The sequence below is a fragment of the Bos javanicus genome, chromosome 9, assembly GCF_032452875.1.
Source record: "Bos javanicus breed banteng chromosome 9, ARS-OSU_banteng_1.0, whole genome shotgun sequence".
NCBI lineage: Eukaryota > Metazoa > Chordata > Mammalia > Artiodactyla > Bovidae > Bos > Bos javanicus.
Genome location: NC_083876.1, coordinates 6,762,456 through 6,906,634, shown reverse-complemented (window position 1 = coordinate 6,906,634; position 144,179 = coordinate 6,762,456).

Below are 144,179 nucleotides of genomic sequence, written 5' to 3'. Positions count from 1 at the left end.
TGTTTGCCTTAAGTATTGAGGTGCTCCTATGTTGGGCGCATAGACATTTACAATCGTTATGTCTTCTTCTTGGTTTGATCCCTTGATCATTATGTAGTGCCTTTCTTTGTCTCTTATGATAGTCTTTATTTTAAAGTCTATTTTGTCTGAAATAAGGATTGCCACTCCAGCTTTCTTTTGGTTTCCATTTGCATGGAGTATCTTTTCCCATCCTTTTACTTTCAGTCTGTATGTGTCTCGAGGTTTGAAGTGGGTCTCCTGTAGGCAGCATATGTATGGGTCTTGTTTTTGTATTCATTCAGTCAGTCTGTATTTTTTGGTTGGTGCATTTAATCCACTTACATTTAAGGTAATTATTGATACATATTAGCATTTCCTTGATTGTTTCAGGTTTGTTTTTATAGATCTTTCTTTTCTTGTAATATAGATCTTTCTTTTCTCTTGTAATTACTGGCTATGTAAGTCCCTTTAATATTTGTTTCAAGGCTGGTTTGGTGGTGCTGAATTCTCTTAACTTCTGCTTGTCCATAAAGCTTTTGATTTCTTTGTCAATTTTGAATGAGATCAGTTCAGTTCAGTTCAGTTGCTCAGTCATGTCCGACTCTTTGTGACCCCATGAATTTCAGCATACCAGGCCTCCCTGTCCATCACCATCCCCTGGAGTTCACTCAAACTCATGTCCATCAAGTCAGTATGCCATCAGCCATCTCATCCTCTGTTGTCCCCTTTTCCTCCTGCCCCAAATCTCTCCCAGCATCAGAGTCTTTGCCAATGAGTTGTCAGATATAGTGATAGTGGTTGTAGGTTTTTCTCTTTCAGTGCTTAAAATATATCCTGCCATCCCCTTCTGTCCTGTAGAGTTTCTGCTGAAAGATCTGCTGTTAATCATATGGGTTTTCCCCTGTATGTTACTTGTTGCTTTTCCCTTGCTTTTAATATTCCTTCTTTGTGTTTAATCTCTGTTGGCTTGATTAATATTTGTTTTATTGTATTTCTCCTTGGGTTTAACCTGTAGGGGATGCTTTGCACTTCTTGGATCTGATTGATTATATCCTTTCCTTATGTTGGGGAAGTTTTCAACTACAATTTCTTCAAAATTTTTCTCAGTGCTTTTCTTTTTTTTTCTTCATAATCTGGGACTGCTATAATTCAAATGTTGGTGAATTTAATATTGTCCCAAAGGTATCTGAGGCTTTCCTCAATTCTTCTCGTTCCTTTCCCTTTATTCTGCTCTTTAGCAGTCATTTCCACCATTCAGTCCTCCAGCTCACTTATCTGTTCCTCTGCCTCAATTATTCTGCTATTGGTTCTTTATAGAATATTTTTAATTTCTGTAATTGTGCTATTCATTTCTGTCTGCTTATTCTTTATTTCTTCTATGTCCTTGATGATTGTATTAACTGTGTTAAATGCTTCTTGCATTTTCTCCGTTCTATTTTCAAGTCTTCAGAGCATCTTTACTATCATTATTCTGAATTCTATTTCAGGGAGATTGCTTATTTCCTCTTTATTTAGTCTTATGAGTGTCTACCTTTCTCTTTCATTTATGATGTATTTGTCTGTCTTCATCTTTTTTTTTTTTTTCTAACTTGCTCTACTTGAGGTTTCTTTTCCCCAGGATTTAGGGTTGTATTACCTCTTCCTTTTGATTTTTTCCCTTGGAGGGAAGTGTTGGTTTGGTGGTATGTGTTGATTTCTTGTTCAGGGTGACTTGTGCCTGTGTTCAAGTGGGAGGAGACCAAGTAGGTGATTACAGAAATACTGGGAGATACACACACATCCTCACACATCCACACATACAGTTATAACCAAAGTGTTCTAAAGAAAAGAGGGAGATTGACTTGGTGAACAATCGAGGGAAACCAGAGGTGATATCAGTCAAGTGAAAGCAGAGTTAGCTAATGCTCAATCTGGAAGTCTGAGCATGAGCAAAGGGCTAACTGGAGAATATAGCATAGAGAGCTCAACAATTTACCTTACTTGGTGAAAGTAGAAAGAGTGAAGTAAAAAAGGGAGAACTAAAAAAAAGAGAGAGAAGAAAAAGAAACAGGAGGAGAGAGAGAACAGAAAAGGAAGAGGTGGAGAAGAGGATTAAAAAAATAGAAGGGAGAGAAAAGAAAAAAAAAAGAAAAGCAAAGATGAATAGATGCATATGAAAAAGATTTATATATATATATATATATATATATATATATATATATTCAGGAATAGCTACAACTGGTAAAGAACAGTAAGAAAAGCAGTTGGATATATCAAAAACAAAATCCAAAAAACTCATCATGAAAAAAGATATATGGCAAAACCAATACAATATTGTAAAGTTAAAAAATAAAATAAAATATATATATATATATAAAGGCAAGCAAGAATAAAGAAACTTAAAATGAATTTCTTTCTTTCTTTTTTTTTTTTTGACATGAAACACAAAAAGGAAAACTCCACAGCACCTCAAAAGGCTAATCTGGTGGTGGAAATGTGTTGGGGAATAAGCAGTATAATTTATAAGAAGAGAGAACCTTAAAATGAATTTAAAAAATATATAACAAGAAAAACAAAGGGGAAAACTCCACAGCACAGATAAAGGCTAGTGTGAAGGTAGAGATGCATTGGGAGAATAAACAGTGTGATTTATAAGAGAAAAAAAATAAAAAAGGAAAAATAATTTAAAAACAGTTCTCAAGGTTGTAGCTCTTGGTTGTGGAGCTCTCTTGCCCCTGTGGAAGGGGTTGGGTCTTGTGTTTTCCTGGTTGGCGGAGCCTGTGCCTGTGTTCTGGTTGATGGGGCTGTATCTTGTCTCTCTGAAGGGCAGCGCAGTGTCCAGTAGTAGATTTTGGAATGTCTATAGGTTCAGCGTGCCTTTGAACACTCGTTATAGCTTTCGTGGTGTTAGGCACGTCTATTTCCGCAGCTGCTTAAAAGTGGCCCTCTCAATATAACTGCAGTGCTGCCAGTCCCCTACTTGTCCCTGGAATCATTGCTGGTGCTTCTGTTCCTCTGTCCCGCCCTGTGCTGCTGGCCAAACTTGCTAGGTAGGTGCTTCTGTGTGTGCTTCTGTGTCTCTGCAACTTGTGTGGGCTTCCCTCAGCCCCCTAAGCTCACCCTCTATGTCACGGGCTTGTGTGCACGTGTCTTGGCTTCCTGGGCTGGCCTTGGCATCCCAGAGCCAGTGTGCACTTGTTTCACCTCACTGCCTGCACTCTTTGCCACGGGGGTTATTTGTTCTTTTTTTGGCTGTGTCAGGAGGGTTGTGTGTGCTGCCCAAGTTTGTCTGCCCCATCACACTTGGGTACCTGGGCCCGCCCTTGTGCTGCAAGGGTTGGGTGCACTGCCTGGGTTTGTCTGCCGCACCACTCTCGGTTCCCCGAGCCTGCTGTCTGTATGGGGCCACAGTCCATGAGCTGTTAACGGGCTGAGAAGTGCAGCTTTCTCTGTTTACTGCCCTCCAAGTCCCTACTTTGCCTGGTTTTCCGTCTGTAAGGGAGTTTCCCTGTAAACAGGAACTCCTGTTTCAGGGCTCCCTCACTTGGGGCACAAGCTCCTGCCCAGAAGTTCTTTTCACTTTTTATGTTTCCCTTTCTCTCCTACCTTATTTCAGGGAGCTTAACCTGTCCCTCTGGAGGCCTGGGGTCTTATGCTATCGCCTAGAGGTTGCTTTGTAAAAGCTGTTACTTTACATGTAATTAAGCTAAGCAGATCTCATGATCTCTTTTATCTTTCTTTCTATATTCTGTTTTAGTATTTTTTTCAGTCAGATTCAAGTACATCTTCTTGTTAATTTTATCTGAGGGAAATATGTTATTTTACCTCATTCCCAGGGTTTATTTTCTAAATTTTAAAATTATTTCATTTATTCTCATATTATATGTTGAAAATCCCAGTTGAAATTTTACTTACTAAAAGAAAAAAAATCAAATAAAAATACTTAACTGAGATGAGAATAAACTGCTTCAATGTAGGAAGAGGTGCTTTGTTTTTCTCCCCTAAATACATGAGTGTGGTTAATAAGACAGCAATGAAAGCCACATATTATCAAATATATAAAACTAAAAGAAAAAGCTGTTATAGTCACTATAGACATGATGATGGATTTTTGAACCTATTTACAAACTGGAACTCATGGTCCAAGGCTGTTTTAAGGTTTGTGAAATTGTTCACAAAAACTGTATTGAAACTACATAAAAATAAAACACAAAATATGAATTTAACAAGATATCTTAATTATAACAATATAAAGTAACATGTAACTAGAATTAGCACAGAAAGCCTAACATTTATTCTAACAATATATCAGGAATAAATCTAGCTTATAATATAATAATTATTAAATAGAAGTAAATTATATAATGATTCTTTATAATAATAAGTCAATATATGTGATAGTAGATAAATAATAAACAGTAGTTATCCTCTAATGGGATAATAGCAGTGAATGTGCCCTGGTAGTCAAATTAGTCTTCATTGCTGAAGTAATAGGTGGTCAGGACTGAATTTCTTAAACTATCCCAAAACAAATGAGTCTACTAAGCGTTAACATATGATTTTGGTAATGTTAGATTTGGCTTAAAATTTAAACATTACCTGAATCAAATTCAGCAGGCAAACAGGAGTTGATGCTCCAGCCTTCAAGCAGACTTTATCCTTCTCCAAGAAACCTCAGTTTTTGCTGTTAGGACTCTCAGGTGATTGGTTGAGGCCCACTCATGTTATGAGGGTCATGTTCTTTACTCAAAGTCACCTAACTTAGTTGGATCATAGAAAAACAAGGGAATTAAAAAAAAAAATCTACTTTTGCTTCATTGATTATATTAAAGCCTTTAGCTGCATAGATTACAACAAACCAGGAAATTCTTAAAGAGATGAGAATAGCAGACCACCTTACCTGTCTCCTGAGAAAACTGTATGCAGGACAAGAAGCAAGAGTTAAAACCAGACATGGAACAATGGACTGTTTCCAAACTGGGGAAAGAGTACATCAAAGCTAAATACTGTCATCCTGTTTATCTAATTTATATGCAGAGTACATCATGTGAAATGCCAGGCTGGATGACTCACAAGCTGGAATCAAGATTTCTGGGAGAAATATAAACAACCTCAGATATGCAGATGACACCATTTTAATGGCAGAAAGTGAAAAGGAACTAAGGAACCACATGATGAAGGTGAAAGAGGATAGTGAAAAAGCTGGCTTAAAATACAAGGTTTAAAAAACAAAGACCATGGCATCTGGTCCCATTACTTCATGGCAAATAGATGGGGAAAAATTGGAAACAGTGAAAAGTTTTATTTTGGGAGGTTCTAAAGTCATTGTGGACATGATTGCAGTCACAAACTTAAAAGATACAGCCTCCTTGGAAGAAAAGCTATGACAAATCTAGACAGCATATTAAAAATCAGACACATCATTTTGCAAACAAAAGTCCACATAGTCAAAAGTATGGTTTTTCCAGTAGTCATGTACAGATGTGACTGTTGGACCATAAAGAAGGCTGAGCACCAAAGAATTGATGCTTTTGAAATGTGGTTCTAGAGAAGACTCTTAAGAGTCCCTTGGACAGCAAGGAGATCAAATCAGAGAATCCTAAAGGAAATCAATCCTGAATATTCATTGGAAGGACTGATGCTAAAGCTGCAACTCCAATACTTTGGCTACTAGATGCAGAAAGCTGACTCATTGGAAAAGACACTGGTGCTGGGAAAGACTGAAGGCAGAAGGAGAAGGGGATGAAGAGGATGAGATGGTTGGATGGCTTCACTGACTCAATGGGCATGAGTTTGAGCAAACTCTGGGAGATAGTGAAGAATAGGGTGGCCTGGCATGCTGCAGTTCATCTGGTTACAAAGAGTTGGGCACAGCTTATTAGTTGAACAACCACCACCACAACACTTTAGCTTATATCCACATCTACAAAATACCTTCACAGAAAAATCTAGATTTGTGTTGGATTAAATAATCAGGTACCATAGCTCAGTCAAAGAAAGTGAAAAGTTAAATTGTTCTTCGCTCAGTCATGTCTGACTCTTTGTGACCCCATAGACTGTGGCCCACCAGGCTTCTCTGTCCATGGGATTCTCCAGGCAAGAATGTTGGAGTGGGTAGCTTTTCCCTTCTCCAGGCGATCTTCCTGACCCAGGTGTCCTGCATTACAGGAGGGTTCTTCATCATCTGATCCACCAGGGAAGCCTCAAACTGACACGTAAAACTAATCATCCTATCTCCCTCTCTCTAATGCAAAACCTGAATTTGGTAACTTATCACTGTTGGGTTAGAAACTTGGTGAAAGTGAAAGTGAAGTCATTCAGTCATGTCTGACTCTTTGCGACTCCATGGACTGTAGCCTATCAGGCTCCTCCGTCCATGGGATTTTCCAGGCAAGAGTGCTGGAGTGGATTGCCATTTCCTTCTCCAGGGGATCTTCCTGACCCAGGAATCGAATCTGGGTCTCCTGCATTACAGGCAGACGCTTTACCATCTGAGCCACCAGGGAAGCCCAGAAACTTGGTATAAGGAACTAAAGCATTTGTAAATTTAACTTAAGAGTCTTGACAAATAAGGGGTCAATATAATTAAACTGTTCCTGGGCTGGACCTAAAGCTAAAGGAGAATTTTACACACAACTGCAAATACAGACACAATTTACAAGTCTGGGTTCCTGTCTATTCAGAAAGGTTCAATTGACCAAGCAGATAGCAACCATCCTGCCTAGAGAGAAGACAGGAGGATGGAACTGGACAGAGTTGAACAGAGGTGAAATCTTTTATTTTTTCTCCACAGATTTTGAGTAAATCCATTAAAAAAAAAGGCAGCTCTAGCAGATGCTATGGGCACACTGTTCAAATTCCACCAACACTTGTCATTTCCTTGGGTGCCAGATTACTGCCCTCTATGGACAAGGCCTGTCTGGTGGAGCTGGCTGCATGTATCCACCTTGAGTCACTTCCTTGTGTAGCACATCCTGAGGCATTTCATACCCTAGGCTGACATGGCCACCAGCAGTGTCATCAATCATGCACTCAGCCATGTGGTGGGGGGTGCTGCACCAGGTCTGGCTGCAGACTGTCTTTGCCATCCTAGGTACCACCCCCGCCCCAGGATGATGAAGCTGGACATGTCCACACTTAAGGAGTTTGAGCAGCTGGTCCCCATGATGGACAGCACAGCAGCTTAGCGACAATGCACTGCTCTCCTGAGTGCCAGCTTGCCTCCAAGTCCTAGACCCCAAGTCCAAGTGGCAGAGCAATATCCTGCAGGAGCATAGCTTCTACAGCATGGATGATTCAGCCTCCAAGGATGCCTGCAAGCATATCACTAGGGCAAGTGGGACCAATCCACTGCAACCCTGGCCAGAGTGTGCTAACCCTCCCACCCCCTTGACCCTGCTTCCTGGCATTTCATTCTTGTCAGTTGCAGGTATGGCCCTCTGTAGATCATAGGTGGATGATACCCCATGTCCTGCTGCTCTTAGGTAGCCTTATTCATTCTGTGATGACAGAGGCACTGCCACCGTATTCTCAGCCATGCCTGTCCTCCCCCGATACATCCAGATTCCCAAGGAACATGGGCCCAAGATCATGTGGGACAGCCAGGTGGCAGAGCACTTCAAGAATGGCAGGAGACATGTTGTCCTCTACCCATCGCTGAAATCCTTGAAGGTGAGGCTAGAAGAGGTCAGGAAACTGAGCATCCATCTGGGAGCTGGGCCAGGGCTGGACCACTTCTACAGTGTGCTGTAGGCTAAGATGTGCTTTTCCAGAAGCTTCCTACTAAGGATGTACAAAGTCATTAAGATCACTGGAAACAGGTCTCAAGTGATGATGGCTAGAGGATGGAGGAGACATACCTCAGCTCTCCATCTCAGAGTGGGATGAGTTTCTCGTTTCCCCAGTGGAATTGAGTTCCAGATGCCCACAGTGAAAACCTGTTTATCATAAAATCTGCGATGGCCTCCTTTATGTTGTGTGCAACTGTCTCTCTCTCCTACTGATGTTTTCTGGGATTACCTCCCAAATAAACTACTTGCATCAGAATCCTTGACCCAGACTCTGCTTTAGGGAGAGGACATAGGGGATCTCCGCATCTACTTATTAAAACTGATAAATAGTACAATAAAAAACATGATTACCCCTGTATATTCAGCATCTTCTTGTTCAGACACTCAATAGCCTCCAACACTTTGTGACCCCGTGGACTGCAGCACACCAGGTTTCCCTGTCCTTCACCATCTCCCATAGCTTGTTGAAACTCATGTCCATTGAGTCGATGATGCCATCTATCTTGTCCACTGTCATCCCCTTATTCTCCTGGTTTCAATCTTTCCCAGGATCAAGGTCTTTTCCAGTGAGTCAGGTCTTCACATCAGGTAATCAGAGTATTGGACCTTCAGCTTCAGCATCAATCCATCCAGTGAAAATTCAGGACTGATTTTCCTTTAGGATTGACTGGTTTGATCTCCTTGCATTCCAAGGGAGTATCAAGAGTCTTCTTTAACATCACAATTCAAAAGCATCAATTCTTCATTGCTCAGCCTTTTTTATGGTCCAATTCTCACATGTATACATGACTACTGGGAAAACCATAGCTTTAATTATACAGACTTTTGCTTGCAAAGTAATGTCTACCTTTTTTTTTTTTTAAATATGCTGTCTAGGTTTGTCATAGCTTTTCTTCCAAGGAAGAAACATCCTTTAATTTAATGGCTGCATTCACCATCTGCAGTGATTTGGGAGCCCAAGAAAATAAATTATTTCACTGTTTCCATTGTTTCCCCATCTATTTGTGATGAAGTGATGGGACAGGATGCCATCTTTGTTTTTTGAATGTTTAGTTTTAAGCCAGCTTCTTCACTCTTCTCCTTCACCTTCATCAAAAATCTCTTTGGTTCTTCAATTTCTGCCATAAAGGTGGTGTCATCTGAGGTTATTGATATTTCTCCCAGCAATCTTGATTCCAGATTGAGTTTCATCCAACCTAGCATTCCATATCATGTACTCTGTATATAAGTTAAATAAGCAGAGTGACAATATACAGACTTGATGTACTCATTTCCCAACTTGGAACCAGTTTGTTATTTCATGTCTTTTTCTAAATGTTGCATCTTGACCTGCATACAGGTTTTTCAGGAGACTGATGAGATGGTCTAGTATTCCCATCTTTTTAAGAATTTCCTACAATTTGCTGTGACCCACACAGCCAGAAGCTTTTATCATAGTCAATGAAACAGAAATAACAGAAATAGATGTTTTTCTGTAATTTTGTATGATCCAACAAATGTTGGCAATTTGATCTCTGGTTCCTCTGCCTTTTCTAAGTCCAGCTTGAACATTTGAAAGTTCTTGGTTCAGGTGCTGTTGAATCCTAGCTTGGAGAATTTTGAAAATTACTTTGCTAGTGAGTGAGATAAGTGCAATTGTTCAGTAGTTTCAACATTATTTGGCACTGCCTTTCTTTGGGATTGGAACAAAAACAGACCTTTTCCAGTCCTTTGACCACTGCTATGTTTTCCAAATTTGCTAGCATATTGAGTGAAGCACTTTAACAGCATCATGTTTTAGGATTTGAAACAGCTCAACTGGAATTCCAACACCTTCACTAGCTTTGTTTGTAGTGATACTTCCTAGGACTGACTTCACTTTTCACTCCAGGATATCTGGCACTAAGGGAGTGATCACACCATCGTGGTTATGTAGGTCATTAAGATCTTTTTGTATAATTAAGTCTATTCTTGCCATCTCTTCTTAATATCTTCTGTTTCTGTTAGGTCCATACTATTTCTGTCCTTTGTTGTGCCCATCTTTGCATGAAATGGTCCCTTGGTACCTCTAATTTTCTTGAAGTGATCTCTAGTCTTTCCCATTCTATCATTTTCCTCTATTTCTTTGTATTGATCACTTAGGAAGGCTTTCATATCCCTCCTTGCTATTCTTTAGAACTGCATTCTGATGGGTAAATCTTTTATTTTCTCTTTTGCATTTCACTTCTCTTCTCAGCTATTTGTAAGACCTCCTTAGGCAATCATTTTGCCTTTTTTGCATTTCTTTTTCTTGTAGATTGTTTTGACCACCCCTTCCTGTAGAATGTTATGACCCTCTGTCCACAGTTCTTCAGGTACTATCTTTATCAGCTCTAATCCCTTGAATCTATTTATCAGTCCTGCTATTTAATCATAGGGATTTGATTTAGGCCATACCTGAATGGCCTAGTTGTTTTCTCTACTTTCTTCAATTTAAGTATAAAATTTTCTATAAGGAGTTCATGATCCAAGCCACAGTCAGCTCCCAGTCTTCTTTTTTTCTGACTGTATAGAGCTTCTTCATCTTTGGCTTCAAAGAACATAGTTAACGTGATTTTGGTACTGATGATGTCTATGTGTAGAGTCATCTCTTGTGTTTCTGGAATAGGATGTTTTCTATGACCAGTGCATTCTCTTGGAAAAACTCTGTTAGCCTTTTCCCTGCTTCATTTTGCACTCTAAGGCTAAACTTGCCTGTTACTGAAGGTATCTCTTGACTTTCTGCTTTTGCATTCCAGTCCCCTGTGCTGAAAAGGACATCTTTTTTTTTTTTTTTTTTTTTGAGTGTTAGTTCTAGAAGGTCTTGTAGGTCTTCACATAAACTTTTAACTTTATCTCCTGCAGCAGTAGTGGTTGGGGTTTAGACTTGTCTTACTGTGATGGTGAATGGTTTGCCTTGAAAACGAACAGATCACTCTGTCATTTTTGAGATTGCATCCAAGTACTCCATTTTGTACTTTTAGCTTATTATGAGGGCTACATCATTTCTTAAGGGATTCTTGCCTATATTAATATATATAATGGTCATCTGGGTTAAATTCACCCATTCTAGTTCATTTAGTTCAGTGAGTCCTAAAATGTCAATGTTCATTCTTGCCATCTCCTGTTTTACCACTTCCAATTTACCTGATTCATGGACCCAGCATTCCAGGTTCCTATGCAATTTTGCTTTTTACAGCATCAGAGTTTACTTTCATCACCAGAACCATCCACACCTGGTTTTTGTTTCCAGTTTATCTAAGCCTCTTCATTCTTTCTGGAGCTATATTTATGCTCTTCTCCAGTAACATATTAGGCACCTACTGACTTTGGATTTCATCTTTCAGTTTCATGTCTTTTGCCTTTTAACACTGTCCATTGGTTTCTCAAGGCAAGAATACTGAAGTGGCTTGCCATTCCCTTCTCCAGTGGGCCATGTTTTGTCAGGACTCTCCACCATGAACCGTCCATCTTGGGTGGTGCTACACGCCATGGTTCATTGTTATATTGAGTTTGACAAGGCTGTGATTCATGTGATTAGTTTGCTTTGTTTTCTGTGATTGTGGTTTTCATTCTGTCTGCCCTGTGATGGATGAGGAAGAGGCTTGTGGAAGCTTCCTGATGGGATGGACTGGCTTTGGGGGAAGCTGGCTCTTTCTCTGGTGGACAGGGCCATGGTCAGTAAATGTTTAATCTAATTTTCTGCTGATGGGTGAAGATGTATTCTCTGTAGTTTGGGCTGAGGCCAAACTATGGTAGGGCTAATGGCAGTAATGGTGACCTCCTTTAAAAGACTTATGCCGGCATCCCATTGCTCCCAAGTTTGTTGTAGTCACTGCCCCTCAACTCAAGGCAGGCCACTGTTGATCAACAGCTCTGCCAGAGACTCCTGGACACTTACAGGCAAGCATGGCTCAGTGTCTTGTGGGGTCATTTTCCTTTCTTCTGGGTCCTGGTGCACACAAGGTTTCGTTTGTGCCCTCCATGTGTCTCTTTCCCTAGTCTTGTGGGAGTTCTGTAATCAAATCCCATTGGCCTTCAAAGTTGAATTCCCTGTGATTCTCAGTCTTTTTTCCAGATCCCCAGGTTAGGAAATCTGTTATGGCCCTAGAATTTTTGCAGCAGTGTATGTACTTCTTTGGTATAATTGTTCCCCAGTTTGTGGGTTGTCTCCTTGGCAGCTATATAGTGGAGTTAATGGTGACCTCCTCCAAAAGTACCTATGCTACATGCTGTGCCTTTCAGATCTGCTACAGTCTTAGCCTCTGTGCTCATGGCAGTCCATTGCTGACCCATGCCTCTGCAAGAGGCACTCAAACACTCAAAGCCAGGTCTGACTTGGTCTCTTTTGGAGGTCACTGCTTCTTTCTCTGGGTCCTGTTGTGTACAAGGTTTTGTTTGCACCCTCTGAGTGTCTCTGGTGGGCCTGAGGTTTGATTTTGCCCCTCCTATAGTCTTGTTAAGGTTTCTCCTTTACCCTTGGGCATGGGGTATCTTTTTTTGGTGAGATCCAACATTCTCCTGTTGATTGTTGTTCAGAAGCTAGTTGAAATTTTTGGTGTTCTTGCTGTAGAATATGAGTGCACATCATTCTACCCTGCCATCTTGCAACCATCATACTGTAAATATTCAGCATACTTTAAATTTATTTAACCACATATTTCTTTCACATTACTACCCCTTACAAAATAGAATTCTATATATTTAACTTTGAGAAATATTAATAAAAACCTTGAGTACTTTTACTGATAATCCTTAACTGTCACGATCAATTTCTTTATTTTTAAAAAAATATGTTTGTATCACCCTTCTTTTTTAATCATTTAATTTTCAAAATTGCATAGACCTTCTGCATTTAAAACTTTGCTTATATTTAATATTTATGAAGTGAAAGTCTCTTTAGGGAAGACTCAAGAAGCAGAAACCTTAGAATATAATATACTTTAATACATAAACATGAAAAAATCCTGTGTGAAAAATTACTGTAGTATATCCAAAGACAAACTGAAAACAAATTATCACAAGTCATATCTCAAAGACATAATTTCCTCTCTATAAAAACTCCATTTTAAATCTGTGGAAATTAAATGTCAATAAAACAAAAAAGTGAGAGACAAAGTGTATGACAGACTATTAATAGGAAACAAATACTCTTAAAATATAAAAAGATGCTCAACTACAGCTTATGACAGCTTCATAACCAGAAACCATCATTGTATTTTCTCCTATGTGACATTTTCTCCTACATAAATGGTCAAAATTCAGTCACTTACTACATTATCATATAACTATATTCCTTGTGCTCTGTGCTTAGTCACTCAATCACGTCTGATTCTTTGAAACCCCACTTACTGTAACCCACTAGGTTTTTCTGTCCATGGACTATTTCAGGCAAGAATACTAGAGTGGGTTGCCATTTCCTACTCCAGGGGATCTTCCTGATCCAGGTATCAAACCTGGATCTCCTGCATTGGCAGGTGAATTTTTGCCAGTAAGCCACCTGGGAAGCCCAACCTATGGGAGTATACACTGAAACAATCCCCTTGGAGGATAATTCAGCAATCTCAGCAAAATTCAATTTCTAGGAATGAATTTACAAATAAACTAACTTTTTTAAAAATTAATTTTATTTTATTTTTAAACTTTACATAATTGTATTAGTTTTTGCAAATATCAAAATGAATCTGCCACAGGTTAAACTAACTTTTGAAAAAAGATTTGTTCATATAAATATTCATTGAACCATCAACTTAGAACTTGGTGATGTTCTTTCTTCCATGTCCATTGGGGCATTTGAAGTTTTATTCCTATGTGCATGCATTATTTTAGGGTAAAAAAGTCTATGTTTGCAATGTCAGTCTCCATGTTGATTAGCTGTCTGAGAAAAATTGTTTAGAAAAAAAGAAATGTACCTCTCCTTTGGTTTCCTTGTACTATTTTTAGAGCTATATTTCCTTGATCTATTTGAATGTATCAAATGTACAAGGGAAAGTCAGATAGAGTGAGCAATGTAAAAATCACATGGTCGTATTTTTCCAGTTAGAATTACTCATGGTACTGGCATATTTTGAAAGCCAGCTACAACTATGCACTAGGTCTTGTGCTTGGTAGGAGGAGATTTAGAAATAATTATGACCCAAGTTTCAAAATTTCAAGGTCAGTGGCAACTTTCAAGTGTATAAAAGATCCCAGCAATTAACTATCTTTCACATTCTTTAATTCAACTCTACACCAAACATTAAACTGTTTCTGTATCGAAGAAGTTATATTACATGCTGTGGGTAGAGCAATTCATGAAAGATGTGGACTAAAATTTGTTTCCCAGAGAGAAAGCTTTGTAACAAGTGATTTGGCATTAGTAGATTTCCAAGTATAGCTCACTCTTTCTTAGCTGGGGAGCTTGTCCTCAGGTGAGCTGCAGATTTAGAAACTATCTTTGAAAAAGATCTTTTTCAAAAGAGGGATTTCCAGAACTTATTCTTAAAATTGTTTTTATTTAAATTAGAACCAAGATTTCTACAAAAGAAATTTAACACATTTTAAAAGAGAAATTTAACGTCTTTCCATCCCGCAGACAATCCCTTTGTCTTATGTTTCTCCCTAACTTCCCCCATAGTCTATGCCACGTTTCCTTTCTTAGTATATACAGCACTTTTCACTGTTTTCTCCCTTTTTTCCCCCTATCTTTGTACCAGAGCTGCATAAAAGAAAACTCAGAGCACATAATATTTATCACTTTCATTTTGAATATTTTTTCTCACTGCTCATTGAACATGATTGACTGCGACTGAGAAACCAATGTTATACTGTTTCTACCCTTTGTTCTTGCTCCTACAGATTGGAATTTAACAGCTCTTGTGATATTTTTTCTATGTGGAACTCAGATTCTTTGCATAATGGTTCATTTCTTTTCTCACATCTTCAGGATGACAACTTTAAATATCCTTCCCAGGCAGATCTCCTTTAGATGGTGCCTCTTTTCTAAGGGTTCTCCCTCTCACTAGGCATATTTCCTGAAAACCAGAAATGAATACAGGAGACATTTACTGGAAATTTCAAGGAGAATACAGGTCTTCTAATGCTGTTACTAAATCAATTTTTTTAACTGAACAATATATGTAAATATATATACATATATATATATATATATATATACAAATTGCATTTTTTCCCAATAAAACACCTTGTTTACATGCCAACTCCATAATATATTTGCTATTTGTGGATTTTTTTGTTGTTCAAAAAAACATTTGATGAACAATAAAGTTATATGATTGAGCTAAGATGGCAGAGTAAAAGGATGTTTGCTCATCTTTTCCTGCAACAACTCCAAAATTTCATCTCCATGCTGAACAACCATGGACAGGAGAATGCTCAATCTCATTAAAAGAGATACCCTATGCCCAAGGGCAAAGGAGAAGTCCCAACAGGATAATAAGAGGGATGAAATGGCATTTAGAATCAAACCCTATGTCTGCCAGTGATGCTTGGAGGGCTCAAGCAAAACCTTGTGTGCACCAGGACCCAGAGGCTCCACAGAGACTGAGCCAGATCTGCTTCTGAGTGTTTGAGTGTCTCCTGTACAGGCATAGGTCAGCAGTAGCCTGTTGCAGGGACAGGGGCTCTGGCTGAAGCAGACCTGGGAGGCGTAACGTGGCATAACGCCTCTTGGAAGAAGTTGCATTACCCCCACCATGAAGCAACCAAGCAGACATCCCATAAATTGGAGAAAATTTATACCAAAGAAGTTTAGTGCTGCTACAAAAGTTCTAGGACCTACAACAGATTTCCCAATCTAATAATCCAGCAAAGGGACTGAGAAACCCCAAAGAATTTGACTTTGGAGGCCAGTGGAATTTGATTACAGAACTTCCACAGAACAGGGGAAACAGACTCTTGGAGAGCACAAACGAAACCTCATGCACATCAGGACCCAGGAGAAAGCAGCAGTGACCCCACAAAAGTCTGATCCAGACTTGCATGTGAGTGTCCAGGAGTCTCTGGCAGGGCTGTGGGTTGACAGGGGCCTGCTGCGGCATCAGGGGCACTGAATACCACTGTGCAGGCATAAGTCCTCTTTTTGAAGGAGATTGTCATTATAGCCATTTCAAATACCATAATTTGGCCTTAGGCCAAACAACAGGGAGGGATCATAGCCCTGCCCATCAACAGAAAATTTGATTAAAGATTTACTTACCATGGCTCTGCCAATCAGAACAAAACCCAGCTTCCCCCACTGCCAGTCCCTCCCATTAGGAAGCTTCCACAAGCTTATTATCCTTATCCATCAGAGGGCAGACAGAATGAAAACTACAGTCACAGAAAGCTAAGTAAACTAATCACATGGATCACAGCCTTGTCTAACTCAATGAAACTATCATCTATGCTGTGTAGAGCCACCCAAGATGGATGCATCATGGTGGAGATTTCTGACAAAAAGTGGTCCACTGGAGAAGGAAATGGCAAATAGCTTCTGTACTCTTGCCTTTAGAACTCCATGAACAGTATGAAAAGGCAAGAAGATAGGACACTGAAAGATGAACTCCCCAAGTCAGTATGTATCCAGTTTGCTACCAGAGAAGACTGGAGAAATAACTCATGAAGAATGAAGAGATGGTTCCAAAGTGAAAACAACTCCCAGTTGTGGATGTGACTGGTGATGGAAGTAAAATCTGATGCTATAAAGAGCAAATTGCATAGGAACCTGGAATGTTAGGTCCATGAATCAAGGTAAATTGGAAATGGTCAAACAGGAGATGGCAAGAGTGAGCAACAACATTTTAGGAAGCACTGAACTAAAATGAACTGGAATGGGCGAATTTAATTCAGACAACCATTATATATACTACTTTGAGCAAGAATCCCTTAGAGCAAATATGGTAACCCTCATAGTCAACAAAAGAGTCCAACATGCAGTACACGGGTGCAATCTCAAAAATGATAGAGGATCCCTGTTCGTTTCCAAGGTAAACCATTCATTATCACAGTAATCCAAGTCTATGGCCCAACCACTGATGATTAAGGAGATGAAATTGAATGGTTTTATGAAGACCTACAAGAACTTCTAGAACTAACTCTCAAAAAAAAAAAATGTCCTTTTTATGATAGAGGATTGCAATGCAAAAGTGGGAAGTCAAGAAGTACTTGGAGTACAGTCAAGTTTGGTCATGGAGTACAGAATGAAGCAGGGCAAAAGCTAACAAGAGTTTGGCCAAAAGAATGCACTTGTCATAGCAAACGTCCTCTTTCAACAATACAAGAAACGACTCTACAAATGGATGTCATCAAATGGTCAATATGGAAATCAGATTGATTACCTTCTTTGCAGCCAAAAATGGAGAAACTCTATACCGTCATCAAAAACAAGCTAGGTAGCTAACTGTGGCCCAGATAACCAACTCCTTGCTGCAAAATTTAGATTTAAATGGAAGAAAGTAGGGAAAACCACTAGACCGTTCAGGTATGACTGAAATAAAATTGTTTGCAATTATAAAATGGAAGTGACAAATAGATTCAATGGAGTATATTTGATAGAGTACCTAAAGAACTATGGATGGAGGTTTGTAACATTTTCAGGAGGCAGTGATCAAAACCACCACCCCCAAGAAAAGAAATGCAAAAAGGCAAAATGGTTTTCTGAGGAGGCCTTACAAATAGCTAAGAAAAGTGAAAGGTAAGTGAGAAAAAAAAGATATACCAATCTGAATGCAGAATTCTGAAGAATATCAAGGAAAGACAAGAAAGCCTTGTTAAGTGATCAAGGTAAAGAAATAAATGAAAACGAGAGTATGAGAAACACTAGAAATTTCTTCAGGAAAATTAGAAATACAAAAGGAATATTTCATGCAAAGATGGACACAATACAGGACAGAAATGGTATGGACCCAACAGAAGCAGAAAATACTAAGAAAAGGTGGTAAGAATACACAGAAGAACTATATGAAAAATATATTAATGACCCTGATAACAGCAATGGTGTTATAACCACTCACCTGGAGGCAGACATCCTGGAGTGAGAAGTTACGTGGCCCTTATGAATCATCACTGTGAACAAATATAGTGCAGGTGATGTTATTCCAGCTAAGCTATTTCACATCCTAAAAGATGATGCTGTTAAAGTGCTGCACTCAGTATGCCAGCAAACTTGAAAACTCAGCAGTGGCCACAGGATTGGAAAAGGTCAGTTTTCATTCCAATTCCAAAGAAAGGCAATGCCCACCCCCCAAAAAAATTCAAATTTTTGAACAATTGCACTAATCTCACTCGCTAGCAAAGTAATCTTCAAAATTCTCCTCCCTAGGATTCAACACAACATGAACCGAGAACTTTCAGATGTTCACAATGGATTTAGAAAAGGCAGAGGAACCAGAGATCAATTGCCAACATCCGTTGGATCATAGAAAAAGCAAGGGAATTCAGAAAAAAAAAATCTACTTGTGCTTTATTGACTCTGCCAAAGCCATTGACAGTGTGAATCACAGCAAAATATGGAAAATTCTTAGAGATGGGAATACCAGACTGCCTTACCAGCCTCCTGAGAAATCTGTATCCAGCTCAAAAAACAATGGTTAGAACCAGACAGAGAACAACATTCTAGTTCCAAATTGGGAAAGGAGTATGTCAAGACTGTATATTGTCACCTTGTTTATTTAACTTATATACAGAGTACACCATGTGAAATGCCAGGTGGATAAAGCACAAGCCAGAATCAATAATGCTGGGAGAAGTATCAATAACCTCAGATATGCAGATGACACCACTTTATGGTAGAAAGCGAAAAGGAACTAAAGAGCCTCTTGAAGAAAGTTAAAGAGGAGAGTTAAAAAGCTGGCTAAAACTCAACATTCAAAAACAAAGATCATGGCATCTGGTCTGTCACTTCATGGCAAATAGATGGGGAAACAATGGAAACAGTGACAGACTTTATTTTCTTGGGCTCCCAAATCACTGCAGATATTGACTGCAGCCATGAAATTAAAAGATGCTTGTTCCTTGGAAGAAAAGCTATGACAAACCTAGACAACATATTGAAAAGCAGAGACATTGCTTTGCTGACAAAGGTCCATCTAGTCAAAGCTATGTGTTTTTTTTTTTTTTTCAGTAGTCACATATGGATGTGAGAGTTGGACCATAAAGAAAGCTGAGCACTGAAGAATTGATGGTTTTGAACTGTGGTGTTGGAGAAGACTCTTGACAGTCCCTTGGACTTAAAAATCAAACTAGTCAATCCTAAAAGAAATTGATCCTGAATAGTCATTGAAAGACTGATGCTCAAGCTGAAACTCCACAATTGTGGCCACCTGATGTGACTAACAGACTCATTAGAAAAGACCCTAATGCTTGGAAAAATTGAAGGCAGAAGGAGAAGATGACAACGTAGGTTGAGATGGTTCGATGGCATCAATGACTAGATGGACATGAGTTTGAGTAAACTCCAGGAATTGGTGAGGGACACTGAAGCCTGGCATGGTGCAGTCCATGGGGTTGCAAATAGTTGGACATGACTGAGCAACTGAACATCTGGAAGTTATAACAACCTGTTAACAACTGTTACTTTATATAAAACACCATTGTTATTTATTTTACTATAATATGTCATATTTTTATTTATAAAATAGGAAACCAAGGTAACATATTTGTCTCCCTCATTGTAGTTTTCTAAATTAAGTATAATATTTAAATGAAGTATGAAAATATCCAAGCTTGAGATTACTGATAGCAGCGTTATTAAACATATTTCCAATTTTAGTAATTACACAAATTTTGAGCAGCTAGAAGAGGAAGTTACAAATTGCTAAGCTATATTGTCTGCATTTTATTAAAGACAGTGCAAGCAATGGGAATTTTAAAAGTACACTGGAATGCTGAAATTGTTCAAAATCAATATTGATGTAACTAAAAAAGATGTGCAAAGCATTGTTGTTAATGAAATGATTCAATGAACAATGTAAGTACTAGGCAGAAAGCTTTTCCAGACTGTGGAAATTTAAGAAACTGATTTGGAAGAATAAGCAAATGCAAGTTAAGATGGATAATAATGGAGCAAATTCACTGTGTCAAACTGAATAGAATATTTCAGCTAACAACACTGTATTTCTAAAATCTATTCATAGCAGACAGAAGACAAGAGAAAATTGGCTCTCAGAAGTGACAGCGGAGAATCATATCTCATGGGTGAGAGAAAGGAGATTTGCTAAGCAGTGTATTTTTTGCTCCCATTGGAAAAGAGAGAGGCTCAAATTCCTGAGGCTTATTTATTTGTATGTGTCACTGCCCAGAATCATTAGCACCACAGCTAATCATAGCTGGCTACATGGCACAGCCTGACCCTTAACTGCCCTCTCAGAAAATATATAAACGGCACAGAAGGTGGACACTTATACTCAGGAAGTATCTCATCTTCTGGATTTTTCTTTTTTTTTTTTGATGAGTTATGAAAGTAGAAATATCATGTTTCAACCTAGTTAGTAAACCTGCTAGAAGGCTTAATATGCAAGCCTGATTCTCAAAAATGATGACCTATTCAAGCATTGTCATCCCAGAAAGTCACAGCGTCAAGTGAAAGGGAGAAGGAGATGATGTTTAGTTGACCATAAACTTGTCTGGTAACTTATTGTTATAAATAATTCATCACTTATTCCTAGGCCTACGGATTTCTGGGTCCACTCTCAGATATTCTGTATTTGCATATTTGGGTTGGGTGTAAGAATTTACCTTTCAAACAGCTCTCAGGTTGTACTTGTGCTTGCAATGTGAAGATGACATAGACTAAAATACCTTATTCACCTTAAATACTTCCTGTGTAACTGATGACTGTCAATTTGCTACAGGCCCCATTTCTGGCATTACTTATGTCCACTCTGCTCTGTGTCCTGGGGAAAGGCATTTCCTGGGCTCCATGGCCCTCTTGTTTCTGGGAAAGTTTAGTCAACAAGAGGTACACTGGTTGTGTAATTACTTTTTTTTCTTGCTTCTCTAGACATAAGTCTAATAGTGTTTTCCTTCTGTTAATGTCTAGATTGCTTCACCATCCTTTGTATGACTTTACATCTATTTCATCACAAATGTAACTGATTGTGTTAAATATATTTATAAAATTATAAAATTGTTTCTCTTTCCTGAGTGGACACAGAAAATATAGTATAATGTCCCATAAAACTAGTATATTCATAGGTACTTCAGGATGAGAAATAAAAAAGTTGACAAAGCTAAACCTTGGGCTTTGGGATAAACATAATCATAAAAGCTTTCATATATATATGTTTCCAAAAGATAGATTGTAAAATTTTTCCTATTAAATCTAACTCAAGTGTAAGAGATTTTCGTTGTTTAGAGGGAAAATAAGTTTAAGTAATTATACATCTGAGTATATAAATAAAAAAAGGTTAGCTCCATTGAGGAACAGGAAAGGTATTAGACAGGTTTTAATTTTCTTATTTGGGGCAGGAGGAGGTTGAAACATGTAACTTCGGCAAACAATGCGACCTGGGAGCCATGGTATTGACCTTGGTCTAGCCAAATATGATTAGAACAATATGTCCCTTCAATTTAAGACAGGTCACCTCCTAGAGAAGAGAAACCAGTGAAAGTCATAGTATAAAGCCACTTAAAACTCAAGAGTGCTGATTTGAAAGCCATTGCTTAAATAACTGCTAATTGGTTTCTCATGAGGAGATAATTATTATTTCTCTGACAATTTATATGGATGGTTGAGATTAAAAAGTGAAGAAGAATATATAAGTTTTTTGTATACCAGGCTCTGAAACTATTCCTATTATATGCTGGAATAGAAAGCTGTTACCAAACATGTTAAATTTTGCTTCAAAAGGATAATCAAATGGAATAAAACAAAGAAAAAATTACTGAAGTGTTACACTTGGAATCTGTAACTTGCACAGAAAAAAAAATTATGGATATTGTTTTGATACCTGTAAGATTTGACAGCTGAAAATAGAACATTTATTTCCTTTAAATGCATAATATGTGTCAGGCAATGTTCTAAGTGCTTTGCATATTTAGCTTATTTAAGAATTGAAAGATGTCAACATGACAAGTACTTCTATTTCAAAGATAAGGAAACTGAAAGAGATTCAGTAATTGCCTAATGACACAGCTCACATGTGGTAGAGCCAGGATTTGGATGCAGATAGATTGCCTCCAGAGTCTGTGATCTTAGCAATGAGCATGAGCTGCCTCCTCCTCAGCAGTGATAATTGACACCTGCTAAATATTCTATTCAGAGAAAAACTAGACTCAAAAAGGTTAAAAGCATCTTGAGTTGAGCAGGAAGTACCTTCTGAATAAGGTCTAAGGAAGAATAAGTTTTTGCTGTGTGTATAGAAAATTAGAGTTGGGAAGATCCCTAAATTCTCCAAATTTTCCCTTAAATTGATCCACATATGCAATTTTTCCTTGCAATGGATTTTATTTAGTGACAACAGACTTTTCCTTATATTTCTGAGCCCATGATTGATGTGTGGGGATGAAATGGTCATTTAAAAGCTTCAAGGATATTTTCAAATTGGATTGTAGAAATCTGTTACCATCCCTTTATGGTAGTAAAGGTTTGAGATGGGAATTGTGAAATCTGCTGGTAGCCCTTATGCCTACTATTTAGAGAAGACTAGTTCACAGTAAGAAAAATTGAAGGCAACATATTAGAAATTGAAACAATGAGAATGGTCTACTTCTGTTAGGAGAGGGGAGTGAGGAAGAAAGAATCTTTTTCACCAAGCCAAACCTAGTATGAAGTTTTTGTTTCTACCATTTATAATAACACCTACTGATGGTATAACTGTGACTTTAATGTTGTGTATAAATAGTTTTCCTTGGGAACAGGGCAAATATGCTTTCAGAGATTATGTTAATCTTGGGCATCCTTTAAATGCAGAGAGTATGCATTTTCTTTTTCATTGAAGTAGGAGAAAGAAAGCAAGAGAGAAAATTACCATCTGTTCAGGCAGGGTTCTCTAACCAGATTGTGCTGCATTTGCACTCAGAAGGAAGACAGACAGTAGTAAATCCCAGTGAACAACAGTAGCTCATAAACAGTGGGTAAAAGAGATCCAATATTAAATGTCTTTATACTCACTTAGCAAAGTTCATAAAGAATCAGCAGCCTAGTTTATCCACACATAGGGAAATAAAGAGAAATATATCATTTATCATTTGTGGTGAGGTGATATAGTAAATGAAAATAACAGTAAAGCTGGAAGTTACTGAGTCCTCATGTACGTTCAGTGCAAAACAGGACAAGACATGAGTAGAGACTTCATCAAAACTCTGATCATGGCTAGATGAGACAGCTATAATTTATAATAATAAATATAGGGAACTTGAACTATTTTGGGAGACATAAAATATAGGATTTGGCTCACATATGAAAAATCTGGAAGACGTGGAAACATAAGGTTGATACTTACAGTGTCTTCTATAGCGACATCAGTCAATTGAATAATTGCAATTCAGATAGCAAAAACTGGTTGAACAGTAAAACACTTAGCAGCTATTTAACTAAAAGATTAATCTACCTAGAATTAGAATTAAACACTCATGTGTGTGATTACTCACTAAAGTCAATAAAAGAAATTTAAAAATTTGAAAACAATGTGCAACATTTATGATGAGAGGTAGCATAGATAATTTATTAAAACTTTAAAAGATAACCCTGAAAAATATAAAAGAGTATGAAGATTCCTCAAAAAATAAGAATAGAACCAAAATTAAGAATATGACACACCCATTCCATTTCTGAGTATTTCTCTGAAGAAGATGAAAACACTAGTTTGCAAAGATACACCCTTCTGTTCATTATAGCATTATTTATGATAGCCACAATGTGGAAACAACCTGTATCCTTCTCAGTAAAGATCTCCCAGCAATGCAAGAGCCCTGGGTTCAATCCTTGGGTCGGGAAGATGCCCTGGAGAAGGGAATGGCAAACCATTCCAATAGTCCTGCCCGGAGAATTCCATGAACAGAGAAGCCTGGCGGGCTATAGTCGACGGAGTCGCAAAGAGCTGGACATTACTGAGTGAACTGATGCTTCTGAACTGTGGTGTTGGAGAAGACTCCTGAGAGTCCCTTGGACTGCAAGGAGATCTAACCAGTCCATTCTAAAGGAGATCAGCCCTGGGATTTCTTTGGAAGGAATGATGCTAAAGCTGAAACTTCAGTACTTTGGCCACCTCATGCGAAGAGTTGACTCATTGGAAAAGATTCTGATTCTGGGAGGGATTGGGGGCAGGAGGAAAAGGGGACGACAGAGGATGAGATGGCTGGATGGCATCACCGACTCGATGGATGTGAGTTTGAGTGAATTCCAGGAGTTGGTGATGGACAGGGAGGACTGGCGTGCTGTGATTCATGGGGTCACAAAGAGTCGGACACGACTGAGCAACTGAACTGAACTGAACCGAGTGACTAACACTTTCACTTTTAGTTAATATATATTATATATATATATATGTATGTATGTATATAGACAGATAGATAGATATAACTCAACCATAAAAAGGAATGAAATCCTTCCATTTGCAGCAACATGGATATATCATGAAGAATTATTCTAACTGAAATGCCAGACTCAGAAAGACAAATACTGTATTATTCTATTCATATATAGAATATAAAAAAAGTAAAAAAAATAAACAAAAATATAAATACAGTCATTACCAAAGGAGAAGGGTGTTGGGGGTAGCAAAATGGGTGAAGGGGATCAACTGTATAGGAATGTTGGTAACTAGATTTGTGGAATGATCACTTTGTAGTGTATACAGATGCTGAATTATAATGTTCTATATCTGGCATTTCTATAATTTAAACAAAAAAGTGTAGAGAAATATGAACATCTCTATAAAAATATGGACCAGGATATGGGGTGACATTTCACTAAAGGGTGAAAAAAATCATAATAGGAAATGTAAAATATTAGTAGTTTAAAATATTTCACTTAATGTTTGTGAAGATGTAGAAAAACAGTTGGTTTATCAAATATAGTGAGTCACTTACATACGAACCTTCAGTGCAAACATGGGTGCCAGCCCCTGTATGCCAGCTGTTGTACTGGACTATTGTACTTTTCAAGGCACTATAAGATTAAAAAATGTTTATTTGTGTGTTTGTTTTTTATGTACATATTATTTGTGTAAAAAGTATTATAAACCTATTACCATACAGTACTATATAGCTGATTATGTCAGGTCGATACCTAGGCTAAAATTGTTGGACTCAGGAACAAACTGGACTTATGAAGTCACTCTCAGAATAGAGCTCATTCATATGTGGAAGACTTACCATAATACCAGAAAGATAATTTTATCTGTCAATATAAAATAAATGCCTTAACAATATGAAGCTTTGTAAGTAACCATATGTCTATAAATATGGATTGGTTAAGCCAACAACAGTATGGCAATATAATGATATTATTAAAGAAGAGATTAAAAGTCACAAAACTGAAAGTTCATACATACTACAAGGTAAAAGAAAGCAGTCTACAAAACAATAATTAGCACAGTATACATTATAAAAGAAAAAAAATATTATAACCATGTAACAAAAAGAAATACATCAAATTGTTAATACTTTTATTTTCATAAGATAGGAACATGTGGTAAGGTTAAAATTTTAATCCATTTCCTGCACTGAGCACGAGTTAGCATTTGAATTGTCAAAATACTATGGTGAAGACAATAAATGAAAAAGAATGTATATAAAATAAATTAACATCAAATGGCACATAATAATAGTTTCTCCCTTCCTAGTTCAGTCTCTCAGTCGTGTCTGACTCTTTGCGACCCCATGGACTGCAGCATGCCAGGCTTCCCTGTCCATCACCAACTCGCAGAGTTTACTCGAACTCATGTCCATTGAGTCGGTGATATCATCCAACCATCTCATCCTCTTCTGTCCCTTCTCCTACTGCCTTCAATCTTTCCCAGCATCATGGTCTTTTCCAATGAGTCAGTTCTTCCAGGTTGGCCAAAGTATTGGAGTTTCAGCTTAAGCATCAGTCCTTCCAATGAATATTCGGGACTGATTTCGTTTAGGATGGACTAGTTGGATTTCCTTTCAGTCCAAGGGACTTTCCTAGAGTGTAAAATGAAAAATTAATCATTCTTGTCATTAGAAGAAATTTTTAATTTCTAAGTTAAATTTTTAAGTTTTTTAATTTCTTGGAACCAAATGGAAACTATTTTTAGTGGAAAGTAAGAGAGATAATTTCCCTAAGAAGGAGGAATTTTGAGTGCGAGTTAACAATCCAATATTTTATAACAATAGTTTTAGTCTGATTTGTTAGTTTTAATATCTAAATAAATATGTAAAAATATTTTTAAAACAACTGACAATGATGACAAATGATTAATTATAATCTCATGCTTCTTTGATTTAACGAGATTCAGCTGGGCACTTCTCAAGTGGGGACTTTCATGGGTTTGTGTTCTGAATTTGACTGGAACTGCAGACATCTGGAGTATAGTCTGAGCTCACTCACTCCAGAGTGGCTCTCTCACACTGATATTGGCTGATCTTGGTCATCTGCTAGGAGTTTAGCCAGGTTGTTGACCACAATGACCACACATGCATCTTCCAGGTGACTTCAGTTTTTCACTTGAGAGCATCTGAGTTGCAAGTGGGAGTGTCCTAAGAGTGTGCATTCCAAATGACCCAAAGAGAAACTCAAGGCTTTTGTAATTAGCCTGTAAACTAAAGCATCTCACTTTCATCACATTTTGTTGATCAAACAGTGAATCACAGGGCCACCACCCTGATTCAAAGGAGGAGTATTTTGCAAGGGCATAAACAGGTACAGAAGAGGCATCTTGGAAACTAGCTGTTACATTCCACATACACAGTAATGGTATACAATTCAGAAGATACTAAGGCTTAAGTATGGAGAGTTTACTTAGCTCATCTAAAGTGATTACTAATTGTACGAGCCAAGTCTAAACCTATTCAGTCAAACCATAACTGAAGACCTCAGTCACTTCTCTGTATTCACTCTAATACACTTTAGACAGAGCCATGGCCAAGAATTCTAATGCCCATTTCACCACCCATTCATTCTTGACTTTGGCCAAGTCTCTTATTTTCAGCTCTTGCTTTCTTTTACTGTCCTCAGAGAGTAGCTGTATGTCCTTCCCTGCCTTGGTCTGTAGCTGCATCCCACCCTTCCTCCCTCCCCATCACTGACCTCCTCACCCCACTTTAAGCACAATTTTTAATGCAGTTTCCTCAAGCAGTTCTTTCTTCACACCTATTAGACTATATTAGGTGCTTTTTCTACAGCCATTGTTTTTTGACCATTATGAAATGGATAATAAACCCTTGCTGAAGAAATATTCTCAAATCCCCTGTATTTTTCTTATTAGACTATCACGCTCTATTGTTACCACACATTTACCTGCATCCCTAGGTGATATCCCCAAAGGGTTAGCCTTATTCTGTAATTGGCTTATGGTCGGATCCACAGTGCCTTGTTCAGTGATTGGCTTACAGTTGGACATAGGTTTTAATAGGCACTTATTAAGCATTTGCTGGAGAAGTGAACAAATCAAGAAGTGAAAGTGAAAGTGAAAGTTGCTCTGTTGGGTCAAACTCTGTGAATCCATGGTCTGTAGCCTGCCAGGCTTCTCTGTCCATGGAATTCTCCAGGGACAAATACTGGAGTGTATTCCCTTCTCCAGGGAATCTTCCCAACTCAGCAATCAAACCAAGGTCACCCACATTGCAAATGGATTCTTTACCAGCTGAGCTACCAGGGAAGCCCAAGAAATACATAATTGGCATTATTAATTTCAAATAAAATAACCAGGTTGGAAGTTATTAGCATGTTTCAGTATTGTTGATTTGGGCACAGATATATCAGTGCTTTCAAGAGAAAATAGGTATGATTCTTTCCTTACCATTATTGAGGAATATACTAGCATTGTGTCTGGTCTCTGGGAGGCGTTAAAATCTTTCTGTGTGTCCATAAAATTACAACATTATTCATTCTCTACTATCTTTTTATATTTCATAATTATTTCCAATATTTAGGAAATATATTCTTAGCAGCTTCTAAGTGTAGGGAAGTGGAACTGGAAATGTATAATATAGAAGCATTTGGCCCAGGAAATTAAGGTCCACTAGAGGAGTCAGTCATGTAACCAGAGTATTGTTAGAACACAGAGGAAGAATGCCCACCTCACTCTAAGAGGTTACAGGGGGCTTCTTTGAATATTTAAGACGTCAACTGCATTGTAACTGAAATAAGAGAATTAATTTCACTTACAGATAAAAATGGAAATGAGATGGAGACATTTTAGCAGAGAGAAGAATGAATAATGGCTTAGAAGCTAAAAACAACATGGGGTGTTCATTGAATTAAAAGTAGCTTTATATGTCTGGGGCATCAGGTAAGGGGCCTGAAATGGATAGTTAAGGCTGTAGGAATTGGCAAGAACCAACACGTTCTCCAAAGAAACTAGAGTTTTATCATGTGGGTAATGAGGGGAGTGGTGTGGAAGGATTTTTGAACCAAATCACTATACAACCATCCTGAATTCTGTGTGGATCAGTCTGTGTTGTAAAGGCATGGACACATTTCACAGAGAAATTTCAAAACTTGTTAGGGAAAAAAAAATCTTTAAAATATAGATAAAGGTGAATTATTACCATCAAAGTAGAAAATTGGAGAAGGAAATGGCAATCCACTCCAGTGTTCTTGCCTGGAGAATCCCAGGGACGGGGGAGCCCGGTGGGCTGCCATCTATGGGGTCGCACAGAGTTGGACACGACTGAAGCGACTTAGCAGCAGCAACAGCAGCAGAAAATTAAATTTACAACTTATCAATGAAAACACATTCCTTAATGCACTACTGAGGCAGAGTGTCTGGTAACTTAACTTCTGACATCACTCAAACTTCATCAAGAGTTGTGAGAAATAAAGACAAATTTAGATAAAGACTGAGTTTATGTTTCACATATAACCTCTAAAATCATCTCTAAGGTATGTACTTTTGCAATAAGAAGTGTGAACAAATATATAAAGAAGGACATTAAATAAATAATAACAAAAATATGTGTTCTTGTTTTTCAGGAGTTAAGTTGTGACCAATTCTTTGTAACCCCATGGACTATAGCACTCCAGGCTTCCCTTTCCTTCACCATCTCCTATAGTCTGCTCAAACTCATGTCCATTGAGTTGATGAGGCCATCCAACCATATTGTCTTCTATTGATACCTCTTTCTACCCTCAAAACTTCCCAGCATCAGAGTATTTCCCATGAGTCCATTCTTCCCATCATGTAGCCAAAGTACTGGAACTTCAATTTCAGCACCAGTCCTTCCAATAAACATTCAGGGTTGATTTCTTTTAGGAAGACTGGTTGGATCTCCTTGCAGTCCAAGGGACTCCCAAGAGTCTTCTCCAATACCACAGTTCAAAAGCATCAATTATTAAGTGCTCAGCCTTCTTTATGGTCCAACTTTCACATCTGTACATGAATATTGGAAAATCCATAGCTTTGAGTATACAGATCTTTGTTGGGAAAGTTATGTCTCTGCTTTTATTATGCAACCTACATTTGTCATAGCTTTTCTTTCAGGAGCAAGCATCTTTTACTTTCCTGACTGCAGTCACCATCCACAGTAATTTTGGAGCCCAAAGAAATTTAGTTCCGTTCAGTCATTCAGTCATGTCCAACTCTTTGCGACCCCATCGACTGCAGCATGCCAGGCCTTCTTGTTCATCACCAACTCCTGGAGCTTGCTAAAACTCATTTCCATTAAGTCAGTGATGCCATTCAACCTTTACATTCTCTGCCATCCCCTTCTCCTCCTGCCTTCAATCTTTCCCAGTATCATGGTCTTTTCCAATGAGTCAGTTCTTCGTATCAGGTAGCCAAAGTATTGGAGTTTCAACTTCAGCATCAGTCCTTCCAATAAATATTCAGGACTGATTTCTTTTAGGATTGACTGGTTTGATCGCCTTGCAGTTGAAAGGACTCTAAAGAATCTCTCCAGCACCACCGTTTAAATCATCAAACCTTTGGCACTCAGCCTTCTTTATAGTCCAACTCGCACATCCATTCATGACTACTGGAAAAACCGTAGCTTTGATTAGATGTACTTTTGTCGGCAACAAACGCCTCTGATTTTTAATATGCTGTCTAGGTTGGTTATAGCTTTTCTTCCAAGGAGCAAGCCTCATTTAATTTCATGGCTACAGTCACCATCTGCAGTGATTTTGGAGCCCAAGAAAATAAAGTCTTTCACTGTTTCCATTGTTTCCCCATCTATTTGCCATGAAGTGACGGGACTGGATGTGGTGATCTTAGTTTTCTGAGTGTTGAGTTTTAAGCCAGATTTTTCACTCTCCTCTTCACTTTCATCAAGAAGCTTTTTAGTTCCTTTTCACTTCTGCTCTTTGGATGATGACTTTTGATATATGACGTTATTGATATTTCCTCTTGCAATCTTGATTTCAACTTGAACTTCATCCAGCCTGGCATTTTTCATGATGTACTTTCTATATAAGTTAAATAAAAAAGGTGACAAAATACAACCTTGACATACAGCTTTCCAATTTGGAACCAGCCTGTTGTTCCATGTCTGGTTCTAACTGTTGCTTCTTGACCTGCATTCAGGCTTCTCAAGAGACTGGTCAGGTGGTCTGTTATTCTTATCTCTTTCAGAATTTTCCACAGTTTGTTGTTATCCACACAGTCAAAGGCTTTAGTGTAGTCAATGAAGCAAAAATACATATTCTTCTGGGATCCCTTGCTTTTTCTATGATCCAACAGATGTTGCCAATTTGATCTCTGATTCCTCTGCCATTTTTAAATTCAGCTAGATGAAGTTCTAGATTCATGTACAGTTGATGCCTAGCTTGAAGAATTTTGAGCATTACTTTGCTAGTATGTGATATGAGTGCAATTGTGCAGTAGTTTGAGCATTTTTGGCATTGCCTTTCTTCGGGATTAGAATGAAAACTGAGTCCTCTGACCAATGCTGAGTTTTCTAAATTTGCTGAAATATTAAATGCAGAAAATTTAACAGCAGCACCATTTAGGATTTTAAATAGCTCAACTGGAATTCCACCAACACCACTAGGTTTATTTGTAGTAATGCTTCCTAGAGACCATGTGGATTCATGCTTCAAGTTGTCTGGTTGTAGGAGAGTGTTCACACTATTGTGGTTATCTGGGTCATTAAGACCTTTCTTGTACACTTCTGCTGTTCTTAATATCTTTTGCTTCTGTTAGGTCAATACCATTTATGTCCATTATTGGGCCAAACTTTGCATGAAATTTTCCCTTGGTATCTCAAATTTTCTTGAAGAGATCGCTAGTCTTTTGCATTCTATTGTTTTCCTCTGTTTATTTACATTGTTCACTTAGGCTTTCCTTTCTCAATCTGTTATTCTTTGAAACTCTGCATCAAGATGGGTATATCTTTCCTTATCTCCTGCCTTTCATTTCTCTTTCTCAGCTATTTGTAAGGCCTCCTGAGATAACTGTTTTCCCTCGTTGCCTTTCTTTTTCTTGAAGATGATTTTGATCACCACCTCCTATACAATTTTAAAAATTTCTGTCCACAGTTCTTCAGGCACTCTGTCTATCAGATCTAATCTTTTGAATCTATTTGTCACTTCTGCTGTATAATTCTAAGGGATTTGATTTAGGTCATACCTGAATGGTCTATTGGTTTTCCCTGCTTCTGCTAAGTCACTTCAGTCATGTCCGACTCTGTGCAACCCCATAGACAGCAGCCCGCTAGGCTCCCCCGTCCTGGGATTCTCCAGGCAAGAACACTGGAATGGGTTGTCATTTCCTTCTCCAATGCATGAAAGTGAAAAGTGAAAGTGAAGTCACTCAGTCGTGTCCAACTCTTAGCGATCCCATGGACTGCAGCCTACCAGGCTCCTCCGTCCATGGGAGTTTCCAGGCAAGAGGACTGGAGTGGGTCGCCAGTGCCTTCTCCGTTGGTTTTCCCTACTTTCTTCAATTTAAGTCTGACTTTTGCAATAAGAAGCCCACGATCAGAGCCACAGTCAGATCTAGGTCTTGATTTTGGTGACTGTATAGAAGTTCTCCAGCTTCTACTGTAAAGAATATAATCAATCTGATTTTGGTATTAACCCTCTGGTGATGTTGGTGTGTAGCGTCTTCTCTTCTATTGTTGGAAGAGAGTGTTTGCTATGATCAGTGTGTTCTCTTGACAAAGCTATTAGCCTTTGCTCTGATTCATTCTGTACTCCAAGGCCAAATTTGCCTGTTACTCCAGGTATCTCTTGATTTCCTATTTTTGCATTGCAGTCCTCTAAGATGAAAAGGTTTTTTTTTTTTTTTTTTTTTTTAATGTTAGTTCTAGAAGATCTTGCAGGTCTTCATAGAACTGTTGAACTTCATCTTCTTTTGCATTAGTGGTTGTGGCATAGATTTGGGTAACTGTGATATTGAATGGTTTGCCTTGGAAATGAATAACATTGTTCTGTTATTTTTGAGATTGCACTCAAGTACTGAACTTCAGACTCTTTTGTTGATTATGATTGCTACCCATTTCTTCCAAGGGATTCTTGCTCACAGTAGTAGATATAATGGTCATTCAGCTATTCTGGTCCGTTTTCATTCACTGATTCCTAAAATATTGGTGTTCTCTCTTGCCATCTCCTGTTTGACCACTTCCCACTTATCTTCATTCATAGACCTAAGATTCCAGGTTCCTATGCAACATCGTTCTTACAGCATTGGACTTTATTTTCATCACCAGGCATATGCACAGCTGGGCCTTGTTTCTGCTTTGGCTCAGCCTCTTCATTCTTTCTAAAACTATATCGCTGCTCTTCACCAGTAGCATATTGAACATCTACTGACCTGGGGTTTGTCTTTCAGCGTCATAACTTTTTGCCTTTTCATACTGTTCATGGGATTTTCAAGGCAAGAATGCTGAAATTGTTTGCCATTCCCTTTTCCAGTAAACCACTCCCCCCCCCACCCCCCTGCCAGAAATAACAGCAAAGCTTTTTGGTGAGGAAATAATAAACATATTACTATGTGTAATTAAGCATATGTCATCAGAAAAAAAAATTTTCTTATATAAACCTCTGAAACTAAATTTTCAAATAACAACAGCAACAAAAAGGAGACAGCAAAATGGGTGCTGATCCATTCAGTGAGGAATTGAAATACATTAAAATTTTTATCATTCTCAAGAAAAGGATAAACATTCTAAATAGCTGAAGTGACTTGTTCTTAAAATGTACATTATGTGAAATTATAAGAGGACAATGACATTTTCTTTCAACTCTACAGTCCTTACCACTTACCAATCTGCCCCTTGTTATTGCTCAGAACTAAGCCCCAAGTAGAAGTTCCTTTCATATGTCAGCAAACATGCTCAAAATCCTCCAAATAGGCTTCAACAGTATATGAACCAAGAATTTTCAGGTGTACAAGCTGTAATTAGCAAAGTCAAAGGAATCACAGATCAAATTGCTAATATCCATTGTATCATAGAAAAAGTAAGACAATTACAGAAAAAAAAATCTAATTCTGCTTCATTGACTATGCTAAAGCCTTTGATTGTATGGATCACAACAAACTAAAACTGTGGAAAATTCTTAAAGTGATGGGAATACCAGACCACCTGACCTGCCTCCTGAGAAACCTGTATGAAGGTCAAGAAGCAACAATTAGAATTGAGCATGGAATAGGCTGATTGAAAATGTGGAAATGAGTGTTTCACAGCTGTATATTGTCACCCTGTTTATTTAGCTTATATGAAGGGTACATCATGTGAAATACCAGGCTTCATGAAGCACAAGCTGTATCAGGATTGATTGAGGAAATATCAATAACCTCAGATATGCAGATGACACCACCCTTAGGGCAGAAAGTGAAGAGGAACTAAAGAGCCTCTTAATAAAGGTGAAAGAGGACAGTTAAAAAGGTGACTTAAAAGTCAACATTCATAAAATGAAAACCATGGCATCTGGTTTCAGTACTTCATGAGAAATAGATGGGGAAACAATGGAAACAGTGAAATACTTTATTTCCTGGGCTCCAAAATCACTGCAGATGGTGACTGCAGCCATGAAATTAAAAGAGTTGCTTACTCCTTGGAAGAAAAACTATGACAAATCTAGGCAGCATATTAAACAGCAAAGACATTACTTTGCCAACAAAGGTTTGTATAGTCAAAGCTATAGGTTTTCCAGTAGTCACATATGGATTGTGAGAGTTGGACCATAAAGAATGCTGAGTGCTGAAGAATTGATGCTTTTGAACTGTGGTGTTGGAGAGATTCTTGAGAATCCCTTGGACAGCAAGGAGATCAAACCAATCAATCCTAAAGGAAATCAGTTCTGAATATTTATTGGTAGGACTGATGATGAAGCTGAAGTTCCGATACTTTGGCCACCTAATGTGCAGAGCCGACTCATTGTAAAAACCCTGATGCTAGGAAAGATTAAAGGCAGGAGATGAAGGGGACGACAGAGGATGAGATGGTTGGGTAGCATCCCGACTCTATGGACTTGAGTTTGAGCAAGCTCCAGGAGATGGCAAAGGACAGGGAAGCCTGGTGTGCTGTAGTCCAAGGTATTGCAAAGAGTTGGACATGACTTAGCATCTGAACAACAACAACAAAATTCCTTCATGGTTTATATACATTCTAATGATTAAAACTCTCAATAGGAGACATCAGAAATTATTAAGGAATTAAAACATATGAAGCATTGAATTAAACGTGTTATTAGTAGGCTGTAGCTTCCTTTATGTTTTTTAATAGTATGGAGTGTATAGTTGCCTTCCTCAGAGTTTGAGGAACCAGTGAACCCACCCCTTCATCCACAGTTGATTAACCTCATGGTGTTCTGCTGGTTGCTCTAATCTGAGGCCGACTTGCAAGAACAAGTGTCCATTCTCCAGTATGCTTAGCTTAGCAGCCATTTCTTCTTAGAAATGATCCTCATATTTTCTTAAAATAGAGTAATTGGTAGGCTCAGTGGGCTTTAGAATAGGGGGTCTCAACTGCACACTTATACGTGCAATTCTGACCACTTCTGTGTTACCTGCTATTGAGGTCAGGGTGTGCGAAGCAGGGAGGGAATGGATGAACAGTCTGAAGAGGCTGAAGAAGAAAAAGAAACCCTTTCCACAGACAGAATCTTCTCTCAGTTGGTTCTGAAAAGATTACTGTTCATGTGAGACACCTGAAGGAAAATCACTGCTCCTAAAAAGAAAATTTGTTAAAAAAAAGTTTAATATTTTATTAAATACTAAATTTAAAAATATAATTATATTTTAAAATGTACCACTGAGAGTACATAAATTATAGAAACATATTGAATTTAATAAGCCTGTGGCTTCAAAATTCTTTGATGATACACATGCCAATTTGCATCACTAGAAGCAAAATATAATTTCTCAGTATTTATGGCTTTGGCTATTCAAACCTTCTTATGTATACTAAGGAATTTTATTTTTGGTCCACGTGTATTTTAATATGTGTTCCTTTACAAACTTCCTATGGAAATAGTCTCTGTTCTGTGTAGCTATTGCCTCCTGGTTCTTATAAATTCAATCTTTTATTTAAATTCAATCCTCTGGAGGCATTTTTGCAGTTAATATAAATGATTAGATCCCTTTGTCCTGTGATATAAACACTTAAAAAGGAAGCTTTACATTTATCTGAACATGCCCACGTAGGTTTTCTTTGTAAATTACACTTTGGAGACAATGCTTTGAGTTCCACCCAAAGTCTTAGACACAAGGAGAACAGTCTCATTGTATATTATTTCTTGCTGTGGCTCAGAGCAGGTTAGAAATTTTTAACGACAGAGAAGAAAGGCTGTGTATGACATTCTTGAATTGCAACACTGTAAAAATTAAATTTTAGCAGGTATTTTCCTAAAGGGTTTTTATTGGATTCTGTTTCTTTGTTTACCATTAAATCACCCTGATCAGATTTCTAAAATATTTATTCAACCTTTGTCTTTATATCTTTTTTCATAAGTAAGTGAGTCCTGGGTCAATGGAAATTCCATGAGCACCCAGCTCAAGCAGATCCTAGTGGGACCCAGGTACAATTTTGTTAGCTTCTGTGGACTTCTGTGTCCTCTTGGCTCTATTCTTTTTATCTCCTTCCAATTAGCATTCCTTCCTTCTCTTATATATCTTCCTAATCACAAATAAGGGTATTAGTTGCATGCTATGGTCATCAATGGGATTCCTCCGTGTCTCAGTGGTAAAGAATCTGTCTGCGATGCAGGAGATGCAAGAGACACAGATTTGATCCCTGAATCAGGAAGATCCCTTGGAGGAGGGCATGGCAACCCACTCCAATGTTCTTGCCCAAAGAATCCCATGGACAGAGGAGCCTGGTGGACTGAAGTCCATGGGGTTGCAAAGAGTCAGACTAAGAGTCTGACTGAAGAGTCTGACTGAAGCACAGCACAGCACAGCACATGGCATCAGTATATTTAGAGTCCTTATTTACAGAATGAAATGATGTATATTTCCCTGACTGAAGATTTTAAAATGCCATCTAGTTAGAGAATTTGAAACAAGATGGCTACGGCCATTGCTGTATGGAAAGAACCCAAGTTCTGAAGACAGGATGCAAATTTTTTCCTCTTTAATCTTTATTAGATGAGTGACTTTTTTCAGCTGAAGTAATATTTCTGAGACTCATGTTCCTCATATGTGAAGTAGATCCATAAAATGTCTCAGAAAGTGTTGATTAGAAATAATAAAAGGTTGGTGTAAAAGTAATTACGGTTTTGGACAACGAATTTGAAATCACTATAACTAGGTTCAACACATCTTTTTTAATCATTACAATCAACACATTTTTCTCAATGAGAAATAAGTGTATTACTGTGGAATAAAAATCCATGTTTTGGAATTTGAAGATCTCTTGGAAAGCATTTTCTTTCTCCTGTTGGTTGTGGAGCCTTTTCTCTGAAAAATGGTGTTGAGATATTTGAAGAGAAGAAGCAGTCAGTTGGTGAGAGATCAGGTTGTGGCAGATAGAAGTCAGTTGTGACTCCATGTTGAAACTGTTTCTTTGACCAGCTTTCCTTTGCTTTTTTAAAAAAATTATAATATAATACCTCAGAGAACCCTGCCCCTCTTCCAGTTAAATGGTTAAACTAAAGTGACTTTGTTTATAACCCTGTTCACCTGTAGGTTGCAGGAAGAAATCAACACATCCTCCTGCCTAAGGCTTGTCATTCTAGGAGATACTTCTAAGATTAAAGGCCCTTTTGATTTTATTTCCTCACCTCCCCCTCATCTTTGATCCATAAAAGAAATTGCCAACCAGATTCTGATAGATGGTTATTTTGAGATGTTAGTGTGCCACCTTCTTGTATTAGAGTCAAGTTTTTTGCCTCAATGCCTCATATCTCAAATTCATTGCCTTATCCTGAAGTAAGCAGAGTGAGCTCAGTCTTGGTAACAAGGTGAATATGGCAGATAAGGCAAAATTTTGTAGCCTAATTTGTTCCAGTATTGAAGCATTGCTTGTGCAACAAGCAATTGGTTGTTGTCATGAAGAATTAGGCCCATTCTATTGACCAACGCTGGGTGCAGGCATTGCAGTTTGTGGTCCATTTTATTAACTTGCTGAGCATACTTCTCAGATGTAATGATTTTGTTGGAATTAAGAAAGCTGTAGTGGATCAGACTAGCAGTGGGCCACCAAACAGTGACCATGGCCTTTTGTGGGGCAAGTTTGGCTTTGGGAAGTGCTCTGGAACTTTTCCTTGGTCCAACCACTGAACTGGTTGTTACTGGCTGTCATACAAAATCCACTTTCTGTTGCACATTACAATCTGGTTGAGAAATGGTTCACTGTTGTGCAGAATAAGAGAAGATGACACTTCAAAACAACAAGTTTTTGATTTGTGGTCAGCTCACGAAGCACCCCTTATCGAGTTTTTTCACCTTTCCTGATTGCTTCAAATGCTGAACAACTGTAGAATGGTTGATGTCAAGTTCTTCATCAATTTCTTGTGTAGTTGTAAGAGGATCAACATTGATGATCCTCTCAATTGGTTTTTGTCAACTTCCAATAGTCAGCCATTGCACTCTTCATCTTCAAGACTCTCAGCTCACTTGTAAAACTTCTTGAACCATCACTGCACCATACATTCATTACCAGTGCTTTGGCCAAATGTGTTATTGATGTTGCAAGTTGTCTCTGCTGCTTTGTGACTAATTTTGAACTTGAATAAAAAATCACTCAAATTTGCTTTTTGTCTAACATCAGTTCTATAGTTCAAAATAAATGTAAAATAAACAGCAAGTAATAAGTCAATAGTAAGAAAATGTGGAGCAAGAAATATGCATTAAAATGATATATAACATACTCACATTTATTTTGGAGAAGGCAATGGCAACCCACTCCAGTATTCTTGTCTGGAGAATCCAAGGGGGAACCTGGTGTGCTGCCGTCCACGGGGTTGCACAGAGTTGGACAGGACTGATGTGACTTAGCAGCAGCAGCAGCAGCAGCAGCAGAAGCAGCAGCACATTTATTTAAGAATGTATGCTAATATCAAACAGTAAATTTCAACAATGCAAAGTCACAATACTTATCTAGTATCTATTATAATTCAGATTTGACACATTAGTTTCTTTGATTTCTCCTTTTTTGCATCTTTCCTCTTTCCTCTGTACTTTTCTTTTCCTCAGTACAGTTTCTCTTTAAACAAAATGGCTTTAAGCAGATACAGATTAAGACAAGTTTTGAAAAATTATTTTATGAGATGGTACACTGATTTTAGAACTTCCATCTTAGAATCTTTAGTTTTAAGTCTTGTCTTTAATCCAGGTCTCTCATAGCCTCATGCATATTTCTCCTTTCTTCCTACTATAACCAGTTCATAGGATGTGATCTGCTAATTCTGTTTAAACATAGTTGAAAATGACTCATGTGATTGAATACTGCTGGAAAAATTTGTGTTTTGACAGAGATCAAAATTTTACAGTGAATGCATGTTTCCAGGTTGTAAAGTTTGGAGAAACGAGTAATGGACAACAGATGAGAATCTATTTTTCTTTCAGTTTGGACTCTCTGTGTGTATCACTCATTAAACTATAGAAATTCCTGGCCTTATATCTTCCCCATACCAATTGAAACTGTGAACATCTTACTCTGAAAAGGAATGATGTCAGTAGGTGTGTGACTGCCCTCATGAAGCAGGAAATTCACATCATGAAGCTTCAACTGATTTGGGAATTCAGCTTATGGAGGAACACTTGTCCTGGAAGGGCACTTTCAGTTTCTTTCCTGAATCATTAATGTATCTTTAAGGAATATGAATTGTTTAAAATTCTCTATGGCTTTAACCTCTGATTCATCATGTTTGAAAATAGTCTACCGTATACTCTAATTGATCTCAAGATTTCTTCATACCTTTCCCCCCTATTTTTAACCTTTAACTCTGCCATCTGCTTAATTTCCAGGATTTAGCTGGAAGCACAGTGAAAATAAGGCACTTATGATGAGTAGCTTTTATTTTGCAAGTAAAGAAAAATAAATCCTACATAGCATAGAGTTGAATATACCTAAACAGAAAATGGCAGAAGAGGAGGGATGGAGGCAATATTTGCTTAAATGTACTGAAGGCTGTATTTCTGAGAGTGTTTGGGAGAAGGAAGGATGCAAAATACAGGAAATAGAAGCAATTCCACTCTTTTTGAGATGGAGGTAGAAATTATATAAACATGGCCAGTGAAAACTCATTCATGTGAAATAGGGCTTTTCAGGAGCAAAGAACATTCCCCTCTGTGCAGCATCACTTACAAAGTAACAAGAGGTCCCCCTACTTAGAATGCCTTTCCTCTCATATCCAAGGCCACTCTTAGTTAGCCTGGACAGGCGTGCGCTTGAGTCATTTTACTCTCCCGTTCCACAGTGTTTTGCTCCCCTCTGCTATGAATACATCAGTGAAAAAAATGTTGCCAGTCATATCCATAAACAAAACATGATTCAGCCATCAAGCCATCACATTGCAGTTGCCTCTGATGCTAAATCCTCAGGGAAATCAGGATAGAAACAGGATGCTTACCATCAAGCAGTCAATTGCTTCAGCTACTCCCAGGGATGTATCCTGAAGAGACTCAGAATAGAAAAGCACAGGATACTGGCCCCAGATAGCTGAGGGGCATATCAAAGGAATAATTCCCATAAGCCCAGACTCTTGCATCTTCCCATACATAGAAAAACACTAAATCCATTAATTTGAGTTGTCTGGTTTTCATTGTATATTCTAGTTGATTTGTTGTGTTGATTTCAGTTGTACAGAAAACATATTCATTTATAAATATACATATATCCATTCTTTTTCAATACTTTTCCTATATAAGATATTGTAAAATATTAAGTAGAGTTCCCTGTGCTACACACTAAAGTCCTTGTTGATTATCTATTTTATATACAGTAGTATTTATACATTAATCCTAAATTCCTCATTTATCCCTCTCTGCACCCATGTTTCCCCTTTGGTAACCATAAGCTTATTTTTCAAAGTCTGTGAATCTGTTTCTGTGTTAATAGTTATCTTTTAAAATTTCACTACCCTATCTTTTTGCAAAACTCCTATGTATCCTGAGTACTCTCTTACCTCTATGGAGTGGTCCTACAGAGATTTCTTAGAGACTGCATCCTGGCCGTAAGTCCTCAGTTTTGTCTGTCAAACAAAACATAATTCTCAACTTTTAGGTTGTGCAATTTTGTTTTCACTTGACAATTTAGTGGTACTTATGAAGGAGTTGGGCTTCCCTGGTGGCTCAGAAGGTTAAGCATCTGCCTGCAATGTGGGAGACCCAAGTTCGATTCCCAGGTCAGGAAGATTCCCCTGGAGAAGGAAATGGAAACTCACTCCAGCACTCTTGCCCAGAAAACTCCATGGACAGAGGAGCCTGGGAAGCTACAGTCCATGGGATCGCACAGTCTCACATGACTGAGCAACTTTACTTCTCATGAAGGAGTTAGGTGCCTGGACTCTGTTTTCTAAGCTAAATTTGAATTTCAACTCTGATTTTTAATTGCTATGTAACTTTGCACAAATAACCTGAATATCTCATGCTTCACCATTTTATCATCTATAAAATAATGATGATAATACTTCTTATAATGTAGTTCCTGGGACACTGTAGTTACAAACTATTTGTACAGTGTATAGAAAACCATTAGGACTGTTCTCCTCTATTTCATTGGATGATTATTCTCTATTTTGATAAATAAGCATTTTTAAAGTGTAGAATTATATGTTCTGGTCACTGAAAATGGAGATTTCTCTCGTGTAACTAGAACAGGTATAGAGGATGTATCTCTTTAGCTTTTACATTTTATTTTAATCATTTGCTCTTGGAGGAGACCAATGAAGATGGCAGATAATATCATGTGTGTGTGCTTGTCAGGATTGAAACACAACTTACAATGTGTATGTGCTTGTCAGGACTGAAACACAGCTTAAAACAGAGGGTTGGAGGTGGGAGCAGGAGATACAGCAAGAGAATGAAATATTCTGATTATCTGGCTTGGGTGTTAGGTTCATTTTTAGGGAGAGGCATAAACTAGGGAGTGAGGAGAGGTATGATGAAGTCCATCTCATAAAAGCACCTGCTGAGTAGGAGTCTCAAGCAATCTAAGCTAATTCATTACCAATGGAAGGGAATCTAGATAGAAAAAAAAAAAAAAAAAGCCTTGTCCATTAGGTACACCATGGAGAAGGCAATGGCAACCCACTCTAGTATTCTTGCCTGGAGAATCCAAGGGATGGGGGAGCCTGGTGACCTGCTGTCTATGGGGTCGCACAGAATCAAATACAACTGAAGCGACTTGGCAGCAGCAGGCATTAGGTACACCATAGCAATCCACATTTTCTTTTCATACATTCACTTGAACATGTGTACACCTGTGGCGGATTCATGTTGATGTATGGCAAAACCAATACATTATTGTAAAGTAATTAGCCTCTAATTAAAATAAATAAATTAAAAAAAAAGAACTGCCTGAAATGCCAATGCTAAAAAAAGAGTCAGTTCTGACATAACTAAGCTAATTCCACATAATATTTCTCCCCAAAGTTTGATAACCCAAATTCTTATTCATAATATCTGCAACCAGTTCCAAGTTCAGTATCCTTGGTTTATTTACTTCTTCTCCAGTCTAGATATGGCCCCCAATACATGTATAATACACATCTACAGTAAAAATCTAAATAGTCTAAAAACACTAAGTCCAAAATGAAGTAGGCAGAATGGGATAAACACATAGAAGAAACACTTTCATATGAAAAAAGAGGAAGCAAGTAATATACAGTGGTCTTTGGGTTATGGCATAGAGAGCCAGAACCAGAAGCCATGGTTTCATGACAGTTGAGCCAATTTCTTGGTCACCCTAATGCTGTATCTTCCAGCAGGATGTTCTCTATCCATTTTCTTCCTTGGCTGCATCTGAGAAGATTATTGGAATAGTCCTATTTTTGGAACAGCATTGCTTTGGTAAACAAATTCCTTTTACTGTTAATTCAGATGTGTGAATTGCTTTAGGCATTGAAAAGATGTGAGGGTTAAAGTTTCTCTGATAAAATATTGACCTTAAAACCTCAGCAGACTTTGGTTTGACTGCTCTGTGCATCCTCCTTGGACTGATAACCAGTGTTCAAGCTTGCTGAGTCTCATCTTAAATCTGGACTTCTTTCTGGTAGTTTCTGTCTCTTAGCAACCATCCCATTGTTTCATTCTGGGGCAGTGAGGCCACTAATCTGTCCTTGACCTCCTAGCTGCATGAAAGTGCATGATTCTTAACAACGGGTTTTCTCTCTCTCTCTCTCTTTTTTTTTTCAGACTGAAAGTGCACAAGTTTTTGAGTCTGATCCCATCTTTACAATTTTGATATTTTGCTCAGTCTGAATTATTTTGGTAATAATTTTGATTTATTAAAATATTTCTCTTGATCATCAAATTTTTCAGTGCCCTCTTAAATCATTCAAACATATTCAGATCTCATAGAATAGAAACATTTTCCCAAGAGTGACAAAGTTATGGGGGCAAGTCTGCTTAGCACGACTTGTATCATGTGTCCTTCTCTAAAACAATCATTATGGCCAAGAAAACAGTTTGATAATATTCTCTTATCAGCAAGATTTGGGGCACATACTTACCCAGGGGTAGGGGTTATGAGGCAGGTGAGTCTACTATAAACACAAGGGCTGAGTAATATTATGACGCTATGATCAAGGGGTGTTTCCTCTAAGATGGTATTCCAAGAAGACAAAAAATTAGTTCATTTTAATGTGATATATGTGCTTGGGTAAGGGTAGAGGCTGTAGGTTACATACCAAAACTCCGAGGGAGTGTTACATGCCAAAACTCTGGGGATAGTGAGGCAACCAAATGAGGAAATAGGTCTAACATTTATGGTTGAGTGCTCCCAGGGATGGTTCTGGTCTTCCTGGGAAAAACACAGACACTGTGGCCCAGACATCCTTCGCCCACCTTGGTTGGCTCAACTTAGAGATATACCCAGGCTTCCATTTTTAGGATGGCAATTTTATTCCTGCAGCTAAGCAATCCCAATAGAGTGTGTGAAATGTGTTCTATTTGTGTTAAGGATGGTGGAGGAGATGCGAATATGAAATAAACCTCTCTCTCATCATGTTCAGAAATTAGAAGATGCAGCAAAAATGCATCATAATGATGTTTTACAGACTAGAATGACCTTTACAGTTTTCAGTGATCAAATACAATGACCTATGATACATCCTTAGCTTACCTTAAAATTCTTAAAAACCTCCTTGTTGCTCAAAATAGTTTGCCTGAAAATAATGTGAATCAATAATTTTGAAACACTAACTAGAGAAAATTCTTGGCGAGTATTGAACAAAACTGGAATGACTGTTCTTCAGCAGATTTCAGTTGAGTACTTTGAATTCTTTCAACATGTATGAGTACATGAAGTACGGAAGTGAAACAAATGTTTAAGTGGTTATGTAAGCTGGCCTCTTCTCTTGGATGTGGGGGAGCAAGTATCTGACTCCCCTAGACAACTCCAGTGAGAACTGTTTCTTCTCATGGTGGGTTTAATTCCTCTTCCTTTGGGGAGTTGTAAATCTTGAGTCTATGGACACTTATAAGTGATTTGACTGTTTCTTGAGCACTTTTAAATGAAGCAATATTATTAATACAACTTTGTATATTTCTCTCAGAGAGGGCTTATGTAATTTTGTAACTTTATAGAATATTGTGGAATAAATCCAAGAAAAGTGAAGAGCCACTGATTTAGAGGAAATCTGTTCTTAGATATTTATGTAGCACATGAGGGAAGATTCTTGAGTCCCCCCTCTTTGATAATTTCCACACAAGATAGCACACTTCATCTGTTATAATGATTCTATACCCACTTTCAGAGTGTTGTGATCAGGAAATAGATATCTCTTTACCTATAATTCTTCTATTTAGGAAATTAGATCAACTGTCAATAAAGAAATATAGAACTGTGACTATTCTCCAGTCTCCTAACCATATTTGTACTACTCTGTGGAGGGTTATTGCCAGTGAAGAAATTTCAGCTCTCATCTGCCAAGAATAACTGCACTGTGGTGTTTTTCTTCATTCAGAGGAGCAGAAGCTGAATAGGGTCACAGCCATGTTCTCCCCATCCCTGAAGGAGGGTGGATAGCTCAGGTTAGCCTCTGCTCAAAGAGTTGCCGAGAGCGGATGTCACTGGAGTTTTAGAGCACTATGCAATTTCCTCACTGGATATATACCATATGGTATATGCTGCTAGGTGTGAAATAATTGAAATTTTAATGAGCAATTTATAGTTGAGTTTCTAAGGACCCCAGGCATTTAGTGATGGCTGGTCTTTGAAATACCCATGAATGAAAATGACCCCAGGTAACTGAACAAAACTCACTCTACAGATGTGTGTATTATACAGTCAAATAATGAAATGAAGCCTCACAGAATGCTGATTGCATTTGTCAAGCTCTTCCTTGTAATTGTTGCTGAAATAAAGAAACTGACATACAGAATTGGTCCACAGCTTCATTATAGATTTTGTTAGACACAGTATTGGGGAAGAAAATAATATGACATTATTGAAAGTGAAAGTGGCTCCTTTAGACATATTCTGACTGCCAGTTCCTCCAATTTTCTGAAGAACAACAACAACAAAAACAGCTTTGTCCAAAGTACACAGTAGCAACTGATTCATTTCATGGGTAAAAATCAGGCAGTTTATTAAGCAGGAAAATCTTAAAAAGTTCAGACTCTCAAAAATGCAATCAAATATGTCATGTCCTCCATCATATCTACTGTATAATCAATTTCCAAATGCTAGTTGCTTAATTTACATGACATTGAAAATATTTCCATGAATATATAAAAAGTGAATGAAAAGCAATAAACCCAGGATAATGTTTACTACACACACTACATTTTTATAACCATCTGTTAATCCCCCCAGCCTCACAACTCCTCAGCTAACTAGAATATACAATCAACCAAGCTATCCCGACTTTTAACCATGCTTTATAAAAAAGCATTTATTGTATTTCCCATACAAAGAAAAGTTTCAGTGGAAGTTGATCTAGTGTCTGCCAATCACTGAAACAACTTCCAAGGAAGAAGCACATTCCAGGGCCTTGATGAAACAGAAAATGAAAATTCACTTGAAGAGTTTGCACCATAAACAGAATTGGAAATGTGTAGAGTCAATTAATCTAGTCAAGGATAAAACATAAACATTGAGAGTTTAAGCACCAGTGGGGCAGATTAGTCATTTTCTCAAGAGAAGACTCAGAGGATGGCAGATAGCACATTCCTTAATTAAAAAAAAAAATTACCAATGTCATAAGGTCAGCTTACAACCCAAATTTGATCTCTCACATTCTGACTTTCTTATGGATGATTTTGAAGGCCTTTGCTACATGTAAAATCAATAATTGGTCACTTTCCTTTCACCTTTCCTTCCTCCTTCCCTCCCTCCTCCCTTCCTTCATAATTAATGATTAGGATCATTCTTATTTTATCCTAGACATACAAAGTCTCTGTCATTACTACCTCTAAGTTTGTCTCTGTTACATTTTAAAGTTAATTCCCTTTCAGCATCCTGATCTATAACGTGGAGAGATAATCTCTGACACATGAAATGGCTGAGAGTCATAGATGGATAACATGCAAGGGTCCTAGTCCAGTTCATAGTGGTTGCTCTCCTTCCTTCCCCAATCAAGGAACCCTGGTGAAGTATTTAATGCTCACTCTTTCATATCAAAGCACTCTACTGCAGAATTCTGCTCTGGGCAATGGCCTATATCTCAACATTTGCCTAATATCAACTTTAGTCTGTCACTTATCCTATTCTCTGAGGGCTCTGGTCACATCTAAGAGATAGGGGTATTAGTATAAAAGGAATATAAATCAGCAGCTATTTGGATGTACAAATTTTCTGTATAAGAAATTTTAACAGTCAACTTCAGAGAGCAATGTCCTACCCTAAGAAATAAGCTTGATGGGGAATGTTTCAGATGACCTAGCAGGTTTATACAAGATAATTTTACCTTATTAGGTCTTTCCATGCCCATTAAATGCTACCATGTACAAGTTATATATGTTCATTGTAAATCCTGGTTCACAGTATATTATGAGCAAAACAACAAAATAGAGCTTTGTGCCATTACTATTTTGGTTTAAAAAATGCTAATATTTCACATATCTTATTATTGTTTTCATGTTCCTTTTTAAGTAACTTAAAACAAGGTATTCATGTATAATGGTATTAGATTTTAATGCAAAACTGCATTAGGTTTTCCAATATAATCACAAATATTTTTTCTCTGCTTAAAATGAATGTCATATCTAAGAAGATAGAGGAGGGAAAAGACTCAAAAATACAACTGAGTTAGAATGGTACAAAGCACAAATTTACAAATATGGAAATACTTACAGAAATACAACAGCTAAGTCTATTTTATTCATTAAGAACACAATTGCCTGGTGTTTTCTAGAAGTTGATGGCAGGTGAAACAGATCAAACTAATTTAATCCCCAGAAGAAATAAATAAAAATGGATTTTTTTCATCTGTACTTGAATATAGAGGGGAAGAAGAATAAATTATCTTAGCAATGTCCCTTCTCCCACAGATCAACTAGCTACTCCTTTACTGGTACACCTCAAATGTGTGATGAGACACAGACTTTTACTTTCCCAGATAACAACTTTGGAGCATCCTTCTTTCCCTATACAAGCATGGTATTTGGAAATACCTTTTAACTAATGTTCAACATAAGACATTCAACATAATGGTGGTGTTAGTGCTCAGAATGGATGGTGAGCAGGGCAGGTGGGAAGAACATAGACTTGGGAAATATTTTGGAACCACAGAAATACTTGAAATAAAATCTGTTTTATATTATTTGCATCTATTTAAAAATACAAAACTTTGTCTTTAGACAGTAAAGGAAAAGTATAAATGCTTTGTTATGAAGGGACCTATAACCACCACATTTGAATTATCTTCCTGAGTCCAGGTCATTTTTTATTACATTACGTTTTTCTAGATGTCCTAATTTCAATCCTGCACTCCCTGTTTTATCTAGTTCTCAGGTTTCAGTTTAGTTCGGTTCATTTCAGTAGCTCAGTCATGTCCGACTCTTTGCACCACATGGACCACAGCATGCCAAGCCTCCCTGTCCATCATGAACTCCCGAAATTTACTCAAACTCAAGTCCATTGAGACAGTGATGCCATCCAACCATCTCATCCTCTGTTATCCCCTTCTCCTCCTGCCCTCAATCTTTCCCAGCATTAGGGTCTTTTCCAATGAGTCAGCTCTTCACATCAGGTGGCCAAAGTATTGGAGTTTCAGCTTCAACATCAGTCCTTGCCAGGAGCCAGCACGGGAGATCCCACCCATGACAAGGTCATGTGGAGGAGGCCTGACGAGCAAGGCAGATCAGGAATTGAGGGACCCCCTGGATCTGCTCAAGCATCTACCCCAAAACCAGAATCTGTCTGTCTTACTATTTTGTGCCTTTCACCAACTCTTCTGACATTAACAGGGAGCTATCCCCGACCACCTTTCTCTGGAAAAAGTCAACTTAGGGCTTCAGTTAATAAGTCTCCTGGGCATGATAGGAGTGTTTCAATTCAAACCCCTCTGATGGCTTTCTAGCTTGCCTGACAGGTTATCCATACTCTTGTAGCTACACACATGATTGTTCACAGCCTCCCAACTGTGAGAGACACAGGAAGCCTAAAACATTCTAAAAATATAGAGCCTTTAGAAGAGTTAAACATTACTAGAATAGTACTGGTAAAGGGCTTCATTATTGGGCCAATGCTTGCTGCCAAGTTCCCTTATCCATTGTGCACCTGGGAGTGAATTGGTTAACATAGTCGGAATGTAAGAAAAACAAGTAGTAGCCTTGGAATTAGAGAAGGCAATGGCACCCCACTCCAGTACTCTTGCCTGGAAAATCCCATGGACGGAGGAGCCTGGTAGGCTGCAGACCATGGGGTCGCGAAGAGTCGGACACAATTGAGCGACTTCACTTTCAATTTTCCCTTTCATGCATTGGAAAAGGAAATGGCACCCCACTCCAGTGTTCTTGCCTGGAGAATCCCAGGGACGGGGGAGCCTGGTGGGCCGCCGTCTATGGGGTCGCACAGAGTCGGACACGACTGAAGTGACTTAGCAGCAGTAGCAGCAGCAGCAGCAGCAGCCTTGGAATTAACCACATCAGACCTTTGAGCTAATTGGTTCTTTCTTTGTTGTAACTCACTGCACCTTTGCTCCATGAGAATGTAACTCTGTTTAGCACTTTCTGAGGCTGACATAGATTAGAAATATAAAGAAAAAAACACTTCAAGGGAAAATAAGTTTTCTGGTTGAGCAGCCTTTATCAAAAAAGGGTGATCAAATGTCCACAGGCCTCCAAGGCCAGAAGATAATGTACACAACATTGTTTATGGGAAAGGTATGCAGAAAAAATCCTGGTTTTGATAAAGACAAAACAGATGTAATGTTTGGGCTCACTCTGCATGACTTTGCATCTTTAATTTCCCTCTATGTACAAGTCAAGATATAAAAGTTCGTTTTGAAAATAAAGTTCTGGGCCTCGCTCACTGAAGCTTGGTCTCTCCATGTCATTCTCTCTTTCCTTTTCTTTCTTTCTCTCTCTGTTCTTCTTTCAGGATGACTCCTTGGAACACAGGAGCTTTATTGGCTTTCTGTGTAAACCAAGGAAGATTAAGCCTCTTTCTCTCCCCTTTCACTTTCCTTATCGCTGACGCCATCATCCTGAGGGATTCCCTGGATCTTGCTGGGCCCCCGGCAAGTCCTTCCAATGATATCTCAGATTTAGGGACTAGTTAATATGACCTTGACTTAAATCATAGGCAAATCATATATAGATTATTTTGAATATGAGTATCCATTACTTTCATGTTTGTGGAAAAAGTAAGGATTCAATAATAAGTCTCAAATGTTGTCCTAACAGATAATATACACTGATTATATTACATGGTTCAGCACTTTTGTAATAATTTTTGAAATACACAAATAGAAAAATAATTTGGCCCAATGTATCTGACATTTGACCCATGTTTACTGGTTCACCAGTATTGATTATTTATAGCTGGTATCCATTGTTCAGTGCAGTTAAATTTTTGATGCTAACCCTTGTCTGTAAATACTGGAAAATATACAAATGATTTTATTATTTTTAATTTAAATGAATATTATCTTCCAAGATCTCTGAAATTAACCTCTGACTAGATGAGGATCTCCAGATAAATAAATGTGATGATTTTAACCTAGTCTATAACAGTCTGGTCACATTGAGTCATTTTTTATTTGGTTATCTATGGAATTATAAATAGCACAAGTTTAAGCAACAGAGTGCAGCTAACTAATATAATACCATATAAATATGTAGCTATATTTTTATCATTTCCTAAGAACTTTTAAAAATTACATGGTTTATCTAACTAGTGAATCTATATATATTTCTCTATATATCTATATATCATTATATCTATATATGTATTTTCTAAATTAAAAATATCTATTTTATTATAGTTGATTTAATGTAATATATATATATATATATACTAGATGTAACTAGATATATCTAATATATATATATATATCTAGATATATCTATATCTATACATTTAGATATACCTAAATATATATTTTCTAAATGAAAAATACATATTTTATTATAGTTGATTTAAATATAGTGTTAATTTCTATTGTACTCATTTATATTGCAATCATAAAGTGATTGTTACACATTGTATATTCTTTTTTATATTCTCCTCTATTATAACTTGCCACAAGATTTTGAATATAGTTCCTTGGCTATACAGTAGGACCTTGTTGTTTATCCATTAAATGGATATAAGAGTTTGTGAATATCATACTCCCAATCCAACCCTCTCCCACACTACCTCCCCCTTGGCAAACCACAAGCCTCTTCTCTATGAGCTATTTCTGTTTCAAAGATGAGTTCATTTCTGTCACATTTTAGATTCTTCATATAGATGATATTGTATGGTATCTGTCTTTTTCTGACCTACTTCACATTGTATGATAATCTCTAGTTCCATCCATGTTGCTGCAAATGGCACTGTTTCATTACTTTTTTATGGCTATAGTATTCCATTGTATATATGTATTATATCCTCTTTTTCCATCAATCTGTCAATGGCTTGATTTAGGTTATTTCCATATCTTAGTTACTGTGAATAGCGCTGATATGAAGAGAGGAGTGCATGTATCTTTTTGAATTAGAGTTTTGTTTGGATATACTCCAATACTTTGTCCACCTCGTATGAAGAGTTGACTCATTGGAAAAGATCCTGATGCTGGGAGGGACTGGGAGCAGAAGGAGAAGGGGACGACAGAGGATGAGATGGCTGGATGGCATCACTGACTCGATGACATGAGTTTGAGTGAACTCCGGGAGTTGGTAATGGACAGGGAGGCCTGCAGTGCTGCGATTCATGGGGTCGCAAAGAGTTGGACATGACTGAGTGACTGAACTGAACTGAAGTGATCCCAGAAGTAAGATTGCTGGATCAGATGGGGACACTATTTTTAGTTTTTTGAGTATTTTCTAAATTATCTGAGATATTATTAATACATGGATACTGAGGGAATTTTCAACATTTTGTGACATACCATTTTGGCTTTTTATTCTCCACAGAGATGTTTTCATTTCACAGAATGGGTGTTTGTTGAGCAAAACATGATTTTTATAAATGGTTATTATAATAATTAATGAATGCTTTGGGTACCTGGATATTAATAACTCAGTTATTAGACTATGGGTCCATCTATTCACTACACTCATTGAAGGGTCTACAAATGATTGCATCTTCCACCCTCTGACAAGCTCGTAGTAGGCTTGAGGTAGATGCTTATTCACTAGATGATCAAATTAATTGCTTTAGTGAATGAAGGGTCACAATTTGCAGGGTTAGACCTACAGAATGTCTTTACAGATCTATTCAGAATTGCCAACATGGACAATATTCCTGAATTAATTTTTGAGAAGTACTGGATGTTTAACCAGATTTTAACATTTTGAATAACAATCTGTGACTCTAAAGGTGGTACATTTAAAAATATATCTTTTTCCAACGTTTACACCAAGAAAAACTTATTATGTCCTGTTGATGATTTAAAATAACTTATAAAATTAGACACTCAAAAGAGTTTTTTGGAGGCACAAAAATTGCATTTATTTTGACCAAAGTGATTATTAACATAACTGAGCAGTCAATTAGTCCAAAGATCTTAGACTATCTTTTGAGTTCTTAAATGATGTATGATACTGGTTGATTGTGTCATAGTACTGGGTATAGAAGAAAAGAAATGCAAAAAGGGAAAATGGTTGCCTAAGGAGGCCTTTCAAATAGCTGTGAATAGAAGAGAAGCAAAAGGCAAAGGAGAAAAGGAAAGATATAATGATCTGAATGCAGAGTTCCAAAGAATAACAAGGAGAGATAAGAAAGCCTTCCTCAGCAATCAATGCAAAGAAATAGAGAAAAACAATAAAATGGGAATGTTTATAGAGCTCTTCAAGAAAATTAGAGACACCAAAGGAACATGTCATGCAAAGATGGGCTCAATAAAGGACAGAAATGGTATGGACCTAACAGAAGCAGAAGATATTAAGAAGAGGTGGCAAGAATGCACAGAACTATACAGAACAGATCTTCACAACCCAGATAATCATGATGGTGTGATCACCAACGTAGAACCAGACATCCTGGAATGTAAAGTTAAGTGGGCATTAGGAAGGATCACTAAGAACAAAGCTAGTGGAGGTGATGGAATTCCAGTTGAGTTGGTTCAAATCCTAAAAGGTGATGCTGTGAAAGTGCTGCCCTCAATACGCCATCAAATTTGGAAAACTCAGCAATGGCCACAGTGTCTTTTATTCCAGTCCCAAAGAAAGGCAATGCCAAAGAATGCTCAAACTACCACATAATTGCAGTCATCTCACATGCTAGTAAAGTAATACTCAAAATTCTCCAAGCCAGGCTTCAATAGTATGTGAATTGTGAACTTCCAGATGTTCAAGCTGGATTTAGAAAAGGTAGAGGAACCAGAGACCAAATTTTTAACATCTGGTGGATCACTGAAAAATCAAGACAGTTCCAGAAAAATATCTACTTCTGCCTTATGGACTATGCCAAAGCCTTTGATGTGTGTACAACAACAAACTCTGGAAAATTCTTTAAAAGATAGGAATAACAGACCACCTGACTTGCCTCTTGAGAAATTTGTATGCAGGGCAAGAAGCAATAGTTAGAACTGGGCATGAAACAACAGACTGGTTCCAAATTGGAAAAGGAGTACGTAAAGACTGTATATTGTCACCTTGCTTATTTAACTTCTATGCAGAGTACATCATGAGAAACACTGGGCTGGATGAAACTCAAGCTGGAATCAGGATTTCTGGAAGAAATATCAATAACCTCAGATATGCAGATGACACCACCCTCGTGGCAGAAAATGAAGAAGAACTAAAGGGTCTCTTGATGAAAGTGAAAGAGGGAAGCGGAAAAGTTGGCTTAAAACTCAACATTCAGAAAATTAAGATCATGGCATCAGGTCCCATCATTTCATGGCAAATAGATGGGGAAACAGTGGCTGACTTTATTTTATTTTATTTTTTGAGCTCCAAAATCACTGCAGATGGTAAATACAGCCATGAAATTAAAATACACTCGCTCTTTGGAAGAAAAGTTATGACCAACCTAGCCAGCATATTAAAAAGCAGAGATTACTTTGTCAACAAAGGTCTGTCTAGTCAAAGCTATGGTTTTTCCAGTAGTCATGTATGGATGTGAGAGTTGGACTATAAAGAAAGCTGAACACTGAGGAATTGATCTTTGAACTGTGGTGTTGGAGAAGACTCTTGAGAGTCCCTGGGACTGAAAGGAGATCCAACCAGTCCATCCTAAAGGAGATCAGTCCTGAGTGTTCATTGTAAAGAGTGATGCTGAAGTTGAAACTCCAATACTTTGGCCACCTGATGAGAAGAACTAACTCATTTGATAAGACTCTGATGCTGGGAAAGATTGAAGGCAGAAGGAGAAGGGGACGACAGAGGATCAGATGGTTGGATGGCATCACTGACTCAATGGACAGAGTTTCAGTAAACTTTAGCAGTTGGCAATGGACAGGGAGGCCTCATGTGTTGCATTCCATGGGGTCTCAAAGAGTCAGACATGACTGTTGTGACAGTCATTACAGTTTGTTGTGAATTGAGCAAAATAAATCATAAAAATCACAAGGAGGATACTGCAAAATTACAATACTTAGTAAACAACAAGAAAAAAGAAATTAGCAATAATTAAACTCAGGGAAAATTAGTTGCTGTTGTTCAGTCACTCAGTCATGTCTGACACTATGAATCTGTGGACTGCAGCATGCCAGGCTTCCTGGTCCTTCAGCATCTCCCGGAGCTTCTTCAAACTCATGTTCATTGAGTTGCTGATGCCATCCAACTATCTCATCCTGTCATCCCCTTCTCTTCCTGCCTCAGTCTTCCCCAATATCAGACTCTTTTCTAATGAGTTGGCTTTTCACATCAGGTGGTCAAAGTATTGTATCTTCAGCTTCAGCATTAAGTCTTCCAAAAAATAGGGTTGATTTCCTTCAGGATTGACTGGTTTGATCTCCTTGCAATAAAAGGAACTCTCAATAGTCTTCTCTACGATTGATTCTTTGATGCTTAGCCTTCTTTATGGTTCAGCTCTCACAATCATACATGACTACTGGAAAAACCATAGCTCTAATTTTATAGACTTTTGTCACAAAGTAATGTCTCTGCTTTTTAATATGCTGTCTAGGTTGGTCATTGGAGAAGGCAATGGCGACCCACTCCAGTACTCTTGCCTGGAGAATCCCATGGACGCAGGAGCCTGGTAGGCTGCAGTCCGCGGGGTCGCACAGACTCGGATATGACTGAAGCGACTTAGCAGCAGGTTGGTCGTAGCTTTTCTTCCAAGGAGCAAGTGTCTTTTAATTTCATGGCTGCAGTCAACATCTGCAGTGATTATGGAGTCAAAGAAAATAAATTCTGTCTCTGTTTCCATTGTTTCCCCATCTATTTTCCATGAAGTGATGGGACCAGATGCCATGATCTTTGTTTGTTGAATGTTGAGTTTTAAGCCAACTTTTTCACTCTTCTCTTTCACCTTCATCAAGAGGCTTTTCAGTTCCTCTTCACGTTCTGCCATGAAGGTGGTGACATCTGCATATCTGAGGTTACTGATATTTCTCCCAACAATTTTGATTACAGCTTGTGCTTCAGCCAACTTGGCATTTCACATGAGGTAATCTGCATATATGTTAAATAAGCACTGTGACAATATACAGTTTTGGTGATCTCCTTTCCAAATTTGGAACCAGTCAGTTGTTCCGTTTCTGGTTCTAACCATTGCTTCTTGACCTGTATACCAGTTTTTCAGGAGGCAGGTAAAGTGGTTTGGTATTTCCATTGCTTTAAGAATTTTCCAGTTTCTTGTGGTCCCCACAATCAAATGCTTTAGTGTAGTCAATGGATCAGAAGTAGATGTTTTTCTGGAACTCTCTTGCTTTTTCTGTGATCCAACAGATGTTGAAAATTTAATCTCTGGTTCCTCTACCTTTTCTAAATCCAGCTTGAACATCTGGAAGTTCTCAGTTTATGTACTGTTGAAGCCTGGTTTGGATCATTTTGAGCATTACTTTGCTAGCATGTGAAATTAGTGCAAATGTGCAGTAGTTTGAACCTTCCTTGGCATTGTGTTTCTTTGGGATTGGAATGAAAACTGACCTTTTCCAGTCCTGTGGCCATTGTTGAGTTTTCCATATTTGCTAGCATTCAGAGTGCAGCACTCTAACAGCATCATCTTTTAGGATTTGAAATATCTTAACTGGAATTCAACACCTCCACCAACTTTGTTTGCAGTGATGCTTTTTAAGGCCCACTGGACTTTGCACTTCTGCATTTCTGGCCCTAGGCGAGTATTACACCATCATTATTATCTGGGCTATTACGATGTGGTTTTTTGGTATAGGTTTTCTGTGTATTCTTGCCACCTCTTCTTAATATCTCCTGCTTATATTAGGTCCATACCTTTTCTGTCCTTTTTTTTTTTTTTCTTTTCTGTCCTTTATTGTGCCCATTTTTGCATGAAATGGTCCCTCCATGTCTATAACTTTCTTGAAAACATCTCCAGTCTTTCCCATTGCATTATTTTCCTCTATTTCTGTGCATTGTTCACTTAGGAAGGCTTTCTTATCTCTCCTTGCTATTCTTTGGAACTCTGCATTCAGCTGGATATAACATTCCTTTTCTCGTTTGCTTTTTACTTCCCTTCTTTTCTCAGCTATTTGTAAGGCCTCCTCAGCCAACCATTTTGCTTTGTTGCATTTCTTTTTATTGGGGATAATTTTGATCACTGCCTCTTCTACAGTGTTAGAAACCTCCTTCCATAGTTCTGCAAGTACTCTGTCTATTAGATCTAATCCCTTGAATTTTATTATTATTTCCACTGTATTGATTCAGATCATACCTGAATGGCCTATTGGTTTTCCCTTCTTTCTTCAATTTAAGTCTGAATTTTGCAATAAGGAGTTAATGATCTGAGCCATAGTTAACTCCTGGTCTTGTGTTTGCTGAAAGTATAGAGCTTCTCCATCCTTAGCTGCAAAGGATATAATCAATCTTATTTTGTTGTTGACCATCTCATGATGTCCAGGTATAGAGTCATCTCTTGTGTTGTTGGATGAAGGCATTTACTACGACCAGTGTGTTATCTTGGCAAACCTCTGTAAGTCTTTGCCCTGCTTCATTTTGTACTCCAAGGCTAAGCTTGCCTGTTATTCCAGTTATCTCTTGACTTCCCACTTCTGCATTCCAGTCCCCTATGATGAAAAGGATATTTTTTCACTATTAGTTGTAGAAGGTCTTGTAGGTCTTCATAAAATTATTCAACTTCAGCTTCTTCAGCATTAGTGGTTGGGACATAGACTACGATTACTGTGATATTGAATGGTTTACCTTGGAAACGAACAGAGATCATTCTGTCGTTTTTGAGATTGCACCTAAGTACTGCATTTTGGACTCTTGTTGACTATGAGGGCTACTCCATTTCGTCTAAGGGATTCTTGCCCCCAGTAGTTGATATAATGATCCTCTGAATTAAATTCATCTATTCTGGTCCATTTTTGTTCACTGATTCCTAAAATGTTGATATTCACTCTTGACTTCTCTTGTTTTTCCACTCTCAGTTTATCTTGATTCATAGACTTAACATTCCAGATTCCTACACAATATTGTTCTTTACAGCATCGGACTTTACTTCCACCACCAGACACATCCACAACTGGACATTGTTTTTGCTTTGATTCAGCTTCTTCATTCCTCTGGAGCTATTTCTCTGCTCTTCTCCAGTAGCATATTGAGCACCTACCAACCAGGGGAGTTCATCTTTCCCTGTCATATCTTATTGCATTTCTATACTGTTCAAGGGGTTCTCAAGCCAATATACTGAAGTGGTTTGCCATTCCTTTCTCCAATGAAAAATATTAATAAAATGCAATTTTTTTCTTTTTTTGGTCCTAATTAGATCCATCTCTACCCTACCATTCCTACTATAATCTTTTAATTCTCAGACTATTGAAACATGGCAGTGATGTGTCCTGTAACAGAACTTACATACCACAGAGAAATGGCAATGACCATCATGTAGAATCTACACAACTGATAACTAAATCTACTCCCCAAGAAGTGAATCAGGAGATAGTTCCATGTTACTGCTAAACATACAACCCATATTCTTTAAAGCAACTGGGTAGAATCCCAGCTCTGCCACTTAATAGCTTGCGGTCTTGGTCAAATTACTTAAACTGTAGAGACCTTAGTTTCCTTGTCTGTGAAATGAGGCCAACATGTCTACTGCTTAGAGATGTTTTAATAAAAGTTGAAAAAATTGAAAGGTAAACTGTCTAGTATTTAAGATCCTCATTATGTTGTGATTTCCAGGCCATCCAGACCTGATCCAGAACTTCTAATTCTTTTGAAAATTTTGAGACTAGCTTTGAGCTCAGATAACAGACTAAAATCTTTACTCAGATTCTGAAGACAATGTTGAAAAATCACTTGATACATAGGAACAAACCTGAAAATATCTATGAATTTCAAATTATATCTTCTGTAATATCAGAATCTAATTTTAAACATTTTTAAAATATTTGACCCTTTCTCTGATCATCGTTCTTTTACAAAAAATCCTGAAACAACTAGGGGGCAGTGCTATCGAGTTATAGTTCAACTTAGGTGTGAAAAATGAATTCAGTTTATTTATTTTTTTTAAGATGAAGGATGTGATAGAATGAATTGTGTGAATGTCAAATTCATGATAGATATACACCGCCATATTCTCAGGAACTTATGATCCCCAAATTATCTTTGATTCTTACATAAGAATGAGGCCCACCTTTTTGAAGTCTTATTTGGTTGTTAATATTTTTTCCATCATTCTTTTTCTTTTTTGCATTATTCCAATCTTAGTTTGGGTTATTACCAGTTTTTATCTAGACTTAGTAAACACCTCTGCCTTACCATTGTGTCCAAAGATTTGTTTTCCAAAGTTCTGCTTTTCTCCTTGAGAGACAAACTCATTTGGGGGTCTAGACCCCCAAATTAGGAATTCCCCACATTAGGAATGTCTGGGTTTGCACCTTGGATTCGCTATGGACTTTAGAATATTGGGTAAATTTATTAAGCTGACTTAGTCTTGGATTCTTCCTAGATTTGCTTCCTGTAATTACACCTTCCTGTCTTAAATCATCAGTTTTTGGATAACAGGTTATCTACTTGTTAAAAACAGACCTTAATTTTTAATCTTAAAAAAAAAAATAAAATGAACAGGGAATCCCCTGTTGGTCCAGTGGTTGGGAGTCCACCTGCCAATGCAGGGAACATGGGTTCAATCCCTGGTCCAGGAAGAGTCCGCCTTCTGCAGGGAAACTAAGCCCATGCACCACAACTACTGAGGCTGCACACTCTAGAGCCCATGTTTTGAAGCATGGATCAAGAGAAGCCACTGCAATGAGAAGCATCTCCACCACAATAGAAAGTAGCCCCCCCTCTCTGCAACTTGAGAAAGGCCACACACAGCATTGAAGACCTAGTGCAGCCTAAATTATATACATAAATTTAAAGACATTAGCAGATTAAAAAAATAATTTTCTCCCTTGATCTTGCATCTCTCCTCTAGATTCTCCTTCATTTCTCTGTTCCTCTCTTCATTTCTCTGGAAAGATTATTGCACTTGCCTCCAGTTCTCCCCTCCTACCCCTTCACATAGGACTCCACTAGGTCCTCAGCTGCTACTTGTCTTTGAAATGTGCTTTCTTGCTGTTAAGTGAGTTTTATCCTTTTGCTATAGCTCATGTTCCTCCCCTTCTCACCTCTCCCTCCCCAATTCTAAATCTTCTCATTTGTCTCTTAATTTTATCTAATGTCTGTATGCTGATACCTCCAAAATTAGAATTCCACACAAAGGAAAAATAATTGTATGCTCATCATATTCACCATATCAAACTTTAAATAACCAAATAAAATCTTTGTATTTAATAATCTGAAACCTCAAGTGTTTCCCACTTCCATGTCAGTTACTACTATCCATTTATTGGTCTGCGCAAAAATAAATAAAATAAAATAAAAAAGCAAGTCATTCTTAACCATTTATCCTTAACCCAAATTTCTCAACATTGTCCCTAATATGGGCCTAGTTGTGTAGATATTATAGTTGCTAGATTTATGCATCCCTGATACCATTTAGGGATGGTATCAGGCTTTAAGCCTAAAGAAGGGGAAGTCCATGAGTGCAGAACACCTTCAGAAGAGATTTATATTCAAACTGTTACTTCTATCAGTAGTGCTACTGATTATCAGCTTGTAATAATCTGAAATACTGTACCTCTGATGTCTCTGATAAGAATCAGCCTGACTGACGTTTACCTCCAAAACATACACCCATGGTATCTCCACTTGGCTGGAAACCATACCCTACCCAGGCTACCATGTCTATTCCAAAAACTGTACTATTTTCTGATTGGATTGCTTGCAACTTCTCTTGCCTCCTCTACAGCCAGTTCTCCAGAAGACATGCAGAGGAATTTTCTTTAAAGCAGTGTTGTGGTCTGAATGTTTGTGTTCTTCCAAAATTCGTGTTAAAATGTTAACCTCCAAAAGCAATGATAGTAGGTGGGGCCATTTTGCCTCATGATGGGATTAGTGGACTCTTCTAACAAGTGACCTCACAGAACCCCCCTCTCTTTCCCCATGTGAGGAAACAATGAGAGATCTACAACTGGGAAAAGAGCCCTCACTCAGCACCGTGGACATGGGCTTCCAAGCTCAGACTGTGGAAATAAATTTCTGTTGTTTATAAGCCACCCAGCCTGTGGATTTTGATATAACAGCCCAAATGGAATAGAGTGGGCAGTGATCACACAATCTCAAACAGCTAGTGAAAACCCTCCAGTGACTCCCACTGTAGCTGGAATATGTAGTCTACATTTCTTGCCACTATCTAGAGAGACTATTTGTTCTGTATATTGTCTCTGTATCAAATTCACTTTGATCTGTTCTCTTCTTCAGATGTCTTCAGAGACAGTGGTCCCCCTTCAGTCACTAGACCTGCATTGTCCAGTATAATAGCTGTGACTAATGATCCTTTAAAATATGATCACCATATTTTTATATTCTAGATGCATCTGTTCTGTAAGTGTAAAATACCACATTTCAAAAGTAGTTTAAAAGTTGATGTACTTTGTTGTGCTGCTCTTAATCGCTCAGTCATGTCTGACTCTTTGCAACCCCCTGGACTTCAGCCTTCCAGGTTCCTCTGTCCATGGGATTTTCCAGGCTAGAATACTGGAGTGGGTATGAAGATCCAGGGGATCTTCCTGATCCAGGAATTGAACCAGGGTCTCCTGTGTTGCAGCTGGATTCTTTACCAACTGAGCTACCAGATCAGATCAGATCAGATCAGTCACTCAGTCATGTCTGACTCTTTGCGACCCCATGAATCGCAGCACGCCAGGCCTCCCTGTCCATCACCAACTCCCGGAGTTCACTGAGACTCACAGGGAAGCTCAAAAGTTAATGTAAAAAAAATATTAATTTTATTGATAACATTTATAAAGGCTGCTATTTTAGATGTATTAGGTAAACTACAGAAAACTTAAAACAATATAATTTAACCATTTTTACTTTTCTAATGTGTCTCCTTGAGAATTTAAAATTATTTATGTGTCTTGCATTATATTCCTGGACTTCCAGGAATGGACTTCCCAGGTGGTTCAGTGGTAAAAAAAAAAAAAAAAAAATCCACCTACCAATTCAGGAGACACAAGTTTGATCCCTGGGTTGGGAAGAGCCCCTGGAGGAGAAAATGGCATCCCACTCCAGTGTTCTTGCCTGGAACATCCCATGGGCAGAGGAGCCTGGTGTGCTACAGTCCATGGGTCACAAAGTGTTAGATACGACTGAGCTACTGAGCACACAGGCATGAATTGTATTTCTAGTGGACTGGGTATTTGTAGAACAGACTAAATTTGCATTTCATAAACTTATTTTTCTTTCTAGTTGTCTTCTCCTTTGATACTCTCCCACCAAAATCTCACTTGATTGTTTCTCAGATCTCACTTAAAATTATACTTCCACAAAATGCCTTTGCTGGGTCACCCTAGATAAAATCCAATAGTTCCCTGGCTTTATCTTATTTACTTTTAGTGATATTTCTTACATCATTTAATTTTCAGTCTTTATAATTCTCATAAATTATTACTACAAATAGTTTGGTCATATATGAATTAATTGAAGAGAAGAGAGATGTTTTCTATACTGTTAATATCTATGATTTACACTCTTATCATAGTGACTGGCAAATTATAGATACTCAACTTATAGTCTTTGGGTAATTAACAATGAATGACTTCCTAGTTGACTATCTATGTCATTCTTTGAATTTCTAGTTTGACCTGCTCCAAGCCTAACTCTTTCCCAAAATTGAAGAAAACCATTTCAGTTGATGTGATGGTAAAGAGTATTTGAATAGAAGTATGGAAAAGATAAACTATAAATCTGTCATCTTAATGAACATGTGTCTAGCTTCATTTCTTATTGTCATGAGGGAACAAACATGGGTTTTGAATTTCCTAAGGAGGTTTTGCATAATCTTGGGTATATATTGATTATTCAATCGATTCGTGATGATTTTTTTTTTCCATGATCCACAGGGAGCAGATGCAGCAAGTCTTTAATTGAAACTGATTCTTTTAAAGCACAAATAGATTCATCTGTAGTCAGTTTCTCTACAAAAATTCCCATGGAAACTTACAAAGTGTGGAAAAATGACAAAGATATTAAGTTATGTTAGGCTCACCGAATGATATCTATTTTAATGTCTTACTTTCTTGTTCTTTTACATGACATAGATACTTAGCTAATTTCTTTAATGGTTTGATCTATATTATATTGCCAATGTAAACAATCAGAAATGCATTTGTTGTGGAAGTCCCTAATAAATGAGGTAGAGACAGAGAAATGCTGCAGAGAGATTGGTGAATATATAGACTCCTCCACTGGAGTACTTTCCACAGAAATACTTTTCTTTCTTATCTGATGCTGATACTTTGAAAGAGAGAAGTTGATTCTCCTTAGGTTACTTTCTAAGGTGAAGGAAACTAGTTCTTACCTTATGTAGAGGATGTAGAGTTGCACCTTCCAGATTCCTCTTGAAGAAAGGACTTGTCAGCTTCTGTGGTCACCCAACAGCCTCTATCTGTTAGCACACTCGTGGTCAGCCCTGGCTTTCAAGCTGAGGTAACCCCTTGGAGTGGCTGCCAGTCAGTGATTGAGAAAGTGGTGGTACAAGGGCCCAGCCATACCCAATATGGCACTCCTGCAATGGGCAAGCCTTACTCTGAAGCTCCCTGTCCGGCTAATAGAAGATATAGGCATTCCTTCCTTTTCCTTTCATTACTGTTACTTTCCAAGGTTGCACACCCAAGTTTGACCCAGGGTCTGCTTCCTGGAGAGCTTGAACTGTGATCCTTGTGTTGTCTGTCCTGGATCTGTAGTAGTTGCCTGGTATTGTCTACCGGTAAATCATCTAGGAAAGGAATAACCACAACAGAAACAGCTTGTCTTCCTCCATCTACCTCCCATCCTCCTCCCCACTCTCCCTTACCTCCTTCCTTTCTCCATCTCTCCCTTTCTTTATTCTTTTTTCTTAAAAAAATATTTGCTGAACACTCGGTCCTAAGATACACAATGGTAAACAAGAGCAATAACATATAATGTCCACTCTCATAGGTGCCTATTCACTAGTAAGACTTAATTTTAAACATTTAGGGTCAGAACATGACTGGAAATTTTGGGGGAAAAAATAGACATAATCTCCATTAAGTCAATATATACACAGTACAAAATTTGCATTTCATATTGTTTATTTACCAAAGAAAGTGGACTTTGTATCTACGATAGATCTATACAGATTCACTTATGCTATTTTAAAAGACAATCAGAATAAATTTCTTATGTATATCTATTTACCTAAGTCTTGATTTACTAGAGTTAGAAGAATCTGGAAATCTGGAAAAAAAAATATTGTTGGTAATCTTTATGGATGTAGGAATCATTTGTATAGGCCATATAATCAAGATACCCACTATTAATTAGATATGGCATGTTGACAATGTAGATTCTGTCCCACTCTATGGTATAAAAAAGAAGTCCCATTTGAAACATAAACATCTAAGCTGATAAAATATTTTCCTTGTAGATATGTATGCATACAGAATAAGAACAATATTTTAGTCTATTACATTGCATAAAAATTCCAGAAAACAAATTAACTTTCTAGAAATATATTTGCTCTTTCAATTAAGATGTTTAATTAAATTAGAGCTTTCTAGAAGTAAAGCAGTTTTACCTGAATTTTATTTCGTAGAGGGAGATGTTGGAGATACAAATATTTTGTTTAATGTTTTAAGTGGTTGTTGATTTTCCTAAAAATTAAAGTAGGTCAAGGAAACACACTGCTCACAAGTACACGGTGGATCAGGCAGTCTCTTGCATAAGAAATTTCAAGTATTGAGACAGTATTTATGTACTGAGAAGATAAATTTGACTTGTTGCTAGCAGCAATAAAAAAGCAACTATATAAGCAAACCCACTTTCCAGCAGCAGCTGAAAGACTTCTTTGAAAATGATTGGACATGGCACTTAGCAAATAACATTACAATTAGGTATATTTTCCACAAAATAAAAACAGTTCCCCAAGGCTCCCTGTGAATGTGTGTGTACATGCCTTGAATTCAACCTGATTCTCAGAAGCATTCACTTTGTGGGGATGTTTTTGAAATTAAAAATTGAAAATTAGGGGATGCAGGTCCTGCCTAACCAAGAGAGCTGAGGAAATTCACAAGCCTTGAACAAAAGGAAGTGGTAATTACTTTTTTGTTTTTAAGAGATAGTTATATTTGGGTGAAGGTATTCTTCTTTCCAAAGACACAGAAATAGAATTTCAGTCATTAAGTGATTTTACAGCTATGACACTTTTAACTTGCAGAAATGATGTTTTCTTACTTGTTGCAATATTAAATAAAGTCTGGAATATTGAACCAGGCATAAGGGTTGAAGACACCCCACAGGTCAATGATATCAAAAAAATATGCAAAGAGGAATAGGAAAGATACTGTCAACACAAAATATGACTTAAAATCCATTTCTATAAATTTTGTTTTTTTAATGTCAAACTTTCAAAATATATAATTTTACAAATAATATATTTATATGAATGTTAAAATATTTCCACTGTCCCCATTGGGTTGAAGTTGAAATGAATCTCCCTACTGACCTCAGAAAATCATTGATCATAGTCCCTTCCCTCCATGAAGATCTCTTCATAAACACTGCTTTCATTTGAAGGCAATATTTAATAGCTGCTCCATATGAGCCAGGCATTGTGGTTGGGAGATAACAGGGAAATCTATTAGTTTAGAAGTACACATTTTTGCATATTTCCAAGCCATAAGTTAAAGCACTAAGGCCAGATGGAGAAATTAGCATGAAGGTTGGAAAGCAATCTTTGGGTAGCAACAAAAGTTTTCCCAATGAATTTGAAAGCTTGTCTCTAGGCATGTGGTTACTCTATATGCATTCATTTAGGGGGAAGAAAAATGCAACATGCTTTAATGAGGCCAGTTTGCATGAAGGTACTCTGCTCACTCCAGAAAAGTGACCAAAAAATACTTTTCCACTATATTTAAATTATTTTTTAATTGAAGTATAGTTGACTTACAATGTTGTGCTAGTTTCAGGTATACAAGAAAAAGATTCAGTTATGTATATATAAAACTGAATATGCACATATATTCTTTTTCAGATTCTTTTCCATTAGAGGTTATTACAAGATATAGAATGGATTTCATGTGCTGTACAGTGGGCCCTTGATGTGTATCTATTTTATATATAATATTGTGTGTATGTTAACACCAACCTCTTATTTTTTTTTTTTTTTTTTGTTTTGAGACAAAAGCCTTCTTGAAGAAGACTTGCACCAATCAATAGTCCTAAGCAGAATAGAATTTAATGGTTAAAAAAGTTTTAATGCAAGATTGGCTGAATTTGAATATTTAGGCATCTATTAGCTCTTTGAGCTTAGAAATTTATCAATCTCTTTGTTCTTTACATACTTATTATTTGGGAAAATATGATATATATTATAGAATTAAAATAATATGTATATTATTATCAACTCATAGATGAGTTGATACATAGGAAATACAGAAACACAGTCAGCATACAATATATTTTAATGTAAAAAGGGATTCTTCGAGGAAATTCTGATTCCTTCAGTCTTCTGTCTGCAAAGGGCACATTGCATGTTTGTGAAGAGTTTGTTGCACTAATTTCACAAAGGAGAGTTAGACTGAATAACAGGCATGTGTACACAGATAAATGCTTCTAAATTTTAAAATGGAAATTAGTACCAGATTGTCCAACTTAAAGCTACAAAGAAATAGAGAGATTCAGTTAAGAAACTGGATCTGTGATTCTACTCAAATAAGCACAGGAAAGACCAAGGAACAGAGAGAATGTCAGGGGCACAGATGTGAGAGACACTTGCAGAAAATTTACAAACTCTTAGAGGAGGTTGAGGTATGACAGACTATGCTATGGAGGCACTGAAAAATAAATAGATTTTGTTTTCCTAAGAGATAGCCTTTTTAAAGAGTAATAATATGAATAATAAAATTTATAGAACATGTTCAGTATTTTTTAAATTGTAGACCAGAATTGTCTACTTTACCTTAGATATGAATTTCTATATTTTAACTAGTTAGTTCTATTAGAGAAACTTAGACTATAAGAAGGAAGAACTATGTTAATCTTGATGAGGGGAGAGTGAGAAAATACATTAAGCCACTAATTAAAAATAATTTAAACCTCAGTTGAATTAGCATATCGGGGGACTTTTTTTTTTTTTTCCTTATAGGTTCAACCCTCTATTTTTGGAAGAAACTGAGGAACCTCTCGATGGTTCAGTGGAAAGGTCTTCCCATCAAGCTTTTCCAGGTAGGAAATTACAAGGTTATAGAATAAAGGTGAGCATCTTAACATACAGAAGAAGCTGTATTTGGAAAAAATGAAATTGCCTGTACATTTATTGTCTTTAAAAAACTCTTAGCCTGTGACAGAGAAAACCCAGGTGTGTAAGTCTGGATTGTCTTCCATTTTATAGTTTTCTTGGAAGCTATGATTCAAGGCCATTTAAGTCTTTCACTTAATGGCATATATACCCTCTTCTGAAGCTTAATAAAACCTCTAACTCTACTGCCAAAGTGAATTGATATGTCCACCACTTGATCCCTTATTGATAGTTACAGCACACAGCATCTTGGGAAGAATATGTCTTTCAGATCTCTAAAGACTTTAGGTGTCTATGAGTTGGAGCAATTAACTACTCAGAGGCTTAATTTCTTAATCCCTAAATATAAATAATACTTATCTTGCAGAATTGTTTTGAGGATCAAATAAGATTATGTTTTACAATGCCTGCTGTGCTATATTTATTTAAAAAATGATAGCTTTTATTTATAGAATGGGTCTTCCCGATGTCTCAGTGGTAAATAATTGGCCTGCAATGCAGGAGATGTTCAGGAGACACTGTTTCAATCCCTGGTCTGTAACATTCCGTAGAGGAGGAAATGGAAATCCACTCCAATATTCTTGCCTAAAAAATCCCATGAGCAGAGGAGCTTGATGGGCTACAGTCCATGGGTCACAAAAAGTCAGACATGACTAAACGAGTGAACACACACACACATTTACAGAATAGGTTTATTTTTCAGCTTTTTTTTTTTTTAAATTGTAGGCACAGATGATTATACCCAGGAAGAGCAATGGGGAGGCAAGGAGCAATGAGAAAATTCACACTTGTGAATGGCTCATTAGGCGGATCCCAGACAACAAGGTTCCTGAGAAGATTTGGAACTTTAAATGTGATGTGAATACACCCACTGAAATTATTCACTCAGCAAATATTTATTAAGCATGAATCTTGAGCAGACAAAAGAGACACTTTGAAATGGATGGATTCATGGTCTCAGTCAAATGAAAAGATCTAGGAAGTCAGAATTCTAAAGGAAATAAACTGGAAGTATTGGAAGTGAGGACCAAAGCATGAGTTGTTTGAGATTGAGACTATGGAGGAAGGACTGCAGTTAATGGAAATAATAAGATCTAAAATCCCTGGTGGCTCAGATGGTAAAGAACCTGCCTGCAATGTGGGAGGTAGGTCAGGAAGACCCCTGGGTCAGGAAGATCCCCTGGAGAAGGGAATGGCAACTCACTCCAGTATTCTTGCCTGGATAAGGAAGCCTGGCAGGCTACAGTCCATTGGGTCACAAAGTTGGACACAACTGAGCTACTAATCTCTAATAAAGTAGGGTTAACATCTTCATTTAGGCTTTGTGGACCAAGAGTAAAATTTGCATATATAGCTGTGGTACTCATAAAACTATTTAAAAATATAGAAACTGTCTTTGGCTCATGGGCCTTACCAAATATTGCAGCAAGCTAGATTTGGTCCATGGGTTGTAGTTTGCCAACCTCTGGTATAAAATGTGATTGATTATGTGAGCATGTGTTTGTAGTAGGAGGAAAATCAAATGAACAAAAGAAGAGAATTCAAGAATCTGAGAGACTAGAGTATTTGAGGCAAGAGAAAAGCATCCTTCACTAGTGGGTTTCTGGGGAGACCAGTGGGACCAGTAAAATCTTCAGTTAAGTCACTTAGTCATGTCCAACTCTTTGTGACCCCATGGACTGCAGCATGCTAGGCTTCCCTGTCTATCACCAACCCCATCATCAGTAAAATATTGCTAGGGACAATTTATTAACATGAATACTGGCTACTCCAACCTGTCGAAAGTCAAGGAAGATTAGAAAATGGAAACCTTCAGGGAGAGAAGAGCCCTGGAATAGCTCCAGACACAGGGAGAGTTCTGACACAAGGATTGAAGGACCCAGAGGTGGAGGTGGGGATGGTACAATGAATCTTCCTAGCAGAGGGATGTGACTCTGTGTGAAGACACAACCAAAATGCTTCTTAAGGTGTTTACTGAGATGTCATGTGAAGGAGTCCAGTTGAAATAAAAGAGCAAAGAATCCAGTGGAATGACTGGGTAAATGCAAATAAATGTTCCTCATTCAGTACACTTTTAGCTAAGTTTTCCTTCATTTAGATTGGGTACAAATTGAAGTTCCAAGGGTTATTCTTTGGCTATGTCCATATTTCTCATTTGGAACAAAAATATGATGGAAAGTTTCTAGTGTTTCTGCGCCCCTATCTACCGCCTTCCCTAAGAAGATTCTTACTTCTGGGTTGGGATAGTGGCAATCCCTTGCTGATTGCAGTGAATCTTTCCTTATAATTCATATAATACATGAATAATCCTCACCACTGTTCTTACCCATTAGTCCATACTGCTGCCCCACACCTCTCCAGCCCTGAAGGGAATCTGACCATTGGGCAGTAATCTGGGAAAGCTGGTTCAGCTTGTGTCACAGTTAGGAGCAGGGTGTCTCAGACTCTATATGTAACATGATGTCTCTTTAAACATGCTCACATGAACTCCTCTGTTGTGCATTACTAGTCAAGCCTTCTAATATGTTCATGAAAGGTTGTTGTTGAATCACGTGAATACACCAGGATTCTTGGCCCCCAGAGGAGAAGAATTCAATCCAGGGCCAGAGACGAGGCTTGATCGCTCAGAGCTTTTGTGTAATAAAGTTTTATTAAAGTATAAAGGAGATAGAGAAAGCTTCTGACATAGGCATTAGAAGGGGGCAGAAAGAGTACCCGCTTGCCAGTGTTAACAATGAATTTATATAATCCAAAGAATGTCTGGAGGTTGTAAAGACCCCATCAGACCTACTCCCATAATTTACATTTTAAGATAACACTGTCCTCAGGCAGGATACATCCTTGTAAGGACCAGGTCTACCCCCATAATTTACATTTTAAGATAATAGAAGGTTTAATCCAAAGACTGTCCTTAGGCAGGATACATTATTGTTATATAATCCTAAGGAATGTGGAGAAAGAAAAAAAGCTTGTCCTTTCTTCCTCCTTGAGAATTCCAGACCCTTCTCTCCTTGGGGACCCCTAGACTCCCTATCAACCTGCCTAGAAAATGACTCTCTCATTCCCCCTTTTCTTTTAGGAGAATTATGTTGCCTAGGGAAAAGGGGCGTCGTTCTCGTTCCATAACTGCTTCCGAGCTGACAAGGGGCGTTGTCCCTAAACTGGTGAGGCAACATATTCTCCTAATCCTCATATTGAGGATATCTGATCCAGGGGCCCCAAATAGTAGTTGGAGGAAGTTGCAACAGTAGCAGGAGCTTGAGCAATCATTTGTAACTTAAAAGCTTTCATGCAGCTAGAAACAAATCCAGTTATACAGTTACAGATGCAGGCAACATAGTCATTAAAACAAGTTAAAATCGAAATTAAAAGTCACATTATGTACATAGTTAAAGTGCAAAGTGTTGCACCAGTCCATTTTAGTGTTGGTAGATGTCATCAGATGAAGAAGAGGCATCTCATGTGATTGTTGTCAAAGGTATTCACAGACTTGGAGAAAGTCTTTTCCTTGAAGTGGAGATGTCCACCTCTGGAAGCCTTCCACTGATGAAGAGGGGAGTGCTCCACAGACCCAGCAGTTTGACTGATTGTGGAATGCAGCATAGGAGTGAGCTCAGGACAGGAAGGCATTGTCTTGAGGATCAAACGGCAGACTCAGGATATTTGGAGTCAGCAGAAGTAAGCTCACATAGGTTATCAGGTCCATCTAAAAGATACAAAGTCAGAGCATTGAAAGTAAAGACATAAAATGAGGTCACTTAATTTTGGTCAGGGTGCCACCTCTTAACTCGAGTGTGATGTACCCACGAATCAATTCCTGGCACTTTGACAGCTGTGGGAGAAGAAAGAATAACCTGGTACAGATCTTCCCAGAGAGGCTCGAGGGATGGGCCCCCAGATCCCAATGTTTTTATGAGGACCTCGGTTCCTGGCTCAAATAGAGGCTTGCTTGTCTCGGAGGCTGGGTCAAGAGTCGTCTCCCGGAGTTCTGTTAATGCCTGTTGAAAAGCTGAGAGCTGAGTTACATAATTAGTTAATTCCAAGGCTTCAGGGTCTATAACAACGTCTGTGCATAAGAAAGGCCTTCCATAAATACATTCAAAGGGGAACAGTTCGAGCCCTCATTAAAGCTATGGGTAGAACTTTAATCCATTTGTCCTGCATCTCTTGAGTTAATTTGCTCAGATGTCTTTTGATAATGTCATTAGCTTTTTCAACTTTTCCAGAGGATTGGGGTCTCCAGGAACAGTGTAAGTGATATTCTATTCCTAGAGCTTTAGATACCCCCTGAGTTACAGCAGCTTTAAAGGCAGAGCCATTGTCACTCTGAAGGCTCCGTGGCAGCCCAAACCTGGGGATAATTTCATGGATTAAAATCTTTTTAACCTCCTTAGTCTGTTCACTACGACAGGGAAAAGCCTCAATCCATCCAGTAAAGGTATCTACCCAAACTTGTAAGCAAGAATATCCATTAGCTTTTGGCATATGAGTAAAATCAATTTCCCAATCCTCTCCAGGATACTTCCCACTTCGTTGTAATCCAGATTTTGCTAGCTTTTCAGTCTTTGGGTTATTTTTTTGAAAAATCTCACACCTTTTGATAATATTCTTTAAAATTTTCATTACATTTTTACCTTCAAACAAACAAGAAGCCATTTGGTAAGTAATCTCGGCACCCAAATGAAAACTCTGATGTAAACCCTTAAGAATTTTCCACTGAGCATTTTCAGGAATTATTAATCGTCCATCCTCGGACTGTAACCATCCTTTATCAGTAATCTTTGCTCCTCGTGTCTCATATCTTTCTAATTCTTCCTCAGTATATTGTGGTTTTTCCTGTTCCACAGGACCTGTCCAGATCAAAGGCGTCTGTAGTGAAGGGGTTTCGTAAAGTGCCACTTTTCTGGCTTGACAGTCAGCCAGCTGATTGCCTTCAGCTATTTTACTCCCATCCCTGCTGTGCCCTTTGCAGTGCATAACAGCTACTTCTTTAGGACAATATATAGAGTTAAAAGTCTCTCGATCTCTCTGAAATGCTTAATAGGTTCTCCTGTTGCTGTTGTAAACTGTCTTTCTTTTCATATTGCAGCATGAGCATATAAAGTCAAATAAGCACACTTAGAATCTGTGTAGATATTTACCCACTGCCCTTTGCTTAACTCTAGAGCTCGGGTCAGGGCCACAAGCTCCGCTAACTGGGCACTGGTTCCCTGGGGGAGATATTTTGCTTCCAAAACCTGTTCAGCAGTCACCATGGCGTAACCTGCTTTACGCTTTCCATCCCAAACAAAAGAATTGCCATCTGTAAATATTTCCATGTCAGGATTGTCTAATGGGGTATCCTTTAGATCCTCCCAAGCTGCATAGTTTAAAGTTAGGAATTGAGAACAATCGTGATCAGGTGTTTCATTTTCCTTCTCAGGAAGGAAAGTGGCAGGATTTAGATTTCCACAAACTTCAAGCTTAGTTACTGGTCCTTCTAACAACAATGACTGATATTTAAGAAGCCTACTGTCTGTCATCCAAATATTAACCTTAGAATTTAAGACTCCACTCATATCATGAGAAGTCAGTGCAGTAAGGTTTCGTCCATTAATTATTTTTAAAGCTTCAGGTGCTAATAAATCCGCTGCCCCAATTACTCTTAGGCAGTGGGGCCACCCACGTGAAACTACATCTAATTCTCTGCTTAGATAAGCAATAGGCTGCTGGTGAGGCCCTTGGGGTTGTGTCAAAACTCCCAATGCCACACCTTTTCTTTCAGTGACAAACAAATTAAATTCTGACCCTGTGGGCAAGCTCAGAGCTGGAGCTTGCAGGAGAGCAGTCTGAAGAACCTTAAAAACCTTTTGAGTTTCTGGAGACCAAACCAGTTTGTCGGTTTGGACCTGCTGAGTTTCAGCTATAAGTTTATATAAAGGCCAGGCAAGTTCCCCGTAACCCAGAATCCAAATGAGACAGTAACCTGTGATTCCCAAAAAATCCTCTCAATTATCTTAAAGTCATAGGTAGGGGATGATTTAATATAGGTTTAATTTTCTCAGGGCCTATGGCCCTAGTCCCTTCTGATATGATTAGGCCCAGATATCTAACCGACTGTTGACAAAGCTGAGCCTTTTCTCTTGTAACCACAGCCTGCCAGAAAGTTTAAGAAATCTTCTGAGGCTCGCAAACAAGCTTCCTCTGTCTCAGAACAGAGCAAAATATCATCTAATATTGTAACACCACCGCTTCAGAGCTATTAAAGTTTTGTAGATCCTGTGAAAAACTTTGTCCAAATAAGTGAGGACTGTCAACGAAATCCCTGAGGCAAAACTGTCCAGGTTAACTGAGAAGCTGGCTGTGTAGGGTCTTCAAAGGCAAATAGAAATTTACTTTCTTCCACCAAAGGCACTGAATAGAAGGCATCCTTTAAATCAATTACTGAGAAATATTTGGCCCGTTCAGGAATTTCAGATAATAGAGTATAAGGATTAGGCACCATGGGGTGTAAAGGAACTACAGCCTCATTTATTATTTGTAAATCTTGAACTAGTCTCCATTTACCATTCGATTTCTTTATAGCCAAAATAGGAGTGTTGCAAGGACTGTTACAGGGAATTAATAGTCTCTGCTCCTTTAAATTTTTGATGATGGGTTTTAACCCTTCCTTAACTTCAGGTTTCAGTGGATATTGCTTCTTATGTGGAAATAAGTGTGGGTCTTTGAGCTCAGCAACTACAGGAATAGCATTTTGTGCTCGACCCACAGATTTTCCATCAGCCCATACTCTAGGATTTACATTTTGTTCAACTAAAGGGAGAGAAAGGAAGGACTCCATATTCATGAAAACAGAGGCATGGACCTTGCTCAGTATATCCCTTCCCAAAAGGGGTGAGGGAGATTCTGGCACGATCAGAAACTCGTGTGAAAATAGCACAGAATCCCAGTTGTAAGATAAAGAATAACTGAAATAATGCCTTTTTGCTCGTCCAGACAGTCCCATTATAGAAGCGGATTGGGAAGAAAGTGGGCCAGGGGCTTCAGTAAGCACAGAATAAGTTGCCCCAGTATCTAAAAGGAAATCGACAGATTGGGCCCCCACAATTATTAATACCCAGGGTTCCTCAGGTTTAATTAGGACGGGAGCTTGTGTGGGGACCTTCAGTCCTGATTGTCTTGAGAGTCCGACCCTGGAGACCTACTCCTCTGGGGGCAGTCTCTCTTCCAGTGTGGTCCTTTGCAGACATGGAACCGGGGGCGGCTTAGATGCCTGAGGGCAATCCCGCTTGAGGTGCCCCTCCTTTCCACAGTAATAGCAAGCCCATCCCTTTTCATCTGGGCCCCTCTGGGCATTTTTCTCAGGCTGTTTAAGAACGTTTTTCATAGCCATGGCGAAGGCTTCTGCCTTTTCCTTTGTCTTTTTTTGCCTTTCTTTCTTTTCCTCATATTCCCTACCATAATAGACTGAGCCAGTTGTAACAGAGTATCTAAAGACTGATTTGGTCCATACGCCTGTTTTAATAGCTTACGGCGGATATCTGGAGCCGACTGAGTGAGAAATCTATCCTTTAAGATCACTTTTCCCTCTTCACTTTCGGGATCAATCTCAGTGAATCTGCAAAGGGCTTCTCTCAGTCTATCTAGGAGTTTACCAGGAGCTTCCTTCTCCTCCTGTTCTATGTCTGTCAATTTGCCATGCACGTGAGTCTGAGTGAACTCTGAGAGTTGGTGATGGACAGGGAGGCCTGGCGTGCTGTGATTCATGGGGTCGCAAAGAGTCCGACACGACTGAGCGACTGATCTGATCTGATCTGAAAGGCTTAGAACTCACCTGCCTAAGTCCTTCAAGAATACATCTAACAAAATGACTCTAATCCCATCTTTCTTTAGCTGTGTTGTAGTCCCAATCTGGTTCTATAGTTGAGACCACCTGATTCCCAGTGGGGAGGGCCACTATCTCGTTCTCCCTCTTCCCTACTGATTCATTACCAAGCCATTTATCTCCATAAGCAACCACTTTTCCCAAAACTTTTTCCAAAGTCTTTTTTCCAAAAGTCTTTGACTTGGGAGTCAGCATTTGTCCCAAGATATACATCACATCCTTCCAAGTGAGGTCATAAAGCAGAGTAACACCTTTAAAAGCTCTAATATATTTTTCTGGGTCCTCTAAATAGTCTCTCAGATCCTCCTTGATTCTTTGTATTTCTTGATAAGAGAAAGGCTTATTAACTCTCACAGACTGATTATTTCTCCCGGTGGGTATTTCATAAAGAGGCAACAGCTTGTGTGGCTGTTCCTCAGTCTCTCTGGCTGCTCTGTGCATATGATCCCAGGGATAGATTGGAGAAACCTGTTTTTCTTTTTCTCTTTGTCTCCTGTCCTCCATCTCACCTCTTACTTCGATGGTCTGAGTTTCTACTGAAACCAGAGTAGTCTGAGGTTGTACTGAGACAGGAGTTGTTTGGACCTCCATGTGGGCAGTTTGAATCTCAGTTTGGCTTTCCAGATATGGGGGCAAAGTAAGAGGACAGGAGGGAGTGGAAGGTTTCACGCCCAAATCTATACCCTTAGGACATAAGTCTGGCGTATTTCGCAGAGAGAAAAAGGGCAACACATATGCTACTTTTACCCATTTCCCTTGTTCCTTACAGATCCGGTCTAATTGTAGAACAGCATTATACTTAAGAGACCCTCCAACTGTCCACCATTCACCATCCTCCAATGGATGCCATGGTCATGCAGTATCACATAGGAAGACCAGGTGTGTCTTCTTTAAGCCCTGGGGATCAAATCTATCCCAGTTTTTCAGGATACAGTTCAAAGGAGGGAGGCTGGAATTGTTAGCTCCCATCTGTAAGAGAGAAAAAAAGCGACCAGTGCCATTTTTTCTACCGGAGGCATCCCTCCCTGCTCTAGATGGGGGTGTAGACAGACGTTACACCAAAAGCGTTTCCTTCCTGGTCGGACTTAGTCTGTCCCTTACTGACGCAGGCACAGTCTGAGTCCCTCCCAGTTCTACCACTGAGATGGGGTGGGGATGTACCAGGGGTAGACTTGATAGCATCCCTACTTGACGTCCAGCTCTTCACCTTTAACCTTGCTTGCCTCTGATGTCACCCGGGGTGAATCAGAGTAACCTTCCGGAATGCCTCCCAAGCTAAGACTACTAGGGGAAACATTCGTCACCTGAGTGCCTGTGCATGACCCTAAGTATTTCCTGACTACAATAAGACCGATGCGAACATAAAACTGAGATGTTCTTTCCAAGAATCACCACACCAGTATAACAGCCTCCTCTGATCCACTAAGAGCCTGCGTTACCAAAGGAAAAAACCCATTGCAGCCCCAATCTGAGTAACCTTTAACCTCAGAGATGTTCTGGGAGCTAGAGCTCCATTTAGCTTCCAAACTTTTGATTCCTAGTGAGGCTAAGCGCTTTCTTGACTACCAATCCAAGTTTGGGACCTAAGCCACAGTATACAATAACAGTATAGATCACAAGTCCCTTGAAAGTCTATGATCCAATAGATTAGGTTAGAACTTCTAATTCCCAAGAAGTTATGAAATGGTCAAAGAGACTGAAAAGTTTGACCGAGAAAGAAGGGTTCGGTCCACACGCTTTGCCCATTTCTGGTCGGTTCCCAAAGGAGACATTGGGTGCCTCTTGGCATTGGCAGGTCGGTATAACACCCCAACAGGTTTCTGCCATAAGCCGTATGAGATCACCATGGAACTGCAGAGCAGGGCTCCTTACTTGCTTCACGCAGGTCATACCATTCATTCACACAAGCACACCATAGAGTTAGTAAAGCACAGCAGAAAACATGTTCGCTAAGAGAACAAAGGACTAAAGCTCCAAGCATCCTTACCTTGTCCTGAAGGATCCTGGATGAGCCCCCAAGATGAAAGGTTGTTGTTGAATCACGGGAAGACACTGGGATTCTTGGCCCCCAGAGGAGAAGAATTCAATCCGGGGCCAGAGACGAGGCTTGATCGCTCAGAGCTTTGTGTAATAAAGTTTCATTAAAGTATAAAGGAGATAGAGAAAGCTTCTGACATAGGCATAAGAAGGGGCCAGAAAGAGTACCAGCTTGCTGGTGTTAACAATGAAGTTATACAATCCAAAGAATGTCTGGAGGTTGTAAAGACCCCATCAGACCTACTCCCATAATTTACATTTTAAGACAACAGAAGGTTTAATCCAAAGACTGTCCTTAGGCAGGATACATTATTGTTATATAATCCTAAGGAATGTGGAGAAAGAAAAAAAGTTTGTCCTTCCAGCCCCGGCTGATCCAGGGAGTTTGAAGCGGGGACGGCGTTGGTGAGGATCAGGATAAAATAGCTTCAATTAGATATTAATTAGAGATATAAAGAGTAATAGAATGCGGATAGCTCAGTAGGAAAATTCAGTGGAGAAAAGAGGCTGAGTAGCTTGGTTTACGCGGGAGACCAATAAAACTTCAAGACAAGAAGTTTGCACCACTTACGTAGGCTGCAGGCGTCCTTCTATTCTCCCAAAGGAGAGGAGACACTGAGGTCTCCCCGGTCGGATCTTAGAAGCCCAGGCATAATTAGTAAGCGTGGCGGGTTCCACGCTCCAGATGGAGACTCAGCCAGAGTTTGAGAGAGAGAGAGTGACATAGGGAGACCAGTATTTCGAGAAACTGATCCCAATTCTTTATTTTCCATGGTCTACTTTTATACACTGAGATGTTATGCAAAAGTCACGCGGGGTCAGCAGTCCTGACTTTTATCAAAGTCAGGTGCTTCATACAAATGTATACAGAGGTCTTAGGGATGTTACATCATCTTCTGGCCAGGGGGCCTGCTGACAATTTATAACCCTCTCCTTGTGACAGCGGTCAGTCAACTAGGACATTTATTTCTCCAGGGGTGATTATTCTTAAAACAGATGCCACCCAAATAAAGTTACATTCCTATAGGGTGAGAGTGTAGTGGGTTTTAGTTAAGGAAAGAATTTACTTAGCCTAAGGTCTAATGTGATTAATACCAAAGGTTAATACTTATTTCTATATATTCATTAATGTGTGTAAGGGCAGGGGATGTGGAGACTTAGCAACAAACATTGGCTCAACAAATGAAAAACCCTTCACCAATACAATTTCTAATCAGCCCACTATACTTATACTTATGGTTTTCTAACTTTTCTAAGGAACCTGTTTTTAGAAGGTTTAAAGCATCTCATGCCTCTCATGGTTGAGAGGCTGTGAGCAATCACATGTGGCCGGACAAGCCTGTCAGGCAGGCTAGAGAACCTTCATAGGAGTTTGTAGGTTAAAACACTTCTATCACGCCCAGGAATTATTATTAACTAGAGCGCTAAGTTAACTCCTTCTCTGAAAGAAGTGGTGGGGGACAGTCCCCCGTAAAGTCAGAGGTGTTGGTGAGAGCACAAAGTAGTAAAGTAGGCAGGCTCTGGTTATGGGGGTAGATGCTCAAGGATTTCCAGGGGGACTCCTGAGGCTCGATCCCGCCTTTGCGTATGTCGAGCCTCCTTCCTCATGACCTTTGCCACAGGTGGAGTGCCTCACGCTGGCCCCCAACACTTTCTTCCTCCTTGAGAATTCCAGACCCCTCTCTCCTTGAGTATCCCTAGACTCCCTATCAACCTGCCTAGGAAATGACTCTCTCATTCACCTTATCTTATAACTTTGGAGATAGGGTTCTGTCACTGTGTCAAATCCTTCAGTTCAGTCACTCAGTCATGTCCAACTCTTTGCAATCCCATAGACTGCAGCATGCCAGGCTTCCCTGTCCATCACCAATTCCCAGAGTCTACTCAAACTCAGGTCCATCACATCAGTAATGCCATCCAACCATCTCATCCTCTGTTGTTCCCTTCTCCTCACGCCTTCAATCTTCCCCAGCACCAGGGTCTTTTCCAGTCAGATCCTTGGGACTTTTCAAATTATGCCCCTATGATATCAGCTGCTAGAAAGTTTTTGGTGGCTTTCCTTGCTTTGGAAGTAAGTTTTTTTCTTAGATATTGCTTCTTTCCAGTGAGCTAGTTCCTATAATTATAACTGCTCACTTTTAATTTATTGTCTCAGAAAGGTAATGTTCTTATCAGTAATATATATCTCAATGTCTGGTCCTCCGGACCCGAATTAGTGGTGTTTGGATAGAATAGATTATTCACAACATAATGAATGACTTGGGGGAAGAGATGGAACATCTCAGTTATGCATAAAATTTGATTCAAATTTTAAAAATAGGATATAGACTAAAAAATCTCTTTAGATACAAAAAAAGCTTCCTTTCTTCATCACTCTATAACAGACACATTGGAGAGATATTCAAGAGGGTGCTGTAGGAATATCCTGAACTCACCTCCTCATATGAACACAACAAATAAAACAACTAAATTTGAAAAAAAATTCCTCTGAAAGAGACCTGAGAACTGGATAAGGAGTCTTCACAACAAAGAGTAAAAGGACAATAACAAGAACAGAAACAGAAATATGGTCACAACAAGAATAAGACCATATCTCAGGCATTGTTATTGCTGTTGTTACTCAGTCTCTAAATTGTGTCTTACTCTTTGTGACCTCAGGGACTGCATCACACTAGGCTTCTCTGTCTACCTCTATCTCCTGGAGATTGCTCAAATTTATGTTCAGTGAGTCAGTGATGTGATCTAACCATCTCACGCACTGCAAACCCCTTCTCCTGTTGCCTTCAATCTTTCCCAGCATCAGCATCTTTTTCAGTGAGTTGGCTCTTCGTTTCAGGTGGCTAAAGTATTTGAGCTTCAGCTTCACCAGTAGTCTTCTCAATGAATATTCATTCTTGATTTCCTTTAGGATTGAGTGGTTTGATCTCCTTGCTCTGCAAGGGACTCTCAAGAGTCCTCTCCAGCACCACAATTCTAAAAGATCAGTTCTTTGGTGCTCAGGCTTCCTTATGAACCAACTCTCACATCCATACATGACTACTGGGGAAAAAAAACACAAAAAACATAGTTTTTATCCTATAGATATTTGTTGGCAAAATGTTTCTTTTGTACGAGTGTTTCTGCTTTTTAATATGCTGTCTATGTTTGTCAAAGTTTCCTTCCAAGGGGCAAGTGTCTTAATTTCATGGAAGCAGTCACTGTTCACAGTGATTTTGGAGCCTAAGAAAATAGTCTGTCACGGTTTCCATTTTTCTCCATCTATTTGCCTTGAAGTGATAGGACCAGATGCCGTGACCTTGGTTTTTTGAATGTTGAGTTTTAAGCCAGTTTATTCACTCTCCTCTTTTACCTTCATCAAGAGGCTCTTTATTCCCTCTTCACTTTCTACCATTAGAGTGGTATTATTATTTGCATATCTGAGGTTGTTGGTATTTCTCCCAGCAATCTTGATTCCTGCTTGTGATTCATCCAATCTTGCATTTCAAATGATGTATTGTGCACATAAGCTAAATAAGCAAGTTGACAATATACATCCTCGTCATACACCTTTTCCAATTTTGAAGCAGTCAGTTATTCCATATTTGTTTCTTAATGTTTCTTCTTGATCTGCTTACAGGCTCCTCAAGAGAAAGGTAAGGTGGTCTGGTACTCTCATCTCTTTAACAATTTTCCACAGTTTGTTGTGATACACATAGTCAAAGGCTTTAGTGTAGTCAATGAAGCAGAAGTAGATGCTTTTTGGGAACTCCCTTTATTCTCCATGATCCAATGACTTTTTGCAAGTTGATCTCTTGTCCCTCTGCCTCTTCAAAACCAAGCTTCTACATCTGGAAAATTTCAATTCACATACTGCTGAAGCCTAGCTTGAAGGAGCTTGATTATAAGGTTGCTAGCATGTGAAACGATTGCAATTGTATGGTAATTTGAACATTCTTTGGCATTGCCTTTCTTTGGGATTGAAATGAAAACTGACCTTTTTCAGTCCTGTGACCACTGATGAGTTTTCCAAATTTTCTGACATATTGAGTAAGCACTTTAATAGGATCATCTTTCAGGATTTTAAATAGCCCAGCTAGAATTCAGTCAACTCCACTACCTTTGTTCATGGTAATACTTTCCAAGGCCCACTTGACTTTAAACTCTAGGATTTTCAGCCCTAGGTGAGTGACCACACCATTGTAGTTATTGGATTTTTTTGTATAGCTGTTTTGTGTATTCGTGCCACCTCTTTTTAATTTCTAGTTCTGTTAGGTCTTTATCATTTCTGTCCCTTATTGTGCCCATCCTTATACGAAATGTTTCTCTGATATTTCCAATTTTCTTGAACAGATCTCTAGCTTTTTCTGTTCTATTTTTCCTTTATTTCTTTGCATTGTTCAAAATGGCTTTCTAATCTGTCCTTGCTGTTCTCTGGGACTCTGAATTCAGTTGAGTATATCTTTTTCTTTCTTCCTTGCCTTTCACTTCTCTTCTTTTCTCAGATATTTGTAAATCCTCTTCAGAAAATTCCTTTGCCTTCTTGCATTGCTTTCTCTCTCTTTTTTCTTTTAATTGATTAATTTAATTGGAGGCTAATTGCTTTACAATATTGTGGTGGTTTTTGCCATATATTGACATGAATCAGCCACAGGTGCACATGTGTCCCCCCATCCTGAACCCCCTCTCACCTCCCTCCTCACCCAATCCCTTTGGGCTGTCAGAGAGCACTGGCTTTGAGTGCCCTACTTCATGCATTGAATTTTCACTGGTCACTCATTTTACATATGGTAATATACGTGTTTCAATGCTATACTCTGAAACCATTCCACCATTGATTTCTCCCACATAGTCCCAAAGTCTATTCTTTACATATGTGTCTCTTTTGCTGTCTTGCATACAGGGTCATTATTACAGTCTTTCTAAATTACATATATATATATATATATATATATATATATATGTTCCTCTTTCTGAACTACTTCACTCTATAAAATAGGCTCCGGTTTCATTTACCTCATTAGAAATGACTCAAATGCATTCTTTTTTATAGCTGAGTAGTATCCCAATTTGTATATGTACTACAATTTCCTTATCCATTCATCTGCTGGTGCACATCTAGGTTTCTTCCATGTTCTAGCTATTATAAACAGTGCTGCAATGAACATTGGGGTACATGTGTCTCTTTCAATTCTGGTTTCATCAGTGTGTATGCCCAGAAGTGGGATTGCTGGGTCATATGACAGTTCTATTTCAAGTTTTTTATGAACTCTCTACATTCTTCTCCTCAAAGACAGTACTAGTTTGCATTCTCACCAACAGTGTAAGAGGGTGCCCTTTACCCCACACCCTTTCCATCATTTACAGTTTGTAGACTTTTTGATGGTGGCCATTCTGACCAATGTGAGATGATACTTCATTGTGGTTTTGATTTGCATTTGTCTAATAATGAGAGATGTTGAACATCTTTTCATGTGCTTATTAGCCGTCTGTATGTCTTATTTAGAGAAATGTCTTTAGTTATTTGGCCCACTTTTTGATTGGGCTGTTCGTTTTTCTGGTATTGAGCTGCATGGGCTGCTTGTATAGTTTGGAGATTAATTCTTTGTCAACTGTTTTGTTTGCTATTATTTTCTCACATTCTGAAGGCTACCTTTTCACCTTGCATACAGTTTCCTTCATTGTGCAAATGCTTTTAAGTTTAACTGGTCTCATTTTTAAATTTTTGTTTTTATTTCCATTACTCTGGGAAGTCGATCATAGAGGATCTTGCTGTGATTTATGTCAGAAGGGGTCCTGCCTATGTTTTTCTCTAAGAGTTCTATAGTTTCTGGTTTTGCATTTATATATTTAATAAATGTTATAGAAAGTGTTATAGTTTCATTCTTTTACAGCTGGATGACCAGTTTTCCCAGCAACACTTGTTAAAGAGATTGTCTTTTCTCCATTGTATATTTTTGCTTCCTTTGTCAAAGATAAGGTATACATAGGTGTGTGGATTTATCTCTGGACTTTCTATTGTGTTTCATTGATCAATATTTCTGTCTTTGTGCCATTACCACACTCTCTTGAAGACTGTAGCTTTGTAGTATAGTCTGAACTCAGTCAGGTTGATCCCTCCAGTTCCATTCTTCTTTCTCAAGATGGATTTGGCTATTCGAGGAATTTTGTGTTTCCATGTAAATTGTGAGATTATTTGTTCTAGTTCTGCGAAAAATACCATTTTTTGCTTGATAGTCATTGTGCTGAATCTGTAAGTTGCTTTGAGTAGTATACTAATTTTCACCATATTTATTCTTCCAATCCATGAACACGGTATATTTCTCCATCCATTTGTGTCATTGATTTCTTTCAACAGTGTTTTATAGTTTTCTATAGATAGGTCTTTTGTTTCTTTAGGTAAATTTATTCCTAAATATTTTACTCTTTTCATTTCAAAGTTTAATGAGATTGTTTCCTTAATTTCTATTTCTCTTTTTTTCATTGTTAGTGAATAGGCATGCCAGGGATTTCTGTGTATTAATTTTATATCCTTCAAGTTTAATGTATTCATTGATTAGCTCTAGTAATATTCTTGTGGTATCTTTAGGATTTTCTATATAGAGGATCATGCCATCTACAAAAAGTGAGTTTTTCATCTTCTTTTCCAATTTGGATTCCTTTTATTTCTTTTTCTTCTCTGATTGTTGTGGCTAGACTTCCAAAACTATGTTGAATAGTAGTGATGATAGTGGGCACCCTTGTCTTGCTCCTGACTTTAGGGGAAGTGCTTTCAATATTTTGCCATTGAGGATAATGTTTTCTGTGTTAAAATCATATATGGTTTTTATTATGTTGAGATATGTTCCTTCTATGCCGGCTTTCTGGAGAGCTTTTATTATAAATGGGTGTTGATTTTGTTAAAGGCTTTCTCTGCATCTATTGAGATAATTGTATGATTTTTATTTCTCATTTTGTTATTATGGTGTATCACATTGACTAATTTGCAATATTGAAGAATCCTTGCATCCCTGGGATAAAGCCCACTTGGTCATGATGTATGATTTTATTATTATTTTGTTGGATTTTGTTTGATAGAAGTTTGTTGAGGATTGTTGCATGTATGTTTATCAGTGATATTGGCCTCTAGTTTTCCTTTTATTGTGGCATCTTTGTCTGGTTTTGGTATTAGGTGATGGTGGCCTCATAGAATGAGTTTGTGAGTTTATCTTCCTTTGCAATTTTCTGTAAGAGTTTGAGTAAGATAGGTGTTAGCTCTTTTCTAAAATTTTGGTAGAATTAAACTGTGAAGCCATCTGGTCCTGGGCTTTTGAGGGTTGGAAGATTTTTGATTACAGTTTTGATTTCCAGACTTGTGTTGGACCTGCTAAGATTTTCTATTTCTTCCTGGTTCAGTTTTGGAAGGTTATAATTTTCTAAGAATTTGCTCATTTCTTCCAAGTTGTCCATTTTATTGGCACATTATTGCTCATAGTAGCCTCTTATGATCTTTTATATTTCTGTGTTGTCTATTTTGATTTATAAATTTTCATTTCTAATTTTGTTGATCTGATTCTCCCCCCCACCCCCTTTTTTTTTCTTGATGAGTCTGGCTAATGGTTTGTCTATTTTATTTATCTTCTAAAAGAATCAACTTTCAGTTTTGTTAATTTTTGCTATAGTCTCCTTTGTTTCTTTCATTTATTTATTTATTTTTCTTTTTTCTGCTCTGATTTTTATGATTCCTTTCCTTCCATTATCTTTGAAGTTCTTCTTTCTTTTTCTCTAGTTGCTTTAGGTGTATACTGAGGTTGTTTATTTGATGTTTCTCTAGTTTCTTTAGGTAGGTTTGTATTGCTGTGAGCCTCCCTCTTAGCACTGCTTTTTCTGAATCCCATAGGTTTTGTGTTGTTATGTTTGCATTTTCATTTGCTTTTATACATATTTTGATTTCTTCCATAATCTGTTGGTTATTCAGAAGCATGTTGTCTAGCCTCCATATACATGCAATTTTAATAGATTTTCCTCTGTACTTGACATCTAATCTTACCACATGTGATCAGAAAAGATGCCTGAAGTGATTTCACTTTTTAAAAAATTTACCAAGGTGAGATTTATTGCACAGGACGTGCTCTATCTTGAAGAAATTTCCATGTGCACTTAAGAAAAATGTGACATCCACCGATTTTGGGTGAAATGCACTATACATATCAATTAGGTCTAACTGGTCCACTGTATCATTTAAATCTTGTGGTTCCTTGTTAATTTTCTGTTTTGTTGATCTATTCATAGGTGTGAGTGTAGTACTAAAGTCTCCCACTATTATTGTGTTACTGTTATTTCCCCTTTTATCCTTGTTAGCATTTGCTTTACATATTGAAGTGCTTCTATGTTGGGTGCTTATATATTTATAATTGTTATATGTTCTTCTTGGATATCCTTTGATCATTATGTAGTGTCCTTTTTTGTCTCTTATCACAGTCTTTATTTCAAAATATATTTTATCTGATATTATTATTGGTATTCCTGCTTTCTTTTGGTCTCTGTTTGCATGAAATAGCATTTTTCCACCCCTCAATTTTAGTCTGTATGTGTCCCTTGGTTTGAGGTGAGTCTCTTGTAGACAACATATATAGGGGTCTGTTTTTATGTCCATTGGCCTGTCTTTGTCTTTTGGTTGGAGCATTAACCAATTTACATTTAATGTAATTATTGATAAGTAAGATCCCATTACCATATACTTTGTTGTTTTGAGTTCGTTTTTGAACACCTTTTCTGTGTTTCCTGTCTAGAGAAGATCCTTCAGCATTTTTGAAGAGCTGATTTGGTGGTGCTGAATTAACTCAGCTTGTGCTTGTCTGTAAAGCTTTTGATTTCAGCTTCGTATCTGAATTAGATCCTTGCTGGATATAGTAAGATTGTTTGTAGGTGTTTCTCCTTCATCACCCTAAGTATGTCCTGCCATTCCCTTCTGGTGTGAAGAATTTCTATTGAAAGATCAACTGTTATCCTTATGGGGATCCCCTTTTGTGTTGTTTATTACTTTTCCCTTTCTGCTTTTAATATTTGCTCATCGTTCTTGATCTTTCTAAGTTTGATTTATATGTGTCTTGGGGTGTTTCACCTTGGGTTTATCCTGTCTGGATCTCTCTGAGTTTCTTGGACTTGGGAGTCTATTTCCTTCCCCATTTTAAGGAGACTTTCAACCATTATCTCCTACGTATTTTCTCATGATCTTTCTTTCTGTCTTCTTCTTCTGGTATACCTGTGATTCAAATGTTAGGGCATTTAACATTGTCCAAGAAGTCTTTGAGGTTGTCCTCATTTTTAAAAGTTTCTTTTTTCCTCTCTGTTTTATTTATTTCCACCATTCTATCTTCCGCCTCACTTATCCTCTCTTTTGCCTCAGTTATTCTACTGTTGATTCCCCTCAGAGTGCTTTTGATCTCAGCTTTTGCATTATTCATTACTGATTCACTCTTCTTTATTTCTTCTAGGCCCTTGTTAAACATTTCTTACATCTTCTCAATCCTTATCTCTAGTCTGTTTATCTGTAACTTTTTTTTTTGTTGTTTTTTAAGACTTTGGATCATCTTTACTGTCATTATTCTGAATTCTTTTCCAGGTATACTCCCTATCTCTTCCTCTTTTGTTTGGTTTGGTGGGTTTTTACCATGTTCCTTTACCTGCGGAATAGTTCTTCGCATTTTCATTTTGTTTAGTTTGCTGGGATTGGGTTGCCCTTTCTACAGACTGAAAGCTCCTTGTTCATCTTAATTGTCAAGTCTGTTCCCTGTGGGTGTGCTTGGACCAGTGACTTGTCAGAGTTTCCTTGTTGAAGGAGGTTGTGTCTGTGTTCCAGTGGGTGGAACTGGATCTCTTCTCTCTGAAGTGCAATGAAGTATCCAGTAATGAGGTTCAGGGTATCTCTGAGTTTGGCATGGCTTTGAATAGCCCATCTTTTAATGTTCAGGGTTATGTTCCTGTTTTGACTGAGAGTTAGCATGGTGTGTGTTGCACTGGACCATGTTTGCTTTTGCGTGGAACTTGATTTCAGTCTGTAGACTTTAGGGCAAGCTCTTGTCTATTAATGTTCCATGGAGTCAGGAGTTCTCTGATATTCTAAAGTTCTTGAATTAAGCCTCCTGCCTCTGACTTTTGGTCCTTCTCTTAAGGAGCCTCAAGACTTCTCCATTCCCACAGCAAAAAAGATAAAATCCCTAGGATAATGTTGAAACAATTTTCCACAGCCAGGAACACCCAAAGAGATTCATAGAGTTATATAAAGAAGAGAAGATGTACAATAGAGTTAGAGGTGACCAGGAGGAGAAAGTGAAGTGAAAGTTGCTCAGTCATGTCTGACTCTGCGACCCCATGAACTGTACAGTCCATGGAATTTCCAGGCCAGAATACTGAAGTGAGTAGTCTTTTCTTTCTCCAGGGGATCTTCTCAACCCAGGGATCAAACCCAGGTCTCCCGCTTTGCAGGCTGACTCTTTACCAGTTGAGCCACAAGGGAAACCCATTGTGGAAAGAGGAAAAATGGGGGGGGGGGGAGGGATCAAAAGGGGAAAGAGCAATCTAGCCAGTAATCAAATCCCTGGGTGCTCTCCACAGATCAGAACACACAGAGAGATTCCCAGAGTTATCTAATAAGAGAAGAGGGAGGAAGGAGATAGAGGTTACCTGGAGGAGAATAGGCAAAGTCAAAGCAGAGAGGGCAATCAAGCCAGTAATCAAATCCCCAAGTGAAAATGGATACTGAAGATTAGATTCTTAAATGTGCAAAATTGATAACAAATATTAAAAAGCAAAGATTAAAAATCTAGAATAGAGGTTAGACTCTCAAAAACATAATATAAAAATGCAAAACAATTTCAATTGAAAAAAATAAACAATATATATTGAATTTGTTTTTAAAAATAGGGTTTTTTTTTTTTAAAGTAATAGTAATCTATAAAAATGAAAGTTAAGGGAGTAATAAAGAACTAAATTTTTTCAGAACAACTAAAATGTGATAGTAGTGAAAATATATCTAATAATTTCTCTGGAACTGTTGTGGGCATTTCTGGGTCAGTTCAGTGGCAGATAGTCCCTTGTTCTGGCTTGTATTTTTTCTTAAGGTCTGTAGGTACACCTCACATGCACTGTCTCAGCATTAACTGGAAGGTTTTAATCAGTTACTTTTGTCACTTCCAGAGCAATTCCCTCCTCTTTATTTTGGTTTCCTCTGTTTGAAAGTCTCTTTAGTGTCTAGTTTTCACCCTGACACAAGGGTGCAAAGATGACTACTTTTTTAGGCTCACTTTTTCAGTTGTCTTGTAGGGAGGGAAAGACACTGCCAACAAATAACATGGCATGTGTGGGGAGTGCTCTCAGTGGGACAACCACACTGGGTTTGCCACAGCCCAAGGTGGTGTGTACTTCCCAGGTCCACATTGCTCAAGCTCTAGAGTGCTCTGCTAGGGCACTGTCCCAAGTGGGTCCTGCACTTTGTGCACTTCCCAGGTATAAGTCACTCAGGTTCTTGGGTGCTCCTCAGGGACACAGACCCAGATGGGCTGTTCATTTTGTGCACTTCCCAGGTTTGAGTAACTCAGGCGACTGGGTGCTTAGGGAACACACTATCCCAGGTGGGACATGCATCTTCTGCACCTCTCTGGTCCTGGCTGATCAGTTTCCTGGGTGCGCCGTGAGGGCACAGTCTCAAGCATGCTGTGTGTCTCCTCTGGGGAGCTGATCTCAGGCTGTGACACTCCTGCCAGATGTCTACCTTCCAGGATCCCAGGAAGATGTGCTTAACAACTTCCCAGTTGCTCACAGTTTAGTGGAAGATGAGGTGCCTGGGGCTGAGATTGAAGCATCCCCTTGCCTTCTGGCTTTGGCTGCCACATACTTGCCCCTCTGCCTCCAGGGACAGAGGGACCTATATAGCAGCTGGTTTGCTGTCTAGTGATATTCACTCAATCCTTTGTTCTGTGAGTGTGTCAAGGGTCACCATGTGGTATTAAAGTCTTTCACACAAATGTCTTTCCCCCCCCCCCCCTTTCTGGCGATCCCAAGGTTTGGTTTTGCTATCTCACATTAGCTCCCTCAGATTTTCCTCAGGACATTCAGGCCTGTCCTTACCTTAAGGACCGATGATTATGATGCAGCTCACACCTCCCTGCCAGCCCCCGCTCACTGTTGGTGGACAGGAGCATCTGTGCCACTTCTCCATCTCTGCTTTTAGTTGTGGTTAGGTGTGTATTCTAAGCGTGGCAGCGGCTGCCACCGGCGCACTAAGCACAGCAGCAGCTGCGACTGGGGCACTAAGCGCAGCCGAGAGAAGCTACCCCACATCGGAGGTCAGGGACAGAAGCCAGGAGGACCCCAGGCCCGAAGGGCGGCAGCCAAGAGGAGGTACCCCACGTCCGAGATCAGGGGCAGCGGCTGAGAGTGCCAGGCTGCAACGGCTCAGAAACGGCCGAGAAGAGCTACCCAAGTCTGAGGTCAGGGGTGGCGGCCGGGAGGAGCTACCCCACGTCCCCATGCCCGAGGCCAGGGGCAGCGGCCGGGAGGACCAACCCCACGTCCAAGGAGCAGTGGCTGTGTGGGCACAGGAGGACCTAGAAAAGCTATCCCAAGTTGAAGGTCAGGAAGGGTGGCGGTGAGGAGATACCCATCATCCAAGGTAAGGAGCAGCGGCTGTGCTTTGCTGGAGCACCCGTGAAGAGATACCCCACGCCCAAGGTAAGAGAAACTCAAGTAAGATGATAGGTGTTGTAAGAGGGCATCAGAGGGCAGACATACTGAAACCGTACTCACAGAAAACTAGTCAATCTAATCACACTACGACCACAGCCTTGTCTAACCCAGTGAAACTAAGTCATGTCCATGGGGCAACCCAAGACGGGTGGATCAAGGTGGAGAGATCAGAATGTGGTCCACTGGAGAAGGGAATGGCAAACCACTTCAGTATTCTTGCCTTGAGAACCCCACGAATGGTATGAAAAGGCAAAATGATAGGATACTGAAAGAGGAACTCCCCAGGTCAATAGGTGACCAATATGCTACTGGAGATCAGTGGAGAAATAACTCCAGAAAGAATGAAGGGATGGAGTCAAAGCAAAAACAGTACCCAGCTGTGGATGTGACTGGTGATAGAAGCAAGGTCCAATGCTATAAAGAACAATATTGCATAGGAACCTGGAATGTCAGGTCCATGAATCAAGGCAAATTGGAGGTGGTCAAACAAGAGATGGCAATAGTTAATGTCGATATTCTAGGAATCAGTGAACTAAAATGGACTGGAATGGGTAAATTTAACTCAGATGACCATTATATCTACTACTGCAGGCAGGAATCCCTCAGAAGAAATAGAGTAGCCATCATGGTCAACAAAAGAGTCCGAAATGCAGTACTTGGATGCACTCAAAAATGACAGTATGATCTCTGTTCGTTCCCAAGGCAAACCATTCAGTATCACAGTAATCCAAGTCTATGCCCCAACCAGTAATGCTGAAGAAGCTGAAGTTGAATGGTTCTATGAAGACCTACAAGACCTTTTAGAACTAACATAAAAAAAGATGTCCTTTTCATTATAGGTGACTGGAATGCAAAAGTAGGAAGTCAAGAAACACCTGGAGTAACAGGCAAATTTGACCTTGGAATATGGAATGAAGCAGGGCAAAGGCCAATAGACTTTTGCCAGGAAAATTCACTGGTCATAGCAAACACCCTCTTCCAACAACACAAGAGAAGACTCTACACATGGACATCACCAGATGGTCAACACCGAAATCAGATTGATTATATTCTTTGCAGCCAAAGATGGAGAAGCTCTATACAGTCAACAAAAACAAGACCAGGAGCTGACTGTGGCTCATATCATGAACTCCTTATTACCAAATTAAGATTTAATTGAAGAAAGTAGGGAAAACCACTAGACCATCCAGGTATGACCTAAATCAAATCCTTTATGATTATACGGTGGAAGTGAGAAATAGACTTAAGGGCCTAGATCTGATAGATAGAGTGTGTGATGAACTATGGAATGAGGTTCGTGACATTGTACAGGAGAGAGGGATCAAGACCATCCCCATGGAAAAGAAATGCAAAAAAGCAAAATGGCTGTCTGGGGAGGCCTTACAAATAACTGTGAAAAGAAGAGAAGTGAAAAGCAAAGGAGAATAGGAAAGATATAAGCATCTGAATGCAGAGTTCCAAAGACTAGCAAGAAGAGATAAGAAAGCCTTCCTCAGCAATCAATGCAAAGAAAGAAAGGAAAACAACAGAATGGGAAAGACTAGAGATCTCTTCAAGAAAATTAGAGATACCAAGGAAAGATTTCAGGCAAAGATGGGCTCGATAAAGGACAGAAATGGTATGGACTTAACAGAAGCAGAAGATATTAAGAAGAGGTGGCAAGGATACACAGAAGAAATGTACAAAAAAGATCTTCATGACCCAGATAATCATGATGATGTGATCTCTCATCTAGAGCCAGACATCCTGGAATGTGAAGTCAAGTGGGCCTTAGAAAGCATCACTACGAACAAAGCTAGTGGAGGTGATTGAATTCCAATTGAGCTATTTCAAAGCCTGAAAGATGCTGCTGTGAAAGTGCTGCACTCAATATGTCAGCAAATTTGGAAAACTCAGCAGTGGCCACAGGACTGGAAAAGGTCAGTTTTCATTCCAATCCCAAAGAAAGGCAATGCCAAAGAATGCTCAAACTACCGCACAATTGCACTCATCTCACATGCTAGTAAAGTAATGCTCAAAATTCTCCAAGCCAGGCTTCAGCAATACATGAACCATGAACTTCCTGATGTTCAAACTGGTTTTAGAAAAGGCAGCAGAACCAGAGATCAAATTGCGAACATCCGCTGCATCATGGAAAAAGCAACAGAGTTCCAGAAAAACATCTATTTCTGCTTTATCGACTATGCCAAAGCCTTTGACTGTGTGGATCACAATAAACTGTGGAAAATTCTGAAAGAGAAGGGAATACCAGAACACCTGATCTGCCTCTTGAGAAATCTGTATGCAGGTCAGGAAGCAACAGTTAGAACTGGACATGGAATAAGAGACTGGTTCCAAATAGGAAAAGGAGTACGTCAAGGCTGTATATTATCACCCTGTTTATTTAACTTATATGCAGAGTACATCATGAGAAACGCTGGACTGGAAGAAACACAATCTGGAATCAGGATGTCTGGGAGAAATATCAATAACCTCAGATATGAAGATGACACCACCCTTATGGCAGAGAGTGAAGAGGATCTAAAAATCTCTTGATGAAAGCAAACATGGAGAGTGAAAAAGTTGGCTTAAAGCTCAACATTCAGAAAACGAAGATCATGGCATATTGTCCGACCACTTCATGGGAAATAGATAGGAAACAGTGGAAAAAGTGTCAGACTTTATTTTGGGGGGCTCCAAAATCAGTGCAAATGGTGACTGCAGCCACGAAATTAAAAGACGCTTACTCCATGGAAGAAAAGTTATGACCAACCTAGATAGCATATTCAAAAGCAGAGATATTGCCAACAAAGGTTCGTCTAGTCAAGGCTATGGTTTTTCCTTTGGTCATGTATGGATGTGAGAGTTGGACTGTGAAGAAGGCTGAGCACTGAAGAACTGATGCTTTTGAACTATGGTGTTGGTGAAGACTCTTGAGAGTCCCTTGGACTGCAAGGAGATCCAACCAGTCCATTCTGAAGGAGATCAGCCTTGGGATTTCTTTGGAAGGAATGATGCTAAAGCTGAAACTCCAGTACTTTGGCTACCTCATGAGAAGAGTTGACTCATTGGAAAAGACTCTGATGCTGGGAGGGATTGGAGGCAGAAGGAGAAGGGGACGACAGAGGATGAGGTGGCTGGATGACATCACTGACTCGATGGACATGAGTTCGAGTAAACTCCGGGAGTTGGTGATGGACAGGGAGGCCTGGCATGCTGCAATTCATGGGGTCGCAAAGAGTCAGATACGACTGAACGACTGAATTCAACTGAACTGAGGTGTGTATTCTGTGTGTGTGTGTGTTTGTTTTCTCCCAGTTATGTTGCCCTCTGAGTTTCCATAACTCGCCATAGACAAGCCTGTGAGAGATTTTTCTACTGTGTAGAGGCTTCTCCTCCTTCACGACTCCTTCCCAGGATGGGTCTCCATCCCTAAATCTGTTGTCTCTGTTTTTGTCTGTTATATTTTGTCCTACCTCCTTTTGAAGAGATTGGGCTGCTTTTCTTGGTACCTTGTGTCCTCCACCAGCATCCAGAAGTTGTCTTGTGGAAGTTTCTTAACATGGAAATGATCTTTTGATGAATTTGTAGGGGAGAAAGTGGTATCCCGACACTATTCCTCTACCATCTTGGACGGCCTCCTTCTTTTTCTTGAGGATTTGGTCACTGCCTCCTGTACAATGTTACAAACCTCCTTCCATAGTTCTTCATGCACTCTATCTAATCCCTTGAATCTATTCATCACCTCCGTTGTATAATCATAAGGGATTTGATTTAGGTCATACTTGGATGACTTAGTGGTTTTCCCTACTTTCTTCAATTTAAACCTGAATTTTGGAATATGCAGCTGATCATCTGAGCCACAGTCAGCTCCAGGTCTTGTTTTTACTGACTGTATTTAGCTTCTCCATCTTTAGCTACAAAGAACATAATCAATCTGATTTTGATACCGACCATCTGGTGATGTCCATATTTAGAGTCATCCTTTGTGTTGTTTGAAAAATGTGTCCATATTTGGAAAGGGTGAAAAATACTTATATTCCCTGAAGATTGAGGAATTTGAGCTCTACATGAGGCATCATCCATCCCTTAGATGCTGCATGGAGTGACAAGCCCCTGAAACACCTGGCTTTGAAAATCAATGGGGAATATGACTAGGAAAATTATAGAACTATAGCAAATGGAAAACCTTCTCTAATGGGGTTGTTCACAGCCTTGGTCAACCCCAAACCAGCACAAAACACCAGATTTAATAGCACATGTACCATAGGTGAAAGAAATCCACTTACTTATCTTGAAACAAATGTCAGAGAACAAAAACCAATTAGGACACACTTTGGTGAGTGAGACACAGTTATGAGCCATTTTTGTAATCTCATGCTACCTTTCTAATGCATGTGCTGGCTGGTACCATTTTGGAAATCTCCATCTAACCTGTTAGCTGAGAGTCTGGCCCTCTTCTGAGTTTCTGTTGGGTCTCACAGCTGACCCCATGATGACTGGGCCCACGAGCACATAGATGATGCTGTAGTTAGACACCACAGTTATTCTAAGGGCAGGTGCTGCCCACCCACATTCCACAGCAGCATTCCTGGTTTTGCCACAAGAGACAAGCACATGGAAGCCACATGTAGGATACTGTTGAGTACCTGGCTTATGTGGTCAAGTGGGATTGTTCTTTTGACCACATAGGACATCTGTTACATAAGATCATCTCTTCACAATGTGGAGAGATAATTGATTTACATAATACATTGATAGAAGCAAACACAGAGAAAAAGGCAAAATCATGAGATAGAGGTATATTTTCCAATCAACAAGGCAGTAAAAAATCTCAGAAAAAGATGCTTATCAAACTTGGGAGAAGAATGGATATTTATAGTGAGGGCTTCAACAGAGACATAAAAATATTTTCAAAATACCAAACAGAAGTTTTAGCTAAACTGAAAACTAATTAAAGAGGTTCAACAGCATATTAGATGATCTAAAAAGAAAGAAAAAGTGAATTTGAAGACAAAGCAATGGAACTCACCTCAACAGAGCAGAAAAAAATTTAAAAAAGTGACAGTCCCAAAGGGGCCTTTGGGACAATGTCAAGTAAATTAACATTCACACTGTATGGGTCCCAGAAGAAAGAAGAAGAGAGAAAGGCCATAAAAATTATTTGAATAAATAGTGGCTGAAAAGTTACCTAATCTGGGGAGAAAACAGACTTCTATGTAGAGGACTTTTAGAGATCTTAGAGTAAAATGTATCAAAACAGACCCACAGAAAGATCCATTGCAAGTAAAACGGTCAAAGTTTAGGAAAAAAAGAGAATCCTAAAAACAGCAAGAGGAAAAACAACTTGTTATATACAAGAGAAACCACATAAAGCTATTAGTAAATTGTTTAAGCAAAAAACTTATAGGCCATAAAGCAGTAACATGACATATATAAAGTGCTGGAAAAAAATAAAAATAAAGCCAAAATAATAAAATAAATGAAAAAACAAAACTTCCAACCAATAATTATCTACCCAGCAAGGTCACCATTCAAAGTTGAAAGTGAGAGTAAGAGCTTCCCTGATTAGTAAAAGCTAAAGAGTTTACCACCACTAAACCAATAGGAGGGGAGGTAAGGATTCTTTGAACTGAAAATAGCTGACTTTAATTAATAAGATAAAAAGTATGAAAGTAAGAAAATCCCATCAGAGAAGGTAAATATACAACAAAGATAGTGACTCCATGACCCATAAAGCAAGCATAATGTTGGAGGAGTAAAAAATAAATCTTTAATATTTGTTTAAATTCAAGTTGCTATCAACTTAGACTGCTATTTACAGGAAATTAGATTTGAATATTTTATATGGAAAATATGCTGTGTGAAATATTTTTTCCACACAGAAGAAACTTACAGTAAATACATAAAATAAAATGAGAAAGAAATCTAAACATAAAACTAAAGAAAACCACCAAAACACAAGAGAGGAGAGATAGCAGAGAAAGAAACTAAGAGGAAGCAAAAAAAAAAAAAAAAAAAAAACAGAAAAGAAAACAATTACCAAAATGGCAACACATACATAGCTATGAACTATTATTTTAAATGTAAATGAACTAAATTCAACAATCTAAAGACAGTGGCTGAATAAATTAAAAATATATATATATGTGGTAGCTACAAAAGATTACTTCAAAAGTAGGGACACAAAGAAACCAAATGTGTGTGAAGTAATGAAAATACATAGTCTGTGTAAGTGGAAATAGAAAAGAAAGCTGGAGTAGCTATACTCATATCAAATAAAATCGACTTTAAAACAAATATTTTAATAAAAGGCAAAGATGATTACATAATGATAAATAAATAATGATGAAGGTATACATAAATACATAATTATAAAGGTCAATACATAATGGTATTAATTCAGCAAGATAATATAAAATTTATAAATAAATACATATCCAACAGTAAAGGCATATAAAGCAAATATAAACTAATTTAAAAGGAGAAATTGAAGGCAATAGAATAATAATAGAGTAATTCAACAACCCAAGTACATTAATGCATAGCTCATCCAGACAGATAATAAATAAGGAAAATTCAGTCTTAAATAATATATGAAACCAGATAGAATTTATAGCTATTTACAAACATTCCATCCAAAAGCAGCAGAATATGCATCCTTTTCAAGTTTTATGAGACATTCTCCAAGATAGATCATTTGTTAGGTCACAAAGCAAGTTTTAATAAATTAGAAAATATTTAAATTATATCAAGTATCTTCTCTGTAAACAATGGTACCAAACTAGAAATCAACCAAAGGTAAAGAAAAATGAAAATTAAAAAAAAAACAAACTTATAAAATGTAGACATTAAAGAACATGCAACGTTCTTTAATAAAATTCTGAATAAACAATGGATCAAAGAAATCAAACAAGAAATTTAAAAAATGTCTAAAGGCAATTGAGAATAGAAACACAATATACCACAGTCAGTGTTATACATCAAAAGCAGTTCTGGAGGAAATTTTACACCAATAGAGGCAAACCTCAAGAAACAAGAAAAATCTCAAATAAATATCTATCTTTAGATCTGAAAGAACTAGAAGAGTAAAAATTCACAGAAAGAAGGAAATAGTAAAGATCTGAGTGGAAATAAATGGAATGGAGATTTAAGAACCACTTAAGAATGATCAAAGAAACAAAGTTTTTTTTTGGGGGGGTGGGGGGAATAAAACAAAACACCATTACCTAGGCTTCCCCCCTATTTTTAGAAAAAATAAACTTCACATATTTAAAATCAGAGATCAAAGAGAAGTGACAGTTGATACCTCAGAAATACAAAAGATCCTGCTGCTGCTGCTGCTAAGTTGCTTCAGTCGTGTCCAACTCTGTGCAACCCCATAGACAGCAGCCCACCAGGCTCCCCCATCCTGGGATTCTCTAGGCAAGAGTACTGGAGTGGGTTGCCATTTCCTTCTCCAATGCATGAAACTGGAAAGTGAAAGTGAAGTCGCTCAGTCCTGTCAGACTCTTCGAGACCCCATGGACCCACTGCAACCTACCAGGCTTCTCCATCCATGGAGTTTCCAGACACAAGTATTGGAATGAGTTGCCATTTCCTTCTCCAGTACAAAAGATCCAAATAAGCTACAAAATGTTATATGCTAATAAGCAGGGCAATTTAGAAGAAACAGATACATTTCTAGAAACATACAATCTTTCAAAACTAAACCATGAAGACTACAATATCTGAATGGACAAATTACTAATAAGGTTGTGGAAACAGTAATCAGAAACTCCTAACACAGAAAAAAGGACCAAACAACTTCACTGGTGAATTCTAACAAACATTCAAGAAAGACTTAATATCTATCTTTCTAAAACTATTTCAAAAAAGCTCAAAAGGAGGGAAACCTTCCAAAAACATTTTATGAAGCCAGAATTATCTTGATACTCAAATTAGGCAAGGAGACAATAAAAAAAGAAATTTATTGACCAATATTTTTGAAGAACATAAATGGAACCATCTTCAACAAATACTTGCAAATTGAATCCAACAATACATTATTCCAGGGATGCAAGGATTGCTCTACATTCAAAAATCAATCAATGTGATACATTATATTAATAAAATATGAGATAATACTCATAAGATCATCTCAATAGGTGCAGAAAAAGCATTGAACAGAATTCAGCAATTTTTTAATAATAAAATTTCAGCAAATTAGGTATAGAGAGAATGGACATACTTTAACAACAACAGCAGCAAAAGTTCTGTATGAAAAACTCAAACTAATACCCTACTCAATAGTGAACAGTTGAAAGATTTTCTCTAAGATCAGGACCAAGATGAGGATGCTCACTCTTTCCACTTTTATTCAACATATTATTAGGAGTCCTAGCCACAGCTATTAGCCCAGAAAAATAGATTAAAAAAAGCATCCAAATCAGAAAGGAAGATGTAGGGCTTACCAGAAGTTGTAAATTGTGGTAAAGAATTTTCCTCCCAATACAAGAGATCTGGGTTCAATTCCTGGCCCGAAAAGATCCAACATGCCATGGAGCAAAGTTCATGCACCAAAGCTATTGAGCCTATCCTCTAGAGCTAGAATAAAGCAACTACTGAGCCCACACACCACAACTACTGAACCCTGTGTGTCCTAGAGCCACTGACCTGCAATAATAGAACCCACAATGGTGAGAATCCCACACACTGCAAATAGAGAAAAGCACACACACTGACAAACACCTAGCACAGTCTAAATAAATAAATAAATTTATTAAAAAAAATGGAAGATGTAAACTGTCACTCTTTAAAGATAATGTCATACTATATATAGAAATACTCAAAGACTACATAAAAAGCTTAAAACTAATAAATAAATTCAGTAAAATTGAAAAATACAAAATCAATTTATAAAAATCTGTTGCATTTTTATACACTAATAAAAACTGTCTTAAAAAGAAATGAAGGGAAAAATTCCCACATACAATTGCATTAAAAAGAGTAAAATACACAGGTACAAATTTAACCAAGAAGATCAAAAACCTGTACATTAAAAACTGTAAGACACTGATGAACAAAATTGAAGATTATACCAAAAAATGAAAAAATATTCCATTACCAAGGTCTGAAAGAATTAGTATTATTACAATGTCTGTACTATGCAAACAATCCACAGATTCAATGCAAAATTCCAATGGCATATGTCACAGAACTAAAACACATAATTCCAAAATTTGTATGGAACCAAAAAAGACAAATTATCAAAGCAATCTTGAGAAATAAGGTCAAATCTAAATGTATCAAGCTCCCAGGGTTAAAACTATACTACAAAGCTATGGTAATCAAAATAGCATGGTAGTGGCACCAACATCAGACACATAGCTCAATGGAATGAAATTGAGAGCACATAAATATACTCACACATGGACAATTAGTATGCAACAAATGAGCGAAAAAAACACAGAGTGGAGAAAGGATGATGTTTAATATATGTTTAATATATGCTGGGAAAACTGGGCAAAACAATGAAGGTAGACTACTATTCTACATCATATATAAAAATTAACTCAAAAGTATACTTGAATGTAAGATCTGAAACCTCAAAATTCCTTCAAGAATACATAGGCAGTAACCTGACTTTTGGAGAAGGCAATGGCACCCCACTCTAGTACTCTTGCCTGGAAAATCCCATGGATGGAGGAGCCTGGAAGGCTGAAGTCCATGGGGTCGCTAAGAATCGACATGACCGAGCGACTTCACTTTCACTTTTCACTTTCATGCATTGGAGAAGGAAATGGCAACCCACTCCAGTGTTCTTGCCTGAAGAATCCCAGAGACGGGGGAGCCTGGTCTATGGGGTCTCTGGGGTCACACAGAGTTGGACATGACTGAAGTGACTTAGCAACAGCAACAACAACTTGACTTTTGTTGCAGGGGTGTTTATGAGGATATGATTCCAAAGAAAAGGGATGCAAAAGCAAAAGTAAACAATTGAGATTGTATCAAACTAAAAAGCTGCTGAACAGCTAAAGACACTAATATCAAAGCAAAATGCAATCAACTGAACAAGTGAAGATGATTAAAAATCAAATACACAATAATAGTTTTGTATTCAAGATATATTAAAAACTTATGAAAAAAAAAAATCCCAAGCTGTTTAAACCACAGAAATAAACCACCAAATACCTGTTAAATGTCTATTAAAAATACAAAGAGTAAAAAGTATTACAGAGAATGTGGAGTAAAAGGGACCTCCTTACATTACTGGTGGGAATATAAATTGGTGGAGCCAGTATGAAAATTAGTATGATTATTCCTCAAAAATTTAAGAATAAAGTTACCATGTAACCTAACTATTTCACTTTGAGGTATTTGTCCAAAGAACATGAAAACTCTAATTTAAAAAGACACGCACCGCTCTGTTTATTGCAACATTATTTACAATAGCAATAGCTATACAATGGAGAAGGCAATGGCACCCCACTCCAGTACTCTTGCTTGGAAAATCCCAGGGACGGAGGAACCTGGTAGGTTGCAGTCCATGGGGTGGCTAAGAGTCAGACACGACTGAGCCACTTTACTTTCACTTTTCACTTTCATGCATTGGAGAAGGAAATGGCAACCCACTCCAGTGTTCTTGCCTGGAGAATCCCAGGGACAGGGCAGCCTGGTGGGCTGCCATCTCTGGGGCTGCACAGAGTTGGACACAACTGAAGCGACTTAGCAGCAGCAGCAGCAGCTATTCAATAGCTTCCCTGGTGGCTTAGATGGTAAAGCGTCTGCCTATAATGCGGGAGACCCCGGGTTGGATTACTGGGTTGGGAAGATACCCTGGACAAAGAAATGCCAGTCCACTCCAGCACCCTTGCCTGGAAAATCCCATGGATGGAGGATCCTGGCTACAGTCCATGGGGTCGCAAAGAGTCGGATACGACTGAGCGACTTCACTTTCTTTCACTTTCACTTTACAATAGCAAAGATACGGAAGCAACCTGAGTATTAGTCAACAGATGAATGATAAAGAAAATGTGGTGCATATATACTGTGACTTATTATCAGCCATAATATAGGATGAAGTCTTGCAATTTGCAGCAACGTAGTTAGACCTACAGGGTATTATCTAAGTGAAATAAGTCCCTGGGTCAGTTTAGTCCAGTCACTCCATTGTGTCCAACTATTTGCTATCCCATGGACAGCAACATGCCAGGCCTTCTTGTCCATCAATAACTCCCAGAGCTTACTCAAATTTATGTCCATTGAGTCGGTGATGACATCCAACCATCTCATCCTCTGTTGTCCTCTTCTCCTGCCTCAATCTTTCCCAGCATCAGGGTCTTTTCCAATGAGTCAGTTCTCCCCATCAGGTGGCCAAAGTATTGGAGCTTCAGCTACAGCATCCGTCTTTCCAATAAATATTCAGGACTGATATCCTTTAGGATTAACTGGTTTGATCTTCTTGCAGTCCAAGGAATTCTCTCCAACACCACAACGGAGTCTCCTCCAACACCACAGTTCAAATGCATCATTTTTCAGTGCTCAGCTTTCCATAAGGTCCAACTCTCACATCCATACATGATTACTGGAAAAATCATAGCTTTGACTAGATGGATCATCTGGGCAAAATAATGTCTCTGCTTTTTAAAATGCTATTTAGATTTGTTCTTACAAGGAGCAAGTGTCTTTTAATTTCATGCCTGTAGTCATTATCTGCAGTGATTTTGGAGTCCAAGAAAATAAAGTCTTTCACTGTTTCGTTTCCCCATCTATTCTCATGAAGTGATGGGACAATATTCCGTGATCTTAATGTTTTGAATGTTGAGTTTTAAGCCAGCTTTTTCACTCTCCTCTTTCAATTTCTTCAAGAAGCTCTTTAGTTCCTCTTCACTTTCTGCCATAAGGGTGATGTCATCTGCATATCTGAGGTTATTGCTATTTCTAATGGCAATCTTGATTCCAGCTTGTACTTCATTCACCCCAGCCTTTCACATGGAGTACTCTGCACATAAGTTAAATAATTAGGGTGACAGTATACAAGCCTTGACATACTCCTTTTCCAATTTGGAACCAGTCCGTTACTCCATGTCTGGTTCTAACTGTTGCTTCTTGAAAGTGAAAGTGAAAGTGAAGTCGCTCAGTCATGTCCCAGTCTTAGCGACCTCATGGACTGTAGCCCACCAGGCTCCTCTATCCATGGGATTTTCCAGGCGAGAGTACTGGAGTCGGGTGCCATTGCCTTCTCCGAGCTGCATACAAATTTCTCAGGAAGCAGGTCAGGTGGTCTGGTATTCCTATTTCTTTAAGAATTTTCCACAGTTTGTTGTGACCCAGATAGTCAAAGACTTAGGTCTAGTCAATAAAGCAGAACTAGCTGTTTTTCCTGGAAGTCTCTTGCTTTTTGTGTGATCCAACAGATGTTGGCAATTTAATCTCTGGTTCCTCTGTCTTTTAAAAATCCAGCTTGAACATCTGGAACTTCTCAGTTAATGTCCAGTTGAAGTCTGACTAGGAAAATTTTGAGCATTACTTTGCTATCATGTGAGATTAGTGCAATTGTTCAGTAGTCTTAATATTCTTTGACATTGCTTTTCTTTGGGATTGGACCAAAAACTGACCTTTTCCAGTCCTGTAACCACTGCTGAGTTTTCCAAACTTGCTGGCATATTGAGTGCAGCAGTTTTACAGAATCATCTTTTAGGAGGTGAAATACCTCAGCTTGAATTCCATCACCTCCATTAGCTTTGTTCATAGTGATGTTTCCTAAGGCCCACATGACTTTGGACTCCAGGATGTCTGGCTCTAGGTGAATGATCAAACCATTGTGGTTATCTGGGTAGTTGGATCTTTTTTGCATAGTTCATCTGTGTATTCTTGTCACCTCTTCTTAATTATCATCTGCTGCTGTTAGTTACATACCATTTCTGTCCTTTATTGTGCTACCCTTTGCATGAAATGTTCCCTTGGTATCTCTAATTTCCTTGAAAGGATCTCTAGTCTTCCCTATTGTATTGTTTTCCTCTATTTCTTTACATTGACTACTGAGGAAAGCTTTATTATCTCTCCTTGCTATTCCTTGGAAAACTGTATTCATATGGGTATATCTTTCCTTTTCTACTTTGTCTTTAGCTTCTCTTCTTTTCTTGCTATTTGTGAGGCCTCCTCAGACAACCATTTTGCCTTTTTGCATTTCTTTTTGGGGGGATGGTCTTGATCACTGCCTCCTTTACAATATTATGAACCTCTGTCCATAGTTCTTCAGTCAATCTATCAGATCTAATCCCTTAATCTATTTGACACTTCCACTGTATAATCCTAAAGTATATGATTTAGATCATATCTGAATGGTGTAGTGGTTTTCCATACTTTCACCAATTAGAGTCTGAGTTTTGCAATAAAGTGTTCATGATGTGAGCTACAGTCATCTCCTGGTCTTGTTTTTGCTAACTGTATAGAGCTTCTCCATTTTCAGCTGAAAAGAATGCAATCAATCTAGTTTTGGTATTGACCATCTGGTGATGTCCCTGTAAAGAGTCGTCTCTTGTGTTGTTAGAAGAAGTTGTTTGCTATGACCAGCACATTCTGTTGGCAAAACTCTGTTAGCCCTTTTCTTGCTTCATTTTTTACCCTAAGACCAAACTTGTCTGTTACTCCAGGTATCTATCTCTTGACTTCCTACACTTGCATTCCAGTCCCCTATGATGAAAAAGGATATCTTTTTTTTCTTTCTTTATTTTTTTTTTTTAGTGTTCATTCTAAAAGTTCTTATATGTCATCATAGAACTGCTCAACTTCACCTTCTTTGGCGTTAGTGGTGGGGCATATACTCAGATTATTGTGATATTGAATGGTTTGCTTTAGAAATGAACAGAGGTCATTTTGTCAATTTTGCCAATGCATCCAAGTACTGCATTTCAGACTCTTTTGTTGACTATGAGAGCTACTTCATTTCCTCTAAGGGATTCTTGCCCACAGTCATAGATAAAATGGTCATCTAAATTAAATTTGCACATTCCAGTTCATTTTAGTTTACTGATTCCTAAAATGTCGATGTTCATTCTTGCCATCTCCTTTTTGACCTCTTCCAATTTAGCTTGATTCATGGACCTAACATTCCAGGTTCCCATGCAATATTATTCTTTACAGCATTGCACTTTACTTCCATCACCAGTCATATCCAGAACTGGGCATGCTTTCGCTTTGATTCTGTTTCTTCATTCTTTCTGGAATTATTTCCCAACTCTTCTCCAGTAGCATATTGGACACCTACTCACCTGTGTAGTTCATTTTTCAGTGTCATAACTTTTTGCCTTTTCATACTGTTCATGGGGTTCTCAAGGCTAGAATCCTGAAGTTGTTTGCTGTTCCCTTTTCCAGTGGACCACGTTTTTCCAGAACTCTCCACCATGACCCGTTCATCTTGGGTAGCCCTACACGGCATGACTCATTGTTTCATTGAGTTTGACAAGGCTGTGGTCCATGTGATCAACTTGGTTAGTCTTCTGTAAAGTCTATGGATGACTTCACTCAAATGCAGAGACTAAACAAACAAAAATAAATAAAAACAAACTCATTGATATAGAGAATAGAGTAGTGGTTATCACTGGGGAATGGAGATTGAGGTTATGTGAAATGTGTTAAAGAGCTCAGTTGTATGGTGATGGATGGTAAATAGATTTGTGGTGATCATTCTCATTGCATGAGAATTTAAATGGTGAAGAATGATTTTCCCCCACTTTGATCATAATAGTGAATTTCACATTTTGTATTTAATATGCATCTAAAACAGGATCACCATCCTTGTAAAGCAAAAGCATAAAATAAAAGATCTGTGATGTGTGTGTAGTTAGTTCATTTGCTCCACTTCAAAAAAAAGAAAAAATATTTACAGATGTTGACTTAATGCTGTACACCTGAAATTTATCTGGTAAAAATTCTGTATGTAGAATCACAAAATGGATTAGATACTTTATTATGTCAAAGAATGTAAATGAAAAAGTGACACCAAATTTTAGCTATTATCATTAGTATCTGGTCATATTCAAAGTAACATCACAGAAGGAATTTTTTTTTTTAACTTTACATTGAATCTTGAACTACATCAAAAATCTGTTAGTTTTATGTATTTGGCTAATTTCTACTGGCATTTCAAACAATAGTTAAATATATTTTTAGTTCTACCAACACTGTAACCCTTGGGAAGAAAATATGAATTCATAAAGTAAGCCCCAAATTTATCTTCAAAAGATATTCTGACACAGGGCAAACTAACATTTATCAAGGTGTAGTCTCCCTCATCTCATCAAAGCTGAAGATTTACAGTAATGCCATTCTTCTTGATATAATTATAGCCAGGTTTCTTGCTTGTTTAAAGCAGATCTTTCTGAATTTCTGATTCTGGTCATAGATCTGGCTTGGTGATATGGGAAACTCTTTGATACTCCCTTGGATATTGCAGTCTCAATATGTTTATCTTAGGATAGGAAAATGAATAAATTATGGAAAACATACTGCTGATTTATTACTATGTAAGATGATAGACAGAAGTGTCTAGAATAGAATTATAAACTTTAACACCAGAGAATTGTTGTACCAGAATTGACTTACTGAAATTTTACCACAAAGCCAACTAATGTGCCAAGTGCTTTCCCCACGTATAGAGTTCATGTGGATAAATGAGGATAAGTATCTCCTTACTTGTTGTAAAAAGAAATCAACCTATCTTACTTTGATGAAAGATGCTTAAAAACATGTAGAAGAAAGAGGAGGCTGGTGTTTTAACCAGACGTTTAGCTTTCAGATCAGATCAGTCGCTCAGTCGTGTCCGACTCTTTGCCACCCCATGAATCGCAGCACGCCAGGCCTCCCTGTCCATCACCAACTCCCGGAGTTCACTGAGACTCATGTCCATCGAGTTAGTGATGCCATCCTGCCATCTCATCCTCTGTTGTTCCCTTCTCCTCCTGCCCCCAATCCCGCCTAGCATCAGAGTCTTTTCCAATGAGTCAAGTCTTCGCATGAGGTGGCTAAAGTACTGGAGTTTCAGCTTTAGCATCATTCCTTCCAAAGAAATCCCAGGGCTGATCTCCTTCAGAATGGACTGGTTGGATCTCCTTGCAGTCCAAGGGACTCTCAAGAGTCTTCTCCAACACCACAGTTCAAAAGCATCAGTTCTTCAGCGCTCAGCCTTCTTCACAGTCCAACTCTCACATCCATACATGACCACAGGAAAAACCATAGCCTTGACTAGACGAACCTTTGTTGGCAAAGTAATGTCTCTGCTTTTGAATATGCTATCTAGGTTGGTCATAACTTTCCTTCCAAGGAGTAAGCGTCTTTGAATTTCATGGCTGCAGTCACCATATACAGTGATTTTGGAGCCCAGAAAAATAAAGTCTGACACTGTTTCCACTGTTTCCCCATCTATTTCCCATGAAGTGATGGGACTAGATGCCATGATCTTCGTTTTCTGAATGTTGAGTTAAGCCAACTTTTTCACTCTCCACTTTCATTTTCATCAAGAGGCTTTTGAATTCCTCTTCACTTTCTTCCATAAGGGTGGTGTCATCTGCATATCTGAGGTTATTGATATTTCTCCTGGCAATCTTGATTCCAGCTTGTGTTTCTTCCAGTCCAGCAATTTAATCAGAAAATTTAAACACATATATATATACTCTTTCATATATTATAATGTGTTGTTATATATTTATTTTCTGTATATAATATTGTTTGGAAGATTCATTTACTTTGACATCTCCAATGGGTCCTAGGTAGCTAAAACCCAGGCTCATGCATTTTGTGTGCTTTTTACTTCAGAGAGCAGAGCTGTCCTTGACTAATCCAACACATTTTTAAAAATTAATTTACTTATTTTAATTGGAGAGTAACCACTCTACAGTATTGTAGTGGTTTTTGCCACACATTGACATGAATCAGCCATGGGTGCACGTGTCCCCCATTCTGAACACCCCTCCCACAACCATTCCCATTCCATTTCTCAGGGTTTGACTGTCCTGCCTTTGACTGTCCTGCTTCATGCATCAAACTTGGACTGGTGATCTATTTCACATATGGTGATATACACGTTTCAATGCTATTATCTCAAATCATTTCACTCTTACCTTCTCCCACAGCGTCCAAAAATCTGTTCTTCATATCTGTCTCTTTTGCTGTCTCGCATATAGAGTCATCATTACCATCTTTCTAAATTCCATATATATGTGTTAATATATTGTATTGGTGTTTTTCTTTTTGACTTACTTCACTCTGCATAATAGGCTCCAGTTTCATCCACCTCATTAGAACTGACTCAAAGGTGTTCTTTTTAATAGCTGAGTAATATTACATTGTATATATGTACCACAGCTTTCTTATCCATTCGTCTGCTGATGGACATCTAGGTTGCTTCCATGTCCTAGCTATTATAAACAGGGCTTCAATGAACATTGGGATACACGAGTCTCTTTTGATTCTGGTTTCCTCAGTGTGTATGGCCAGTAATGGGATTGCTGGGTCATATGGAAGTTCTATTTCCAGTTTTTTAAGGAATCTCCACACTGTTCTCCATAGTGGTTGTACTAGTTTGTATTCCCACCAACAGTGTAAGAGGGTTCCCTTTTCTCTGTACCCTCTCCAGCATTTATTATTTGTAGACTTTTTTTAAAATATAAATTTATTTATTTTAATTGGAAGTTAATTACTTTACAATATTGTATTGGTTTTGCCGTACATCAACATGAATCCACCACAGGTATACACGTGTTCCCCATCCTGAACCCCCCTCCCTTTTTTGATAGGGGCCATTCTGACCAGCCTGAGATGGTACTTCATTGTGGTTTTGATTTGCATTTCTCTGATAATGAGTGATGTTGAACATCTTTTCATGTGTTTGTTAGCCATCTGTATGTCTTCTTTGGAGAAATGTCTGTGTAGTTCTTAGGCCCACTTTTTGACTGGGTCGTTGATTTTTCAGGTATTTAACTGCATGAGCTGCTTGTATATTTTTGAGATTAATTCTTTGTCAGTTACTTCATTTGCTATTATTTTCCCCATTCTGAAGGTTGTCTTTTCACCTTGCTTATAGTTTCCTTCGTTGTGCAAAAGTTTTTAAGTTTAATTAGGCCCCATTTGTTCATTTTTGCTTTTATTTCCATTAATCTGGGAGGTGGGTCATGGAGGATCCTGCTGTGGTTTATGTCAGAGAGTGTTTTGCCTATGTTTTCCTCTAGGAGTTTTATAGTTTCTGGTCTTACACTTAGATATTTAATCCATTTTGAGTTGATTTTTGTGTATGGTGTTTGAAAGTGTTCTAATATCATTCTTTTACAAGTGCTTAACCAGTTTTTCTAGAACCACTTGTTGAAGAGATTGTGTTTTCTCCATTGTATATTCTTGCCTCCTTTGTCAAAGATAAGGTGTCCATAGGTGTGTGGATTTATCTCTGGGCTTTCTATTTTGTTCCATTGATCTATATTTCTGACTTTGTGCTAGTACCATGCTGTCTTGATGACTTTAGCTTTGTAGTAGTCTGAAATCAGGCAAGTTGATTCCTCCAGTTCCATTCTTCTTTCTCAAGATTGCTTTGGCTGTTCAAGCTTTTTTGTATTTCCATACAAACTGTGAAAGTATTTGTTCTAATTCTGTGAAAAATACCATTAGTAGCTTGATAGGGATTGCATCGAATCTACAGATTACTTTGGGTAGTATAGTCATTTTCACTATATTGATTCTTCAGATCCAAGAACATGGTATGTTTCTCCATCTTTTTGTGTCATTTGTTATTTATTTCATCAGTGTTTTATAATTTTCTGTATATAGGTATTTTGTTTCTTAGGTAGATTTATCACTAAGTATCTTATTATTTTTGGTGCACTGGTGAATGGAATTATTTCATTTCTCTTTCTGTTTTCTCATTGTTAGTGTATAGGAATGCAAGGGATTTCTGGGTGTTAATTTTATATCCTGCAACTTTACTATATTCAGTGATTAGTTCTAGTAATTTTCTGGTTGTGTCTTTAGGGTTTTCTATGTAGAGAATCATGTCATCTGCAAACAGTGAGAGCTTTACTTCTTCTTTTCCGATCTGAATTCCTTATTTCTTTTTCTTCTCTGACTTCTGTGGCTAAAACTATGTTAATAAGTAGTGGTGAAAGTGGGCACCTTTGTCTTGTCTTAGGGGAAATGCTTTCAATTTTTCACCATTGAGCATAATGTTTGCTGTGGGCTTATCATATATGGCTTTTATTATGTTGAGGTATGTTCTTTCTATGCCTGCTTTCTGGAGGGTTTTTATCATAAATGGATGCTGAATTTTGTCCAAAGCTTTTTCTGCATCTATTGGGATCATCATATGGTTTTTATCTTGCAATTTGTTAATGTGGTGTATCACATTGTTTGATTTGTGAATATTGAAGAATCCTTGCATCCCTGGGATAAAGCCCACTTGGTCGTGATTTACGATCTTTATAATATGCTGTTGGATTCTGTTTGCTAGAATTTTGTTGAGGATCTTTGCCTCTATGTTCATCAGTGATATTGGCCTGTAGTCCGCCCCCCCCCCCTCCTTGGGGGCTTCTTTGTCTGGGTTTGGTATTAGGGTGATGGTGGCTTCATAGAATGAGTTTGGCAGTTTACCTTCCTCTGCAGTTTTCTGGAAGATGTTAGATAGAAGGATAGATGTTAGACTTTCTCTAAGTTTTTAGTAGAGTTCACCTGTGAAGCCATCTGGTCCTGGGCTTTTGTTTGTTGGAAAATTGTTTTTATTACAGTTTCTATTTCTGTGCTCTTGATAGGTCTGTTAGGATTTTTTATTTCTTCCTGGTTCAGTTTGAAAGGTTATATTTTTCTAAGAATTTTTCCATTTCTTCCAAGTTTTCCACTTTTTTGTAATATAGTTGCTGATAGTGGTCTCTTATGATCCTTCATATGTCTGTGCCAACACATCTTTTAATTTGTTCTAAATGGAAACAGAAATGCACTATATGATTTTTTTGCTTTCTCATAATCAAGGGGGAAAAATCCTGTGGTTTAATATAAGGAAGGATAATGTCTCAGAAATTAGTATTTTATTAAAAAATTATATTGAAAATACTTAAAATTCTATAATATTGAAAATAACTTTAGTTTCAGTATACAGGTCACCTTGTATTTTAAAACTTTATTAAGCCAGAATTTGTCTAGCATAAGCTTGCTCAACCAAAGTGAGTTAAGAAAGTGTGTCTGCTCTCTCATGTCTGAGGGGAACCATAAGGTAATTGTCAATGGCTGCACTCACAGAGATGAGAGCAAAAGGCAGATTTAGCAACTGCAGGCAGGTCCCAACTGATGAATTCCCTTTCAAATGTATTGATTGATTGATTGTTTTGGAGTCAGTTATTTGAAATCTGGATACATTGTTTTATATAAAAAAAAATGTGACAAATGGCAATTTGACTTCCAAGGAAGCCCACACAATCCAATTATCATATATTTCAGTGGAGGCACTGCTCCACTGGTTCCTGGGTCTCTCTAACTGAATGGAAGGGGGGAGGGTCTCTCTGATCTGATGCTTTTGGCACTCTAAGTCACCTGGGATGACACATTTTCTCCAGTACTGGAAGTTCATGTTCATATTCACAATAACCATATGTTCATTTATAGGATATCCATAAAGTGACTATTCCTAATTTGGGGTATATCTACACTTGATTAACTAAATCAGTGTGGCAACTATGCTTAAATGGTTCTGGACACAAAGTTTATTGGCTTGAAAAGATCTAACTTGGCTTATTGCACAGCCAAGTTCTTATCTGCTTCCCACATTTATACTTGGTAGATTTAGCAGTCGGAATAAACAGTTCTGCCTAAAGTATAGTTTAGCAGCTTGTGTTTTTAAATAAACAATAATAAAAGTAGTCACCAACTAGTGTAAGGAAAATAACTTTTATTTTTATCTATAGAGAAGTATTAGGTATTGCAGAAACCCAATCTCATTCATTTTTGGCTCTTTAATTTTACCACTGAAAAGTAAATCGAGTTGATTCTGATCTATGTGAATTTGCCTTTATCCAGTTTTAAGAGACAGTCCAAAAATCTTTCTTATTTTTTATTTATTGTATCCATTCTGCAATCTCTTCTCATTCTTGTGTTTCTTACTGTCCATTAACTACTCCATTTCTGAATGTTCTTTCCAAAATACTTCTACCTCTCACTAAATTATTAAACAATTCCCATATAAATATCTTTCCTTTAGAAAGTAGCAGTAATAGGCATAGTAAAGCACAAATCCTTTGTTCTTCCTTACCAAATCATTTATTAATACGTTCCACTTAGTATAGTATTGAAATACATCCAAAAGTGTAATTTTGGAAGGACTTTATCCTGGACTGAAATTATAGAATAGGTCATTTTCTACTTTTTTAAAGTTGTGTTTATTTACTCACCAAAAATTTCAAAAATCCAACAAATAATCATTTATGAGTATGTTATCAAAATATTAACATGTTACATTTCTAATACTTTAATTAATATATAATTTATGATCTAGGAATAACAAAAGATTGTTAAAATTAATGCTTACGTATATATAGAAATTTTATATATTAAGTGAGAAGGATATATTTTGTGATGAAATGAATATGTAGAGAGCTTAAAAATTATTACTCAGTCTATAACTGCTTCAATAATAACTAAAATTTCACCTCCTTTATTCTTAGTTTTTTTTCTCTTTTTTAATAATTGTTTTAATTAATTTTAAAACACCTTTGCATTTTACAACATTCTTTAGAAGAATTGAAAACAATAGGGTTAGTCTTAGAGTAACTTAAATAAAAGTACTGTGATTACATGGTGCTTCTCTGGTGGTTCAGAAGGTAAAGAATCTGCCAGTAATGCAAGAGATCTGGGTTAGATCTTTGGGTCAGGAAGATCCCTTGGAGAAGGGAATGGTTAACTATTCCAGTATTCTTTCCCAGATAATTCTATGAACAGAGGAGCCTGGCAGACTACAGTGTGTGGGGTTACAAACAGTCAGACACGACTGAGGGACTAACACTTAACATTGGGATTTTTCTTTTCCGGGCACCAACTGGTGTTCTACTCTTCGCCTGCATGGGTTGCAGCATGCCAGACTTCTCTGCCCCTCACCATCCCCTGGAGTGTGCCCAAGTTCATGTTCAATGAAACAGCGATGGGATTACATACTATTAAAGATTAGTGAGTTAATAGAAGAGAGAACTTTTTAATGGAGTTATGCTTTATAACTTTTTAATGGAGATACTTTTTATAACTAATTGCCCTGCCTCCTTGAAGTTGATATGGGAAGAAACTAATTCCAAGCTTTTAAACAAATGTGTGTAAATGCTTGTGTGGTAAACTTACGGGAAAATTCTTCTTTTGATTCCAAACTCCCAATTTATCCCACCTTCCCCTTTGGTAACCACATGCTTGGTGTCTATGTCTATGATTCTGCTTCTGTTTTGTAAATAGGTTCATTTGTTTTTTGTTTTTAGATTCTGCCAGGCTTCCCTGGTGCCTCACTGGTAAATAATCTCCCTGCCAATGCAGGAGACACAGGAGATTGATTTCAATCCCTGGGTTGGGAATATCCCCTGGAGGAGGAAATGACAACCCACTTCAGTATTTGTGCTTGGAAAATCCCACAGACAAAGAAGACTGGTGGGTTACAGTTCATAGGGTCACAAAGAGTCAGACATGACTGAACACACACATACACATATAAGTGATACCACATGATATTTGTCTTTCTCTGACTTAATTTAGTATGATAATCTCTAGGTCTATCCATATTGCCTCAAATGACATTATTTAATTCTTTTTTTATGCCTGACTAATTTATATATATTATATAAAAATACATTGTAATTAAATATATTATGTGTATATAAAATGTTGCTTCTTTATGCATTGATTTATTGATGGACATTTAATTTGCTTCTATATTTTGGCTACTATACATAGTGCCACTATGAACATCGAAGTGCATGCATCTTTTCAAATTAGAGCTTTCATCTTTTCTGAGAAATTCCTTTTTTTAATAAAAATATTTCTTTTCTTTTTTTTTTAGAAGATAAATACATGCATATAACCTAGAAAATATAAAATCTAAAAGATGATTTTTAATCACTAAGATTCATAAATCTCTAATGTATAACTAATTGATTATATTAGTTATCTACTACTGTGGAAAAAATTGTCCCCAAATTTTGTGATTTAAAGAAACAGTATGTGTTATCTTACCATGTCTGTAGATCAGTAATTCAAGCATGACTTAGATCGGAATCTTTCACAGAATACCAAAGTGTCAGCTGGGGCTGTGGACATCTCCTAACCCCCTTGGAAAAGATCAGGTCCCAAAGTCAGTCAAATGACTGTTGACAAGATTGGAGACCTCACATGCTATTAGAGAGAGAACTCAGTTTCCCTCCCTGTGGACATACCCTAGTAACAACTGAAGATAACTGGTATCACCAGAGTGAGACAATCAAAGGACATGAAAGCACTTGAAAGATGAAAGTCACAGACGCAGTAACCTGTGTAACCAAATCTCTGAAGAAACGGCTCTTCACATCTGCCATATTCCATTAGTTATAAGCAAGCCATTAAGTCCAGTCCATGCTCAAGGGCAGGGATTTACACAAACACCTAAGTACCAGTCAGCAGGTATCTTTCAAGACATTTCAGAAGCTTCCTTTGACAATGGCTTGCAATATATGCTGATACAAACATTTAATTATACAAAGAAACAGAAAGAAAAATTTTCTTAACATCTACAGTTATCAAAGGCCATCAATACTATGAACAGTTAGCCTTTCTTGATATCTTCATATGCTTATATTTATTACTGAGGCTTATGAACATTGTTTCATTTAATTCTGTCAGATATCTTTTGGAAAAAATATTTTAATCCCATTTTAGAAATGAAAAACTGAAACTTAGAGAGATACAATAATTTTCTAAAATAATATGGCCTATTAAACTGGGACTTAATTCCTGGCATCCAGACTCCAGACCTTACACATTTTTATACATAGTATTACACTGAAATGGCTAAATAAACTAAATTCTAGAGAATTAAATTTTAGTTCTTTGCCCCAAAATCACAGCAGATGGTGACTGCAGCCATGAAATTAAAAGGTGCCTACTCCTTGGGAGAAAAGTTATGACCAACCTAGATAGCATATTGAAAAGCAGAGACATTACTTTGCCAACAAAGGTCCGTCTAGTCAAGGCTATGGTTTTTCTAGTGGTCATGTATGGATGTGAGAGTTGGACTATGAAGAAAGCTGATCGCCAAAGAATTGATGCTTTTGAACTGTGGTGTTGGAGAAGACTCTTGAGAGTCCCTTGGACTGCAAGGAGATCCAACCAGTCCATTCTGAAGGAGATCAACCCTGGGATTTCTTTGGAACGAATGATGCTAAAGCCGAAACTCCGGTACTTTGGCCACCTCCTGCGAAGGGTTGACTCATTGGAAAAGACTGTGATGCTGGGAGGGATTGGGGGCAGGAGGAGAAGGGGATGACAGAGGATGAGATGGCTGGATGGCATCACTGACTCGATGGATGTGAACCTGGGTGAATTCCGGGAGTTGGTGATGGACAGGGAGGCCTGGCATGCTGTGATTCATGGGGTTGCAAAGAGTCGGACATGACTGAGCAACTGAACTGAAATGAACTGAAAATTTAGTTGTCCTTAGCAACTGTTTGCTATAAAACAGTTATTAAGGACAATGCCCATATTTGTTGTTAATTTGTTTACTTATTTGTTTCATTTCTGGCCACATAATGTCATGTTGCTTGTGGGATCTTAGTTTTCCAACCGGGGGTTGAATCTTGGTGCCAACTGTGAAACTGTCGAGTCCTAAACCCTAGACCACCAGGGAAATACCATTGACATGTTTTCTATACTATTTTTTAAAAATAAATCTCCTTATGAGAATGGAAAAAGAGTACATCAAGGCTGTATATTGTCATCCTGCTTATTTAACTTATATGCAAAGTGATGAGAAACATGAGAAACGTTGGTCTGGATGACACACAGATTGGAATCAAGATTGCCAGGAGAAATATCAATAACCTCAGATATGTAGATGACACCACCCACATGGCAGAAAGTGAAGAAGCACTGAAGAGCCTCTTAATGAAAGTGAAAGAGGAGAGTGAAAAAGTTGGCTTAAAGCTCAACTTTCAGAAAACTAAGATCATGGCATCTGATCCCATCACCTCATGACAAATAGATGGAGAAAGAGTGGCTGATATTATTTTTTTGGACTCCAAAATCACTGCAGATGGTAAATACAGCCATGAATTAAAAGACACTTACTCCTTAGAAGGAAAGTTATGACCAACCTAGATGGCATATTAAAAAGCAGAGACATTACTTTGTCAACAAAGGTCCATCTCATCAAGGCTATGGTTTTTCCAATAGTCATATATTGATGTGAGAGTTGAACTATAAAGAAAGCTGAGTGCTGAAAAATTGATTCTTTGAATTGTGGTGTTGAAGAAGAATCTTGAGAGTTCCTTGGACTGCAAGGAGATCCAATCAGTCCATCCTAAAGGAGATCAGTCCTGAATGTTCATTCGAAGGACTGATGTTGAAGCTGAAACTCCAATACTTTGGGCACCTGATGTGAAGAACTGACTCATTTGAAAAGACCCTGATGCTGAGAAAGATTGAAGACAGGAGGAGAAGGGGACCACGTAAGATGAGATGGTTCGATGGCATCACTGACTCAATGGATATGAGTTTGAGTAAGCTCTGGGAGTTGGTGATGGACAGGGAGGCCTGGTGTGTTGCAGTTCATGGGGTTGTAAAGAGTCGGCCACAACTGAGCAACTGACCTGAACTGATGAGAATTTAGACTAGTATTAAGGTTAATGAAAATATTTTTCTACTCTCAAAATCTAATATGTTTGTTTCATTTTATAATTATAAGATAGACATTGTAATTTTTTCCTTATTTGGCAAGATTTCTAGAACTAAAAAGTAAAGAAAAATAAAAGATTGTTTGATAATATTCATTGTTTTGTAAGGCAAGCAGCTATATGTATGAAGAAACTTAAAGATATTTCTGTTTTTGTTTTCACAAATTCATATCTAGAGGATAAATATAAGTACACCTCTGAATACCTGAGGGAAAAAACAATCTACAAAATTTATAAAGGCAACATGATGTTTAATTAAATAAAAATCCAACTTTGACGTAGATAAGTATAATGAGAAGTCATGAGAGAATGTGGTTTAATTATTTTAAAAGGCTATTTTGGGATTGGTTCAAGATGGCAGAGTAAAAGGATGTGTGCTTGTCTCCTCCTGCAAGAGCACCAAAATCACAACTACCTGTTAAACAATCATCAATGGGAGGATGCTGGAACTCACACACACATACAAAAGATATCTTATGTCCGCAGACAAAGAAGAAGGTGCAACAAGATGGTAGGAGGTGTACAATCACAGTGAAATCAAATCTCATACCTGCTGGGTGGGTGATCCATAAACTGAGAACAATAATACCAAAGCAGCTCTCCCACTATTGTGAAAGTTCTGAGGCCCATACCAGGCTTCCAGCCTGGACATCCAATAAAGGGACTGGGAAACCCCAGGGAATCTGATTTTGAAGGCCAACCGGATTTGGTTACAGGATTTCCAAAGAACTGAGGAAACAGAGTTTCCACTCATGAAGGATATAAACAAAATCTTGCACACACACCAAGACACAGTGTAAAGTAGCAGTGACCCCACAGAAGACTGCACCAGACCTAACTGCTAGTGTTTGAGGGTCTCATGTAGAGGTGTGGGTCAGTAGTGTTTTGCTGAAGGGATTGGAGTAGTGGCAACAGCAATCCAGAAAAATGCCCTTTGGTATAAGTCCTCTTGGAAGTCACTGTTAATTTTACCATAGAACCCTTATATCCCAGGACTGGGTTGCATCAAGCCAAACAACTTACAGGAAGGCAGTACAACCCTAGTCATCAGAGCATGATCCTGCCCACCTGAACAAGATCCAATTTTTCCCACCACCAGTTCTTCCTAGCAGGAAGCTTGCACAAGACACAGCCTCATCCACCAGAAAGAAGACAGAATAAGCAAAAAGAATAACAATCTCACAGTAGCTAGAATGAAGCCCACATCACAGAAAGCTAATCAGAATGAAAAAGGAGATGAAGACATCTTGTCTACAGATGAAGGGACAACACAAAACCCCAGAAAAACAACTAAATGGATTTGAGATAGGAAACCTTCCAGAAAAAGAATTCAGAATAATGATAGTGAAAATGATCCAGGATCTTGGAAAAAGGATGAAGAAAATACAAAAAATGTTCACTAAAGGCAGGAAATGGCAACCCACTCTAGTGTTCTTGCCTGGAGAATCCCAGGGACAGAGGAGCCTAGTGGGCTTTGGTCTGTGGGGTCACACAGAGTCGGACATGGCTGAAGCGACTTAGCAGCAGCAGCAAAGGCCTAGAAGAACTAAAGACCAAACAGATATAAACAATATACTAGAAGAAAACAATAGCAGGATAACTGAAGCAGAAGAACAGGTAAGTGACCTGAAAGAAGGAATGTGGAAGTCACTGCCACAGAACAGAATATAGAAAAAAGAATGAAAAAAAAGGAAGACAGCCTGAAAGACCTCTGGGACAACATTAAATGTACCAACATTCACATTATAGGGGGCTCAGAAGAAGAAAGAAAGGACCTGAAAAAATATCCAAAGACATAATAGCTGAAAACTTCCTTAATATGGGAAAAGAAATAGTCAACCAAGTCCAGGAAGTGCAGAGTACCACACAGGATGGACCCAAGGGGAAACATTCAAAGACACAGTAATCTAAATGATGAAAATTAAAGACAGAGATAAAATATTAAAAGCAAAAAGGGAAAAACTATAAATGACTTACACTTGAACTCCCACAACATCATCCACTGATTTGCCAACAGAAACTCTACAGGTCAGAAATGAATGATACAGTATACTTAAAGTAATGAAAGGGAAGTATCTACAACCAAAAATACTCTAACCAGCAAGACTCTCATTCAGATTTGATGGAGAAGTCAAAAGATTTCAAGACAAGAAAAACTTAAGCCAATTCAGCACCTCCAAATTATAAGAAATGCTAAAAGAACTTCTCTAGGCAGGAAGCACAAGAGATGGAAAAGACCTACACAGAATAAATCCAAACCAAGAAAATAGTAATAAGATCAAACATATCCATCAGTTCAGTACAGTTCAGTCATTCAGTCGTGTCCGACTCTTTGAGACCCCATGAATTGCAGCATGCCTGTCCATCACCAACTCCTGGAGTTCACTCAAACTCACATCCATCAAGTCGGTGATGCCATCCAGCCATCTCATCCTCTGTTGTCCCCTTCTCCTCCACCCCCAATCCCTCCCAGCATCAGAGTCCCAGCATACATATCCACAATTACCTTAAATATAAATAGATTTAATGCACCAAAAAAAAGACATAGATGGATTGGCAGGAAGAAAATATGTTCATGTATGCACCTCCACTTACCACATGACTCTATTTAGCTTCTCAAATGTATATAGCTATTTTATATTGTTAGGTTAATCACATTTCCATTATGGCTTGCAGTTGTAACTATCCTTTATTTTTTTGCCTGGTAACTGATTATGAAAACTGATAAACATCTTTTACTATTGTGATTCAGATCAGATCAGATCAGTCTCTCAGTCGTGTCCGACTCTTTGCCACCCCATGAATCGCAGCACGCCAGGCCTCCCTGTCCATCACCAACTCCTGGAGTTCACTCAAACGCACTTCCATCGAGTCGGTGATGCCTTCCAGCCATCTCATCCTCCGATGTCCCCTTTTCCTCCTGCCTCTAATCCCTCCCTGGCATCAGAGTCTTTTCCAATGAGTCAACTCTTCGCACGAGGTGGCCAAAGTGCTGGAGATTCAGCATTAGCATAATTCCTTTCAAAGAAATCCCAGGGCTGATCTCCTTCAAAAGGACAGGCTGGATCTCCTTGCAGTCTAAGGGACTATCAAGAGTCTTCTCCAACACCACAGTGCAAAAGCATCAATTCTTTGGTGCTCAGCCTTCTTCACAGTCCAACTCTCACATCCATACATGACCACAGGAAAAACCATAGCCTTGACTAGATGGACCTTTGTTGGCAAAGTAATGTCTCTGCTTTTGAATATGCTGTCTAGGTTGGTCATAACTTTCTTTCCAAGGAGTAAGCGTCTTTTAATTTCATGGCTGCAGTCACCATCTGCACTGATTTTGGAGCCGAGAAAAATAAAGTCTGACCCTGTTTCCACTGTTTCCCCATCTATTTCCAATGAAGTGATGGGACCAGATGCCATGATCTACGTTTTCTGAATGTTGAGCTTTAAGCCAACTTTTTCACTCTCCACTTTCACTTTCATCAAGAGGCTTTTGAGTTCCTCTTCACTTTCTGCCATAAGGGTGGTGTAATCTGCATATCTGAGGTTATTGATATTTCTCCCGGCAATCTTCATTCCAGCTTGTGTTTCTTCCAGTCCAGCGTTTCTCATGATGTACTCTGCATATAAGTTAAATAAGCAGGGTGACAATATACAGCCTTGATGCATTGCTTTTCCTATTTGGAACCAGTCTGTTCTTCCATGTCCAGTTCTAACTGTTGCTTCCTGACCTGCATACAAATTTCTCAAGAGGCAGATCAGGTGGTCTGGTATTCCCATCTCTTTCAGAATTGTCCATAGTTTATTGTGATCCACACAGTCAAAGGCTTTGGCATAGTCAATAAAGCAGAAATAGATGTTTTCTGGAACTCTCTTGCTTTTTCCATGATACAGTGGATGTTGGCAATTTGATCTCTGGTTCCTCTGCCTTTTCTAAAACCAGCTTGAACATCAGGAAGTTCACGGTTCACATATTGCTGAAGCCTGGCTTGGAGAATTTTGAGCATTACTTTACTAGCATGTGAGATGAGTGCAATTGTCGGGTAGTTTGAGCATTTTTGGCATTGCCTTTCTTTGGGACTTGAATGAAAACTGACCTTTCCCAGTCCTGTGGCCACTGCTGAGTTTTCCAAATTTGCTGGCATATTGAGTGCAGCACTTTCACAGCATCATCTTTCAGGATTTGGAATAGTTCAATTGGAATTCTATCACCTCCACTAGCTTTGTTCGTAGTGATGCTTTCTAAAGCCCACTTGACTTCACATTCCAGGATGTCTGGCTCTAGGTCAGTGATCACACCATCGTGATTATCTGGGTCATGAAGATCTTTTTTTGTACAGTTCTTCTGTGAATTCTTGCCACCTCTTCTTAATATCTTCTGCTTCTGTTATGTCCATACCATTTCTGTCCTTTATCGAGCCCATCTTTGCATGAAATTTTCCTTTGGTATCTCTGAGTTTCTTGAAGAGATCTCTAGTCTTTCCCATTCTGTTGTTTTCCTCTATTTCTTTGCATTGATCGCTGAAGAAGGCTTTCTTATCTCTTCTTGCTATTCTTTGGAACTCTGCATTCAGATGCTTATATCTTTCCTTTTCTCCTTTGCTTTTCGCTTCTCTTATTTTCACAGCTATTTGTAAGGCCTCCCCAGACAGCCATTTTGCTCTTTTGCATTTCTTTTCCATGGGGATGGTCTTGATCCCTGTCTCCTGTACAATGTCACGAACCGCATTCCATAGTTCATCAGGTACTCTATCTATCAGATCTAGGCCCTTAAATCTATTTCTCACTTCCACTGTATAATCATAAGGGGTTTGATTTAGGTCATACCTGAATGGTCTAGTGGTTTTCCCTAGTTTCTTTAATTTAAGTCTGAATTTGGCAATAAGGAGTTCATGGTCTGAGCCACAGTCAGCTCCTGGTCTTGTTTTTTGCTGACTGTATAGAGCTTCTCCATCTTTGGCTGCAAAGCATATAATCAATCTGATTTCGGTGTTGACCATCTGGTGATGTCCATGTATAGAGTCTTCTCTTTTGTTCTTGGAAGAGGGTGTTTGTTATGACCAGTGCGTTTTCTTGGCCAAACTCTATTAGTCTTTGCCCTGCTTCATTCTGTGTTCCAAGGCCAAATTTGCCTGTTACTCCAGGTGTTTCTTGAGTTCCTACTTTTGCATTCCAGTCACCTATAATGAAAAGGACATCTTATTTGTTTTAGTTTTAAAAGGTCTTGTATTTATGTAACTATTATTCACGTAATAACATTGTGACTGGTCAGTAGGAAATAACAAAATTCTCTATCATTAAAACATGAAATCACTTTCAATAGAGAAATGCATAATCACTTTTTAAAGTCCAGATGCATTTAAGAGCTATTTTGGAAATATTTGAAAAATACAAATGCCAAGGTATTGCTTGTTTTCTCCAAAGATAGAGATGTGTTTCTATTGAACAACTATGTTTGAAAGTAAATCAATTATGTGATGATCTTTTACTTTTATCTAGTTTATTTCACTTTTTTCATTTTATATTCTGTGGTTCATCCTGTTCATTTAGTTTTATGTTTTCCAATTTCTGTGCCACTTTTTTTTTGTTTCCCAAGTCTTTGTCAAGTATAGTAGAAAGTCTTTTGACTATATATATGCATATATATATATATATATAGAGAGAGAGAGAGAGAGAGAGAGAGAGAGAAAGAGAGAGAGAGAGATACACTTACTCTTTCTATATATAGTATGTATAACATAAAAGACATATTTTAGAAAACATGAATTTTTGCCTAGCTATAAAATTATATTTTGATTCCACCTGTTTGACTTAATATGAATAGAAAGCTAGATTTCTTTTTATATTCACTCAAAACTTTGATATAATTCCATGTATTTTGGCATCTAGTATTACTGCTAACAGTTTAGAAAGGTTATCTTTGTTGCTGTTCAGTTACTAAGTTGTGTCTGACTCTTTTTGACCCCATGAACTGCAGCACACCAGGCTTCCCTGTCCTTCACTATCTCCAAGTTTGCTCAAATTTATGTTCATTGAGTCAGTGAAACCATCCAACCATCTCATCCTCTGTCTCCCTCTTCTCCCCTTGCCCTCAACCTTTCCCAACATCAGAGTCTTTTCCAAAGCATCAGCTATTCTGATCAAGTGGCCAAAGGATTGGAGCTTCAGCTTCAGCATCAGTCCTTCCAATAAATATTTATGGTTGATTTCCTTTAGGATTGACTGGTTTAATCTTTCTTCTGTCCAAGTGATGGTCAAGAGTCTTCTCGAGCACCACAGTATTCAAAAACATCATTTCTTTGGTGCTCAGCCTTCTTTGTGGTCCAAATTTCACATCTCTACATGACTACTGGAAAGATCATAGTTTTATCTAGATGAACCTTTGTCAGAAAAGTGATGTCTCTGTTTTTTAATATGCTTTCCAGTTTTGTCATAGCTTTTCCTCCAAGGAGCAAGTGTCTTTTAATTGCATGGCTACAATCACTATTAGTAGGGATTTTTGAGGTCTCCAAAATAAAATCTGTCACAGTTTCCAATTTTTGCCCATCTATTTTCCATGAAGTGTTGGGACCAAATGCTATGGTCTTAATTTTTTGAATGTTGAGTTTTAGGCCAGCTTTTTCATGTTCCTGTTTCACCTTCAAGAGGCTCTTTTGTTCTTCTTCACTTTCTGCCATTAAAGTGATATCATTTGTATATCTCAGGTTGTTGATATTTCTCCTAGCTTGATTCCAGCTTGTGAGTCATTTCTCCCAACATTTCACATGTGATTAAAAAAAATTAATGTGATTTGAAACTTCTAATCTGAGAATATAAATAAATGCTATGTTGTTAAAAAAAAAAGGATATTAACATGTGATATTGTATTATTAACTAAATTACAGATTTAGTTCAAATTTCACAAAAACTTATGCCAGTGTTCATTATTTGTTTTCATACTTTAAGATTCCACCTTGTATTTAGTTTCTTTGAGCAGCTTCAACTGCATGCAAAAAATTCTGGTAAATTCTCTTTTCATTTGTATTCTGGTACAAATATTTTCTAATTTTCTTTGTTAGGGCTTCTTAGATACAGCCATCATTTAAAAGTGGGCATTTAATTTTCAAATACATTTGGTTTTTAAAGTATCTTTGATATTAATTTCTCATTTAAATGCTTTCATCTCTGTAATCACCCTCTGTGTTTTTTCAGTCTTCTAACTTTATTGAGCATTCAGTGGCTACGTCAAAGATCTCTCTTGGCAAATGTCACATTGAATATGAAAATATGTGGGTTATTTTCAAATATCTTTTGATATTGATTTCTAACATAATTCTCCAATGATAAGAGGACAGACTTTATTATTTCAATACCTTTAGTCCTTGAAATTTTGCATTTTGTTTTATGTCCCTGGGTATGTTCCAGGGTGTCCTTGTTTATAGTCTATGGGAACTTGAATAGAATTTTTATCCTACAGCTGTGTGATAATTATATAATTCTTAATTGTGTTGAATTGGTTCATAATGCTTTTCAGTCTACTATTTCCTTCTTTTCTATATATTCATTCTATTAATTTTTGTGTTTGATATTGAAAATCCAACTAAAAATCTTAATTTGTCTACATAAAAATAATGATAATATATAGTGAAACTTTGTTGTGTATTTTCCAAGTCTCCTGTAAATGTGTGATTATACTTTCATAATTTAAAAAATAAAAAAATATATTGTGAAAAGTCATTAGAAATATCTCATTTGTTAGCAGAAATTGTCATTTTAGATAAAGCACAAACTCAACAAGGAAAGGAAAATTAGTAGGAACATAGAGCAAAATAAATATACAAAACTTTTCTAGAGAGCTTGCTTTTGAACATTGAGAGCAAAAGTTCTCTTCTTTCTACTTTGTCTTTACCGAGATTTATTACTCCGAAAATGATGGAATAATGTTAAACTTAAAGAAAATTATTCTCAGAAAAACTGACTATTCTCTAATTTGTCATCCAAACCTCATCCTTCTTGTATCCTGTCCAGATTTTTCTCTTGGGGTTTTGATGATTAACTATTTGTAAATTGACTTAGCTTCCTTCACTCCTATAACACAGAAAATACCTATTTCATCCTATAAATTCTGAGTGCATGTCATAATACTTGACACAAAGCAGGTGCTTAAGAAGTGTTTATTGAAACAATGAAATAAAATGAGTCTACACGGTTAAGATTTTGTTTGTCTTTCTGATAGCTTCTTTTTAATATCATTTACATATATCAGAACTCAAATCCTTTTGGGAAAAATAACTGATAGAACTTTTAATTTTTAATGTAGATTTTTATGGGTGAAAGATGTTAAGACTAGAGTTTAACCCTCTTAATACTGAAAAATTATATTAGTTTCTACATTTTTCTCCTCAAGAAGATCAGAATATCTTAGAATTAAGAATTATGTCTTATTCATCATTCATTTTCTTTATCTAAGAGCTTAGCACAATTTCTGGCACAAAGCAAGGACTTAGAAAGGTAGCAAGATTTATTGCTGGAATGAATAAATTCTCTGAGAAGAACTGAATTCAATTCATATCTTTAAAAAACATTTTATTTATACTTTATATATATATATATATATATATATATATACATAAGGGATTATAAAAGTGCAAATAAAAAATGGGTTTTCAGTTCAACATATAGATAAGCCCTGAAAATTAAAAATCATATAATTTTGTTAGAAAATTCTAATGGCAAATAAAGGTAATGATTCTTCCTTTCCGCATTTCTGTCTCTAGTGATAACAAACCATTGACAGTTTCTTGTAATTTAAAATAGGAAGAAAAATTCACATGCTAAAATACCAATAACTAGTTATCTTCCTTTTCACAGTTGATTCCCAATTTTAGCATATACCAGAATCACAGGGAAGAGTAGTTGAAACGCAGACTGTTGGGCCTAATGCCCAAGGTTTCTGCTTCAGTATGTCTGCGAATGGTACCTAGAATTTGTATTCCCCAAATGATACTGATGCTGCTGCACCAGAATAATCAATTAACACATTTCAAAGATAGTAAAATGCACACTGTCTTTGCCCTTTACTTATTTACTCTTAGCATATTGTTTAAACCCAACACAGAGGTGTCCACCTTTTGGAGAAAAGAATGTTTTAAAGGAAACAGGAGAAAATGAAGACTGAAAGTCTTGTAGGTTCTGAAGCTGGAGAAAAAAAATGTTGAATAAAATACCAAGGTACATGTAGAATGTATGTCAAGTTTTTTTCTTTTTCTCTGGACCTTGTCTCTTTTAGGAGCTGCCATTTTTATGTCCTTCTCATCTCTCTTAGATTTCTATACTTTCAAAAACTGAACATGTTTGCTTTTACAAAGAAGATTATGCTCTCTTTCAGAATAAGTCTAGTAAGGGATCAGCAAACAGACAGCTGCAGTTTCTCATTAACATAAAAGACCAGAAACTGGTTTGATGCTATAATTCCTGAAGTATGTTTTTAGTTCTCTATTTTTTCCATGATTAAAAAAGCCCTGAACCTATTCAAATAACAATCACTATCCTCATTACTTGAAGTTGTCTGTAAAATTCTCTGCTCATACAGATAAAATATTTGGTAACAGACTTGTGCCACGTAACTAAGAGAGATATTTGGCATAATTTGGTAAACATACAACTTAAAACTAGCTTACTTTTATTTTTAAGATTATATAATACCTTCTTTATAAATTATTAATCATGTGGTTGACTACATTTGAAGGAGATTGCAGCTTGGTAAGGTCTGTGAAATGAGTTTAGAGGGAATAAAAAAATGCAATGAAATTTGGAAGTTTGATAGCATTCCCTTTCAATTCAGTTCAGTTGCTCAGTCATGTCCAACTCTTTGTGACACTATGAACCACAGCACACCAGGCCTCCCTGTCCATCACTAACTCCCGGAGTCCACCCAAACCCATGTCCATCTAATTGGTGAAGCTATTCAACCATTTCATCCTCTGTCATCCTCTTCTCCTCCTGCTCTCAATCTTTCCCAGCATCAGGGTCTTTTCAAATAAGTCACCTCTCTGCATCAGGTGGTCAAAGTATTGGAGTTTCAGCTTCAACATCAGTCCTTCCAATGAATACACAGGACTGATCTCCTTTAGGATGGACTGGTTGGATCACCTTGCAGTCCAAGGGACTCTCAAGAGTCTCCTCCAACACCACAGTTCAAACAATCAATTCTTCGGTGCTCAGTTTTCTTTAGAGTCCAGCTCTCACATCCATACATGACCACTGGAAAAACCATAGCCTTGACTAGATGGACCTTTGTTGGCAGAGTAATGTCTCTGCTTTTTAATATGATGTCTAGTTTGGTCATAACTTTCCTTCCAAGGAGTAAGTGTCCTTTAATTTCATTGCGGCAATCACCATTTGCAGTAATTTTGGAGCCCAGAAAAATAAAGTCAGCCACTCTTTACACTGTTCCCCCATCTATTTGCCATGAAGTGATGGGACCAGATTCCATGATCTTAGTTTTCTGAATGTTGAGCTTTAAGCCAACTGTTTCACTCTCCTCTTTCACTTTCATCAAGAGGCTTTTTAGTTCTTCTTCACTTTCTGCCATAAGAGTGGTGTCATCTGCATATCTGAGGTTATTGCTATTTCTCCCGGCAATCCTGATTCTAGCTTGTGCTTCTTCCAGCCCAGCATTTCTCATAATGTACTCTGCAAATAAGTTAAATAAGCAGGGGGACAATATACAGCCTTGATGTACTCCTTTTCCTATTTGGAAGCATGGACATGGAAGTCTGTTGTTCCATGTCAAGTTCTAACTGTTGCTTTCTGACCTGCATACAGATTTCTCAAGAGGCAGGTCAGGTGGTCTGGTATTCCCATCTCCTTCTGAATTTTCAACAGTTTATTGTGATCCACTTAATCAAAGGCTTTGGCATAGTCAATTAAGCAGAAATAGATGTTTTTCTGGGACTCTTGTTTTTTCAGTGATCCAGCGGATGTTGGCAATTTGACCTTTGGTTTCTCTGCCTTTACATCTGGAAGTTCATGGTTTATGTTTTGCTGAAGCCTGGCTTGGAGAATTTTAAACATCACTTTACTAGAGTGTGAGATGAGTGCAATTGTTCAGTATTTTGAGCATTCTGTGACATTGCCTTTCTTTAGGATTGGAGTGAAAACTGATCTTTTCCAGTCCTGTGGCCACTGCTGAATTTTCCAAATTTGCTGGCTTATTGAGTTCAGCACTTTCACAGCGTCATCTTTTAGGATTTGAAATAGCTCAACTGGAATTCCATCACCTCCACTAGCTTTGTTTGTAGTGATGCTTCCTAAGGCCCACTTGACTTCACATTCCAGGATGTCTGACTCTAGGTGAGTGATCACTTTAGAGGAGTTGAAAATAAAGTTAATTTTCAAGTATACTGAGAGGCCTCTGAGTGAAAAGATGAAAAAAAGAAAACCAACATTTTCATTGATAAGCCCACTTTTGGAGAAAAACTAAGGGCCAAGGGAAGATTTACTCAGCTAACATATTAGGTATTAACATTGTTTTATATATGATAATTAAAGTGTTACTAATACAAGAACTGATATAACATTGTATAAATAATTAATATGGTCATTAAATTTTAAGGTAATATTATTTGTGTTGGTCTGCAATAACTTAGAACACTTGCTGTAATTTCAACAATTTTAAATAATGAACAAAGTAAAATCTCAATTATGCTAGTGAATTATACTTACTTCATTTGCAGGTCATTGAGTGATAATATTTGGTGCATGCAAAATTCTTCAAGTTTTCTAAAAAGACTGTTTCCCACATGAAGCTATGATTTTAGTGTAGTGAAAAAAAAAGTATGTCAAACGTAATGATACAAGTAATATTTTAGAGTTTCTCTTGTTAAGCCTTATCTTATTTGGTTTATGCTGAGATATTTAATGAATACTAGTACGAATTTATTCCTTTGAATAATGGTAGAAAGGAAAAAATATAAAACTTACGTACTTATGAATGCAATGGGATTTTTGTGTTTTAAACTCAGTGACAAAGAATGAAGATATGAAATATTTATGATGTAATCAAAGATGTGAATACATTTCCCCCTGAATTTTAAATTTTTATTGATATTTAAAAAATAGTGTATAAAAAACAGTTAGGATCTTTTGATAAAGAACCTCAAAGGAAGTCTTAAATTTTGTCAATTAACATCACATATTATAGGCAATGGATTTTATTTTTACTGGCAGAGGAAGAATAGATGGTCCTCTCTGGATGAATCATTTTTAATCAAAGCAAAACATGCACAAGAAGTCCAAGTTATTAATTTAAGAGGAATTTAAAAACTGATGTGTAGAACTGTACATTCTTGGTCACCATAAATAGTGAATTCTCTCCCTGCATGCAATGGAAATAAAATTATCATCAGTTGGGATGAGCTTGGATCAAGGGTGATTGAAATACTCAATGCCATGAAGCAATGACAAATGTATTCATTTCCTTAATAGCTATTACTGAACCTCTTGTGCCCTCTTATAAAACTATTTTTATTGAAACTCATGTCACAAAGACCTCATTCATGTTACTGACCGACCTCCCTCAAGCTCATTTCTTCACATTCTTTGAGGACTGTGGCCTCTGGCTTATACACTTTCTTTCCACCATCAATTCCACTCTCTTCCTGGACAATTTTAGAGTCTAAGGGATAATAAACATCCACACCTGAACTTTAGTTCACTGTGACTTTATGAACCCAGCAGATTCCTCACCTTCTTTACTCCAGCATCACTAAATTGTTTCATTAACCAGAGCTGCAATATCTATTAAACTTCTGAGATCTGCACACTTATAGCCATTTTTTTCTTTTAGCTGTAGTACTCCACCACACTTCCAGGATGTATATTCTTACGATCTAACTTTTCTCCAACCTTAACTAGATTTAGAGCAATTTCTAGAAATTTCCCTTCAATCTTTATGTTCTTTCTAAAAATTAGTTGTATTCACTATGAGCAGGGTGGCCATTTACCTCATTTGCCTGGTGACAGACTCAGTTTACTCCTGCTTTACTGGAATCCTACTTGGTTGTCTTCTTTCACTCTTAAATAAGTTCCATTTTGGATGATAAATTATACTGTCACCCAACTGTGAAACATACAACCCATTTCTCCCTGTTATCTTAAACATGCCCACATTTTTGTTCCATGGTAACTGCTTTGTATTGATGTAACCACAGATAGTCACTCCTTCACCTTAGTCCCCGAGTGTGCCTGGACAAAATGTCCCAGCAGTGCACTGAAGTTAATAAAAATCCCTGTTCTCTGATGACACATGCAATTCCAATACTGTCCATGGGTCCTCTGAAATATCCCTACTTCATGTTTATACTTCACTGCCCAAAGCAATCCATCCAGACTCTGAATTTCCTTTTGAACTCCCTACATACCAGCTGTTCTTTCAATCTGAGGACAAATTCATCTGTCTCCTACCTTAATAAGACAATCAGACTCATAGGTTTCTTTTTTTTTTTTTTTCCATTTCTTTTTTTTTTTTTTATTCTTCCAATTTTATTTTATTTTTAAACTTTACATAATTGTATTAGTTTTGCCAAATATCAAAATGAATCCGCCACAGGTATACATGTGTTCCCCATCCCGAACCCTCCTCCCTTCTCCCTCCCCATACCATCCCTCTGGGCCGTCCCAGTGCACCAGCCCCAAGCATCCAGCATCATGCATCGAACCTGGACTGGCAACTCGTTTCCTACATGATATTTTACATGTTTCATTGCCATTCTCCCAAATCTTCCCACCCTCTCCCTCTCCCACAGAGTCCATAAGACTGTTCTATACATCAGTGTCTCTTTTGCTGTCTCGTACACCGGGTTATTGTTACCATCTTTCTAAATTCCATATATATACGTTAGTATACTGTATTTATGTTTTTCCTTCTGGCTTACTTCACTCTGTATAATAGGCTCCAGTTTCATCCACCTCATTAGAACTGATTCAAAGGTATTCTTTTTAATGGCTGAGTAATACTCCATTGTGTATATGTACCACAGCTTTCTTGTCCATTCATCTGCTGATGGACATCTAGGTTGCTTCCATGTCTTGGCTATTATAAACAGTGCTGCGATGAACATTGGGGTACACGTGTCTCTTTCCCTTCTGGTTTCCTCAGTGTGTATGCTCCAGACTCATAGGTTTCTATACTGTCTCTCCTCGGCTTTACAGCTTCATTCACTCCCTTTCCAATTGTCCTCCTTTATCCTTGGAAGTGGCATGCCTTTTCCCCCATACACAGTAGATCCCTGCACACCAGCTTTGATTTCCAGCCTTCCCAATGTTCCCTTGGTCCATCCAGCAAGCTCTTTCTTTTTTTCATGATCAGCCTTTGTCTTCTTATTGGATTTTTATTACAAACACATGTAATTAATTATTTAATTTCAAAAGCAAAACAAGTTATTTTTCTAACATGCATTGTCTGCTGTTTGGTGACTTTTTTGTTACCCTAAGATGAACTTTCAAAATGATTAATCAGCTCTTCATGCACTTCATCACCCCCACACTACCTTCTGTCCTCTGCCCTCAGCACTCTGTAGAAACTGCCCTCTCCAGCATGGTCTCTGTTGCCTTCTCTGAAAACTCCCATTTCTTCATTTCCTTTTTGTTGTTGTTTAATCACTTTTGTAATCCCATGGGCTGTAGCCCACTGGTGGGATTTTCCAGACAAGAATACTGGAGTGGATTGCCGTTTCCTTCTCTAGGATCTTCTCAGCCCTGGGATTGAACACACATCTCCTGCATTCGCCAGCAGATTCTTTACCACTGAGCCACCAGGGAAGCCCTTTCTTTTCCTGATGCATACTCTTCTTTTGGGGAGGGTGGTTCCCCTCCCCACCCTCACATCTCTGGCTTCTGTTCAGTACTTTCACTGGCTTTTTAATTTTCTACTCACTTTTTAATATCTGTGTTCACCACAGCCCAGTCATAACCCTGCCCTTTCCCCTTCTGTCCAGTGCTCCTGGGCACCTTGTCAAAGCCAGGGCTGACTACCTGATGCTGATTTTAATCACCTTCATGCAGGCTGTGAACCAACATCACAAGCTGTATCTATCACTGAGAGTAGTAAGATGTGTCAGCTACTTATGTCTGACCTCTGTCCTTCCCAGAACACTTCTCCATGCAGCGCTGCTCAGTACTCATTTTGTCAAAACTTTTGCTGTGAATAGTTGAAGTCATTAACAGTAAACCTCTTCAGCACTTTACCCCACAATACTTTTAACTTTGATTTTTAAATTAGATATTATTCATACATACTTAGGTGAACATGCTTGTTGCCTTATATAAATAATAATTGAAAAGCGGAAGTGTTAGTCACTCAGTCCTCTCTAACTCTGTGCAACCCCATGGACTGTATAGTTCAGCAGGCTTCTCTGTCCATGGAATTCTCCAGGCAAGATTATTGGAGTGGGGAGTCATTCCCTTCTCCAGGGGATCTTTTTGACCCAGGGGTTGAACCCAGGTCTCCCACACTGCAGGGAGATTTTTACCATCTGAGTCACCAGGGAAACCCATACATAATCATAAGCATACTCAATATCAGGAATTTGGAGGGTTATAATTTAAACTTGATGGGGAATTAATGTGACAGCTACAAAACATAAAATTGAAAACATCAGTAACAATTTATCATCTCTAATACATTAAAAATGAGTTTTAGGAAAAATAGGTTTTATTTACTCTCTATAATAGTATATGTTAGAGAAGATGCTTTCTCCATCCACCATGGGCAGGAAGATGCCTTTTTGGGACATTAAGATATCAAATCCCCTTATAACGACATTTGATCAAAGCATAGAAGTGTGCAAATATATGATATATGTTTAAGATAATTGTAACAACCTTAATGGTTTAATATATCAGTGGATACATGGAAATCTGATCTTTCTGCGTGAGGAAGAAATGTGGTAAGAAAATTTAGGCATGATAGTCACATTGGTATGTTGGCTGACACCTATTAATATTTCCAACACTTAAAGAGTTGAGGTCTAAATATACCAGTACCCATGTGCCCAAGTTAGAGTGTTATCACTGTCTGGATTATCCTCTTCTATAATATGTATAATATCATATAAGAAATGAATTGCCAATCCAGGTTCGATGCAGGTACAGGAAGCTTGGGGCTGGTGCACTGGGATGACCCAGAGGGATGGTATGGGGAGGGAGGTGGGAGGGGGGTTCAGGATGGGGAACACATGTACACCTGTGGTGGATGCATGTTGATGTATGGCAAAACCAATACAATATTATAAAGTAAAAAAATAAATAAATAAATAAATAAAAATAAAAAGTAAAAGAAAAAAATATCCAGATATCTTACAGTAAATGACTTAATATTTATCCTAGGCATTCATGTGCTGTGGATAGAGATTAAAAAGTAGAAAATCTAATAGACCTTCTCTTTGCATGTGTTTTTTTCTCCCTTGCAAAAATAGTATGGTATAAAAAAGCATTCATTTTAATTTTGAGCACCTAATAGGCTTTGCTTTTTCAAGCCTTGAACTATTTTTCACATTTTACTATAAAAATATATTTACCTTAGCCTGTAGACATTTGTACATTGAAAATACATAAATCATCTGAGAACTAATAAAACAACCACAGTCCAGCAGAAACTCAAGGAAATAAAAGCATTGCTTTAAAGACCAATGCACACAGTCTCTACTGGGCTGAGAGCAGAAAGAAACAAAGATTGCTTGCTTTTAGCAAAGCTGAGTTATACGTGAAGGGACCACATTGTACTGGCTACAGAAGGTTTTATCTGTCATGAAGGAGAATAGAAATCGATATAGTCTGTGAGGCTTTGGAGATCACATCCTGACTGGGATTTAAAAAGTAGCTGGAAGACAGGAAAGTCTTCTGAAGAAATATTGCACTAGCCTTGATAAGATGCCCAGGAAATCCTTTACTATAATATCATTATCAGATGTATTGCGCTTTTATTTTTCTCTGATTTATGTAACAGGCCTTACTCGCAACGGTCTAGATTTTCTCTTCTATCTTAAAGTCTTCAATAGAAAAGGAAACATCAAGGCAGAAAAGTAGCATACTTAATATAGACAAAAATTTGAATATTGTAATTACATATCTCACCACTCTGACTGTATTATCACAAATACTAGATGGGGTCAACATGATCTTTATAGCATTTCACATTCTTTCTCCAAGATGTCAGAAAATTTCCAGATGGGCTTTCCTGCTTCTTGTCTTCATTGCCTGTGACTTTCTATCTGGTTTTGATTCATTATTCTGACTTATTGCTCTTCCTTTAATGGGACTTACTGCTTTTCTTTTACCTTTTTCTTAGATTTTACCCAAACTGTGACAACATCCTTTTGTCTTATCAGCTCCCCAGCTGACTTTTTGAACCATGGACACATGTATACTCTAAAATAGGTTTGTGGTAAGCATCATATTATTAGGTACTTAAAAACACAGGTTTATGGGGAAAGGTTTATACTCACTCATCTTCATTACAAAGAGAAAAACAAATACCACACACTGAACATCTGTTTTTTCATCTTTTTGGCTATGCCACTACTAGGTTTGTCATTTGTAATAACAGTTTTGACTTTTCTAAAATAAGTCAAAATCTCTAGACTTGCTTTTCTTCTTCATCTCTTTCTTCTTCTCTCCCCACCTGCTGGTCTTGGGGAACTTTAACTTCATCTCCTCACCCTTTGTTGTGGGAGAATTCTACTCAGTCTAGCCTCAGTTCCTAAATTCATCCAAAAATTATACATATGCACATTATAAATCCTTTGAAATGGTTAACCCAGAACCTTTAAAAAAATCTTATAAAAATTCACATACCTTAAAAGTAAGATAAGTAAGTAAACAGAAGTAAGTAAATAGAAAGTAAATAGAAAGGCCTTACCTTAATACATATAAAATGTTTACACTTGTTTTTTAAATTGGGCTTTTCATACAGGTATCTTGAATTTATGAAATCCTAAATATAGGTACTAGGGTTCTTATTTAAAAAGGGTAAACAAAGACTCAGAAAGATTGTGAAATTTGTTCAATCTTCTCACAAGTAGTGAGTGCCTAGATTTGAACTCATATGTATAAGTCTAAACACTAAGGCTATGTAATCCTGAAGGAGATTTCTCAAGCCATGCTTTAGTCATCACAAAGTCTTCAGGATTATGTTCAGAAGAAAACATGAACATGGAGTTAAAACAGACTCTAGAGTGGCAGGTTGAAAAATAAAATGTTTTAGTAGTTTTGAGGGAAAGATAGGGCATAACATAATTTATTTCCTGCATGCTCCAATATGGTAATGGTCTGATTTATGAAATAAAGTTTATTCACATCCAGAGATGAAGTGGATTATTGCTGGGGATGTGTGTCTTCAAGAATAGACAAGAGAAATCTCAGGGCCTTTGAGTTTGCTTCATTAATTTATTCCAACTTCTAGTTGGAAAACTGACCCTTAAATCCTCCACTGCTGTGTGATACTGCCTCAAATAATTTTAAGTGAAGCACATGATTCCAATACTGCTGAAAAGCACTTAAAGAGCCACTAGGGAAATGTTATTAATTAGTCAATGAATTTGTAAAAAGTAAATAGGAGTGAACTTTATTGATTTTGTGTGTATGAACACGTGCAAAGCCATAGCTGTTAATTTCAAAACAATCACATGCAAAAGATGGAAGTATTTTTGAACAATTCTGTCACCTCTAGTGTGTTACACAGTGCATTGAAGTGGTAACTTTTTGAAGTCAAACAATTCTAGGTTTGAATCCTAGCTCTTCTCTGCTTCTAGCTGGAACATTATAAGCCACTTATTCCCCCCGTGTCTGTTTCTCTATCTTAAGCCCATTAATTATAATTGGTATGTGATAGTATCTCACTGTATTTTTGTTTTTCCCAATTTCTAGCGATGTTGAATATTTTTCATCTACTTATTCCCCATACCCTATACCTTCTTGCTTAAGCTTCTTTCCAAATTTTTGTTCATTCTTAAAATGAATGTTTTTCTTATTATTTATATTGAAGATTATATATTCTAAATTGAAGATCCTTTATCAAATAAATTTGCAAATATTTTCTTATAGTGGCTTGTCTTTTAAATATTGACATTTAAAAAGTAAACTTTTAAAATTTTGATGAACTCCAACTTGTCAACTTGTTCTTTCATGGTTTGTGCAGATTTTTGCTCAGTCATTCCTATTAATATCTGTATTTTGAATCAATACGATATTCTGTAAAATGTCCAGATGGTCCACATCCCTAGGGAGGTATTAAACAGAAGGTAGGGGAGTTAATATAGCAAGACCATAAGGGAGCAATGTAGTCCATTCCAAATTAATTTAAAATGTTCCTAATCCTCCTTTTCTATGGGGATGTAAAAGAATGTTTCTGTCAGATCAGTGCCCACGTGGCATCTTCCTGAGACAGTGCTAATTTGCTCTAGTAGAGGTACTATATCTAGCAAGACAGTTGCAATTGGTTTTCCCTGGTGGCTCAGATGGTAAAAATAAATAAATAAAATAAAATCTGTCTGGAATGCAGGAGACCTTATTGGATCCCTGGGTTGGGAAGATCCCCTAGAGAACAGAATGGCTACCCATTCCAGTATTCTTGTCTGGAGAATTTCATGGACAAAGGATTCTGGCACACTACAGTACATGAGGTCACAGAGAGTTGGACACAACTGAGCAACTAACACTTTTACTTTTTTTCAAGAGAATTTAAGAGAGTCTGAGGAATCAAGTTTATCTAGTTCATAATATCTCAGGATCTTACTTCTTCCCTTTAGGATCCTAATACTGAAATAGGAGACTCCTTACTCTAAAATTCATCCTCTCCCAGGGCTATGCTACTCTGATGATTCTAATAAAGAGTAACCAGCTGTTTCTGTCTTCCTGCTATAAGAATTGACTCTCTTTATAAGCTCCCAGGCCCTCTTGCTTTCATCCCTTGTGGTTTCTTGATGATTAATTAGTCTTAGTATTTTCTTTCTTCATGCCATTCATTGGTTCATATCATTAGAGACATAATTCTATAATTCTCCTATTATTGTTTATCTTACTCTTTCCAAATATCTGACGCAGGACCGACTAGTGTGATCTTGGAGTCCTATCCAATCTACCACCATTATGGAAGTATTTACAAATGCACTTCTACCACTTCACTTAACAAATGCAATTAGTCTTCCACTTACCACCAGTGAGGATCCCCTCACTGCTTCCTGGGTGACAGAACCCCAAAATCCAATTTTAGCTTCCTTAGACTCCTTGCACCAACTATCTTAAATGGAGTGTCTAGGAAACAGACTCTAAGATAGAGATCTGAATGCAAGAACTTTAGGGGGAAACTGTTCTTGAAATATCATCCTTGGGGGACTGAAGGATGGGAGTCTGGACTAAGGAAGAACTTAAACTGTAATAAACTATAATATAGCAACAACAGGGGTCCAGCCCATCCTATGGGAGTATCTGATGCTGATGTCAAGTATTTATTAATTAATTTAAGATAATAATACATCCATTATATGTTATACAGTGTACTTTCATAAAAAGTAACTATTTTGAAGACAAGCATTTTAGTGAGAAGAACATTTTTTGTGTGTAAATTTCTTTATTTTCTGTTTTAGTAGAGAGAAGCTGGATTTAATTTGTTGCCATATGACATCATATAACTTCTGGAAATTTCTACAGCAAACTCATGAGAGAATGGAACTGAAAAGTCAAATAACATCACAGTGTTCTTATAAAAAATGTTTTGGGCTTTGGAGACACACTGGAGTCTGTGGACTGTGCTTTAAGAACTACAGCATTAGACCATATTCTGAAAATGAACACAGTCACTATTCTTTAAAAACATGACCTCATTTATATATCTTGTTCAACTCTTGCTGCTGATGGGGTTAATGGACTTGTGGAAGTCATTAGGGGTGTTTTCAAATACTCTGATTCTCTTTTCCACTTAGGTACAGGTAGAGTTGTATTATTCTGCCCCCTTTGAAACTAAATCTAGATATACAATTTGCTTTAGCTAATAAGATTTAGTCTGAGTAAGAAGATAGTATGCAAGCTTAGGAGGCAATATGCAATTTACCACATTGTGTTTTTCTGGCTGTGAGTTCCTGAATATTGACAAAGAACACACATGCTGATGCACTTTGGAAGTAAAGAGTGAGCAAGAAGTAAACATCTTATATTAAGTCACTGAGACTGTGCGGTTGCTTTTATTGTAGAAAAACAACCCTATACTGACTAAGACATTCCTCCTCTCTCTCTGTCTTTTCATCTTTCCCTTCCCAACACCCCCCAAAGTATGCTTAAACATGATTCCCAAGATTTAGATTAGGTCCATTAGGACTTGGTGGTGGTGGTTTAGTTACGAAATCGTGTCTGAATCTTTTGACCCCATGGAGTGTAGCTTGCCAGGCTCCTCTATCCATGGGATTCTCCAGGCAAGAATACTGAGTTGCCATTTCCTTGTCCATTAGGATTTAGTCTAAGCCAAATTTGGGTGTGAAAGGGCCACTGTGAACTTGTGAACTTTAACATGGTGAAGTAATGCTTCGGTTCCCATTAAACTTGTTTATTTCATGGAGATGACTTGTTTGGAAAGTAGGAGATTCGGAGAGGGGAATTGTAAGAAAAGGAATTGCACTCCTATGTACATGAATGAAATACCTTCAGAATTTAACCTCACATATAACAATAGACTTTTTTGTAATTGTCCAGATAAGACAATTGACCAATTTGCTAATGTATAAATAATTTATGTCTTATATTTCAAATAGACCTATTTTATGTGTGATTGTATTAGGATAAATGAATAAGTGCTAGGATTTCAGCCCTTTAATTAAAGAAAAAAAGAATGCAGAAGGTGGCAATCTTTTAAGAAATTTTAAGATAAATCATACATTAAAAAAAATAGAATTATAAATCAATGCTGCATGTCCTTAGTCAATCAGTCATATCCAGTGCTTTGCAATCCCATCAGACTATAGCCCATCAGGCTCCTCTGTCCATGGTATTCTCCAAGCAACAATACTGAAGTGGGTTGCTATGCCCTCCTCCTGGGTATCTTCTCAATCCAGGGATCAAATCCAGGTCTCCCACATTGCAGGAGGATTCTTTACCATCTGAGTCATCAGGGAAGCCCATAAATCAATGGTAGTAGGTGACAATTCTACCCCTATTGCCTTTCTGTTAAGTCTGCAAACTCACAATAACCTAATGAAGAATGAGTCAGGTCTACTAAAACTTTGTGTGACAGAGAGCAGATAGAGAAGTATAATGATGTAACTTTTCTTATATCCTTAAGCCTGAGTTTCCAAAGAAGAGTAAAATAGGAACAATGTATCCACATCCTGATTTGCTAGAATATATAGGCTGGCCTTGGTAAAAGACTGTGAAATTGGTTTAGTCAGCATTTGTCCATCAGGACTTTAATCTATAGAAGAGAAAGCAAAGTATGAGTTTAATCAGGTGAAGAGACAAGACAGGGTTTTGTTTGGAGGAAAATATTTTTAGGGACAGTTCCCAAACTTTCAAATCATGGGTAGGAAAATAATTCACCCTCATCTCAAAAGTCCAAAAGCCTCAGTTGGAATTGTTGACTTAAAGGAGATCAGTCTTGAGTGTTCATTGGAAGGACTGATGTTGAAGCTGAAGCTCCAATATTTTGGCCACCTGATGTGAAGAGCTGACTCACTGGAAAAGCCCCTGATGCTGGGAAAGATTGAAGGCAGGAGGAGAAGGGGACGACGGAGGATGAGATGGTTGGGTAGTATCACCGATAAAATGGACACGAGTTTGGGTAAACTCCGGGAGTTGATGATGGACAGGGAGGCCTGGCGTGCTGCGGTTCATGGGGTCGCAAAGGGGTCGCAAAGAGTCGGACACGATTGAGCGACTGAACTGAACTGATGCTGGGAGAGATTGAAGGCGGGAGGAGAAGGGGACGACAGAGGATGAGATGGCTGGATGGCATCACCGACTCAACGGACATGAATTTGAGTAAACTCCAGGAGTTGGTGATGGACAGGGAGGCCTGGCGTGCTGCAGTCCATGAGATTGCAAAGAGTTGGACACGACTGAGAGACTGAACTGAACTGAGATTCTCTGAAGGCTGAGGAACTAGTATCTAACACATTCTGAAAAACCTGAGGCCTAGAGTCAGTGGTTAGCAAGTTGTCTTAAGGCAGTCAAGTAGACATAGTTGTTTGTGAATGTCTTTCCTTTCAGAGTGAAAGGTCATGTAAGGTCATGTGAATATACATCATAAGTACAATGTGATTCATGAGAAAGCAGCTGGACCAAGCTACTTGGCCTGAAAGCTGCTCAAGAGGAAAGTAGAAGGGTCAATGTGAGTTCACAGAGAGGAAATTCAGAAACTGGCAGCAGATAGAGAAATCCTGAAGGGTCAGAACAGGCATGGTTTGCTTCAAAGAACTGGTAGAAGCCCAGCAATGGGAAGAAGTCACCAGAGAAAGATTCCCTCCTTCCCCACCATTGGACATAATCAGACACTGAGCTCTCCATAGTCAGAAGAAACCACTGCAGGGCCAATAATACAGCCAATAAGAGATTAAAGGCTCTCAGTACCCAATCTACCCACAGGTGTGCAGGATTTCAGCACTGGAGAAGAGGGTAGAGGAGTCTAAAATTGGAGAAAAGTCTGCAGGTTTGATGATTCCCTTGGATTCAGCATTCTCTAATATATCTAAAAGACAATTTTCTTCCTAAATATGATGAAAGACTGAAATTTTATCTAGGGACATGGAAAAATGGATATGGGGAAGAGTTTGCAAAGACAATAACATGAATGTCTTTACCCAGGTGGCTCAGTGGTAAAGACTCCACCTGCCAATGCAAGAGATGCCCGAGATGTTGGTTCAATCCCTGGGTTGAAAAGGTCCCCTGGAGCAGGAAATGGCAATCCATACTAGTATTCTTGGAGAATCCTGTGAACAGAGGAGCCTCGTGGGCTACAGTTCATAGGGTCGCAAAGAGTTAAACACAACTGGGTGATAAAGAAAACACACATACAAACAAGCACAGTAAGTAAAAGTCAGCAACTTTTAATAACTGGATAAAAATGTTTCTTTTTCAAAATAATGGCATTATTAATTTCATTTAGGCTAAGAATAAATATTGATGAGTATTATTGTTGTTGTTTGGTCTTTTTCTTTTTCTAGCTTTTAACTAGAATATTGACAACAGTTTTGGACTTCCTCTTATAGAATATCTACCAGAAAAAATTATCTTTTAAGTGTTATTTGAATTAATTAATCCCTAAGTTCATAAATATTTGTGACAACTGTAAATTTTTGTCAAACAATAGTATTTTGTGCTAAAATATTATATTTTAAGTTCATTTTTAAAAGAAGTTTTGAGAGCTTAAAAATTCAGTTTTGGCCTGCTCTACATTGTTTAAGACAATTTCAAGTTAGTTTTTTTTCATTTCCACTTGAGAATAGCATATTTTTAGCTTCTACTCCATGTTATACATTTTGAGCCTTTTATCACCTGGATTCCTCTTGTGGAATCCTATAATTGGTATTGTTCGGTTAAGGGGGATAAGATAGAGACACCAAATGGGAAATTGTGAGAGAATGCAATGAGTGGGAAACAGCCCTTAATAGAAAGAAGCTTTGTCTTTTTTTTTTTTCCATCATTTGATACAGCAGTCTAAAATTCAGGCAATAATCCAGAACAAAAACAAGTCATAATCCACATATAGACTCAAGGAACATTTTCTTCTCTTCAAATATCGCTCTTACCAAAAATGCTACTGTTGCATTCTATCCCATTTAAGTCCTCCATGGATATTTGAATTAACAGAGGGAATTAGTGAGGGTATGAATGAAGTCCTACTGTTTTTTATCTTCATTGGCACTAATAAATCCTGCTGTGTAAAAATGAGTTTAAAAGTCTCTATGGAATTAGCTTTCCATTTTACCTTGAATGTTTTAGTGCAGATTGTTAGCTAATCAAGCTGGGAAACTGAAATAGAGTGTACACAAAAGTGTTTATGAGTAATATTACAAATGAGCAGGGCAGATAGTACTGTACCTGTTTTACTGCTATAATAAAACAAGAAGTGATATTAGCATTGTATCCATTTAGGTTTAATTGTACAAATTGCTAACTAATCAGATGAGAAGCATGGTATTGAAAGACCAATGTTCTTTTTATATGCTATGGCCTTTGTGTGTTTAGCTATATATATAAAGAATTTTAGACCTCAACACAAATAGTATATGCATAAAGATGTGTTTTTAGAAACATTTTGATATAGAAAGTAAATTTGTCTTCCTTTGCAATAACAGGCCTTGGGCACTTCTCTAAAAGCACAGATTTGGGAAAATGCATAACACTTACAGAAAAAAAGGTACAATTCTGTTTATCAAGTCAGATGCAGTTTTTAGCTCAAAGGATTTGGACATGCTGTCCACAGCAGGGCCTCAGCTGGAATTGTATAAGTCTGGCAGAAAGACATGTGAACTTTTTTAAGAAGTAAGGTAGAAAATTTATGAGCATAAGAGGAAATGACATGCTTTCACATTTTCTATAAGTTTATCTCAGATTTTATAAACTCTAGTATGGGTTCAACAATGCATAATTTCTGATGTCCAATGAAAATTTCTGTTGGAGGAAAGCTTTAAGAGGTAGAAAAGAGGACACAAATTAGGATTGTTTATCTTCAGAATTATTCAGATGTATTGTTTCTGGCTACTCATTTTTAACGCAGTCATAATAAATCTTCCAATGAATTAAATATAACCTGTGTATATGTATATATTTATGTATGCATACAATCAAATCCCTTATGATTATACAATGGAAGTGAGAAATAGATTTAAGGGACTAGATCTGATAGACAGAGTACCTGATGAACTATGGATGGAGGTTTGTGACATTGTACAGGAGACAGGGATCAAGAATATGCCCAAGAAAAAGAAATGCAAAAAATCAAAGTGGCTGTCTTAGGAGGTATTACAAATAGCTGTGAAAAGAAGAGAAGTGAAAAGCAAAAGATAAAAGAAAAGATATACCCATTTTAATGCAGAGTTCCAAAGAATAGCAAGGAGAGTTAAGAAAGCCTTCCTTGGTTATCAATGCAAAGAAATAGAGGAAAATAACAGAATGGGAAAGACTAGATATCTTTTCAAGAAAACTAGAGATAGAAAGGGAATATTTCATGCAAAGATGGGCTCAATAAAGGACAGAAATGGTTTGGACCTAACAGAAGCAGATGATATTAAGAAGAGGTGGCAAGAAAACTCAGAAGAACTATACAAAAAAAAGATCTTCATGACCCAGATAATCACAATGGTGTGATCACTCACCTAGAGCCAGACATCCTGGAATGTGAAGTCAAGTGGGCCTTAGAAAGCATCACTATGAACAAAGCTAGTGGAGGTGATGGAATTCCAGTTGAGCCATTTAAAATCCTAAAAGATGATGCTGTGAAAGTGTTTCACTCAATATGTTAGAAAATTTGGAAAACTCAGCAGTGGCCACAGGACTGGAAAAGGTCAGTTTTCATTCCAGTTCCAAAGAAAGGCAATGCCAAAGAATTCTGAAACTACCACACAATTGCGTTCATCTCACATGCTAGTAAAGTAATGCTCAAAATTCTCCAAGCCAGACTTCAGCAATACGTGAATTGTGAACTTCCTGATGTTCAAGCTCAATTTAGAAAAGGCAGAGAAATCAGAGATCAAATTGCCAACATCTGCTGGATCATCAAAAAAGCAAGAGAGTTCCAGAAAAAAAACAAAACAAAACATCTATTTCTGCTTTATTGACTATGCCAAAGCCTTTGACTAAGTGGATCACAACAAACTATGGAAAACTCTGAAAGAGATGGGAATACCAGATCACCTGACCTGTCTCTTGTGAAACCTGTGTGCAGGTCTGGAAGCAACAGTTAGAACTGGACATAGAACACACTCATTCCAAATAGGAAAAGGAGTATGTCAGGGCTGTATATTGATTGTCACCCTGCTTATTTAACTTATATGCAGAGTATATCATGAGAAACACTGTGATGGATGAACCACAAGCTGGAATCAAGATTGCCGGGAGAAATATCAATAACCTCAGACATGAAGATGACACCACTATCATGGCAGAAAATGAAGAAGCACTAAAGATCCTCTTGATGAAACTGAAAGAAGAGAGTTGAAAAAGTTGGCTTAAAGCTCAATATTGAGAAAACTAAGGTCATGGCATCTGGTCCCATCACTTCATGGCAAATAGATTGGGAAACAATGGAAACAGTGGCTAACTTTATATTTTGGGCTCCAAAATTACTGCAGATGGTGACTGCAGCCATGAAATTAAAATATGCTTACTGCTTGGAAGGAAAGCTATGACCACCCTAGACAGTATATTAAAAAGCAGAGACATCACTTTGTCAACAAAGATCCCTCTAGTCAAGGCTATGGTTTTTCCAGTAGTCATGTATGGATGTGAAAGTTGGACTATAAAGAAAGCTGAGCACTGAAGAATTGATGCTTTTGGACTGTGGTGTTGGAGAAAACTCTTGAGAGTCCCTTGGACTGCAAGAAGATCCAACCAGTCCATTCTGAAGGAGATCAGTCCTTTGTGTTCATTGGAAGGACTGATACTGAGACTGAAGCTCCAATACTTTGGCTACCTGATGCGAAAAGCTGACTCATTTGAAAAGACCCTGATGCTGGGAAAGATTGAGGGCAGGAGGAGAAGGGGACATCAGAGGATGGGATGGTTGGATGGCATCACCAACTTGATGGACATGAGTTTGAGTAAACTCTGGGAGTTGGTGATGGACAGGGAGGCCTGGCGTGCTGAGGTTCATGGGGTCGCAAAGAGTCAGACACAACTGAGTGGCTGAACTGAACTGAACTAAGCATCTATTTAACCAAAGGACTGAATAAAGACTTAAGTAAGTCTGAAGTTTGGAATTGGTACATCCTAAGCACTAGTTGTGTTCTAGCATTGTTCCTGCTGTTTTTCTTACACAGCTTTCATTCTACCAGTGTGTTTTTGCTTAGTATAATTTCTCTAAAAGGCTTTCTTTGGTTTCTCTCCCTCTGGTATGGCTGCTCTTATTCTAAAAGTGTATAGCTAAACAGAAATTGAATTCATCTTCCATGCTGTCTCTTTGCATACATTGTATTTTTCATAACGGTGGATTCATTCATGTAAAAGTTTTTCTTTCTCTACGTAGGGAAGAATTGTGTGGTGGCAAGCATAGATGAGTTACTATATACTAAGCAGAATGAATTACAAAAGTAAACAAGTGTCTGTAAACTTTTCCAGTCATTTTAATAAAATTGACTACTATACTTGTTTAATCATAGTGCCAGATTCAGAGCTACAACCCAGTTAATTGGCTCTTAATTCCATAAATCTCTTCCTTAACTAAAAGACACACAAGAAAAAAGCATACATAAATTCAAGGTGGAAGCTAAGTTTCAGTTACAATTCTATCAGATTGTGATTTTAGTTAAGTCTGTGTGATGCTGGGTAAGTCACTTTACTTTTCTGAGTCCTAAATAAAGATCAATGAATTGGAGATAATAACAAAATAAATTTGCAACTGTACATTCTAATGTAATGTATAATTTCTTCAGTAATTACGGTAAGAGACTGACTGTGATCCTTGATAATGTTAGTGACTAAATGTTGAATAGTTTTCACTGATAAATTTATCTTCCAAGCAATGGTCATAGACAAGCCTATGACTGGCTTTTCTTATCACTTTGAATTGATCTCAATTTGATTGCTTTTAATAAGACTATTTTTTCCAGAGTAGTTTTAAACTCACAGAAAAACTGAGAGGAAAGATACAGTCCATGGGTTGGCAAACACTAGGACACGACTGAGTTAAGCATGCACAGGCAAGCACACCTAGTATTGTACATTCTTTGGGTTTGGAAAGATGTTTAATGATATATAGCTCCCATTAGAGAATTATACAGAATACATTTTGTTGTTTTGTTGTTGCTTAGTCACTAAGTTGTGCCAGACTCTTTTGCAACTCCTTGGACCATAGCCCGCCAGACTTCCCCATGCATGAGAGTTCACAGGTAAGAATCCTGGAGTGGGTAGCCATTTCCTTCTCCAGAGGATCTTCCCCACCCAAGGATCTAACCCAAGTCTCCTGCACAGGCAGTCAAATTCTTTACCACTGAGACACAAGGGGAGCCCACCGAATATTTTAACTACAAGCCTTTGTGCTCCACCCTCTCATCCCTCCTCTAGCCCTTAAACTCTGGCAACTGCTGGGTTTTTTTGTTTTTTACTACTCTGTAGTTCTGCCTTTTCCAATATGTTGTATAGTTCAAATCAAACAGTATGTGGCCTTTTCAGGTAGGCTTCTTTCATTTAGCAATATGCATTTTTCCTCCATGTCTTGCTATGATTTAATAGCTCATTGCTTTTTAGTGCTGAATGATATTCTATTGTCTGGAACTGCCATATTTTACTTATCTATTCACACACTGAAGGGAAATTTGGTTGCTTCCAAGTTTTGTCAATTATGAATAGAACTTCTACAAATGTCTGTATATAAGTTTTTATGTAGACACAGGTTTTCAACTTCTTTGAGTAGATGCCAAGGCATGCAATCAGTAGACTGCATGGTAAAATTATGTTTAGTGTTGTAAGAAAGTCTCAAATTGTCTTCCAAAGTGGCTGCAA